The sequence below is a fragment of the Jatropha curcas genome, chromosome 3, assembly GCF_041381405.1.
Source record: "Jatropha curcas cultivar XTBG-Jc1 chromosome 3, XTBG_Jcur_1.0, whole genome shotgun sequence".
NCBI lineage: Eukaryota > Viridiplantae > Streptophyta > Magnoliopsida > Malpighiales > Euphorbiaceae > Jatropha > Jatropha curcas.
In genome coordinates, this window is record NC_143153.1 from 19,450,152 (window position 1) to 19,594,330 (window position 144,179).

At 35.0% G+C, this 144,179-nt stretch overlaps 3 protein-coding genes and 1 pseudogene across 11 annotated transcripts in view; 1 reads left to right on the forward strand and 3 right to left on the reverse strand.

The window, feature by feature from the left end:
- Window positions 1-4,497, reverse strand: part of FCLY (farnesylcysteine lyase) — an 11,327-nt gene extending 6,830 nt beyond the window's left edge. The window contains exons 1-2 of the mRNA XM_012226571.4: window positions 3,852-4,497; window positions 3,602-3,775 (exon numbers count right to left, since the gene is read on the reverse strand). Coding sequence (XP_012081961.1) covers window positions 3,602-3,775; window positions 3,852-4,391 — 714 coding nt within the window. The 5' untranslated portion in view covers window positions 4,392-4,497. The remainder of the gene's footprint in view (window positions 1-3,601; window positions 3,776-3,851) is intronic.
- A 24,090-nt stretch (window positions 4,498-28,587) lies between these two features.
- LOC105641921 (F-box family protein) lies at window positions 28,588-34,777 on the reverse strand. 4 transcript variants are annotated; one of them, XM_020682410.3, is made up of 3 exons: window positions 32,729-34,777; window positions 32,329-32,632; window positions 28,588-29,123 (listed from the first exon to the last, which is right to left on the reverse strand). In XM_020682410.3, the coding sequence occupies exons 1-3, from the start codon at window positions 34,185-34,187 to the stop codon at window positions 29,111-29,113; spliced, it is 1,776 nt and encodes a 591-aa protein (XP_020538069.1). In that variant the 5' UTR covers window positions 34,188-34,777; the 3' UTR covers window positions 28,588-29,110. The 4 variants fall into 4 exon arrangements, with proteins under 4 accessions (XP_020538069.1, XP_089575480.1, XP_012081962.1 ...); XM_089719354.1 differs by adding an exon at window positions 29,268-29,505 and having other exon boundaries at window positions 32,329-34,777; XM_012226572.4 differs by having other exon boundaries at window positions 32,329-34,775.
- A 16,648-nt stretch (window positions 34,778-51,425) lies between these two features.
- TOP3A (topoisomerase 3alpha) lies at window positions 51,426-99,564 on the forward strand. Of its 6 annotated transcripts, none has more exons than XM_020682413.3 (25): window positions 51,430-51,817; window positions 53,655-53,833; window positions 53,923-53,995; window positions 54,268-54,390; window positions 54,495-54,616; window positions 54,703-54,775; window positions 54,871-54,987; window positions 55,468-55,551; window positions 65,243-65,422; window positions 65,555-65,683; window positions 66,952-67,026; window positions 68,131-68,220; window positions 70,036-70,140; window positions 71,698-71,732; window positions 72,791-72,920; window positions 85,458-85,510; window positions 85,586-85,685; window positions 88,173-88,211; window positions 94,925-95,003; window positions 95,428-95,499; window positions 95,825-95,896; window positions 96,837-97,001; window positions 98,588-98,708; window positions 98,924-99,192; window positions 99,328-99,564. In XM_020682413.3, exons 1-24 carry the CDS (start codon window positions 51,533-51,535, stop codon window positions 99,159-99,161), a joined length of 2,739 nt encoding a protein of 912 aa, XP_020538072.1. In that variant the 5' UTR covers window positions 51,430-51,532; the 3' UTR covers window positions 99,162-99,192; window positions 99,328-99,564. The 6 variants fall into 6 exon arrangements, with proteins under 6 accessions (XP_089575668.1, XP_089575667.1, XP_012081967.1 ...); XM_012226576.4 differs by having other exon boundaries at window positions 51,431-51,817; window positions 99,320-99,564; XM_089719542.1 differs by lacking the exons at window positions 98,924-99,192; window positions 99,328-99,564 and adding an exon at window positions 97,396-97,492 and having other exon boundaries at window positions 51,426-51,817.
- Window positions 76,731-77,912, reverse strand: LOC149497664 (uncharacterized; annotated as a pseudogene).
- Window positions 99,565-144,179: the final 44,615 nt, after the last annotated feature.

A 144,179-nucleotide genomic window follows, 5' to 3' on the forward strand; every position in this document is an offset into this window, starting at 1 on the left:
TCTTATATTGGGTATTTTGGATAATCATGTAAAAGATTTTGATCATTTGAGGATGCTTTGAAAAATCACGGTTGTATGGCTTTTTGTGTGAACCGGTCTTGGATGAGAAAAAGATGGCAATCCCAAAATCTCAACAGATATTCCAGGAAAAACAATGATCTTTCAAATTTCTTCTAGATTCTTTTCGTTCAAATTCACAAGCTCAGTTTCCTTTTCTGATTGGTTTAAAGTTCCAATTATAACAGCCAAAGTTATTAAGTCGTGAGTAGTATTTTGGTCTTGAGATAGACAAAAAATTGCAGATAATATCAAGATAAAAAAAAGATGATACAGGAACAAGAAAGGGAGAGGGTTAATATGAGACACTTTCTCTTTGTTTCAGATGTAACAGGGCTAGAGCGATACCACAGGAAGAAGTGTTAAAAAGGTTCTGGCCATGGCTACTTTGGCTGCAGAGCACAACACCATCTAATGTATATACACATGCACTACAAGAACTTCAAAGAATAGAATGAGGAAAAATAGCAGACCTGCTACAAACCAAATGTGTGCCCACCAACAAAATCCCCCCCAAATTTGTTTTTTAATCCACAACAGCTAAACCACAAAACTTGTTCCAACTGTAGCAAGTAGTTGGCTCCACTGAAAAAAATTGATGACAAAGAACAAATAACTTAATCTAAACTGTGGATGGGGTTATGCAATGAAAATCACTCCTTCATTCGTCAATAGAAACTTCAGCAGCAGAAAACCTCTTAAATGAGCTCCTTCTAAATATTTCTGTTAGTCTTGCCTTGATAAAAAGACAATGGGATACCACTCCATCTTTTCAAACAATCTGAGCATATTGTGACATATCATGCAGCATGTTGTCATGGTGTTCTTTAAATGATCTTGTTAGAGGGATTTGTTTAGTATATGTTTTAACTTCGTTTGTTTTCCCTCATAAGTAAAATCTCTATTTACCATGTAATATTTTATTTTCTCTCTCTCTCTCTCTTCGACTAGAATTTCCATTTTCAATTAAAAGCATAGACAGGTGATTGCAATGATATAAAAGAAAAGGAAATAAAGGCGAGAAACTATATGGTTTTGCTGTATACATCTGCCCTCTTGGTGTCAAGCAAATCATTGAATCACAATTGCTCCAAATGATGCCTAGTAATTTACTGCATCTTCTTTTCCTTCCTTTTAGGAGTTGCCAACACTAGCAGTGAATTTGCGGAAAGTGATGTGATGGTCTGTTTTGAGTGTATATACAGCATATGAGAAAATCACATTCCAAATCCATTAATTTAAAAATAAAAAATATATATATATGTTATATAATTTTGTGAACCGGAAGTACTTTCCAGAAACAAAAAGGTCCCAAAAATTGAAAGTGGAAAAGCAATTTTCATGATTCAAATGCATCCTAGTATTTGGTGGCTGTTTGGATTAATGAATGCTATTATGTGAACTCCATGGATTGAACAAATACCATGGAATGTAGAATCATCGATTGTGAAATCCATGGAATTTCACATTCTATCGTTTGGTTGAAAAACAGAATCCACGGGTTCGAAGAAACCTTTAGGAAAGTGTTGAATTGTTTATATTCCATTATCTGTAAAAACTGATGAAATTGTCTCTCTCTTCTAAAATGATGGAATGCATAATGTGTTTTTACTTGTATTAGAAAAGTTTCTAAGAAAATAGAAAAGCAGAATTTTGTGTTCAAGTCGGTCAGTTTTCTATTTGGAAAACTAGAAAACAACTTTTTAATTTTCCGAAATTCAATTGAGATTTGGAAAACAACTTTAGAGTTTTCCTTTATAACAAAAAACATGTTTTCCAACTGTTTTCCATTTTAAAAAAAAACAAGATTTTCATAATTAAAATTATAATATCTATAAAAAATTTTTTTCTGTAAAATATTTTCATTTAAAATAAAAATACTTAAATAACATAAAAATTTATTTATGCTTTAATATATATTTTTATTATTACAAATACATTATATCCTTTATTTTTAAAAAATTTTATAAAATGATAAAAATTGATATTAGTATTATAAATAATCAATAACAAAGATATTTATAATATTTTATTTTCTTTTAATTATGAAAGTTATGAATAATATTTGTTAAGTTTCTAAATAAAAATATGATTTTTCATTGTTATCAAGTAAATGCATTTTCCATTTTCTGTTTTCTAGTTTTCATTTTCTAAGAAAACTGTTTTTTTAGAAAATAGAAAATAGAAAACGGGAAACAGTTTTTTGTAAGTAAAACACACCCATAAATTTGATGGTTTTTTGCCTATTTTTTCTCAACCAAATGAAGGAATTTGGTAAATCCATGGATTATTTAAATTCCAGTGCTCAAAATCCATCAATCCAAACGACTTCTCAAACTAGAACTAGACTATATCCAAAGGTCAAAACTTCTGAGAGGTTATGGATGACAATAAATCAAGAAATCACATGCAGTGATTAAATCCTCATTGAGCACCACATTCTACAAAACAAAAATCCAAAAAAAGTTCCAACAGCTATAGCATTTTCTAAATGTACTATTTGCCTGCAAAAGGGTGGAAGTTTTATCGAACCATTCGTTTATGGAGACCACCTTTGAGGAAAATGAAAAGCAAAATGACTCATTTCTTTACTGTCAATATGAACTCAGCTATCCCCTAAACATTCCGACTCTTGAAAGAATAGGCAATGGTAGGTGTAAGTCCCATTCCCCTTTTAACATCCCTGTTAGTCTCCAATTAGTCACACTGATCATAGTGCTGTAGATCAATCACCACATAATGTTCTAACCCTCCATGTTGAGTGAGAGAAATCTCCACCCATAATATAAAGAGTAAACAATAACTTTATATGTCCAAAATCCATCTACATCTATCAGTATATAACCCTTTCTTTTCTTCCTTCTATTATGATCATCTTCCAACCCCTATAATTTGAATTCTTATCAAGAGGAACAAGCCATCCCCATCATTTAACAATATATCCAATTTTAGTTAATTTTAGTTTATTTAAAAATTACACATAAACACAATAATACTACAAATTTGAACAATAAGCAGACTCATGATCAAGGGTGTAAATGAGCAAAGTTGGCTCGCGAGCTGTTCGAACTGTGTTCAAAAACAATTCGAAAGAGTTCGGCTCGACTCAAGCTTGAGCTGGCTCATTAGCAAATGAGCCGAGCTCGAGCCTAATGATGTTCAGCTCGATAGCTCGTAGAGCCATATCGAGCCCTATCGAACTTTTATATGTATTATAGTTATAATACTTATTTTAAATTTATTCGAGCCTCAAGCTAAGCTCGAGGGAGCTTCAGAACCTGGCAGGTTCGAGCTCGGCTCGGCTTGTTTACACCCCTAAATTCCTGAATCATGATATACTCTTATAAAAATTAAACCAAGAATTTCATTTCCTCTTGGTTAGATATTACTATGTCCTCCTCTTTTAGCTTGAGTCATAGAAAGCAAAGCATGGTATTAGCAGCTTGCAGGAATGAAGGAAGAAATTAAAAAAAAAAAAAAAAATCTGAATTTTGATTGGACGTGTACTCTAAAATATAATTGTAAAAGAGTAATAGAGACTTACAGTGACAAGTTCCTGTATCAACAAAGGAGATACTCCAACATTCATCAATTCCTCTTGCAAATTATGAGTTGTAAGATTGCACAAACCAGCCCACTTAAGCATCTCCTCTACAGTCTCAAAAGTGGGCCTGGTTTCAAATCCTTCGTAGTACTTCAAGAACTTGTTTACAGTATCCTGCATAAAAAAATACACATCAAAGTCCAAAATAAAAGTGTTTTTCTAAGTAACCAAACGTAAAAATATGAATAACCTCCACAAAGCTGTTCATTTTAAAAAGTGAGAAGCCGTAACGTAACAACATATAGAGGGAATTAGCAAAGGAAACCGCCTTTTGGACAAACGGAATCTTAGAATCAACACTAAAGGTTTTCAAAAGGAACTTCTCGCCGTCCCAAATACCAAGCGACAAGGAGCTCTCGTCATTAGAAGGCGTCTTCCTCTTCAGATTCAGCAATTTCGTAAAATTGGAGGCGTGGTAATTCTTAGGGTGTAAAATGGATGCACCGGCCTCGAAAGTCTCACCGGAGATGGTGACAGTAGCCATCCGGCCTCCAATGATACCATTTCGCTCGAATATCCGAATATCGGCGGCGGATTGAGTAGAGTAGCGGCGCAGAAAGTGGGCGACGGAGGAGCCAGCAATGCCGCTGCCGACGATGCATATAGTGGAGTGAGGAAGAGGTTGGGATTGGGAATGCGAATTGGGGAACAGAAGAGAAAAAAGAGTAAGAAGGCAGAGAATTTTTTTGGGTGGGATTAACATTTTCGGTAGTTTGATTTTGATCTTCATCTTCGCTTCTTCTTTCTTCTATGGGATTTAACCATGACAGAATTGATTGAAGCGCCAAGCCAAGGTTGACTTGGGCAACTTACAATATGTTTTACAGTATTTCGTAAAGTTTAGGCACATTGAACAGCCCGTTTAAAATTTTTAAAATATTAGATTTGAATCGATTTTTTTAGTTCAGTTTTGATTTTAGCATGGTTCCAATAAACTGATAGTTTCGATCACAATTTTAGGTGATATATATTTTTTTTTAAAAAAAAATCGATTCTGACGTTACATCTTTCCTTTGAAAATATTAATATGAGTTTTAAAAATATTGATAAATTTTATTTTAAATAAATTTTAGAATGCTCGTACTCATATAAAAATAAAATTAATTAATTTTACAAAATAATCAAATAAATTATCCCTTTATTTTATTTAAATGTTATTAATTAAATAAATTATGAGAAAATTTTGAAAAATGCTTTAAAAGAATGGAATTTCAAATTTAGTAAACAATTTAAAAGGGTAAAAAAAAAGTTAAAAACAATATAAGTTTAGACTAAATATTTCTCTCTTTTTTTATCATTTTACTTTTTAGATTTTTAACTTTTAAAGTAAAGTGTATTTAAGGAAAAAAAAACTTAAGTAAAGTATATCATGTAGTAAAATATTATTGAGACTTTAAGAGATGTATAAAATAGGCTAAGTGATTATTATTTTGAAAATAAAAATAAAAAAATTTCGGTTCGAATCGGACTGAAACCGCCAGTTCACCGACTGTTCAGGGCCGGTTCAAGTTTAGATTTTAATATTCACATGAACCTTAACCGGCCTTTGAACTGCCAGTTCTAATTTAAAGCTTTGAACCGACGGTTTCGGTCCGGTTCCTGTTTATCTACAGTACTATTCGATTTCGGTTCAAAATGAACCAGTGGCCATGCCTAGTAAAATCCTTATTTCTTTTTCTTTTTTTTTTTTAAATATGCTTTCCTAAATTATAGTCATATTAATGCATGCCTCCTTCAACATTTTAGAAGTGACTTTAGCATCTCTAAATTATTCTTCCGTTACATAAATGCATCCTTTTATCATGATTTTATATTTTATCTGTGTAATTGATATTGAAATGACCAAATTAACCCCCTTATGATAAAACGAAAAGAAACTTTTGCATTGGAGCGAAAGTGAATAGTCATATCGAGAAAGCAGAGAAGGGTGAGAGGAAATTGCCAGAATTGTGAGAAGAGGAAATCGAATGGAATGAAATCATTGGAGGTTTTGAACTCGTTTGACTAAAAAAGCACTCAATCAATCGTTTTATAGGCTTCGAAAGTGAAATCTCTCAGGTAAAATTTTGTTTTTAGTTATATTCAAGTTTTTGTTTGGTGTAATGAGTATGAAGTCATGCAAAAACTGTTTTTTCAACATGGAAATGGTTGCTTTAAGTGTTTATTTGATTCGTGACTTAGAAATTTAGCTTTAAATTTGTTCATTTTGTTTTAGGGTTTATAGAAATTGTTTGGAAAATTATTTGAAATGTTTTGGATTTTGGTTGCAATATGGCTTCTGAACGCATGTTTACTTTAAAGTTGAAGTATTTGGACAAGGAAATGACCTTTCCATTCGATGACCAAGATAAGCACTCGCTCTTGACTCTCCTCAATGATGTGTTTAATGAGTTGAAAGTGAAATGTAAGTTTGTTGACATTACTTGGGGTAATGATATGAAGATTAAGAATAAGGATGATTTGCCTTTTGTATTTGATATGTGCAAATTTGATGGTGTTATTGCATTAAACATAATTGAGAAGCATGTTGAAGGTGAATTTGATGGAACTGAATGTCCTGTTGTAAATGTAGATGATTTGAATGAATCTAGGAACAAAACTGGGTCAAAAAAACATTATATATCATATGCTAAAATATGGGAAGATTTCTTTAGGCAGGATAAGCAAGATAATGGGAGAGTAAATAGGGGTACAGGGTCTAGTTGGGGCATTAGAGGGAGGGAAGGTAGAGTGAGTTTGAGAGGCAGGGGTTCTAGATGGAGGGGGAGGCCTAGAAGAAGTAGTGGGATGGAATACTTTATTCCTGAGATTGGGACAAATAGAGAGCATGGGCATAGTATAGATTTAGAGCCTGAGTCTTCAAATTCCCACACTGAGCATATAAACCTAACTCAAACACTTACATAAAGCCAAGTAATTGACCCAACTCAGTCCCAGCCCCAACCAACTACAAACCCCCAACCCAATCCCAATCCAATTCTCAGCCACCTACAAACCCAACCTAATCCCAATCCCAATCTCAGCCAACTTTAAGTCCAACCTAATTCTAACCAACTATAAGCCCAACCAAATTACAACCAACTATAATCTCAACCCAATCCTAGCCAACTACAAACCCAACCCAAGTAACTAATGACCCACCATATGGCCCATTGGATGATCTAGCCCCCTCCCAAACAACAACACACAGGTAGAGACAAAAAAGATACAGACTTAGAGAGAAAAATGAAAATCTCATCCCAACTGAACCTAACCATAGTAATGAAGACTCAGATATTGCAGATGAACACTACATGTGTTGTGATGAGGGATATGCATTCTCAACAAGTAGTGATGAGGATTTAGTTGATGAATTTGTAAATAAAAATGAAAATGTTGGTGAGAGAGTTGTAGAGGGTGTGGAAGATGACTTAGATGGTGATGATAGTGATGTAATGAGTAATGTGGGGTCAGATGAGAATGTGATTAAGAATGAGAATCATAGGAGCAGTGAAAAGGATGATGAGGGAACTAGTGTTCCAAGGAAGAGATATGCAAAGAAAGATCCCTTTAAGAAGATGTATAGAAACCACTACAAACCAAGTTCAGATGGCAACATTGATTTTTTTGTTGGCTAAAATTTTGATGATGTCAAGCAGTTTAGAGAAGCGCGGGCTGACTATGCCATTAGGGGGCTATGTATTGAGTAGGGATAAAAATGACCTTAAGAGAGTCACAGCAATATGCAAAAGAGAGGGTTATGGGTTTAGAATTCATTCTTCTAGGTTGAATGATGGAACCATATTTATGATTAAAACATTAAAAGAGGATCATACTTGCATTAGACTCATGGGGAACAAGAATCCAGATGCAAATAGTAGATGGATTAGTAAGAAATTGGAAGATGAACTTGAATCAGATTCACATTTGAGCTATAAGTTGATGCAAAATAAACTTAGTAAGTCTTGGGGTATAGAGCCTCAAAAATGGAAACTAAATAGGGCAAGAAACAAAGCTAAGGAGAAGGCAGAAGGGTCACATGAGAATAGTTTTAGAAAGCTAAGATGTTATTTAGAAGGGTTACAAAAGTTCAATGTTGGGACATTTGTCAAATTTCAGCCTGAGCCTAGGAATAATATGGATGAGCCCAATGTGTTTGGGGGCCTATTCATATGTTTTGAAGCTTTAAAAAATGGGTTTCTTAATGGGTGACCTTTATTGGGCTTGATAGTTGCCATTTGAAGGGCCCATTTGGAGGAGTGTGCTTAAGTGGGGTTGAAATTGATGGGAATAGAGGGGTTCTGCCTCATGCATTAGCAATTGTTGATAGAGAATGCACAGAAACTTGGGTCTTTTTCTTGGACTACCTCTCACAGTAAATAGATGATGGAAGTGGAGGACAAAAGTTAACATTGATGTCTGACAGACAAAAGGTATGTGAAAATCTTCTGTTTTTTAAATTGCATGCTTATTTTTTAGTGATTTAATGTTTGTTCATAATTTTTGTTTTGCAGGGGTTGATAGAGACAGTTAAAAACACACTTCCCACAGGCAAGACACATGTTTTGTTGTAGACACATATGTTTAAGAATTTTAAGGAGTACCCAGGAGTGGTGTTTAGGAAGGACTTTTGGGTAGCAGCAAAAGCTACTTATGAAGCAGAGTTTAAGATATACATGAAAAATATTACGGAGAAGCTAAATGGAAAAGCACATGCTTGGTTGATGAAGATACCACTACAATAATGGGCTAGAAATGCATTCTCAGATGGGGTAAAGTAAGATGACATCACTAACAACATCTCAGAGTCTTTTAACTCATGGCTGGGAAAACTTAGGACTCGGTCTTGTGAATACTCAAATTTTGAGGCTCAAAAAGCCTGTTGTCCCGGACTGCAAACAGTCCGGTCGGACCGGAGGCCATTCGGAAAGTTCACCGAAAGTATGCCAATATGGTACTTGAAATGTCCGGAAAATTACGAGGATCGCAGAACTGGTCCCGGAATATTTTTTGGAGGTACGGAACTCCCGAAAAAGCCTTTGGAACGAAAAATTAGCGAGTGGGTGACAGCAGCCGCCATCCACAGCGGCGGTGCCCGCCCTCCAGCCTGTTTTTTCCTATAAATACAGCCCCGAATCGACAGTTTTACTCACTCAGTCTGTGTTGACGGACGCTCTCTTCTCTCCTACGCTCCTTGCGGTTCTTTTACTACTTTTCTGCATTTAGTGTAGGCTTTTATTACTCTGCTATTGTGATATTTGGTCACTTAATTGAATTAATTTTAATTAATATTCCCCAAACGAGGAGCTTAATCTGGAATTTTCAAGCTGAAGCTAAGAAGCGGCCGCCGATTAACTCAGTATTCCCCAAACGAGGAGCTTAATCTGGAATTTTCAAACTGAAGCTAAGAAGCGGCCGCCGATTAACTCAGGTAATAATGAAACTCTGCCCATTTAATTTCAGCATTTTGTGCATATTCTCTTCTACTCTAAATTCTAATTAAATAATTAAATAATTGCATTCACACCATCGTCATTTTGGCAGCAAATTGCCTTAAGTAAATAAGTTTAGGCTAAAATCCCCGGTTAATCAATAATCGTGGTATTAATGCTAAACTCGGAACCTATTGGCTAAAGTGCCTGGTTAATTAATAACTACGGTGTAATTGCCTTTATTTCGAACAGTTCGGCTAAAAGTCCAATTAATCAATAATTGTGGCTAAAAGCCTTAATCAATCACGTTTTTGGCAACAAATTGCCTACAGTTTAATCAATCACATTTTGGCAACAAATTGCCTACGGTTTAATCAATCGCTTTTGGTAACAAATTGCCTACAATTCAAATAACCATTTTTTGGCGACAAATCGCTCAAATATCACCTTTTCCTTGGCAATAAATTGCCTAAATTATATATCATCTTTTGGCACGAATGCCTTAATCATTTTGGCGACAGATCGCCCAACAAAACCCCTTTGGCACAAATGCCCTTAATCATTTTTGCGACAAATCGCCTAACCAATCTTTGGCAACAAATTGCCTAATCAAATATCAACTTTTGGCACGAATGCCTTAATCAACCATTTTGGCGACAAATAGCCCAAACATCAATTTTTGGCAATAAATTGCCCAATCAAGCACCTTTTGGCAACAAATGCCTAAAACAAGAAATCAATCAATCTTTGGCAAAATGCCTAAAAAATGCAGGAAGCATACACACACTCATGCATGAAGCATACCCCTTCAAAATGCCTTTGAATAGGCTGTATCGAACTACGTCGGCTTTGATCTCTCATTCAAATGAGAGTACGTAGGCACGTTCGGGATTTAACCCCGAGCGGCAAGTCGAAATCTCCAAAACACTTTACTGGTCCAATTGCATCAATTTATCTTGCAAAGCATTCACACTTAGGTTAGTTAATCAGCATGACATAGTCTCGGGATCCACCTTGGGTTCGTAGATTGTGCCTTAAACTTTGGGATAATTAATCTAAACTTAGGTTAATTAAAATTGGAGTCATTTAGGATTTTTTCTTAGTTTTCCCTTATAAAAATAAACTAGGTGGCGACTTCATAAAACACACATGTGAGCATACCTCGTTCTAGCACAATTTTGCCTTCGGGGGGAGGGTTCACAGTTTGGCGACTCCGCTGGGGACTAGTTATGTAATCATTTTGCATAAAGTGGACTACAATTGCTGCATCAACTAACCTGCCCTTCTTCAGGGTATTATTTTGTTGTGCTTTGTTTTGTACAGGTACCCTAACACGAATCAAGTGTTCTTTCTTTAAGAATACTTGATAAGGAAATTTGGACTTAATTGTAAAATTTAATGAAAACATTTAAATTTGTTGATTTATTTGCACGATTGAGAATCTTTTTCTCCATTGCATAAAAAACGAATTTCAAATGAATTTCTTCTCTTCTGTTCAAACTTCTGAGTCTGGATAGCAAGTAGCGCTGATCGGCAGGTCTCCTTGATTATGTCGACGGACAGCCAAAGCGTCCTCCCTGTTACCGCAAACCATCCCTAATCCTTTTGGGGGTGGCCCATGAGTATGCGTACTGTTGGACCCACGCAAAACTCTTTGTTTCACATGTGGTTAGGTATATCCTTACTCAAGGTTCAAGGGTCCCTTAATAAGCCAATTTTCTATTTGTGTCATAGCCTATAGAACCTATCCTTTAGGGCTGTATGCACCCAATGATGTGAATCATATCATTAAAACAGATTATGACGTGATTTTGTGCGCATTCATGACATATCATCTCATAAACATTAAAAGCATTAAAAAGAACACAAAATATTCTTTTTTTTTTTGTGTCATGCACAATTGGACAAGGGAGTCGATCTACCTCACATTCAGCTACCCTGATACACAATACTACCCACTGTACCTTGATCCAGTTACCCTTATCCTTACAGGTACCCACTGTTCGAGTGCCTATCCAAGTTCCAGTCACACCTACAGTGCTATCACCAACCTCACCAGCTTCACCAACCTCACCAGCTTCACCAACTTCAACTGCACCAATGGCATCACTTGCTGACATCCAAAATCTCATGGAACAACTGGAAGCCAGAATGGAGGCTAGAATGAATGAGGCATTAGCTGCCCAGAGAACTGCCCTAATAGCTGAACTAGGTAGTGGTAATGGAAATGGGGCTTCCGCTGGGGGAAGTGATCCTGCTGCCTCCAATCAGGGACCTGCTGCTGGACCGACGTCCTCAAACCCTGCCCTTAATCTGGATGACATGCCCTCCAGAACTGCTGCTGAGCTGGAAGCTCAGAAAATGAAAGAAAAACTGGGACTCTTGGAAAGGTCAATCACTGCCCTTAAAACACATAAGGAAGTGGTGGACATGGACTCCTTGTCCTTGTTCCCTGAAGCAAGATTGCCGACAAAGTTCAAGATGCCTAACATGGACAAGTTTGATGGAACCATTTGTCCCAAAATGCACCTGAAAATGTATGTGGGTGCCCTCAACCCGTTTGGCTTGAACAACGAGCTCCTTGCTCAGTTGTTTCAACAATCGCTGACTGGTGCTGCTTTGAAATGGTTTGTCAGCCTGGATCGGACTAAAATGAAGACCTGGGAAGACATGTGCAATGCGTTTAACACGCAGTACCACTATAATATAGAAGTGGATGTTACTCGGAGAGAACTGGAAACCACCAAACAAAAGAACAACGAACCCTTTTCCTCGTTCCTTACGAGGTGGAGGGCCAAGGTCGCCCAAATGATCAATCGGCCTTCAGAACAAGAACAGGTAGACATAATCATCAAAAATCTGCTGCCTGTTTACTAACAACAACTGCAAACTCAATACCTACCAACATTTCAGTCGCTCATTGCTACTGCGACCAAGGTAGAGGATTTAATCCAAATGGGTCAACTGAAAGAAGACTCGGGTACCTCAAAGTATAAGAAGCCTAGCCAAGCTAGCAAAATTCACGAAGTGGCAAGTATCACCCCCACGAATCCTTTACGTGTGGGGAATATGAGAAATGGCAGCCAGTCGAGGAGGACTTACAATGATCTCGGGATGCCAATCCTTTTTGTATTCTGAAAGGCTGTCAAGGCAAATTACATTAAGCCTTTGGAAGCAAGGCCACCACCCAACTCATTGCCGAGGAACTATAGGGCTGATGAATACTGTGAGTACCATCAGGGGAACGGGCACAAGACTGAAGCATGCTGGACGCTTAAGAACCGCATCCAGGACCTAGTGGATAACGGTTCAATCATTCCAAAGGGTAAGCCAAATATTAGCACTAATCCTTTCCTAAATCACGGGATAAATGCTATCGTTGCTGACCAGGAATTGATCGATCCTTTCGAACTATTCTTAGAAATGAATGACATCTGTGTCCTGGACCTGAATGACTTATCTAAAGAGGTCAATGCAATGACCAGGAGTAGGAGACAGTATGAACCAATAATTCTGGACCAAGTCCAAAATAAGCCCTACCAGAGGGTAGCTGAGCCAAAGGAAGACCCGGTACTCTCGCAGTTAAAAAAGACCCAGGCTAGGGTATCAATTTGGGAACTTCTGGCATCATCTTTCCCTCATCGCCAAGCTGTTTGCAAGGCCTTGAGCCAGCTACAAACATCGGTGGAGGTTAGCCCTGAAGTGCTGGTATCCACCCTTACACAAGCATCCAAGATGCAAAGCATTAGGTTTTCCGACGATGATTTGCCCAAGGAAGGAAGCAGTCACAATCATGCACTCTACGTTACTGTTCAGACTAGAGAAAAGACTGTGCCCATGGTTCTCATTGACAATGGGTCAGCGTTGAATGTCTGCCCACTAAGGGTAGCTAGCTGTCTAGGGTTGGAGGAAGTAGATTTCAGTCCATCGGACCAGATAGTCAAAGCTTATGACAGCACCCGGAGGGAAGTATTGGGGGTTGCTACATTGAAATTAGCAATTGGGCCAGCTATGATGGAGGTCCCGTTCCAAGTAATTGATGTGCCTACCAGTTTCAACCTACTCCTGGGACGACCATGGATACATCATACTAAGGCAGTGCCCTCTTCTGTGCATCAAAAGGTCAAGTTTCCTTACGAGGACAAAGTTATCACTATTCAAGGGGATGACTATAGCCAACTGAAGAAGACAAAGGGCCAGCCTCTCTTTGAGGTCAACCCTGAGAATGCCAACCTGCCCCTCTCAGGATTTCAATATGACACAGTACAGTGCATAGAAGGAAAAACTGCAAACTCTCGAATTCTCTTTGATTTCGGGACGACGCAAATAAACTGCATGATTCCTTTACTGCTGAAAATGTCCTACCTGCCGGGAATGGTTATGGCGAGGTTTGGAAAGACATACCCCACACTGCAAGCTTGGGAGTGTCCGGTAAACAAAGGGACCTTTGGGCTAGGTTATGAGCCCACTGATGAAGACCTTGCTGGAAGGACCAGGAGAAGAAAGAAGAAGAGTATACAGATGCGGCCTTACCTTTTGACTTTGAATGGTCATTTCTACAAACCGGGAGATACAATTCCTTATTGTGGCTTCCAGGAACCATTCTACTTCCCGACAGCTAAGAAAATGCTGCCCGGGCTGGAAATATTTGCTGATGCCTGGGACAACAAGCCAGAGGCAATAACCGAGTTGGAGATAGAAGATCTCATGCAGCCCAGTCTCTTTGACGAGGTTGCAGTTATTACTAGTAATGATGGGAACCAAGACTTGCTGAGCCTGATCAAGCCGAATAAAGGGCCTCTCACCAACTGGTATACCGAGGAGGAGCGCGCTGCTGATAAAACCCTTCCCGAGCCAAACCTAGAGTCTAAACCTGATGCCAAGTCCTATACTGAGTCTGAGTCTAACCCTGAGTCTGAAATCGAGTCAGAGTCCAGTTCCAAGTCTTCTGTATCGGATTTGGAAAATCTGGATTTTAAATTTGATGTAATTTTTGAGGATGATTCCGTCCTTATCAATAAAAGCTTACAGATCATTGGTTACCCTGCGTGTCAATCTTTCCAAGCATATCCTAGAAAAAATAATGAAAAAGAAATAAATGAAATAAAAAATGAAAAAAAGAAAATAATCATTGGCAAAGAAGAAAATGAACATACATACATTGCATCTGACTGTGTGAACAGGGAACAGATCATTGAATGCTTGAAAAAGTTTGCCGATTGCTTCATGTGGAAGGCTAGTGACATCACGGGTATTGACCCAGCAATAGCAGTACACAAGATTCCAGTGTACCCCGAGGCTAAGCCGGTAAAACAGAAGCTAAGGAGGCTGAAAACAGAATGGTCCTTGAAAATCAAGGAAAAAGTAGCTAAGCAATTGGAAAACAAGTTCATAGAGCCCATTGCCTACCCAACATGGTTAGCAAACATAGTGCCGGTTCCTAAGAAGGATGGAAAGGTGCGAATGTGTGTCGACTACCGGGATCTGAATAAAGCATGTCCGAAGGACGATTTTCCTTTGCCTCATATTGACTTGTTGGTTGACCGAATGGCTGGACAAGAGATGGTCTCCTTGACTGATCTCGCTGTCGGGTACAATCAGATAATGATGCATTTGCCAGACAAAGAGAAGATGGCATTCATCACAGATTGGGGAACCTACTACTATAGGGTCATGCCTTTTGGGCTCAAAAATGCCGGGGCAACTTATCAAAGAATGGCAACAACTATCTTCCACGACATGATTCATAAAGAAGTTGAGGTGTATGTGGACGACATGGTTGTTAAATCGAAAACAGCTGAAGAACATACCACAGCACTTGAGAAGTTTTTCCTTAGGCTTCGAAAGTACAATTTAAAGCTCAACCCGGCAAAATGTCTGTTTGGAGCTACATCCGGAGTATTTCTGAGGCATATGGTCAGCCGGAAAGGCATAGAGATTGACCCTTCAAAAGCCAAAGCCATTTTGGAAATGCCAGCACCGAAGACGGAAAAGGAAGTTTGGGGTTTCCTGGGAAGGCTATAGTACATCAGCCGGTTCATTAATCAATTGGCCGATACTTGTGGTCCGATCTTCAAATTACTCAGGAAAGGGGTATCCGTCAAATGGAATGAAGATTGTCAGAAAGCCTTTGATCAGGTCAAACAGTATTTACTATATCCGCCAGTCTTGCAACCACCAAGGCCAGGAAAACCTTTGCTATTGTACCTATCAGTGATAGAAGAAGCGATGGGTGTAATGCTAGTTCAACAAGCAGAAGACACCAGGGTAGAAAATGCCGTGTACTACCTTAGCAAAAGGATGCTAGACTATGAGCTAAAGTATAATAAGATAGAGAAGTTATGTCTGGCTCTAGTTTGGGCTTGTACAAAGCTGCAGCACTACCTTTCATCCTATACCACATATGTTATCTCTGAATCGAACCCCTTGAAATTCCTTATGTAGAGGCCGGTTCTTGACAGTAAGATGGCTAAGTGGGTGTCAGTGCTCGCAGCTTATGACTTGAAATTTGTACAACGGAAGGCAGTAAAAGGAGGAGCCTTGGCTGACCAATTAGCGGAACTGCCCGTGGAAGACGAAATGAAAGAAGTGGAGTTTGTCGACGAAGATCTCTTGAACGTGGAAAATGACGTTTGGGAGATATATTTTGATGGAGCTTCGAATTATCACGGAAATGGAATTGGAGTCGTGTTCAAAACTCCTTGTGGAGAATACGTCCCAATCGCAGTCAAGTTAGATTTCGACTGCACCAACAATGAAGCCGAGTATGAAGCTTGCATTAAGGGGTTAGAGGCGGCCCTAGAAAAGGAGATAAAAGTCCTTAGGGTTTTCGAGGATTCCAATTTAATAGTCTCCCAACCTCTAAGGAAGTGGAAAATTAAGGAAGAGCGTTTGGTTCCTTACCTACAACGCTTGGATGAATTGGCTCAACAATTCGAGGATCTGTCTTTCCATTACTTGCCCCGAGCCAAAAACCAGTTTGCTGATGCCCTTGCTACTTTAGCTTCCATGGTCAATGTAGAGGGGAATCAAATCATTCGACCTTTGACAGTTCGACTACAGAAACAACCGGCCCACATCATGAATTTGGTCGATGACAAGCCTTGGTTTTAGGACGTACGGAATTATCTTCAGAACGAGGCTTACCCGGATGGATCCTCGAAGACTGATCAACGGACATTGAGACAGTTAGCATCCGGATATTTCCTTACTGGGGGAGTTTTATATAAAAGAAGTTGGAACGGTTTACATCTAAGATGCGTAGATGAAGGGGAAGCTCAAACCATTATGGATTCCTTACACAACGGGGAGTCCGGTCCACACATGCACGGGATAGCTCTGGCTCAAAAAATTATGAACCTGGGTTATTACTGGTCAACTATGAATACAGATTGCATGAGGCATGTGCAGAAGTGCCATGAGTGTCAAATTTTTGCTAAGCTGCAAAAACAGCCTCCGGTCAATTTAAATCCCATTGCTTCACCCTGACCCTTCGCAACTTGGGGCATAGATGTGATCAGAAAGATCCACCCAAAGGCTTCCAATGGTCATCAATTCATCCTGGTTGCTGTAGATTATTTCACTAAGTGGATCGAGGCAGCCTCTTATTCGGTTTTGAATGCCAAGAAGGCGGCACAGTTCGTTCGTACTAACATCCTTTGTCGGTACGGAATGCCATTTGAGATCATCACTGATAATGGGTCCCACTTTCAGAGTGAATTTTTCGATTTGTTGAAAGAAAAAAGAATCCAACATCATAAGTCCTCACCCTATCGTCCACAAAACAAATGGGGCTGTAGAGGCTGCAAATAAGGCTATAAAAGTCATTTTGCAGAAGACAGTTAAAAAGCACAAAGCTTGGCATGAAAAGTTACCGAATGCCCTATGGGGATATAGGACTTCGATCAGAACGCCCACCGGAGCAACTCCGTATTCCTTGGTATATGGTATGGAGGCAGTGCTGCCTATTGAACTGGAAGTTCAGTCGGCAAGAATCATCCGGAAAAGCCAAATCAGCGAAGCAGATTGGGTCCAGAATTACCACCTCCAACTCCTGGGTATTGATGAGAAAAGATTACAAGCGATCCACCGAACGCAGGTTTACCAGAGGAGAATGACTCGGCATTTTAATAAGAAGGTCAAAGACTGAAAATTGGAAGAAGGTTGTTTGGTCTTGAAGGAAATTAGACAGCCAGTCATAGACCCACATGGGAAGTTCCGCCCTCATTGGGCTGGGCCCTACATTCTAAAGAGAATACTGTCCGGCGGAGCCGTCATTTTGACTGATTTAGATGGTTTGGAGTTCACGAATCCATGTAATTTAGATCAGTTAAAAAGATATTATGTGTAATTATAATCATTGCATGATGTAAAAAAGAGCTACATTAGGCCTGATTCTCCTCGGAAAAAAGAAATTATGTATCGGAGATATGTAGGCAGCCCTCTTTTGGGCGCGGTCTAAACATTGATGGAAAAATCATTTCATAATTCATTCTTCTTTGCCGAAAAAAAAAGAGAGGAAAGAAAAGAAAAAAAGTGAAAAAAAAAGAAAAACCCGCTAAGTTGAAAACCCGAAAAGGGCAGCTTAGGCAAAAGTCGGGGCCCGCTAAGCTGAAAACCCGAAAGGGCGGCTTAGGCAAAAATGGGTAGCTCGCTAGGCTGAAAACTCGAAAGGGCGGCTTAGGCAAAAGTTAGAGCTTGAATAAATAAATTGGGAAATGCTTGGAAAGCCCAAAGGCCAAAACTGTAATGTCATTCCAATGAAGTCAAGCAAAAGAGTCCATGAAGTTCAAAAAAAAATAAGTTAAATAAAAGTCTAAGTCCAAAAAAAAAAAAAACAATCATCCAAAGCCAAAAGATAAATCCAAAGTCAAAATTCCAGATAAAGTCTAGAGTCCAAAAAATCTAAGTGTCCCGTCGCCTACGTGGGGCAACATCCTTAATGTCGTCTTTAGGTGCTAAACCCTCTCCAACCTCGCCTGTCCGAGGAGCCATCACAATCTCCTCATTAGTCCCGTCCGCATAATCGGTGCCAACCTGAGCCCAACCCTCAAGTGCACTCAGCAGTGCGGTCCTCCTTGGCCTCTCAATCGGCCAAACAGCAGCAATGAACCAGTTTCGGTACTCTGGAGAAGTATGAACGCCGGTAGGATTAGGTAGGGGCCTAACCATGTGGTGATCTCTAACCCAGGCCTTAAGGATGGCTCGGGTAACACCCGGAGTAATAACTGAATCAACAGAAGTGCCATCCACAATCGGAACAGTCTGGTCTATCCCCATCTGCCTCAAAACGCGCGAAGCGCAGTACCACGTGCAATGGGTAAGGCCTAGCCGGTAAACTCAAGCATGGCGGAAGCTAACCTGGATAAAGCGGGTGATGTCATACCAGGAAATGTACCACAGTACCTCATTTGGACCCAACTCAATCAGCCATGAGGTCCATGCATCAGTAGACGGATGAGTGATCAGGATCCTTCGCATACGATACTGAGAGGGGTTATAAGGCAAGAAAGTAGGAGCAGCAACCACTTGGAGGTGGTCCTTTAACCAAACCTGAGTATAGATCCTTTCTATTACGAAGGAATGAACCAAAAGAAAGAAGAGACAATAAGCAATAGGAGAAAGACCGTACCTCCCCAAATTGATCTTTTCTACCTTGGAGAGACTCTTAGTCCAATTGTGCATGCTGTGGTTATAAAAGGGATTCATTTTTTGAAAAAAAAAAGATCAGAAATTGAAAAAAATTGAGGAAAAAATCCCGTTTTTTTACAAATCAAAGTGGATAATCATACATACATATAAAATTTTCAGTACTAACCAAGTGCAGGTATAGTCAAAGTACAGTACAGAAATACAGGTAAGGAAAGTAGCCAAAAGGCGGGTCTTTTGGACACGTCCGATTTTCGCCTTCAACATTTATTTTTCAGACAACCACCGACTCCCATAAATCATTTTTATGGTTGCCGGTGGGGGGCAACTGTGAATACTCAAATTTTGAGGCTCAAAAAGCCTGTTGTCCCGGACTGCAAACAATCCGGCCGGACTGCAAACAATCCGGCCGGACCGGAGGCCATTCAGAAAGTTCACCGAAAGTATGCCAATATGGTACTTGAAATGTCCGAAAAATTACGAGGATCGCGGAACTGGTCCCGGAATACTTTTTGGAGGTACGGAACTCCCGAAAAAGCCTTTGGAACGAAAAACTAGCGAGTGGGTGACAGCAGCCGCCGTCCACGGCGGCGGCGCCTGCCCTCCAGCCTGTTTTTCCCTATAAATACAGCCCCGAATCAACAGTTTTACTCACTCAGTCTGTGTTGACGAACGCTCTCTTCTCTCCTCCTACGCTCCTTACGGTTCTTTTACTGCTTTTCTGCATTTAGTGTAGGCTTTTATTACTCTGCTGTTGTGATATTTGGTCACTTAATTGAATTAATTTTAATTAATATTCCCCAAACGAGGAGCTTAATCTGGAATTTTCAAGCTGAAGCTAAGAAGCGGCCGCCGATTAACTCAGTATTCCCCAAATGAGGAGCTTAATCTGGAATTTTCAAACTAAAGCTAAGAAGCGGCCGCCGATTAACTCAGGTAATAACGAAACTCTGCCCATTTAATTTCAGCATTTTGTGCATATTCTCTTCTACTCTAAATTCTAATTAAATAATTAAATAATTGCATTCACACCATCGTCATTTTGGCAGCAAATTGCCTTAAGTAAATAAGTTTGAGCTAAAATGCCCAGTTAATCAATAATCGTGGTATTAATGCTAAACTCCGAACCTATTGGCTAAAGTGTCTGGTTAATTAATAACTACGGTGTAATTGCCTTTATTTCAAACAGTTCGGCTAAAAGTCCAATTAATCAATAATTGTGGCTAAAAGCCTTAATCAATCACGTTTTTGGCAACAAATTGCCTACAGTTTAATCAATCACATTTCGGCAACAAATTGCCTACAGTTTAATCAATCACATTTTGGCAACAAATTGCCTACGGTTTAATCAATCGCTTTTGGCAACAAATTGCCTATAATTCAAATAACCATTTTTTGGCGACAAATCGCCCAAATATCACCTTTTCCTTGGCAATAAATTGCCTAAATTACATATCATCTTTTGGCAAGAATGCCTTAATCATTTTGGCGACAGATCGCCCAACAAAACCTCTTTGGCACAAATGCCCTTAATCATTTTGGCGACAAATCGCCTAACCAATCTTTGGCAACAAATTGCCTAATCAAATATCAACTTTTGGCACGAATGCCTTAATAAACCATTTTGGCGACAAATAGCCCAACCATCAATTTTTGGCAATAAATTGCCCAATCAAGCACCTTTTGGCAAAAATGCCTAAAACAAGAAATCAATCAATCTTTGGCAAAATGCCTAAAAAATGCAGGAAGCATACACACACTCATGCATGAAGCATACCCCTTCAAAATGCCTTTGAATAGGCTGTATCGAACTACGTCGGCTTTGATCTCTCATTCAAATGAGAGTACGTAGGCACGTTCGGGATTTAACCCCGAGTGGCAAGTCGAAATCTCCAAAACACTTTACTGGTCCAATTGCATCAATTTATCTTGCAAAGCATTCACACTTAGGTTAGTTAATCAACATGACATAGTCTCGGGATCCACCTTGGGTTCGTAGATTGTGCCTTAAACTTTGGGATAATTAATCTAAACTTAGGTTAATTAAAATTGGAGTCATTTAGGGTTTTTTTCTTAGTTTTCCCTTATAAAAATAAACTAGGTGGCGACTTCATAAAACACACATGTGAGCATACCTCGTTCTAGCACAATTTTGCCTTCGGGGGAGGGTTCACAGGTCTATAATCAAGATTGTTGACATATATAGACAGAAATGCATGGTGAGGCGACATAAGAGATTTGCAAAGGGTTATACTTGGGAGGGTAGAGTTACTCTTAAATGCAAGGAGGCTTTTATAAGACTTATCAAGTACAATCGTGTGTGCAAGATATTTCCTCGTAGCCATGATGAGTTTGAAGTAATGGAGGGGCCATTTAAGTTCTGTGTAGAGTTATAAAAAAGGTTATGCAGTTTTGGATGGTGGTAGATATTAGGAATGCCTTGTAAAAGCATGCCTGTGTTGGCATTAGCTACAAGGAGGCAAATGTAGAAGACTATGTGCATGATCACTTCACAATTGCCAATTACTTGAAGATATATCAAGGGGTCATTCATCCAATACCAAAGTTGCAGCTAGATCACAAGTAGTGAAGCAGATGTTATTCACCCTTCCAAAATTAAAAGAAAAGTTGGAAGGCCTAAGCAAAGAAGAATACTGCAAGACGGAGAAGCTCAACCAAGTTCTCAGGCCACAAAAAATGGAACTGTCAGATGTAATATATGCAAACAGTTAGGTCAGAATAAAAGGACCTGTGAAAGAGCACCTCCAGTCACTAGGGTAAGTCAGTAACTGTGTTTGATTGTTTTGTGATTCTACTGTAGCTGAACTTGTGCACCTGTGGTTTTTGATTTCCAAGGATGAAGCACGAACTGTGAAGCATATGTTTTTGTGATTTTGTTGTGAAGAAAAGGAATTGTGATTAGGGATTTTGTAACTGTGTAGTTGGTTGTTTTTAATGTAATTGACAAGCTATGTTTTGGTTAGATATGGGGATATAATTGATAGATCTTCTGATTACCTACTATTGTATTTTGGTTTGTAAAAGACATGTTTCTTTATTACCTACAATTATATTTTTCTGGAAATGTAAATTATAGGTTTCCACTATTAATGACGTTCAATTTAAATTAATGAGTGCTATGAGTCTATTTTCTGCAACATATTTTTCACACTTACTAAGAAGACATTATATATCACAAAGTGCTCCAATAATATAAATGAATTTCTATAAAAATTGGTAGAAAGTTAACACTTTCATTTCAAGGATTTACCATATTACAAAGATCAACACATCAACATTACAGTGCCTAACTATCCCGTAAACCATTGCTAGCCTAGTTTCCCTATCAACACTATCACTAAGATCAACAGAAGCAAAATACAAAAACATGCAATGACAACTATCTTTAAAAACCCAACCATAGATTCAACCTTCCAGTACGCTTAATCACTTCATGGTGTAGCCACATTATTTCATCTGTCAGTTCTCTCAGCTCATTGCAATTGCTTCTTTCCCTTACCCAAGAATCCACACATTCATTGTCATTCACAGATTCAACAGATTTACACCAAAAAGAGCCGCATACATTATTTTGATAATAGTAGCATAATCTATTCATGTTCATTTCTGTCTATGAAATTCAAATTCCAGCCCTCTTCCCACACTTGCAGTAGGTGTTGATGAACCTTCCTTCCAAGTCATTGTCATTGGCACTTGAAGAAGCCATTGCCAAAGGTAAACAAATGCAAAAGAAAGAAAACCCGAATCCCTTTTTTATTCTCAGCTCGCGTTATAAGGAAAGGGGTAAGAGTATTCAAAGACTTTATTATTTGTTTGTCTCTCCTCCCACAGCCACTTGATACAAATTTTAATAGAAAAAATACAAAATTATGACAGAAGGATGCATTTATATAACGGAAGTATAATTTAGGGATGCTAAAGTCACTTCCAAAACGTTGAAGGAGACATATGTTAATATGACTGTAATTTAGGGAGGCATTTTTTCCCCTTTTTATAATGACTATTTTATCACTATATTTTGCATAATTAATTATTTTATTCTTATATTTACAAAATGAATGATTTTGTCCCTTTCGTCTAGTTATTATCCTTCCGACTATTTTTTTTTTTTACTTTTTCTTTTAAAAGTCTTCTAATAATTTTTTTATCAGCAATTCATATTTTGTTTTTATTAAATTATAAAAATGGAAACAACTTATCAAACTCAAGAAACTAAACTCGAGCTAGCAGGCTTCCCCTATACACCCATAGTCTTCTAATAATTACTATTTTATCGTTGTATTTTATCGAAATTAACTATTTTGTCCTGCTTATTTTAAAAATAAACTAATTTATCCTTAAAAATATAATGAAGAAATAGTTAATTTCTATAAGATATAAGAATTAAAGAATAATTATTCCAAAGTTGTTTAATCAATAAGTAAAAAAATAGACAGAATGATAACATAATTTGATGAAATTAAATATAAGGGATAAAATCATTTGTTTTAAAAATATAGGGATAAAGTAATTAATTATGATAAAATATAGAAACAAAATAGTATTATCTCATTTTTTATCTATTAATTTGTTTCTCCTTTTATCCGAGGAGGCATTTATAGGTGAAACTGTAGTTTAAATTTTAGGAGAAAAATAAAAATAAATCTTTATTGTAAACCTAAGAAATATGAAAATATAATAAAAACAAAAGAGAGAATTGGGAGAAAAAGAGATCAATTATTATTTCATTTATCATTTACATTTATATATCACAAAATTTACAAGCTTTCAAAATCTATAGGTTACGAATATTTAAACAATCGATATAATTGCATAAGGAGTTATAGAATTAAAAATTGAGGAATTATGAATTTTAACATATAAGTTATGGACATCCATTAATATATGATTTATAAAGCTCTCTCTTAGATGCCATAAATAATGTACCTCATTGAAACCTAGTGAAGGAAAAATAGTATACAACATCTATAATACATGTGTTTCCCCTCATGATGACTTCATTTAAGTCGTTGCATATTGATAAATGCCACTCTTAGCGAGATTTTAAGGCTCCATAACAACTTAATATAACAGAAGAAAGATATGGGCTTAATATGAGGAGATAGTGCCCGGATATCTCTCCCCCATTTATGTAACTAACCTAGCACCAATAACTGATATAAAAAGATAAACCCAACTCCTAAAAGAGGTTAATGTCAATTCAAGTTATCAAATATAATTAAAATATTATTATCTTTGAGAGATCATTACATTTCTAAGACTATCACATACCGATACTATATACCAACTTTTCAAATGTTGCAATTGGTAATAACTTGTAAATAAATCTTCTAGATTATTACTTGAATGAATTTGTTGAGCATATATATCATTAGTCTTTTGATATATGCTATATTCTATATGCTTGGTGATATGTGCTTTATTCTATCTCCTTTGATATACCCTCCTTTTAGTTGGGCTATGCATGTTGCATTATCTTCACACAAATTTGTTGGAATATTTTTCTCTAAAGACAAACCACATGTTTTCTTGGTATGATGGGTCAACAACCTTAACCAAACATTGACTAGCCTCATGCATTGCTATTATTTCTACATTATTTGAAGAGGTAGCATCTAAAGTTTGCTCTATCTCCTTTGATATACCCTCCTTTTAGTTGAGCTATGCATACTGCATTATCTCAGACAATATTGTTGAACATTTTTCTCTAAAAGTAAACCATATGTTTCTTTAATATGATGGGTCAATAATCTTAACCAAACATGTTCTCGATTAGCCCCCATGCATTGCTATTATTTTTGCATGATTTGAAGAGGTCGCAGCTAAAGTTTGTTTTATAGAACGCCAATGTATGGTTGTACCTCCACATGTGAATAAATAACCTATTTGAGATCGAGTTTTATGTGGATCAGAAAAATATCTTACATCTGCATAACTGATTAACTGCAATTCAGATTTATTTGAATAAAATAATCCCATATATTAATTGTTCCTAAAAGATATCGAAGTATATGTTCAACTCTATTTCAATATCTTCTTAATTAGAGACGAACTAAATATTGCTTAAATTTACAATATCAAGTTGTGTATTATTAGTAAGATACATTATTGCTCTAATAGCACTAAGATATGATACTTCAAGATTGAAAATTTATTCATCATTATCTTCAGGACAAAAATAATCTTTGCTCATATCTAGTGATCTTACAACTATTGGGGTACTCAATGGATGTGCTTTATCCATATAGAATCGCTTTAAAACTTTTTCTATATAAGTTGATTGATGAATAAAATTTCATTTTTTAAATGCTCGATTTTCAAGCTTAGGATAAATCTTGTTTGTCCAAGGTCTTTCATTTCAAATTCTTTCTTCAAGTAATTTGTTGCATTTTCAAGTAATTTTTGCAAATGTTTTTTTTTTTTTTTTTTGTTGCAATTGCAGTCTGAATTGCCCACAAGAATTCTTATAATAGATCGTGCCAAGCTCTAAGGTTTTGGTCGACCGTTGTATTAATCTTTTAATCAACTTGTAATCAATTTGGTCTGTCCATTATCTTGAGAGTAATATGGAGTTAATGAAATCATACGGATACCATATTTCTAGCCAATTCCTGAATTTCTTCCTCCATAAAGGTTGTGCCTTGGTTGGTCGCAATATTTTCAAGCATTCCATGTCTATGAAAATGTTTTCTTTGAAAAATTTTATTACTACTTAGCTTTAGAAGGATGGCCTCTACCTATTTAGGAAAGTAATCAATGGCCACTAATATGAATAAGTCTTGCTTCAAGATGGAGGGTAAAATTATCTAATGACATTTATTGCACTTTCTCTTAATGGCTAAGGTTTGACCACAATTCTATAATAGGAGAATTTTGAATTGGTCTATGCTTTTGGCATGAATTTGCATCCCTTAGCATATTTGTGACAATCCTCTTCCATTTTCGACCACCAGTATCCATATTTGACTAGTAGTTTCCTTATTGTTTTTCCTGACCGATGCACTCCTGCCACCCCTTCGTGCACTTCAGCCATTATAACATTACCTCTTTAAGACTGACACATATTAGTAGTTCACCATCAAAGTGCCTCATGTATAATTGTCCATCCTTTTGCCAATAATGGTAGGGTTCTGTATCTAGCTTATAATTGGTTGTCTCCAGTCTTTGTTAAAGTCAAGAGCAAGGAACTGGTCTTGGTTCCAGAGACTAGAATTTTCCCTTGAGATCAATATCAAATTTGATCGATACTTAACAAGAATTAACAAAATTTTGCCAAATACCTAGAAGCATATTGGGCCAGCTCATTTGCAGCTGAATTGGAGGACGTTTAGTGAATTCCAACTAGTAGCAATAGAATCCTTCTAAGAGATGCCTTACTTTATTCAAATATGATCGAAGTGACTCAAACTTACATTTGTATTCCCCTTCTAGCTGTCTGATTACTAGCAATGAATCTCCTTGGAAGTGTACTTCCTGTGCCCCCAACTTTGTCAATACTTATAGGTCAAGTATTAATACCCCATATATTTGGCATGGTTATTGGTGCATGAGAATCCTAGCATGAATGCCATTCTTATTAGCATCCCTATTGGTGATATCAGGATGATATCAGTATCAGTCAAACCTTTAGTGTTTGAGTCATTGAATCGAAGCTGCCATAGCTTATTGAGAATACAACTTATTTTATTTAGATCGATGTCTTCGATGATTTGCTAAAAAATTAGCCAACACTATCCCTTTATGGACTTCTAAAGGACATAATTAAAAGTAAATTCTGACAAGACCACAATCCATTTTTCTATTCTTTTTTTTTTTTTTTTTTTTGAAAACGGTTTAGTCAAGATATATATTAAAGTGTTTGTTTTTCATATAATATTAATAGTTACAGTTAGTATGGAGTATCATAACTTTTTACAAAGAATAGCATAAACATAAGCATAACTCCTAAATGTCGAGTATCTAGTTTCAGCCGATAATAGTTCCTTGATAGGAAATTCACTGTTCGTTTGGATACATTTTGCTTTTGAGCCAATATACTTCCTATAGTTTCATGTGCTACTACTATATACAGATTAAGTGGCTCTCCTGATTGAGACGGACGCATGACTGGAGGCTTAGTCAAATAATCCTTTAATTCATTGTGTATTTGTTGATGTTCAGTAATCCAAGAAATTCTCGATTACTTTTTTATAAAAGGATTTCAATTTGAAATTTTTTTGAGCCTATCAGAAGTGCCTTGGGATGGGTGGATAAAGTGGTCAGAGTCTGTTTAGTCCAAAAAAAATGGGATGAGAATAAGAAGAGTTCAGGAGAGGAAAAAACAAATATGAAAAGTATATGAAAGAAATATAAGAAATTAGAGAATTGAAAAAGAAATGGGGACACAAGATTATTTGAATAGAGTTAAGCAATTCGGTTTATTTATATAGATTCACATCTTATTTGTAGTGGAATGCACGTCAAACAAGAAATATTCTAGAATGTACAGTGATGTCAGTCTATACAAAATCTAAATAACTTATATATGTACAATATTTAGACAATTGAGTCCCATGCCTGAATAACCCCCTAAGAGATGACTACTTTTTTCTTTTTCTTCGTGCTACTATGACTTGGGCTTTGCATACGTATGCCTTGATAATGCACTGCGTTAACATATGCTAATTATCCAATGCGAGATTTAATTATATTATTGTTAAGTACAAGTGTAAATGAGCCGATTTAAATTTAAGTAGAATTTTGTTAGACCAAGTTTGAAAATTTTGAGCTCAAATTTAATTTGGGCCGAATCTTTTTAAATTTTTTCAAAAATTTTGAGCTCAAACTTAATTCGAGCCAAATCTTTTAAATTTTTTTCGAGTTAAGCTCGTAAGACACTCTGTTAATTTACATTTTTACTGATTTACATTTCTACTGTCAAGGCTCGTGGGCCCTCATTCGTATCAAAATCATTTGGATTTGGAATTCATTTGGCAGATGAATTTGATTTTCCTCTTCTGCATTGGAAATGAATTAGAATCGAGAGGAAATCTAACCGGGGTGTTTGGTTACTTTTCCCCCTTAATTTTTTATTTTCATTTTCTATATCAAAAGTTAGTGTTTTGAAAATCCTACCGAGAAAATGGGGAAATATTCACTTGCTTTATTTTGAATCTGCTTTTCTGTTTTAAGATATTAATAATAAAAGAAATAAATTTATAATAAATCTTTTCTTTTTCAAAATTTTAGGAAAAAAAAAACAATAATACAAACTGCCAAAATAGTCATCCAAAAACCAGAAAACCAAGGCCCTCATGCGGCGTATTAATTTAGAATTTTGTAAATTCTACGAAGGATTTTACTAAACATAATTAAGATTGTGAAATTAAATGATATAAAAGTAAATTTTTGTGTTCGGTATGAAAAAAAAATAAAGATTTAAGTTTTATGAATTCAATTCTATAGATTTGAATATGATTAAACCAAATTCTACCAAAAAAAAGATAAGATTTCTAAATAAACTTCACAATCTTGAACAAACAAAGTTCATGACAAAACTATCCATTTTCCTAACCTTCTAAACATTACTATGCCAAGGAGATTTTGGAAAATAACAGCAAATAAATTTTAAATTTTAAATTTATTCGAAACATAAAATGTTCATTTACAAACGAATTCTATCTAGAACTTATTTATAAATGAATTCCAAATTTCGAGTTTATTGATACTACAGAAAGAGCATCTGATTATTCATTTATATGATGATAAAATGTATGGATTTCCAAATAAATTCAATAAAATTTTCTCTACAACATTTGTACGAAACTAGCTATACATAATTGGTTGTAAGACAAGTGACCAAAATCATTCTGATGACACCAGACAGTGTTTGGTGATATGTATGTAATATAAGAAAAATGCCAAACATAAGTAGTTTGGAGTACAACTACAGAGCATTCCCCAGCCCCAGATAAGTATAAAAATAAAATAATTAGTACAGGAATGTTCCTTTTCCTCTTCTATAGTTCAAATGCATTTTTAGATGCTTCATTCAATCTCTTATCTTAAGTACACTGAATCGTCTAATTTAACTGAGATACTTATACCCAATGTTCATTGTCATAAAGATAATCTAAACCTAATTAAAATTCTATTACAGAATACATAAGAATCACCTTAACATTTGTCATTCGAGAGATATGATTTATTAGACAACTGAACATCACTGGGAAGCACTCATCATCAGCAAAACAACAAAATGGGTACCGGAATTTGATCATCAACAGCTACTGAGAATGCCTGCTCAAACTTTATATAAGCAACCATATCAAAGGTCCTGCAGCAACCCTTTGGTCCTCGTGCTTTGGTTTCAAAACATATAAATTTTGTATTAGTGTCTTTCCCTGTCAATGAGAAACACACTTTAGAAGCTATTGATAAATGTCTACCAGAGTAAAGCTGAACAACCCCTAGATACTGCCAAGTAACATTACAGTAAAACAGTATACCTAGAATCTATGCAGAAGCACATTACAGGAAAACATTACCTTCTATGGACATTTCATGAATATCCAAACAGCAAAATCAAGACGTCTTAAAAAAATTCATATATATTTTCATGTTTTGATTATCATGGTATCTTTAACATGAGATACCCAGGGTAACTCTTTTAAGTAGAAACTGCAAAGCTCATTCTCTCCTCCACGGCAAGAGCAAAGCTAGTGTATAACCCATAAAACCATAAGGTTATAATTCATTCTCAACCTTCAAGAGACAAAATCCTAGCTGCATGCAAATCCAAAGCAAAAACCATTTTAAGAGAATCGTAAAACAAAGAGTTACGAGGGAGACACTATAAATGTGCTTGGTGAGGTTTTTCATTTAATGTTTACCTTGTTGTGTGTCGATTTTCTTTTCACCAAAATTAAAGATATCAACCAGCAAGAGAGAGAGAATTGTGTTTGGATCTAGTAAACATAGTAAAAGCTTCGAAAGTTGTAAATGGAATGGAGAGCCAAAAGGAAAAGGGAAAAGTCATTGAGGGAAAATGTTAATTAAACTTCTTATCTCTTATTTTAATGCTTTTCTTTTTGTTGAAGTCTATTTGGTTTTCAAGAAGGCTTAAATCAAAAAGGAGTTAAAAGAAGAAACAACCAAACAGATTTGGCTTATTTTATAAGGAGGAAAAAAAAAAAGATTTTTTAGGTTAAGCTTTCCTAACACCAAACAAGACTATCTGATTCTTAGTTTTGTCTTTTTGTTCATTGAGATTGGCATAGTGTTAGTGGATGATTGAAAAGAACAATGCAGTCATAATAAGTGCATTCTAAGTATTTATAATATATACTCTTTTTAAATGAATAAAACCAGTTGTGAGGGAATTTCTCTGATTACTGACATCCATGCTTCATTCATTTGAGGCTCCTCGTAAAATTAACAGTGAAACAGGACCTAACTGTATTAAGATGCAAAACGTGACTTCCAGGAAGCATTTTCCAGTGTTTGGTGGTGAAAATTTATTCCATGAAAAGCACTTTTCTTGTCAAAGGGAAAAGTGAGCTATTTTATGGAGAATTTTTTTAAAATTTTTTTGAAAAGATTGAAAGCCATTGTCCAGATTAAGAAGATTGAGACCCTGCCACAGAACCACTAATGATCATGTCTATCCATCACAATCATTGCCATACCACTAGTGGCAACACAACTTTGTCTTTGGGATAATTTTCTCTCATATTTAGCTACAAACAGAAAAATATGAAGTTCTTGTAGGTTCAAAACCCAAAGTCTTATTTGTTGAAAGAAAAAGAATATTTTTCAAACAATGCAAGAAAATAATTGCAAACTAGTTTCAGTTCTGCAAATAAACAACATAAGATCAGTTATTTTTTCCGAAGATTTTTCCTCAAAATATTATCCATGTATAGGTTATTTTCCACAAAATTTAGAAAGCCAAACACAAGAGGTACTTCTTAAATTATATCCATACTTGAGCATGTGAGAACATGTTGCTAATAACAAATAGCACCTCTCAAATAACTAGCAAAAAAGCAATTGTAGAGAATTATAATCATGAAGAATTTTTCATTAAAGGTCAGTGGCAATATGATTCATCATTTCCACAAGTATCAAGAAACAGTAGCAGTCATCATAAAACATAACTAAAAACTAAACTCTCCTTATATCTTGTAAAGTAATTTTCTAAGTTACATCTCATCCACTGGTTAGCACAGAAAATCAGTAAACTGAACTTTGTAAAGCTATAAGAGAAACTATAGCCATCAACATTTAACAAGCCAATGCCAAACTAGATGAGGCATGCTTTATTATTCAGACACTAACCAAATTGTATCATATAAATGCTAAATGCTCAAATCTTTTTGAATTCTCACAATAATAGCTGAACAGTTTGTCAAATCTTTTTGAATGCTCAAATCTTTTTGAATTCAGACACTAACCAAATTGTCATAGATCTGAGAGACACCTAGTTGAAGTACCTGATTCAGCAAGTCATCTATAAGACAGTAAGGAGAAGATGTATGAGGTCATGCATGATAAAACTAGAAACACTGACTTATTAACAAAGGATTGGCATTGAGACCATGGGTTGCAATGAGAAATATCAACAATGAACCCAAAGATAATCCGAGAACCTGTTTCTATATGAAACGTTAGGAGTGCAAATAAGCCAAGTGGAGGCAAGCTTTGGCTACATCACGCTTGGCTCGTTAATAAATTAGCCCAACTGAGCTAATTATCATCAACCTCATGTAAAGCTACCAAGATTAAGTGAGCCTAAATAATCTTAATTGAGCTTAGCTTTTTTTTTTTTTTTTTCATTAATCAATTTATATGATATAACTTTAATTACTTATAGATCTATTCAAAAGTTAATATATATATATATATATATATATATATATATATGCTAAAAATTTTATCAAAACATATACTTTTTTATGATAAATGTGCAAACTTCAATATCGAAAATTATTTTTTTTAGTAAATAACTTTTAGAAAGTACATTTATTCATAAAAAGGCACAAATAAAAATACCATAAACCACATACATACATATATCGTATACAAGCTAGTTCAAATGCCTATAAAAGAGCCGCTCATGAACTGAACTTTGCTTAGTTCAGGCTGTTCATTTGTTAAATGAGCCCCAAAAGACGAGTTCGAGTGAGCTTTTCTGAGCCAAACTCCAAGTAGCTCACAAGCAACTCAACTCATTTGCAACCTTAAATTGGACTTGCATCAAACAGTAAATTGCTGATCAATTCAAAAACTGAACCACATTTTCTATCATCATTTTACACCTCCAAAAACTAATTCTTGGTTCAGCTTTATCAACTACAGTGGCATTGCAATTTTATTTTGTTTAAATTTTGTAAAACATCTTAAGGGCTTCACACAGATATCCACATGGCACAAGCATGAGGAAAGAGCTAAACGAATCAAATAATTTATTTGTTGTATTAGGAAATAAACATTATATATCCAAACATATAGATAAATCAAAGGATAAAGGCATAAGAAGTTAAGAACATTAGATAATTGATCAAAAATGAAAAGAATATTCAGGAAATACAAAGTATTAAGGCAAACCTTGGTGATGATAAACAGGTTGAGGCATTTGAGAAGCCAGCAAACACATTTGAGTAGGACTTGGTCAAATATGAAAAGTTGGCAATTGGAGGTAGAGCAGGCACCTGTTCACCCTTTTTCAAAAGCTCTTGCAGGTTCAATCTCTGCATGGTCAAGACAGCTCTGGATTCCTTCCAAATGAAGGCAAGAAGACCATTTTGAATAACGAAAAGGGAACCAGGCTTTGAGCCAGGATATCGGAAACCATATCCATTTGCTATACCCTCGCCTGCAAATGCATGTTTTACACTCACGGGAGTGGAATCTGCATCAATATCCCAAGGAAATGGATCATGTGATGGTTCATCAATATTAGCTATAAACATTGCTGAGCCATTTGGATGAAGAACATAGTGCGTGCCTTCCAATATTTTGGTAGCAATGAGCAGCCGCTGCACATCAGACTCCTCATAAGAGATCAAAAGAAAAAAGAGAGCTTTTCCAGGCTTATCTTCAGTAGGCTTCCCTGGAGGCCAACCAAAAGTTCCCCCCCATAGACCAGCATACTCTTGGTCAGCTCTCGGAACCCACATGGGTAACTTGTACAGGGCAAACCGACTATCATGCATATTTGGCCATGCTCGATAAGAAGATAACCTTACTGTAGATGCATGTAGCGTCAATCCTATTGTGTCACCTGATCTCAAGAACTCGTGAAGCTGTGCATGCTTATTCTCACTGCTTGAAGAATTATTTTTCGAAAGTGTGCGGCTGCCATTAATAGAGGGAGACTTCCCCAAAATTTGTCTAAAGCTAGCTCTAAAATACCCACCAAGACTTTTCTTCATGATAGATTTTGTGTGACCATCCCCATTGAGAGAACTATGAAATCCACTTGAACAATCAATACTCCTTCTAATCTCTCTCAATTGCAGTTGTGTAGGATCAGAAGGCAGTTCAGGAGATTCCTTCCAGTCAATACAACTCCCACCAAGCTCATACATTTGGATAAGCACAGATCTTCTTTCAAATAAGAATACCATATCTTTCTCAAAGTTTTCCTCATCACTCCTCAACCTGGGAAATACTGGCCCATTTGCTGAATCAGGTACATTTTGGCGAACATGGGTAGTGACAACCTCAATCAACTTTCTTCGGTCACTAAAACCCAAGCGGCTAAAAGGCACCTTAACATCGCCCTGTCCAAGCATCCTCTGAGACCTTGGCAATTCACTACTTGACCTAGAAAGCTTTCTTGAAATTTGCTCATCTGTATTATAGGCAAAGCTTTTACTTTGCAATAATACATTCCCCTTCTTCTGTTGTCCAGGCTCAACCTCAAGCAATAATACATTGCAATTCTGCTCAACAGGCTTGACTGAACCAGGATAAACATAGTCAGTTCCGTTTTCTCTTCCATGTAGAAAGAATAAAACAGAACCATCAAGATCCCCTATTATTTCAAACACCGGCGACCATAGTATAGGGCCGTCCTCAATTCCTAAAGGGCCGAGCTCCTGAGGTATTATTCTACATCCAACAACAGACATAAAACCAGGCATGACATACACCACATTACCTAGCTCAGGGTTTTGATGAACCCAAATTCCAAGTAATGGTTTAACGCTAACAAGGAAGCGACAAAGAGCTTTGTAAGAAGACACGCCCTTTCGCCAGTCAATAAGATCCTTATGAGGAAGGATTCCTACCATGTCACATTGGGTGAGCCAAACTTTCTCAGAGGCCACCAGAGTACACAAACTCCGGCAACAAAGACTGAGATTACATATGTCTTTCGGAGAAAGTGAACGCGATATAATAGCAAACACATCATCCGGCAGAGCTAGAAGCAAGCTTGAACCACACAACTCAGGCAACATAATACTTCCAATTATTATTTACAGCTTTATCAGGCAACTCAAAATTGTATGTACATGTAAGGAGAAGCAAAAAGATCTAATTACCAGCAGAATTAAACCAATTCATAGCAAAACAAATCTGAAATTGAAACTTTGTTCTAGATTCTTCAGTTGTTGCTTCTAATGGAAACACATTAGAAGAGACAAAGAACCAACATACTGAATTTAATTTAAGATTCCCCAGAATTCAGAGAACTGGGTCTGTTACAGATTCACAAAAACGGACTGTGTTTGTTTCAGATTCTCCACAACTGAACTAGATTTGTTTGCAAATTCTTCAGCAAATACATAAGAAATACCATACAGTGAAAGAAAAAGAAGAGATTAAAGAGAAGCTAAGATTGAGACCGGGTGACGTAAAGTTATGAGGAGTCTGTGCAAAAGTCCACCCTTTCTGTATCATCTGAGTCAAGAGAATCAATGTTGAGGAGGAAGAAAGATTAGGAATTGCATTATTTGCAATCTTAGAAGGAAATTGAAGATTTGATTTTTATTTTTAATTTTTTGGGTCCATTTGTTTTGCTTTAGTAGGGCTGTGGACAGGCAGCTAGCCAACCAATTTTGAACCATTTTGCTAAAAACCTCCAAAAGTCCAAAATTAGACTACACCACAACCATCCAATCACATTATTATTTATTTTTTTATTTATTTTTATAAACAATCCAACGATTCTTCTGAAATTGAAACCGTAAATACGAGATAACTAGCATTAGGTTGTTTTAAAATATAGTTTTATTTTAAATTTTACCGTATTTGTTTTATTATTTGTTCTTATATCGTATTATTTTTTATGTAAATTTATGAGTATTATTTTTGTTTTTTAAAAAATTGTCCATTAAAATTTAAATTAGTTTTAAATGTAAAAATATATAAATTTAATATGAAGTAATTGAATTGAAGCTTAAAAAAATATTAATATCCAAATTTGACTTTTGAATCCCTAAATATTAAAAAAAAAAATGATATATTCAAAATCCGATTGAGTGACTTTTGGTAACCCAACAAAAAGGAGATGGAATATATTTTTCAAATAAAATTATTATTCAGATCGGTGTTTACGAAATTGATTTTAAAAAAAAAACCAGAATTTATGCCATTGTTGGATTTTCTTTCTTTTTTGTGTCAAACAACAACACAAACTACTAATGATCAAAAGGATCATAATTATATAATTTGTAAAGTTAAGAGGAACTTTTAACAACTTATGATAATTAATCTTTTCTTGTTATACACATGGCATTTTATTCTTCTAAAAAAAAAGTTAACAATAAAAATAGTATTCTTACCTTTTCATTGGTTTCTACATCGGCTATTATTTCTGCAATATTCTTTTTCTTCTTTAAAATGCTTGCCTTGTCAATAGATATTTTTTTTTTTTTTTTTTTTTTTTAGATCTCTATAGCTTGTTTTCCACCAGCATACCTATTTTGAAATTCAAAAATTTAGAATTATGGATGTAACAATAATAGATATAATTGTAGATGTAACTTTATATATATGCACTTCTCCTTGAACTCCTTCATTTTTTGTATATCGAATTAATATAAATCTTGTTTGATTTGGATTGTGACACCCTAAGCGAATCCCGCATCGACTAAACATAATGTGTAAGTAATGTACATAAGAAAGGACAAGCATTAAACCAAGAAGAGGCATTTTGGGCCATTGAGTTGATTCTTGCCTAATAATAAAATTGGATGACAATATTTTGCTAGTTACATGGAAAAAATGAAAGGAAAAATAAAAAATATAAAAAATTAATTATAAAAAGTACCATTACATTCTTTCATTAATATTGAGTTGAAAACAACAACATAAATTTCATCAATTAATATGTCTTTGTCTTGGTTGTATATATTAACAAAATAACAAAATCCCCCCAAATAGTAACACGGCTTCTATTAAGCCTAAACAAAAACAATAATAAATAATTAATTAAGATTGCTCAAAATAAATTGCAAATTAATTAACTATATATTAACTAATTAAAATGTACTTGAGATACAACTTCACTCTTACCCATGACTGGGGACCAATAATCTGTACCAATAATCTGTAGAGGAAGAAGCGTAATATCCTCAATTTGGCAGTTTTAGATATTTTGATTATTATGATAATTATTATTATTTGGAAGGATAGAATAATTGAAATTACATTAATTTGTTAACGAGGAATTATTAATTATAAGATATGATGTTTAATGGAAACCAATTTTGTTATGAAAATTAAATTGGAAAAATGTTAAATGAGCTTAAGCTTTAATGATGAGAAACTAGCACGAGAAGCTCCTTAAGCTAGCACTTTGATTTAGCATTTAAGGGATTAATAACTTAAGACATTTGATTAGGGTTTAATTGTGTAAAATCCTCAATTTGGCAGCTCTCGTTATTCTAGCTTGTTGAATGATTTTAGTTATCCGAGTATCTAGAAATCTGGAATAATGAGAAATATTATAATTGGAGAGTATTAATATCAATTAATAGAAATTAAAGTAGTTCTGATTCAATTTGAAAGATAAAAGGGAATTGAAAATGAGTTAAAGAATAATGATTTCCTAGTAAAGCACAATTTTATCCCAAAATTCTGAAAATCGGTAATTTTGTGTCACGATCCGAAACCATGGGCCGGACCGGCACTAGAGTCCAGGTAAGCTTAAAACCCCTGAGGCCTGTAGTAAGCCTAACAAAAAAAATTCAATTATATCAATGTAAATTCTAAGTATTAAGCCATATTACTATGCGAAAATAAACCTCATATTCATATTATAATTCGGCCCCAATTTATAACATCTTAAACATTTACAAATTAGCCCAACTCACAATACACCATGTTTCTAATAAGGGCTCACAGAATTATTTCATCTATATTAATACACGACTAATGGTATACAAATCCTACAACTGCCGAGTTCACTAACAGATATATACAGATAAGCTTTTGTACATTTATCTATTTAATCAATTAATACTAAAATTAGAGAATTCTTCTTTTTTCTTTTTTTTTTAACAGTGAAAGAAGTAGAGCTTCAGCTGGGATTTAGGAAAAGCTACTTCCTGAAATATTAAACAAAAGAGATGTGAGTTTATTGATGCTGCCCAAAGACATCATAAACGGCTTCTTAGCACAATTGAAATCTCTTCCCAAGCTAATGTTAAATTAGCCAAGGCATCTGTGTGAAGGTCACTCTTTGCAGTTCTGAATAACAATGTGCAGGTAATTGATATAGGGTTTCAACCTGTCTTCTTTAACTTCCCAATTCCCGTTACATGCTCGATGACCAGTTTTGAATCACCAATAACCTCAACTTCTTCGGCTTTAACAGCAATTAGAGCTTCAAACCCAAATAAGCAGGCCTCATATTCTGCCATGTTATTCGTAACTGCAAACTGTAATCTCTTCAACATCAGGATAACTTCTCCTTGTGGAGATTCCAACAATACGCCTACTCAGCTCCTTTGCTGTAAGCTGAACCATGAAAGTAAAGCTTTCATCCTTTCTTTTCTATTAAGTTCAGATGTTCATCAGGAAAATTGATGTCCCATTATTCATTGTCTTCCACTAGATGATCTGCTGAAAAATCTACAACTGCTCGTCCTTTGACGGTTTTCTTCGTAGCATATTCAATGTCAAATTCTGACAGCAGGATTAGCCATCTTGCTAGCTTCCCCATTAGTGCTGATGTCCCATACAAATATTTAACTGGATCCATCCTCGATACTGCTATCACCTTATAAGACTGAAAGTAGTGTCGAAGCTTTGTAGTAGCCCATACGATTACTAAAAAAGTTTTTTCAATCAAGTTATATTTCTGTTCATTTGGAAGAAGCTTTTTACTCAGGTAGTACACTGTCTTCTCAACACCGGCTTCATCAGCTTATGCTAACATGGCTCCAATTCTAGCATCTTCCACTGTCAAGTACAGGATTAAGGGTTTCCTGGCTTTGGTAGGCACAAAATCGGGGACTTGACAAATATTCCTTGATTTTATCGAAAGCTATTTGGCAGTGATCGTTCTACTTTACTGGCTGATCTTTCAAATATTCCTTGATTTTATTGAAAGCTATTTGGTAGTGATTATTTTACTTTACTGGCTGATCTTTCCTTAAAAGCTTGAAGATATGATCACATACTGTAGATAACTTCGATATGAACCCACTGATGTACTGAATTTTTCCTAGAAAGCTTCTCACTTGCTTTTCTATCTTGGGCGGCTCCATCTCCTAGATTGCCTTAATCTTGTCTGGATCAATCTCTATCCCCCTCAGTCCTATTATGAATCCTAGCACTTTCCTAGAAGTTACCTCGAATACACACTTGTTCGGGTTCAACCATAGCTTGTATTTGATCACTCTGTCCATAAACTTTTTTAGGGCTGCTGGATGCTCTTCTAGTGTCTTAGTCATGACAATCATATCATCTATATAAACTTCTAACTCCTTGTGGATCATGTCATGAAATAATGTAGTTGGCATCCTTTGGTAAGTAGCCCCAACGTTTTTTAAGCTAAACGGCATCACCCGGTAGCAAAACGTACCAAACTCTGTCAAAAATGCGATCTTGACCTTGTCCAATAGTGCCATGAGAATCTAATTATACCCTGCAAACACATCCATAATAGAGTAGTATCCCATCATTGATGCACTATCGATCAAGATATCAATATGAGGGAGAGGAAAATCATCCTTTGGTGATGCTTTGTTCAGATCCTTATAGTTTATACATATTCTGACCCTTCCATCTTTCTTAGGGACTGGGACTATATTCGCCAACTATTCTGGATAGTGAACCACTTCTAGAAATCTTACGTCTATTTGCTTGGTCACTTCCTCTTTAATTTTCTCGGCCCATTTTGGTCTTAATCTTCTTCTCTTCCATTTCACTGGCTTAGCTCCAGGATATACAGGAATTGTGTGCATGGGTATAGACATGTCTATCCCTGGCATATCTTTATAGCTCCATGCGAATGCTTCCTTTTTGTCCATGAGTAGACTTTGAAATTTTGTGTTTAACTCTAGCATTAGGTTTGGCCCAATCAAAAAAATTCGTGGATTATCTTTTGTGCCAATATTAAATTCAAGCATGCATGATGAGTTAATGTCAAGTATGTGCATGTACTTATCTACTTGATGAATGAAACCATCAGGAGAGACATCAAACAAGTAAGGAAAATTAAAGTTCATTTCATTGAAAAGCATAGATAGTTCGTTACAATCAGATTCATCTTTATCAGAAATAGTCACGTCAGAAGAGGCTTCAGCTTCTTCAAAGCTTTCCTCGATACATGCCTTTATTGCTTTCAGAACTTATTTAGCAGGGTCCTCCTCCTCTTTGCTGGTGCTTGCTTTCTCTTTATTGGCTTCCTCCTTGTGACATCCTACCGAGTCGAGTCTTAGCATAGAGTCGAGTAGTCGAGTTGAGTCGAGTTGAACCAAACCCAGTTGGGGTAGAATGGGATTATAAGTGGACTTACTTGATTGAGAGAAAAAGATCAAAGCATATGGGTGAGGATTTACTTGCACTAAAAGATCAAGCTTGAGTATTAAGTGATAGCCTTTTGCTAATTGAGGTACCAGTTAGGAAGTTTTACATAAAATCCCTTGATATTGTGATGGCCTACCCGTGATTATCACTTCACTTTCCCATTTTTCATCTTTATCTTCATCTTCTTCATCTCCTTCCTTTCTCCATCCATTTTCATGGTAGTTAAGCCTTAACTTCAACTTCTCTTCTATCCAAGTAAGTAAACCTTCTTGAAGTTCATAATTGAATCATTTGGTGCTATTTTTAGAATAGTCATAAGAATTCTTATTTATAGGTGAAAGGAGTTCAAAGAGTGTAGAAAAAGGAAGGTAAAGAAGAGCTCAAGCTTTTTGGAGTAAAGGTTTGATATCTCTTTTCATTTACCATTTTCTTTGCATGAGAATTTGTGTGGTGCGTTGCTAATGAGAAAATATTGCTTCATGTTGAGTGGGAGGACTGGTAATGGTGAGAAAACAGGGGAGGAATTGAATAAATGAAGTAAATATTGAGTTTATGTTGAAACAGGGCTTGCTGGAAATTTTACCAGTAACTTCATATTGATTTTGACCCCATTTAATGATGGAATTAGGAAGTGTTAGCTTTACATGGGTTTTTGAATCATCCAAATCGGAGTTGTATATTGAGAGATATGATCAAAAGAGTACAGACTGTGTAGGCTGGAAGACGCGACGCGCGCGCGCGAATTGCATGACGAGCTCGCGTTGCCTTCTCGCGCTCGCGAATTTGCACTGCGTGCTCGCGACTTGTGCTCGCAACCTCACTGACTCTCATTTGGCACTTCTCGCGCTCGCGACATTGCACTGCGCGCTCGCGACTTGTGCCCGATAACTCACTGTCTCTCATTTTACACTCTACGCGCTCGCGACTTTCAAGTGCGCACTCGCGACTTTCACCTGAAACTCTCTGACTCTTATTTGGCACATCTCGCGCTCGCGACTTTTCACTGTGCGCTCGCGACTTGTGCTCGCAACCTCACTGCCTCTCATTTGGCACTTCTCGCGCTCGCGACATTGCACTGTGCGCTCGCGACTTGTGCCCGATAACTCACTGTCTCTCATTTTACACTCTACGCGCTCGCGACTTTCAAGTGCGCGCTCGCGACTTTCACTTGAAACTCACTGACTCTCATCTGGTGCTTTACGCGCTCGCGACTTGGCAAGGCGCGCTCGCGACTTGTGTTTTCCTGCACTTTTGGACTTCATTTTCAATGCAATTGTATTCCTTTGCTTCACTTATATGCCTCCAATCATTTTAACACCAAAATACAATATGAGAACATGTATCAAAACAACATTCAAGCATGCAAATGATGTGAAATCAAATAAACATTATGAATTATGAAGTTATGAACTATTAATATGATGTTGTGTTATTATTTACAATACCAACATTATGCTCCATTGAGGTTAGGCAGAAACCATGTAGATAAGGCTATGTCGCGACATAGGATAGCAGATCTGCACCCCATACAGTTTGATACTCCAGCTACAGGCCGTTGAGTGGATATGATTATATATGGGCCATAGCAGCCAAGCATACAGTATTCATCCAGTTTCATACAGTTTTTTTTTCTTATCACTTCGGTTTCACTATAACCTTATGGAGCCATACAGATATCTTGACAAAACATTTCATGAATCATACAGTATTATAAACAGTACAAAAGATAATCAAGGTATAATGAAAGGATCATGCTATATGTGCTTATATGTTTAATTATCCATATGCATTTACATGCTTATTTCTATCTATGGATGTGCTTAATTGTTTCTTTATATGTTGAGATATCCACTGAGCTTTATTTGCTCAGCGAGTTACCTATTTAACTCGCAGGTTTTGAGATTGGACCGTAGAGAGTCAGCTTACAACTGCTGCAGTTCATCTGTAGAAGACTCAGTCTTCAGGGTAGCTAATCATCTTAATGTGTATCTTTTGTCTAGCCTTTTTATGGCATGTACAGGGCACACAGTTGGGCCCATTTCATTTTGTAAACTAGTATCATGTTTTGTAAATATAAATTACATTATTTTTGTAAACAACATCAGCATGATATTATATTCAATATACATTATGATTTCAGCATGTCAGGCCATACAGTGAACCAGTTTGTAGCGTCTCGGTTCGGTTCATTCGGGTTTACGGGTGGACCGGGAAGGGATGTTATACTCCTCCTTCACTTGGGCAGCTTGTCCCTCTTATTGTTCTTCCTTCTTCTCTTTCTCCTCGACCGCTTTTGGCCCTTCAACCCCCTCTTTATCGGGTTCTTTTTCTTCATCTTTCTGCTCTTTCTCTTCTTTAGATTTTGGTTCCTTGGGCTCTACCCCTAAGATGTCAATCACATCCACAAAGATTTCAAGACTTGGATACGTCTTCCCCTTGTGCTCAAAAGGCTCTGTCTGTAGACATGGAGAGGAATGCTCACTCAAACAGACAAATTAGCCATCCATGTCCAAACAGTCATATGTATTTTGTGGTGTGTTTCTAATTTTGTACCTCAGGCCCATGTGGTTTCTTTGAGTGTGGATTTCAGGTAGCTCTGTGATGCTTTGTTGGTCCTTTCCAAGCCCTTTCCCTTCTTCATAATTCATCCTCTTCATGATGTTGGAGATAGTGGGCCCCATGTCAGTGCTAAGTACTGCGATCTAAAAACCGGTCCATGGAGGATTACTTGCTTGTCCATATTTAGCGTAGCTACGCTTCTCTCACTTGCAGTAGGTATGGTGATGACTTCACCATTGAATGGAAACTTGATTTTTTGGTGTAGCGTTGATAGTACTCCTCTTAAGGAATGGTACCATGGGCGCCCCAAGAGTAGGGCAAATGTTAGGGGAATATCAATAATGATAAACTCAGTCTACTTTTCTATCGGTCCCACCTTGACCACTATCTTGAAAATACCCTCAACCTACCTCTTCGAGTCATCGTATGCTCTAATCACAACATTAGAGTGTTCCAAATCAGACAGTTCCATCTTGAACTTGGAAAGCAACTTCAAAGGACACACATTTAGGGCTGACCCGTCATCGATCATCACATTACCGATAACTATCCCTCTAACTTAGCCTTTATGAACAATGCTTCAGTGTGATTCCTTCCTTCAGAGAAAGTTCATCATCAGAAAAAGTGATAGTGAGGGGATTATGCTGAACTAACCCCATAAAATTGGCTGGAGATATAGACGATGAAATTGGAATCTCTACCATCGGTTTCAGCAAAGCTTCTCGATGTTTCTTTGAAGAGACGAGCAGGTCCCACATGCTTATATTTGCTTGGGTTCTTTTCAACTGCCTCATCAGTACATCATCTTTGACTTCTTTCTTTGGCACATCTGATGAGCTTGCCTTCTCATTTTCTCCCTAAGGTTTGATCGTATCTAGCTGATATATCCAACTGCTACGAGTCATATGGTTCACAGCTCTTGCTTCTTCTTCTTCCTCGCTACTCCAAACGTCCAGAGTAACAGGATGCACAACTACCTCATCATCGCTCGCCACCCAAACTTGCTCACTCTGATCCAACCATTCCTCATCATTATCCCATACGTTCAGGACCATAACATAGATATGGTCCAATAATATCTCTCTCTCTCTCTCTCTCTCTCTCTCTCTCTTTCTACCTCCTCCTCTTTAAATTCGGCCATGACCTCTTTGGGAGTCTTACCAGACTTAATCATATATAAATTTTTAGGAGGCGGCATGTTTCGAAAGTTGGAAAGTGGATTAGTCCTCGTGCTCGGCCTTGACTTTTCAGGATTAGTAACCTTGCCATTGTCAATTAAATCTTGAATTTCATGTCTCAACTGCAAGCAATTGTCGGTGGTGTGACCCTTGCTTTGGTGGAAGTGGCAGTACGCATTATGATCAACGTTCCTTGGCAAAGGTGTTGGAGGAGGTTTTGGTGCGAGCGGTTTCAACAAACCCGCTGACTTCACTTTCTCGAATACTCTAGAGAGAGGAGTGCCGAAAATTGGAGAATCTCCTTTATGGCACATTAATGGCTCTCAAATCTAGAGTGGCAATGCACTACTTTCAGATCCTCTTACATCCTCTTACATCCTCTTTTCTTTTCTGGGTTCAAAATTTAATATATAATCAATCACCATAAAGCAATAAATACCTACATTATCTAAGAGACCCTCAAAAAATAGAAGATGTGGTTGATAATGTCTTTTTTTTTTTTTACACATCATCTTAATATAACAAATAAACATTATCATTGGAGAATATTTTTTTTAAAAAAAAAATCTTTCAATTTTTTTATGTGATAATTAAATAAAATCAATCCAAATTAACATTGGAGATGTTCTAAGGATAACCATTCACACTGCCACGACCTTTGCATGTGTGGAGGTCATCCCCCAATAGACGAATCCCTAATACACCTATGGTCTAAGCACCTTCTTCAACTTCAAAATTCAAATGTCATGTTTGTTTAAATTAGTCAACCAAGGCTATTTTTGTCATTAATAATATTTCACTTACTTAAGAGACTCAAATTTCTATATTGACATAACAATGGAAATGCCCTTATTATTGGATGAAACTAAAACTAAGGATGAGTAAATTAATTTTTACAAATGTAGGGATGAAGTAAGTAATTATGTTAAACCTCATAAGCTCCAAACTTTTTTTCCCTAGATACTATTATATTTTTTTATATAATTATGTGTGCAATGTCAATATAGTATTTACAATGTTTTCCATAAGTTGAACTATTATGTATGAATGGATGTGTTCTCTCCAATTGCCAAGTCCTTATTCATAGCTTACACTCTGAGTTTGGTTTGGTGGTTCTAGGTTGCAGATCATTTCTTAATCTTAAGCCTGATATTAAGGTTAAATGGATTCGCAGACAATCAAACGGAGGAGCTCATTTGCTTATTAGGGCTTTTATTTGTTTTAATCATTATTAAGTATGAGATTATATTCCTAATAGGGCTTAACCTACAAAAAAACCCTGAGTTATGCGAGTTGTTACAGAAACACCATAAACTAACCTTCATCCCCCTAGTACCCAAATTAAAATGTTTGTATTATTATCACCCTGAATTCAAATTTTGTTGGGGTTTTAAATAAAAAACTATTAAAGTAGGTTCCACATAACCATGTTGGGTTAACTTAACCCAAAGAGTCAAAACAGTGTCGTTTTCATAGAGAATCCCAGCCATCGATGCTCCATCATCAATCTCAGCGTTAGCAGGGGGCAAAACCCTTCCGGCGGCAAACAACACCCGCCCATCAACTCCATTCCTTAGCTGCATCACCATCTGCATTACTATACAACGTTACATCCCCAAATCTCTGTTCAACTTCAAGAAACTCTTTAAGCGAAGCCGGTCTAGCTCCATCATCACTACAAAGCCTCCACCATCTTAGTTGCTGAAGAAGCTCCACTAGAACTCTTCTATTTCTCTTAGTCTTAGATTTCCCGATTATTAACACTAGATGATAATGCTCCACTTTGGTTTCTTTTCACACTTCAATGAGATTTCTTGCATTCTTACTTCTTTCTAGTGTTAAAAAGTCAAAGAAGAAACCTAATGATACAATATGGAAAGTCAAATACCAATAATTTAGGAGAAAATTAAGCCTAAAATCAATAGAGCAGAATATTTTGACTTTCTTAAACTGATACATGTATACAGTATAAATTTAACATTACAGAAGAATGAATAATAAGAAATTCTATTCCTCTAAATTATCTTTCTTTCTATCTTCTATCATGGTATCAGAGCAGGTTCTTCAATCCAGAAGGAGAGAACCAGCAATCATCATCTACCAAAATCCCTCCTTGAATTGATCCTTCAAAGCCAAACCAAATAATGTCAGAAAGTGATTCTGAAAACAATTCCAACACGACTGGTAATACTAAATCAATGTTACCAGATGATATAGCCCTCCAATTTGCGAATCTGTTAAAACAAACTCTTCAAACAGATTTGACAATAGCCACAAAATTAACAGGAGATAATTATGCTATCTGGGCTCGGTTGATGCGAGCAGCAATAGGAGGAAAGGGAAAAACAAAATACCTGTCCTCTAATCCTCCTCCAAACACAGATCCTACCTTTCAATTATGGGATCAAGAGGACCAAATCGTGTTTACCTGGATCATTCAAAATATTGATTCCAGTCTGGTAAACAGTGTGATAAACTACCCTACTGCCAAAACCTTGTGGGAAGGTTTAGCCACAACATACGGCAGTGGTGTAGATTCGTTACAAACATACGATTTACACAAGAAGGCAAGTATCATCAGACAAGGCAATGGGACTCTTGAAGGGCTGTGGAGCACACTACAGGGGTATTGGCAGACAATTGATCGTAGACAGCCAAACCCCATGAGATGTCTAGAAGATATAGCAGAATTCAATAAATATGTCAATGAGCAACGATTATACCAGTTTTTGACGGCAATCGATGAGAGGTTCGAATCGGTCAGGAAGGATCTTTTGAATCAGGAGCCTAAACCCTTAGTAGAGGCTGCATATGCCTCGGTTCGTCAAGAGGCCGCAAGAATCCAAGTACTGAAACCTGCTACCTCCGGCGAAGATGATACATCATCGGGTGGCATAAGTTCGGGCCTGATCGCAAAACCAGTGAATCGAAGCAGAATGTCTGGACAGCAAAAGAATCGATCAGATCTCTCAGATCATAGAAGCTCATCACAGGAAGATCGCTTAAAACTTCAATGTTCTCATTGTGGTATGAAAAAGCATACCAAGGAGGGTTGTTTTGAACTAATTGGTTACCCTGACTGGTGGGAGAATGGGAACCGAATTAAAAAGAAAGGTACAAGTAAAGCAAATACAGCTTCGGGCAACCAAGAGGCTACCGGCAAAACTGAAAGCAGCGAGAATTGTGGCGGAGGAACAAGCCAAGCGGGGATCACTGCTATGGCAAGCGGCGGCGCTGGAAGCTTTGGTAAGAACCCTAAAATTCTCTCAAGTAATGAAAGAGATGGGGATGTGGGAAATAAACTACCCACTAGGCCATATTTCAAAAGAGAAGAAGGGTCTATGCTGTTCGGCCCACTACCAAAGCCAATAAACCGGACCAAAAAGGAAGAACAAGTGGAGCCAGCCCAATTAAATTTTGCTCAGATTCAGCCTAGTCCGGAAAAAGAAAATAAATGGATTCTTGACTCGGGTGCCTCACATACCGTCACTTACGATGCTTCAGATCTTATTACCTCAGAAATTCCAGAAAAAAACTTCATACAAAGTGCAAATGGCATGTTGTCAAAAGTGGAAAATGCTGGAAAAATTAAATTCAATCCTAAAATGGAATTGGAGCATTGTCTTTATGTCCCCTCACTCTCGCATAAACTTTTATCAGTCAGTCATATTACTAAAGAACTGAATTGTGTGGTTCTCATGTATCCTCAATTTTGTCTTTTGCAGGACATTCATACGAAGGAGATCATTGGGCGTGGTACTGAGTTTGACGGACTGTATTATGTCGATGACGTGGTAAAAAAGGGGGTTGTATTACTTGCTCATGGAACTGAGGATAGACAAATTTGGCTATGGCATAGAAGATTGGGACATCCGTCGGCAAGTTATTTACGGTTCTTATTTCCTACTTTGTTTAAAAATAGGAACTCTTGTTTGAATTGTGAGACTTGCATACTTGCGAAAAGTCACCGTGTTTCATTTCCTTTAAACAATACTAGACTTGATAAAGCATTTAGTTTGATTCACTCTGATGTTTGGGGTCCTGCTCCATGCTCTACTGGTTTTCAATATTTTGTGTTATTTGTGGATGATTTTTCTCGCATGACGTGGGTGTATTTTTTAAAGCATAAATCTGAGGTGTTTGAAAAATTTGTTGCATTCTTCCACATGATTCAAACTCAATTCCACCGAAAAATTAAAATTCTCCGTTCTGACAATGGCACTGAATATGTCAACGGAGCCATGAAAAACTTCTTCCTTGAAAATGGTCTAATCCACCAAACTACATGTCCCTATACACCACAACAAAATGGTGTTGCTGAACGTCGGAATAGAACCCTTCTGGATATGACACGAGCAATGCTTATCGAGTCCCGTGTTCCGAAATTTTTTTGGCCAGAAGCCCTTGCTACTTCCGCCTACCTTCTGAACCAGTTACCCATAAAGATTTTGGATCATAAAACACCCTTACAAGTCCTTGGTAGTCAAGTAGACGTTCCCCAAGCTTTATCTTTGCCTCCACGGATTTTTGGGTGCTCTGTTTTCGTTCACATTCCAAAAGGGGATAGAGCTAAACTAGACCCTTGTGCAATCAAATGTGTTTTTATGGGATATGCACTTCATCAGAAGGGGTACAGGTGTTATAGTCCTAGTACACGCAAGACCTATGTGACTATGGACTGTAACTTTGTCGAGACTGAATATTACTATATTGCTCATTCTAGTGGTCAGGAGGAGAACAATAGTGATCCACTAGCATGGTTGAACAATAGTGCTATCTTAGACAGTGCTATTCCAGAATCAACTAAGCTTGCAAATGAATCTATCAAACAAGAATCAGAAGGTGACACACACTCAGTACCACAAGAAGTGCCATCTTTACCCAATGTCTCTCCTTCTGAAGATGTCCAACTAGAGGTAAGTGAGGAATCACACTCCTTTAGTAATAATGATTTGATTGATACTAACTCTGAACAGGAGATCCAAGAAGAAAGATACCATCTGCCTCCAAGAAGTACTCGTGGGATTCCACCAAGAAGGTACTCTCCTGAAAGAGTTACTAGAGGTTTTAGATACCCCTTGGAACATCTAGTGAGGGGTAGGACCAGTGAAGCTGTAAAAACTTTCTCGCTTACCATTCATGAGGTAATTTCGAGATCAGTAGAGGAGGCAAAGCAAAAAAAGGAATGGTGGGAAGCAATGAAAGAAGAAATGAAAGCTCTGGAAAAAAAATGGAACATGGGTAACATGTGAACTACCAAATGGGAAGAAACCTGTAGGGTGCAGATGGGTGTTTACTATTAAGCATAAGGCTGATGGGACAGTTGAAAGATACAAGGCCAGACTGGTTGCAAAAGGCTACACTCAAACCTATGGCATAGATTACTCAGAAACCTTTTCTCCAGTTGCAAAGATAGACACAATTCGGGTTCTTTTTTCCATTGCTGCAAACAAAAGATGGCCTATGCACCAGTTTGATGTGAAAAATGCATTCCTACATGGGGATTTGAAGGAAGAGGTATATATGGAAATTCCCCCAGGCTTTTCTAAAAACTTTAAAGGAAACGAAGTTTGCCGACTTCAAAAGGCACTATATGGATTAAAACAATCTCCACCGGCATGGTTTGGAAGGTTCACCGAAGCAATGAAAAGATATGGCTATCGGCAGAGTAATTCTGATCACACCTTGTTTTTAAAGAAAAGAGGAGAACTAATCACATGCCTGATCATCTATGTGGATGATATGATCATCACAGGTAGTGACAAGGAAGAAATAACAAAGCTTCGAGATAATCTGTTTGCTGAATTTGAAATGAAAGATTTGGGAGGTCTTAAATATTTCCTTGGAATTGAAGTCCTAAGATCAAAGATGGGGATTTTCATTTCTCAAAGGAAATATGTCTTAGATCTTCTTGCTGAAACAAAGATGATTGACTGCAAACCAATTGACACTCCTATACAAGTTAATCATGGCCTTGTGTTGAAGGAAGGAGGAGAGCCCGCCGACAAAGAACTGTATCAGCGACTAGTTGGGAAATTAATTTACTTATCTCATACTAGACCAGATATAGCATATGCAGTCGGGGTGGTTAGCCAGTTTATGCACTCTCCACAGAAGGAGCACATGGAAGCTGTGACGAGGATTGTGAGGTATCTCAAGGGAACTCCTGGACATGGAATCTTGTTCAGAGACAATGAACACTTGGAAATAGAAGCTTACACTGATGCTGATTGGGCGGGAAATCCAAATGATAGAAAATCCACTTCTGGTTACTTCACTCTGGTTGGTGGAAATCTGGTAACTTGGCGTAGCAAGAAACAAAAGGTGGTTGCTCTTTCAAGTGCTGAAGCTGAGTTCAGAGGAATTGCCAGAGGAGTAAAAGAGGTATTATGGCTAAAAAAAATTCTTGATGAATTGGGTTTTCCACCTCAAGGCCCAGCCAAACTAAAGTGTGATAACAAGGCAGCCATCAGCATTTCTGGAAATCCTGTCCAACATGACAGGACAAAGCATGTAGAAGTTGATAGACACTTCATCAAGGAGAAACTTGAAGGAGGTATCATCGAGCTTCCATTTGTGAGGTCTGAACACCAGTTAGCCGACATTTTGACGAAGGGAGTTACAACTCAATCTTTTCATGAAGTATTGGGCAAGTTGAACATTGGAAATCCCGCTGATCAACTTGAGGGGGAGTGATACAATATGGAAAGTCAAATACCAATAATTTAGGAGAAAATTAAGCATAAAATCAATAGAGCAGAATATTTTGACTTTCCTAAACTGATACATGTATACAGTATAAATTTAACATTACAGAAGAATGAATAATAAGAAATTCTATTCCTCTAAATTATCTTTCTTTCTATCTTCTATCACCTAAAAAGTGATATTTTATCTGTTCAATGGAGGGTGGTTCAAAGAATGGCGAGACATATCCTCAGTTACTGGATTTGTTTCCAAGAGAAAGAGAATGGCTTATTAAAAGAGCTGATGAAAGATCTATAGAGGAGAAGAAGCTTGAGCTAAGGCTTGGTCCACCTGGTGAAGAAGTATGGTCTCTTGGAAAGACATAAAAACTCAAATGATAGAGAAAGGGACGAGATTCTTCTCTCTCTTGGAAACCAACAAACCCATAAGTTCTCTTCACCTGAAAACACTCAAGCAGATTCTATGTGGTTTAATCAACAACTATAGCAACAGACGAAGACTGCTACTCCATTTCTCCAGTTTCCATTTATCCAATAATGGCAGTAAAAGTGACACCCATTAGAGTACTTAAAGTGGTGCTTCTATGATGAAAGAAAGATCATGTGGACTGCGTCAAAACGGAAAAGTAAAAAATAAATTAAGTAAAGAAATAATTTTTAATTATAACACCTCAATGTCGAGATCGGAGGAAGAAATGGAGGGGTTGGTCGGAGAAGACAATGGATTTTGGGGGAAAAAAATGAGGTAGCGAAAAGGTACCGTTGTGACACCATGGGTTAAGTTAACCTAACATGGTTCTTTGTGACCCACTTTAATAGTTTTTTATTCCAAACCCTGTCAGGACTTGAATTTAAGGTGATAATAATACAAATTTTTTAATTTGGGGTGTCAGGGGGATGAAAGTTAATTTAAGGTGTTTCTATAACAACTCGCATAAATCATGATTTTTTTTTTAAATTAAGCCATTCTCAATACATTGTTCAACTTTTATTCTTATCAATAATATTATGGATTTTTCCTTTAAAACAAATGTAATGATCATACATAAACTTTATCATGTAATACTATATTTCATTATATTATGACATAAATTTAAAATTATATTTAAAAAATACAACTTATGATAATTGACGCACTCATGACTTCTATGCCGGTATATAGATAATAGAGATTTCACACTTATTCTTGACAGATGGAAAGACGATGATACCCTCCACAACACTTTGATACCATGAATCGCCTGAAGGATACTTTAGTCATAATACCAACCTCTCGCTCTCTCAATCTGAAATCGGCGGGAAAAAAAGAGGAAGAAAACCCCCTCAAATCTAGTCTCATCCCCTCCCAAATCCTCCAGACATCTTTCTCCATTATTGGTAATGATTAACGTACTGAACGTGGCGGAGAAGCCTTCGGTGGCGAAATCTGTGGCGACTATACTCTCAAGGAACCAACAGCATGGACTGAGAGTAAGAGAGGGGCGGTCCCGCTATAACAAAATCTTCGAGTTTACTTACGTGATTAATGGGCAGCCATGCCACATGCTTATGACCTCCGTCACGGGTCACCTGATGGAGCTCGAATTCGAAGACCGCTTCCGCAAGTGGCATTCTTGTGATCCTGCCGATTTATTCTCCGCCCCCGTCCGTAAATTCGTCCCTGAGGTTTCTCTCTCCTCCCTATATTTATTTACTTCAAAAGCGTCTGTCGAATGGTGGCTCCGCCAAGAATAATATCGAAAAGATAAAATTTATATACCCTGAATTTTTACAACCTAACATACAAAACCATGCAGTTATGGAAATGTTATGGAACTGTATCAATGTAGTCCATTTAATTTCCCCTTGATTCCTTTTCCTTAGAAAAGCAAAATCATGCTAAAGATGATTTTTGCAGAATAGGCCTGATAAGGATTTATGTCTTGATTGGTGTATTATGTGTTGTGAGGATGGGGTTGGGCAATATGGAATCACCGTTTTAGGTTTTTTTTGAGGAGGAATGGGTTGTACAGAAGCTCTGGAGACTTTTCAGTGGTCTAAAATGGAGAGGTTTTGGTGGAAGAGACGTGCCAATTTTCTTTGGTGGAGCAGATTTTTTTATCTTAAATCAAAATATGATATCCCTTTAGTTTATTGTCGGACATGAGGGTGCTTTAGGAGTTTTTAGAGGGGTCTATTTAAACCTTTTCCAATTCAATTGGAGGACAGTACTTTTTTGTCTTTTTTTGGAGTTATGTTAGAGTTTTTTCGTTTCTTATAAACAAGGTTAAAGTGAAAAAATATTGGATTCTGATTTGTTAATTTGTAAATTAAAACCTGTTAGTTTAATGGATATGATTAGATTTGAAGATATAGTTAGTGAATTGGATTGTGTTATAACTTAATTTGGCTTAATTTATGTCTACGCCTTAGATGTAACTAAATCAAAGTATAAAACAATGCAAATAACCTAACACTTATAAATATCTGAAGGTTTAGTAACAAACATGACTTATGATTTATTGTCCTCCAATATATGATTTTATTTTAATCTACAAAAGAAAAGAGTTCAATTTTTATATTGTTTTGAGCATTCAAATACCAGTGTTCTATTTTTGGCATACCATGGGATGAAATTGTCCAGAATCTTAGTTGACATTCGATGCATATATGACTTGAGATAGGATGCACTGTGAAAAGAATCTGTGGAGTTGGCCCCATCTATTTTGTTTGGAATTGTGTGAGGTATTATTTTACAAATTTTATTGAACCAAAATATTGCAGCCATTTTTATGAATCTGAATAAATTCATAGTGTCCTTGTAACCACCGTAGCATCTTGAACCACTGATATAAGGCTGCCACCACTACACCATGCCTTGTGGTTACCATTGCTGCAGCCACCATCACCATTGTGATTGCAATTATGTAGTCAACACTGTTGCTTTTCCTACCACCACCATGACAGCCACATGACTACAAAATCTGCTATCATGGTGTTTTTACGTCTTATGAACCAACCACTGCTGCTGGTATGCTGCCAGCATTTGTTGTCTAATTTTTCCATCATAATCAGTGTCACCTCAATATCGTATCCTTTTTATCAGCACTGCTACTCTTATAGTAACATGGTCATATCCATGTCCACTACCAGGTTTACAATAATTTACAATACTATCTTTTTGGATAGTTTTGCTACAGTAATCTCTAGCATTGCGTCATAATTATTTTTTAAACTGTTGGCATTATCATACAATAATGGAAATTATAAATCATATCATTATGTGGCCTAAATTATGAGATTTTAAAATCTCATAATTTCATTGGTTAGTAAAGCTGAAAGCTTTAAATCCCATCATTTTATTAGTTAATAAAACCAAAAGCTTCTACATCCCAATTTCTCTGAAATGTGGGTGATACATTTCTTCCATTTGGGTGTTTGTTCAAAGGAAAGCAATGTTGATGCATCTCTATTATTGGCGTGTATAATTTGCTGAACTATTTCCTTATTGATTTTTGGTTAGGACAAGATAGATATCAAAAGGACATTGGAGGAGGAAGCTAGAAGGTGCCAGTGGCTTATTTTGTGGCTTGATTGTGATAGAGAGGGAGAAAACATTGCATTTGAAGTGATGGAGGTCTGTAGAGCAGCGAATCGCTACCTCACCGTACGGAGGGCTCGCTTTTCTGCATTAATTGACAGGTTTTCAAGTCTAAAGTTTCTTTTCATTTTCCTTATTTATTGCCATGCTTAGTACATTATTTTCTGATGTTTGGTTTAGCAAATACCAGGGAAATCCATGAGGCGGTCCAAAATCTCGTTTCTCCCAACCAGTGCTTTTCTGATGCTGTGGATGCTAGGCAAGTAAGTAGTTTTCTCATTCATTCAGATGTTTTCCAATTTTCTTATAGTCAATATGAAGTTAGCTTTTACTACTCCCTATATAGCTTAGTACTAGCTCAATGTGTAATAAAGTCATTGGCATTTATGTGTTAGCTAAAGTCTCGTTATAAATTCACTTTGTCAGAGAAAGCAGAGCTACTGACATTAACTGTATATCAACATTCTTTTTTCGTCTTTGCTTTTGGGTTTCATTCTCCGACAGGGAATAAAACTGAAGTCTTAATATTTTGCAGGAAATTGATCTCCGTATTGGTGCTTCTTTCACTAGGTTTCAAACCATGCTATTGAGAGATAAATTTGATATTGATGCTGCTCAAGATGACAGAAATCTTGTTCTAAGTTATGGTCCTTGTCAGGTATGAATCTAGTTGACTACTTATGAAAATGTATGTAAATGTGTCTTCTTTAAGTTTGAAACCAGGACTTAGAATTTGTTATTCTGGTTGCTTTATGTTTACAGTTCCCTACACTTGGCTTTATAGTGGAACGTTATTGGGAGATACAGTCACATGAACCAGAAGAGTTTTGGACTCTTAACTGTTCTCACAAATCAGATGAAGGCATTGCTACCTTCAATTGGATGTAAACTGTGAAGGCTTCGTGCATTGTATTTCCTTCTTGAGTTATATAAGTTGTATGTTAAACATTTACTTGTATTAGTTTTGCAGGCGGGGACATCTCTTTGACTATACTTCTGCTGTTGTACTGTACGAAATGTGTGTTCAGGAGCCAACTGCGACTGTATGTAATGGAAATCATGTGCTTGATATATTTGTTGCTTTAAAGAACAAGATTTGGTTAAGGTTGAATCTTTTACATTTGTAATTCATAATCAGGTAACAAAGGTTCAACAACAGGAGAAGAATAAGTATCCTCCATATCCTTTGAGTACCATTGAGCTTGAAAAACGAGCTTCACGATATTTCCGGATGAGTTCTGAACACACCATGAAGGTAAAAGTTGGATTATAATACCTTTTTGTTATGAATGCATGCACTTCATTTACTTCATTAATTGTTTACACTTATTGGCATCTCCCATAGAATGTTATGATTCTTTCAAAAAATGTATCCTTCCACTTATTATGAAGTTAACCAAGTGTTGACACAGAAGAGTGAGTTCATAATAGATAATTCACTTCAATGCTTTATGTGTTTCAAAATCATCTATTAGTCTTCACTTTCCTTTTTGAAAAGAAAAAATCCAGACTGCATTAGATTCTATATTTTAAATTGCAGTACCACCTTCACCTCCACTCAAATTTACTTTTCAATTCTTTCCATCTGATTCATCACATGTAGTCCTTTCCCATGGAATTGGATATCTAACATATCTTATGCTTTTGGAATCTTTTTATTTGCATTCACATGATTTTACGGATTTGATTTTTGAGAATCTCTAGCGCTCCTTACCTTTTCTTTTATTGTTTATAGGTGGCTGAAGATCTATACCAAGCAGGTTTCATTAGTTATCCTCGTACAGAGACAGATTGCTTTTCTAGCAGGACTGATTTGCAAGTTGGTAACTCTGTTTTTTGTTTTTGTTAGCACATCTTTGGCTATTGTGATGATTCGTTCTTATATTATTATAGCTGAAATGAATTAAATGTTGGAGAAACAAAATTAAAGAGGAAGAAACTGTAGAAATTAAAGGAAAGAATATGTTTTATTTCTTACAATTGTGTTATATTTTTCAACCTCTACTCCACTATATATATACAAAAAATTGTTCCAATATAGGAAGTAATCTAAATAGGAATAAACCTAAACTAGAAAACACAATCTTTACACTAATTAGGAATAAACCTAAACTAGGTGTTGAGAGAATATATTGTAATTGTATGTCTTCTATCTCATCAATCGATTACATAGGTCTATATATAAGGAATTTCTATGCTACCTAGCTATTTAGGAATACAAATCATAAACTAATTAGGAATCTAACTCCTAATAGAACTCTATTTACGACTAATCCTTAACACTCCCCCTCAAGTTGGAGCATAGATGTTAATAATGCTCATAATGCTCAACTTGTTACAAACTACTACTTTCAGCAAATCACAATACAATACTCAGCAACTGTACCCACTTCATTATAGCAATATAGAATCCCAAACCAAATAGTAGCAGCAGAATTAAGACAACACACTTAGGTTGTCGAAACAAATCTCACTGAACCATAAAACAACTCATAGGGCTGTTTCAAGCTTCCATAATCAATGCCTCAAAGAGGAAGCCCAGTAAAACGCAGCAAAGGACATCTAGCAAACGGAGCACACCACTAAAGGCCAAGAACACAATGCAACTCACTGGGGTTGCACTGCTCTTGACAAAGGAGAAAGTTCAAAAGCAGAATACCCGTAACTGCAGCAAAGGTGTAGTACTAAACCCTAATGCAAAAAGGAATCACTAGAAAATCTCCAAAAATTACCTAAACCAATTGTCACAGCAAAGGAAAAATATGTTTCCTCAGCGAATTAAAGCAACAACAGTAGCAGAGGACTGCCCGACACAGCTGCAACAGAATCACAGCAAACAAACCTATTGAATAAGCCCAAGAATGATGATGCAACTCATTGGGTTGCACGTCTCTCTTCAAGCCAACGTCGGCAACCAAGCAGCAGCCTCTGGTCCGTTTTGCTTGCGCTATTTGCGACCAACGCGAGCGGGTGGTGCTGCTGGCTCGAATTTCTTATCTTTCTTGTCGCCTCCATCGGATTTTCGTTGTCCGGGAAGGCCTTGCTGATTGCCAGATTGTCCTTGACCCATGGCTTGATTTTGTGCGAGACAAAGATTTGAGCTTGGCCTTTTTTGTTTTTTTTTTGAATGGAAGGCTCTGATACCATGTTGAGAGAATATATTGTAATTGTATGTCTTCTATCTCATCAATCGATTACATAGGTCTATATATAAGGAATTTCTATGCTACCTAGCTATTTAGGAATACAAATCATAAACTAATTAGGAATCTAACTCCTAATAGAACTCTATTTACGACTAATCCTTAACACTAGGAAACACAATCTTTATACTAATTAGGAATAAACCTAAACTAGGAAACACAATATTTACTTTAATCACAAAGATTTCAACAGAAACAAATGCATTAAAGAACATTAACTTTGTGATGCAAAATTGTGAAAGGAAATTGTGACAGGACAAGATTATATATCCATAATTTCAGATGTATATGGATGTGTTATCGCATATTGGTTTGGGATAAGGTCTTTAGTCAACATATAAGACCTGCGTAATCCTCTTCCCCTTGAACTAGCTTTTGGGGAGTGCATTAGGCCCAGTTCATTTTATTAACATGGTATCAAAGCCTAACCTGCTTCAATGTTGAGCCACCTATAGTTGTGTTTTGTCAGCGAACTTCACGCTCCAAACTGAATTTTTTTTTTATTAGTCGAACAATGGAAGCTCCTTAGATTCATTTCAAAGGCCGACACTTAGGGAGAAGGTGGACACCAGTGATCTAAAGCATCTTGCTCAACCTCACTCCTATCAAGTGACATCAAGCGGATTCAACCAAATTCCCAAGTTGTCACATTAAATTTGCTGCCAATGATGCCACAAAGGATTGGCAATCTCAATTTTAAAATAACTCTACCGGTCATTTGGATTGATGGAAGTTAAACATTCCATGGATATGCTAGATTCCTTTGTTTGGTTGAGAAAAATAGGCCATAATTTATGGAATTAATTAATTCCATCACAACACCAATTCCACCAGTTTGAAGAGATAGAAATCCCACATCTGGGATGGAATTCCTCAATCCATCATTTCTATTATTAGAATATATTGTAATTAAGGTTAGAATATCTTGTACATATTCTATAATTATAGCTGTCATTGTGATTAGGATTTGTAAAGTTGACTTATCATACTTATTTCGTTCTTTGTTCTATTTAAACCAAATATGCTTAAGGGAATAATCAAGCAAAAGCTTCAAACCTTCCCTGAATTCTTCATGGTATCATAAACAAGCTGATTTCTTCTTCTCCATTGTTCTTTTTCTGTTTCAGATATAGCCTCTTCTGCCAAAACATAAAACCCTTAACCCTACCCCTTTCCTGTTCTTGCCACCTATCCTAGAAGATTACCTCAGTCATTAATTTTCATCGTCGAAAACCTTGTCGTTGACATCCACGCGCTGCCACTAGTTTCTGCCGGCCAGTACATGCACTGGTGCATGAGCCCACTTTCCGTTGACTACTCCGACAACGAACACCACTCGCAGTTCGCCTGAGTTCGGCGGTCCTTTTTCCGGTTACACCTTTCACTGGGTCCTTCTCTTTCTTCTACCAAGGTACAAACAGCCCCTTCTTTCTTCTAAAAAAAGCGTTCTTTCTTTATCCTTATTCAGTATCACAATGACTGGAACTACTGAACCCTCATCATTCACTATGTTTAAACCTCTTTTCTCCAGTACCCCTACTATTACCATTGTTATATTATCCGGCTGCAATAACTATATTTCATGTGTTTTTTCAGTAGAATTATTGTTTATGGGGCAGGGATATGATGATCATTTAGGTAAAATACTGTTGATATTGTTGCCACAGATAAGCCAACATGGTCTAAGATTGATGCACTATTGTGTAGTTTGTTGTGGCAATCTCTTGATTCCGAACTACTTCCTTTATTTCAATCTTGCAAAACTTGTTGTAAGGTCTAGACTAAAGCCAAGATGTTGTATACAAATGACATACAACGAATATATAAAGTTGTCTCCAATATTGTCCATTTGCAGCAAAATCAACAAGATATGACTAGTTATCTTGGACAAGTTGAAACATTACTTGATGAATTTAATTCTGTTATGCCTTTCCCAGAGTGTTATTGCACAAGAGTAACAGAGAAATAAATTCTTTATGGTCTTGGCAATTATAGGTCTTCGACTTGGTCTTAGTTCTTTTTGAAATCAAATACTGCCAGGTTCTACTATTCCTACTCTAAAGATATTTTTGCTCAACTTCTTCGCATTTCTATGAGTCTAGCTTCATCTCCTAATATTGAAGCATATGTGTTTGCTATGTAGAATGGTAGTCGGAAATGGAAAGGTAATAAACCTAAACACTGTACTCATTGTGATAAACTTGGTTATACTTGGGAGATCTGTTGGCCATTGCATGGTAAACCACCGCTACATCAATCTGCTAGTACTAGACGATTAGTTGCTCATATGGTTCAGAGTAATGGAGCTGGAATTCTTCCTTCACCCGGTGCATCAGGTAATTCAATCACTTTGACAGGATTTGATTATGATTACGATGAATATGTACACTTTCAGGCTGCCAAACAACAAGCAGTACAACAATCATCATCCATATCTTAGTTTAGCACTTTGGTTGCTAGTATGACTAAATCCACAACCAACGATCCTTGGGTTCTTGACTGTGGTGCTTCTAATCACATTTTCTGGTAATGGAACACTTTTCTCGACTCCCACCCCTTCTCTAGACTCATCTACATTTATCATAGCGAATTGTTCACAAACTGAGGTTAAAGGCATTGGAAAAGTTAACCTACTCCTTAATGAGTTTTTCACCAGTCTTTTTCACTCCTGAATGCCCTCATAATCTACTTTTTATTAGTGAATTGACAAAACAACTTAATTGTATTGTGTCCTTTCTAGCGGACTATATCTCTATGCAAGAACTAGGGTTGTGCAAATCCGGTTTCGGTATGGTTCTTAAGAAGAACCAGAACCGAACCAAAAATTTGATTCTTTCATTTTTAGGATCGGAATCGGAACTGGAACCGAAGGACTAAAGAACTGGAACCGAACCTAACCAAATTTCGGTATGGTTTCTGTATGATTCTTCAGTTTTTCGGTTTCAGTTCTTTGGTTCTCGTTTCGGTTCCAGTTCCTCCATTAAAAATTATTATATTTTTAAAACACATTACAAGGTTCCTTTATATAAAAATATTCTAATATCAAAATAAAATATACAATATATGCTAATTAAAAAAAAGAATCATATTGTTCTAGTATATGCATTAAAAAATAATGAAGTTTTATTTTTATTCATTGTAAAAAGTTCCCATCATCTTTCAAGTTCTAAGTAATCTCCAAAGTAATAACATGAACATTACAAATAACAACAAATCATAACTAACAATTGAATAACGAAGTTTTATTTCTATTGTCAACAAAAAGAATTTAAGTTCCACGAAATCTCCAAAAAGATAGTACCTTCATTGCCACACGATTAATTTGTTAGTAAATTAAGACTTTTTAAATTAAAATAATATAAAAAACACTTTTTATTTAAATTATATAGTAAAATATTATATAAATATTTATGAATTATGATATTGTTAAAATATTATATACAATAAGAGATGACGAGAATCGTTAGATATTAATTTTTTATGCGGGATAAAAAATTTTAATTTATACTCCATTTGTATTATTAATTAAAGAGTATCAACTGATAAGGATTTTATTTTCAAATAATAAAATTTAGGGTCTTCTACAAATAATATAATATACTGAAACAATAAAGAAAAAATATATGGATAAATCGGGTTTTTGGTTCGGTTCAATTCGGTTTTGGTACGGTTCTTTATAAGAATCGGAACCAGAACCAAAATAATAAATTGCATATAGTTGGGCACGGTTCAGCTCCTACTATCTCAGTTTTTTCGGTTTCGGTTCGGTTTAGTATGGTTCCTCGCTTCGGTTCAAATCCCCAGGAACCATGCACAGCCCTAGCAAGAACAACGTACATGGAAGATGATTGGAGATGGATATGAGTCACAAGGGCTATATTATCTCTCCAGTCCCAAAATCACTCTTGCTTTAGCTTCTACTGTTTTAGTTGAACTTCTTCACAACCGATTCGGACGTACAGTCTTACCAAACTTCAACATTTAGTTCCTAGTTTGTCTTCATCAACTGTTTTAGAGTGTGAGTCATGTCAAATTGGGAAACAATCTCGTGTTGTTTTTCCTAAGTGTGTCAATAATAAAGCTTCAATTGATATTGTTCATTCATATGTTTGGGGTCCTAGTCGTGTCATTACAACTTTAGGATTTAATTATTTTGTTACTTTTAATGATGACTATTCCCGTTGCACTTGGTTGTTTCTAACGAAAAATCAATCTGAATCATTCTCCATCTTCGAAAAATTTTGTGTTGAGATTCAAAATCAGTTTGATGTTTAAATTAAAGCATTACATAGTGATAATGCTCGAGAATATTTTTCTCAACCATTTAATGTGTTTATGTCTTCTTAGGGCATCCTTCATTAGCCTTCTCGTGTATATACACCATAACAAAATGGAATCGCTGAACGAAAGAATCGCCATCTCATTGAAACAATTTGTACTTTACTTCTTCACAATCATGTTCCACTTCTTTTCTTTTGGGGATGCAGTTCTTGCTACTTGTTTTCTTATTAATAGGATGCCTTCTTCTATCTTTCAAAATCAGAGTCCTCATTCTATTTTGTTTCCTAAATAGGATCCATCTCGTCTTCCTTCCCATGTCTTTCACTATAATTGTTTTATTCATGACCATACTTCTGGGAAAGATAAACTCTAGCCTAAGTCCATTAAATGTGTCTTCCTGGGTTATTCTCGTCTACAAAAAGGATACAAATGTTATGACCCAATCTCTTCTACATTTTGTCTATGCAGATGTTTTTCGAGACTACACCTTCCTTTTGAAGTCAACTAACTCATCAGCACTCAGTTTCTGAAGTCCTTCCAATTCCAGCTACATCTCAACCACTTCAAGCTTATTCTCGTTGTCCTCCTACTAACCTTGTTTTGGATACAGGTACAAAACCTAGTGAATCACCTCTTATACTGGTTTCACCTCCTACACCAATCATGCCTTTCACAGAGGCAGTTACTCCTTCCATTGCTCTTCGAAAAGGTGTTTGTTCCACTTGCAATCCAAATCCTATTTACAATTTCTTGAGTCATCATCATTTATCTCCTACCTATTATGCCTTTGTTTCCACCTTGTCTGCTGTTTCTATACCTAAAAATGTCAGTGAAGCACTTGCCCATCCTGGTTGGTCTACAACTATGACTGCAGAGATGACTACTCTTCAGAATAATGGCACCTAGAAACTTGTTCCATTGCCTCCTTTTAAAAGTACCGTTGGATGCCGTTGGATTTACACCGTCAACGTTGATCTTGATGGCAAAATTGACCGTTTGAGAGCTAGGCTTGTAGCCAAGGGGTACACAAATTTATGGTCTTGACAACAATGGTACTTTTTCACCAGTGGCAAAGATTGCTTATGTTCGATTTCTCTCTCCAGCAGCTTTTTCTCAGTAGCCTCTTCATCAACTTGATATTAAAAATGCTTTCCTACATGGGGAGTTGGCTGAAGAAGTATATATAGAGCCAACCACTTGTTTTGTTGCTCAAAGGGAGTCTGATTTGATATGTCGACTATGTCGATCTCTGTATGGCTTGAAGTAATCTCCACGTGCATGGTTTGGAGGTTTAGTGTTGTTGTTCAACAGTTTGGCATGAGTCGAAGTGAAGCAAATCATTCAGTTTTTCACCGAAATTGAGATCATGGTAAATATATTTACTTAGTGGTCTATGTGGATGACATTGTCATAGTAGGCAATGATCATGAAGAGATATCCCACCTTAAGAAACACCTATTTAGCCATTTTCAAACCAAAAACTTGGGAAAACTGAAATTCTTTCTGGGGATAGAGGTAGCAAAATCTAAGACAAGTGTTGCAAGTTTAGAGAGGAAGTATGCACTAGATATACTAGAAGAGGCTAGCATGATAAACTGCAAACTTGTGGATACTCCAATGGATCTTAATGTGAAACTTGTTCCAGGACAGAGGGAGCCATTTAAAGATTCTAGCAGATATAGGAGACTTGTTGGTAAGGTTAATTATCTCATAATCACATGACTAGATATTTCTTTTACAGTAAGTGTGATTAACCAATTTCTCCAGTCTCCGTGTGATAGCCATTGGGATGCTGTTGTTCGCATTCTGAGGTACGTCAGTACCCCTGGGCAAGGATCATTCTATGAAGACAAAGACATACACAGGTAGTTGGCTACTCTAATGTAGATTGGCAGGCTTTCTATCTGATAGATGATCTACTTCAGGCTATTGTGTTATGATTGGAGGGAATCTAATATCTTGGAAAAGCAAAGAGCAAGATCTTGTGGCTAGATCAAGTGCAGAAGTGGAATATCAAGCCATGTCATTGGCTACTTGTGAACTTATTTGGCTAAAACAAATTCTTCAGGAGTTGAAGTGTGGCGAAGTGAAACAAATGAAACTAATGTGTGACAATCAAGCATCACTGCATTTTGCTTCAAATTGTTTCATGAAAGAATGAAACATTTGGAAATAAATTGTCACTTTATTAGGCAGAAGATTGAGTCAGGTTGTATCTTTACCTCCTTCGTCAATTTGAATGATCAGTTGGCAGAAATCTTTTAGAGGTCCTCAGATTGAATATATTTATCACAAGCTAGGAGCATATGATATGTACGTTCCAACTTGAGGAGTGTTAGAATACATTGTAACTAAGGTTAGAATATCTTGTAAATATTCTATAATTATAGCTGTGATTGTGATTAGGATTTGTAAAGTTGACTTACCATACTTGTATTGGTTCTTTATTCTATTTATACCTAATATGGTTGAGGGAATAATCAAGCAAAAACTTCAAACCTTCTCTGAATTCTTCATCTATTAATGATGGAAGTTAAACCACTTAATTTTATTTCAGAAACACCCTTCAAATTCATGGATTTTATTTTCCAACCAAATGACAGAATATCAATCTAAACAGCCACTTAGAAACCATTTAGAATAGTATAGAATCTCAGCATACTAATGGAGTAATGTTGTAACAGTAACAAATCATTGGCATTTCCATTATCAAATGCAATACCATTAGAAGGGAATTCCATACAAACCGAAAATCTGAAATGTCCAAGAAAAAAAGAACTTGAAGAGTGCAAGGACAACAATGTTAAATTGGTCTTTTAGAGGTAAATTGATTTAAAAATTCTACTAGGATTTGAAATCTAATTCCATGAAAGAGAAGCACCTCAAAAACCATATAATTTTAAGTTGTGTACACACACATTGTGACCTAAAGGGTAAGCCCCAACATAATAGTAAGGTTACTCCATTATGAACTAGAGATCACAATTTAAATCATATATAGAGGCTCTTTGCAACATGAGGAAAGGCTATGTAACTTTGACCCTCCTAAAAACCTATAATAGGGAAAGCCCCAAGCTATAACACCATTCACATATATACATCCTCTTAATAAAATGGACCGAGCTTAATTCACTCCCTAAAAGCTAGCTTAAGGGGAGGAGAATCTATCTTATATGTTGACTAAAGATCTTATCCCAAACCAATATGAGATAATACAACCCCTCACGCCCAGGCATGAACATCTGGATTGTGAAGTTTGCAAACAAACACAGACGCGAGTAGCCCAATATTGAAGCAAGGTAGGCCTTATACCATGTTTATAAAATGGACTGGGCCTAACTTACTCTCTAAAAGCTAGCTCAAGGGGAGCTGGGGAGGAGGATTGCCAAGCCTTATATGTTGACTAAAGACCTTATCCAAACTAATGTGGGATAACAAAGTTGTTGGAACTTAAAATGAGAAAAGCAAGTGGCTTTCACAAGTGAGATCTAAAGGCAAGATTATAACGTGGAGGCAAACACCATGTGGATGGAGTTATCAACTTAGGTAGTAAGATGGTAGTGGAAGTTTTGGGTGAGTCAAAAGGTTGGGAGCTGTCCTCAAAAGAAGTATATGGTGGAATGAGGAAGTCAAAGGCAGTATGGTGGTGGAATACATGGAGACTCCTTTTTATGTTGAATCTAAAAGGAGTTCTAGACAAATTTGCATTTTGCAACTTGTTAAGGTTTTGGTTTATTATGACATTCTAGCTTTTATGAGTATAAATATTTTTGCTTGTTTAATTTTTTTTAGCCCATGATGATATCGTTGATTCTTTTCAAAAAGATGGTGTTTTTCTCTGTGCCGATTTGTTGCACCATTAATTTCTCATTTTTGTTTATATTAATGTTTAGTATATTTTATATTTTTGCACGTGATTGCTAATGGTCTTTTTCCTTGTTATCTCTATGCTTTAATTTTCAAGCTGCAACTTTGTGAATGTGCCAAGTTGCTTGGACTTAGATAACTCCTCTAAAACTGATGCAGACAATTGTGCAAGAACAACAACCACATCCTATATGGGGTTCATATGCTCAAAGGCTGTTAGATCATGGAGAAGGATTATGGCGAAACCCCAGTAGTGGTGGACATGATGATAAAGCCCACCCACCCATTCACCCGACAAAATTTTCTGCTGGTGAAACTGGATGGAGTCAAGATCATCACGTAAGTATATTTGTTGCTTCCGCTCTTAAAAATGCATTTCATCAATATTTTCTTGACGATTCTGTTTTGGTTAAGATTAGGGATTATGGGTTTTAACTGCATTCTTGAAATTCATACTTCTATTATTTGCAGAGAGTATATGAGTTGGTTGTTCGCCATTTTCTGGCTTGTGTTTCACAACCAGCTATAGGGGCTGAAACTACCGTTGAAATAGACATTGCTGGAGAACAGTTTTCTGCATCAGGGAGGGTGATATTAGCTGTGGGTATCCTGCATCATTCTCAGATTCTTATAAGCTATATCAAGTAATATTTTTTATTGCTTATCATTGATCATTAAACACTTATTGTCATTCCCATTTTGATGTTTTGCTGTTTGAGTTCTTGAAAATTTTTTATAGAATCTTTGTAGTTTGCATTGACCTATGCACCATCTAAATTAGATTTGCTTTGGTTTCCTCCTTCCATTGCTAAAATGGCAATGTGTGTTTTTCATTTATTCTATTTATCTAGAAACCCATATACTCTGGTAGGGTTGTGCATTTGGATAACTGAAATAAACCGAACTGAATTTTACAACTAACCAAATTTTTTTAGTTCCCTTTTAAACATTAATTGAATTTATTAGACAATCAAATCTAACTAAACTTAAATATCTTTTGGTCAGTGTTTGTTTATCACTGGATATTTTAATTTACAGTACTTATATTACCAATTCATATATTATTAAAAAGTATGATTACAATTATATACATAATAAAAATAATAGAAATAATATATTCATTAATTAAAGATCATTATAAAATAGTATAAAATAATAACATATTAATAACTAATAAATCAGTTATTTTGGTTGCAATTCTTGAGGTAGTATAACTGAAAAACGAAAAATTTCAAAATAATAACCAAACTGAAACCAAAATTTTCTCTGCCTAAATAACTGAACTTCCTTAGTTTCGGTTCGGTTATAACCGAATTCACCCCTAGAATCTGTGCCCTCGAAGCTTTAGCTTTTTGATAACCCCATCTATGGTCAAAGCACAAAAGACAAGGGCCCAAGAATGATAGCCAGTGTTAGCCAGGTGTCATGATTAATTCTTTGTATCCGGTGATTGACCCTTCATTGCATCCGGTGATTGCTCCAAGGACATGGTTATGAATCTGCAGCATCGTGCTTGCAAGCCCCAGCAGACAACCCTCATTGCACCATGTAATTGTCCATTCTGATCTTATACACTTGACGACTCGAAACTGCAGGAATTATTCAACCTTTGGTCCAAATAGCTGACTTAGCTACTCACTTGAGCTTTGGGCTTGTCTATCTACATGTGTGTTTCTTTTCTTCTGACTGAAGACTAACACAATCAAGACAGACATGATTTCGCACTCTAACTCGTTTTTGTGGAACCATTGCTTTGGTATATCTTGTATAAATAAATTATGTTTCTTGTAAAACAAATTTCTCATTTGATTTTGTTTTTCACACTATGGTTATTTATATTTGATGCAATTGTATTGTGTTTTTACCAGAAAAATTACCTGGATGTTTACCGCTTTGAATCATGGGGTGGCTCAATGATTCCTACATATCTTCATGGAGAACAGGTTTGATACTGATCATCAAATAGTGATTGGTTGACTATTCTTTATTGAGCTAATTATTTCCTGATTGCCGGAACTTCTTTTGTTTTTTTTTTTTTTTTTTTTTTGGGGTGGGGGGGGGGGGGGGAGTGGGTTTGTATTTGATTAATCGTCATGTGTTGATCTACCTCGTTTTTTTTTTTTTTTTTTCTTCAGTTAGGTTTTTCTAGGTTTACACTTTAATGGCTATATGAAGTAATAAATGCGCTTGCCTCACTCAATATGTATTGTTATATCATTCATCATACAATGGCAACTAAGAATCTGGCAAAGCCCTTGGTAACTTGTGTTGATGGAAATAACTATTTGGCTTGCATGTTTGGCATTCTATATTATACAATTCTTCTGAATGTTAATCTACTTTGTCAACCACAGTTTGCAATTTAATTTCCACACTTCTATTGGGACAAATCCTGATCTGGATTTGTGCACACTAGAAGGCTTTACTATTGGTTTAGCAGTACAAAGATGGGAATTTGATCATGAAGCTTATATTTGTTGACTTGTTGAATTAAAGAGGCTATTTGCTGAATATTTAGTCCTGTCACTTTCAGCAGAAAGCAGTCGCACAAAATAAATAAGATTTTGTAAACCAACAATTTAAATGAGAAGGTAAACGCCAAGAACTGGCACCATGGACGTCTAGTTTGTTTCAGAAAAAGAATCGCCACAGAAGTAGGAGTAGACATTGGTTGGAAATAGAAGTTGCAGTTAATGACAATAATTTTTGGTTTATATTTGAAGACATTGTAAGTTTGTTTAGAGCTGTTCTTTCTTTCTTTCCTTTTTTCCCTTTTTAAAATTTCTCCTCTGTTCAGATATATTTGATACCTCATCCTTGTCCTTTTGATTTTAAGTTTGAGCAGCCAAGAGTGCTCCTTTTTCACGACGGGATTAATAATTTATGATATGCTGTCTGGAAAATCTGTTCATCATTGAAAACTCAAATATAATTGTTTTATAATGGTGCTTTGACTAAACTTTGAGGTTAACATTTTCTCTCTTTCGTAGAGTCAATTATACAACCAGAAACTTAAAATTGATCCTCTGGTTTTGACCATATTGCAGTTTATCCCAACAACGCTGACTCTTGATTCAGGAGTTACGAGACCACCGCCTCTTTTAAGTGAAGCTGATTTGCTTAGCTGTATGGACAAGGTGAGAAAATGGGTTTTGATAAAGAGTTTTTTCATATTCTGCTGCCTTTTTTTCCGGTACTCTCTCTCCAGTATACTAGTTTACATGGGCCTGATTACTTATAACAGCCAGGACTACTTTCTGAAATTTTTTCCACAAATTGGAAGATAGAGTTTTTTTGGTCAAATGTGTTAATTTTCTGATTCCCTAGAAAACTGCTTTCCAAATTCACATTAAGGCTTCGTTTGTTTCCGGAAAATAACTTACCTTTGGAAAAATGTTTTCCTTGGATAATATTTTCCAAATGACTTATTTTCGGTTCTTTCATTGCAATATTGAAAATTAGTTTAAAATATTAAAATTTTTAACTCATAAGAACATAAAAATATTAATAATAATAGAAGTTTCGTATTTTTTAAAATTTTATTGTTAAATATGAGAAGAATGCAAAAAAAAAAAAAAAGGTAAATTATGAAAGTCACCGGTGACGTTGACGTTGTTGCCGGTGGTGGTGGCCGGTGGTGAACGGTAACTGGTGGTTGGCTACCGATGATTAATAAATTAAAGATACAGATTTATGAGGTTATAATAAATTTGTCAATTTTCGGAAAATATTTTATTCTTGAAAATGGGAAGTCATTTTCCTTTGACCAGAAAAATATTTTCCGTTGACTTATTTTCTTAAACGCCCAAACAACAGAAAATTATGAAAAATGTTTTCCTATATGTTATTTTACGGAAACAAACAGAGCATAATACTACAGAAATTACACCAATACTGAAAAATAGGTAAAGCCTGATTATCTGCCGTTTGCTTCTATGGATTTCACTTGTTTTCTAGTTGAAAGCATACATATATTGTACAACTTTTCACCATACTATCCATCATCCACTTTGCACCACCACCGCAATGCTAAAATTGACGATTCCATTATTAATGTTTGCACTACTTTGCACTCTTTGTTGGCCCTAAGACCATAACCGTCTAGTTGTTGTCAATAGTCTACACTTTATTAGTACTGCTAATGCCTCATTGCCACACTCTTTGTTAACATCAACGCCATTATCTTTGCTTTTGCCATTGACCCAGCTATGACAGCAGTTGGTGTCATCATTGCTTTCAGCCTTGTCATCACATTCTACAATTACTGCTGTTGTCTTCACCTACTGCCTACATCATCCCATTACAATTGTCAATACCATAATCTCATATGACCAGTTGCCACCCAGGGATGCTCATTTGGTTGACTGAATCAACTAGCCATTGACCAAAAATTTCAAAACTCTAATAGTTCTAATTCAACTGAATTGAACACAATCAAGCTGATATATTTTTTTTTATATAGTTTTTATAAAAGATCTTAATTTATTTATTGCTAATAAAAATAATTAATTTATATTATTAACAATAAGCATCAACTATTTTGATTTCAATTATGAAGCAATCAAATTGATAACGATACCAGAAAATTATGAAAATGTTAATAAAATTAAACAGAAAACAAATTCACTAAATCATGATAATCAAAATTTTCTGGTTCTTTTTGGTTTTTTGTTATAACAGAACAATGTCCATCCTTACCACCCTCATATTTTAATTAAAGAAACATATTCTGAGACATTTTTCACTACAAACACAACCAGTCGAATGATATGAAAAATGGTGTAAAACAAAAAGAAAGCTGGGGTGCTTTTGTTTTCTTTTTCCCTGCAGTGCAAAATTAAAATCAGATATAGAAGTTGGAAAAAGAATGTATACAACTGTTCTCTAAGTCAACAGTTTTTTAGGCACCTAACATGATTTTAAATCACTTTTTTTTTTCCTGTGTTTATAAGGCGGGCATTGGTACAGATGCAACAATGCATGACCACATAAAGAAGCTGCTTGATAGATTCTATGCAACAAAGGATCCAAACACTCGTTTCTCACCAACTAATCTTGTAATTAGCCCTGCTCTAACTTTCTATGTTATACACAAACATGAGTGTGTTCACATTTTTTTTTTAACTGATTATTTACTTCAGTTGCCTATTTCATGAGTTTACATGTGGCAAAAGTATAATGTGATCGGGATTTGGGATAGTGAAAAAAGCAAAATGTTAGAACTGAATTGTAGCAAGGTTATCTAGAGCTCTAGACAACTTTTTATGTTAGTGTCTTCTTATATCACAAACTATTGATTTTTTATTGGATCGTTATGTAATATGAGTATGGTATTTATTGCTTGTGCATTCAATTTTGTTTTTATTTTTTAATTTTTTATGATAAAGAAGTTTTGTTAAAGAATAAATAAAGATATAAATGCAAACAATTAAAAGATAAATTTTCAAAGTGATTTTTTCTTAGAATATATTTAATGTTGTTAGTGAAGCTTACATATAAAATTCAGTAGATGCAATAAATGATATTAATCATTTTGCACAACTGATGTTAGAAGCAACTTCTGCACTGGATGTTGGAATCACGCCAGATATGTTATCTTGGCTTCATCGCAACTTTGGTTCCATATTGCTGCAATTATGACTGGTTTTTAGTTGTGACTAATTTGGCTTTTAATATGTTTGTATCTATATTCGTATTTTTAGATGATGTTTGCTCTACCAATTACTTATGTTCTCTTTGATTTTTCTAACATGCTTAGAAGGCTACTAAAAAGGTTTTTTCTTAAGCAATGTAAAAGCTTCATTTTAAATCTGGCAAAATGTTTTTAAAGTAGGACAAAGGGAAAAGCTCGTTCCATTGAAATTGGGATTAGGATCCATAAGGTTCACAGAATTAGAGCTTAGAGAATAAGACAATTGATTTATTTTTTCAAGAAATTTTGCACGAAGTTATGTAAATTAGGATCAGCTAGCGTTATACTAATCGGTATTAGAATTCTCTCCTATAAGAAATCTTTACACTTTCTAGGTTGGAATTGCATGAAATACAAGTTTAAGAAGCATACATTACCAGACGTCTTGTTCAGCAAATAACAGATAGTAAAGTATGGCAAATATAGGTACTTTAGACTTGAAAATTATAAACTTATGGAAGTTCTAATTGTTATAAAATTCAATTTCTGAATTAGAGTTTTGCTTGACTATTATAGTACTTCTTATCAAGGCTCTGTTTATTCCACGGGAAACAATTTCTCTCTCTGGAAATATTTTCAAAGGAAAATTTTTTTGAGAAAATAACTTACTTCCTATTGTTTGGTTGTAATATTGAAAAATCAATTTATGACTATGAAATTGAACTATGACTAGGGTATATTCTATAGTCCATGAGGCCTGAGACGATCTAGCCAAAAAGTAAATTTATTGATCTTTCATCTTGCTTCTCCTAGATCTTCCAGTTGCTACACTTTCACTATTGAGTTGCCCATTACTCTTTCTTCAGAATCACACAGTGAAGCCTGTCTTTGTTAGTCAGAGACAGAAGGTTGCTATGAGATGATGTTTGAGCTTTTCTATTCAAAATTTTCTTTATTAATTATTAAGTTTACATAACTGCAGGGCGAGGCTCTAGTTATGGGATATGATGACATGGGGTAAGTAATTCACTTCATTTATGACTATGGAATGAAAACTTACTCTTCTTTCAAAGTTGTTATTGGGATGGACTTTTGCTTCTAATCAGCTGGTCACCATTATTGTTTGAGTTGCATATTAGGCTTTCTATTAGGCGACATGGATATCATGTTATACATTCTGTAAATAGTCAAATGGAATTGGTGAACAATGTTTCTAATATTTTGTTATACCAATTGTCCATCCTGCTAAAGGCTGCATGTATGATTGTAACTTCGACTTCTTTGTTGCATGGAGCTGGACTTGCAGGCATACACTTTTGCTTAGCTGTTTAGTATAACCAGCTTTGCAGTAGACAATAGTCCTTTGTGAGAAATCAAGTATATCTACGTATATGATTCACCACAGAAATTTAAAAATCTGTAATAATATGTGTATATGTTAAGCACAAAAACAACAGGCATTGTCTTCACCAACAGTTAACGTAGACATGGACCTATAAAGATAGCTATAATTGCATTTTGGAGAACTATAGTTGTAATTGTATATCAATTGTCTTTAATGGTGCAAAAGCTGTTATGTGATTTTTAATTTGTTTTGTGGGGTAAATGAAAAAGCGTGCGGACATTTTCTGGTAGTAAACAAATTATTGACAAGCAGCAACAATGGCATAATAACTATATTACACACCATAATTTTGCCATATGTTCGAATTGTACTTGCACTAGCTATGGAAAAGTCATAGATATGATTTTTGTCGTGGAATAGCGTAGGATTGAATGTGGAGTTAAAAAAACTACATCATTGGGTGTAAAAATAATAAATGTCCCATAGACTAATTAATCATTTGTATCTTTTCGAACTGAGGTGCTGTTTTCGTTGACAAATCCGTCAAATTGCCATCCTTATTTAATTAGATGTCAAAGTTTCCAAGAAGTAGCAAAATTCATGGAAAATGACGCATAATTTGAATAATTTTCATATGCTTAATATCATATGATTTACAATTTGCAATCGTCTCTTAAAGTAGATATTCTCTTGTTACTTTGTTATTCACTGGGGAGTCTGTCCTTTGCAGGTATGAACTTTGGAAACCAAATCTTAGATCAACAATGGAGGGTGATATGAGAAGAGTTAGCATGGGCCATAAAAGTAAAACTGAAGTTTTGGAAACTTGCTTGCAGCAGATGAAAGCTTGCTTCTTAGATGTAAGTTGATATATATTTTTGTTCTAGGAAGTGTTTTTAGTTGGGTTCATGTCCTTGGCTTTCTTCACATAATTAGTCAATTACTATGAAAATTTTTCATGAAGTTATTTAATTTCCTCTCTGTTCGTTGTCCGGCTGATGGAGCATTGTCTTGTATAGTTGTGTATGTTAGTAGTCTAGTCTTAAGTGTAAACTGTTATGGTGGTGCTTTACTTAGGGTAGTTTTACTGCTATTTAGGGTGTTTTTATTTAGTTATTCAGTGTTTATCATGTTATTATCAGTTTCTTTGTTAGTGGCTATTAGTGGGGTGGTTAAGCAAGTAACTTAGTGTAATGGGTTTATTAGTGGGTGGTGGGTAGTTTTAGCTTTACATTTAGTTGTTTGAAAGGTTGTGATATCAGGAAAAATGTAAGCAGAATTTTATGAAAATGTTTTGAGTTCCTAAAACTCAGATTGTAGAGTTCTCTCTTAACGAGCTCTAGGAGATTGCAGATTCTCTCTAAGTCTGTCGCCACTGATAGAAGGAAGAAAACTCCTTCTAAGATAGTCATCTCAAACCTGATCCCCTAATTCAAAGACCCATAACTAGATCCAAATTTGGGACCATAACAGTAGCTTAGGTATTTCCATACAGTCCTTATTTATAAATAGGATTGTAACTATTTTTTACACAATTGAATGAAAGATTTTCACCCTTCACACAAACTCAACACGGTATCAGAGCCCTGCTGACTTTTTTTAGCTCACACCCTAAAGAGAGAAAAACACAGTAGAGAGAGAAAAACCCTAGAATAGGCTAAGCCTTCCAGCAACCGGTGAGAGGGAGGAGAGAGACCACCGGCCGATCGTCCTTACTCCAGAATCCGGCCGGCTCACGCGCCTCCAGAAGGTCCTGCTGCTTCTCCCACTCGTCAGGGCGTGATGCCGATTCTGGCCACTACTCCGGCAGCGGCTTACACCGGCAGACTCGCCCAAGGATTGCGCCTCCACCTAGCCTACTTTTCTGATTTGGTTCTCATAATTCCAAGGTTGTTTTTCCTATTTTTCCTTATTTCGGGCTGCTTTCGAGTTGTTTTTTGGATTTTCAGACCTGATTTCTATGTGTTTTCTGGGTATTGACAATGGGTGATGGCTCAGTAACAGTTGATACTTGTGAATTTAATGTGGAAAAATATTTTCTTACTTTAATTCATCAATAGGGACACATGTGTATATACACATACAAGATACTATAAATCTATCAGGACTCTAACTTCTAACAAAGTTCTATTTACAACCAATCCTTAACACTCCCCCTCAAGTTGGAGCATAGATGTTAATCGTGCCCAACTTGTTACAAAGATAGTCCACTCAACATCCATTTAGAGCTTTTGTAAAGATATCTCCTAACTGTTCACTTATTTTAACGTGCCCTGTAGAGATAATACCCTGTTGTATCTTTTCACGAATGCAATGACAATCAATCTCGATATGTTTTGCTCGTTCATGGAATACTGGATTTGATGCAATGTGAAGAGCAGCTTGATTATCACACCATAACTTTGCAGGCAAGGATGACTTGAAGCCAATTTCCTCTAACAACTGACGAATTCAAATTAATTCACAAGCAGATTGTGTCATAGCTCGATATTCTGATTCAGCACTTGATCATGAGACTACATTTTGTTTCTTGCTCCTCCACGATATCAAGTTTCCACCTACAAAGACACAATATCCTGAAGTTGATCTTCTATCAACCTTTGAACCTGCCCAATCCGCATCTGAAAAACACTCAATGTCCAAATGCCCATGATTACTGTAAAGTAGGCCACAACCTGGATTACCTTTCAAGTAGCACTAAATCTTTCCTAATGCTTCCCAATGGATAACAATAGGAGAAGACATAAACTGGCTTAAGATGCTCACAGAGTAAGCAATATCTGGACATGTTATTGTAAGATAATTCAATCTGCCCACTAACCTTCTATACATCTCAGGATCATAAAATAGCTCACCATCAATTCAAAGTTGCAAATTAGGAGTCATTGGAGCACTGCATGGCTTGGCACCCAACTTTCCAGTTTCCTTCAGTAAGTCAGAGATATACTTCCTTTAAGATAAGAAGATGCCTCCCATATACCTAGACACTTCAATACCCAAAAAATACTTAAACAATCCTAAATCTTTTGTCTGGAACTGAGTTTGGAGAAATGACCTGAGTGATGTAATGCTGGCTGAATCACTCCTTGTAATAACAATGTCATCAACATAAACCATAAGTAGAATCAAACCAGTCTTAGTACTTCTGAAAAATACAGAATGATCAGAAGTACTCTTCTACATGCCAAATTGATGTACCACATTGCAAAATCTACCAAACCAAGCTCGAGGAATCTGTTTTAGGCCATAAAGAGATTTTCGAAGTTTAAACACTTTACCTGACTCCCCCTGAGCAACAAAGCCTGGTGGTTGCTCCATGTAAACTTCCTCTTGAAGATCCCCATGAAGAAAGGCATTCTTAACATCCAGCTGATGTAAAGGCCAGTCAAAAGTAGCTGCTAAAGAAATAAATAAACGAACAGAAGACAATTTGGTGACAGGAGAAAAAGTATCAGAATAATCAACGCAGAAAGAGATACCAAAAAAAATAGCCTTTCAACTCAAACAGGAGCAAAAAATGTAACCTGAAACGTCAAATTGACAAAACTGAGAACGCCCCTACCAAAGCTTCGCCGAATTGGAGAAACAACCACCTAAGTAGACTGCGAATCTAAAAACGAAGCTAGAGTGCAATTTCTGATCGTCGGAAATAGCCGGACGCACTGCCACGTGTAGGCTTGTGGCACTGTAGCAGAAGATTAAATCGGCGCGTGAGGTCCACGCGCAGGGAATCCAGTGATCGGATTTTCAGGGAACGCCGGTCGGCAGCTGGGGCAACTCCTGGAGTAGGCGGTGAGACAAGATATTGACCCTAGACTGGTTAGTCAATTTCTTCAGTCTCCATGTGATAGTCATTGGGATGCTGTTGTTCGCATTTTGAAATATATCAAAGGAACTCCTGGGCAAGGTCTTTTATATGAGAACAAGGGTCATTCACAAGTGGTTGGCTATTCAGATGCAGATTGGGCAGGTTCTCCCTTTGACAGACGGTCCACTTCTGGTTATTGTATCATGATTGGAGGAAATTTGATATCATGGAAAAGTAAAAAGCAGGATATTGTGGCTAGGTCAAGCGCAGAAGCAGAGTATCGAGCCATGGCATTAGCCACTTGTGAACTTGTTTGGCTCAAGCAACTTCTTCAAGAGTTGAAGTGTGGAGAAATAAAATAGATGACACTGATATGTGACAATCAAGCAGCACTCCATATTGCCTCAAATCCAATGTTTCATGAAAGAACGAAACATATTGAGATCGATTGTCATTTCATCAGACAAAAGATTGAGTCAGGATGCATATCTACTTCCTTTGTCAGTTCGAACGATCAATTGGCAAATATACTAACCAAATCTTTACGAGGACCTCGAATTGAATATATTGGTCGCAAGTTAGGAACATACAACATGTATGCTCCAGCTTGAGGGGGAGTGTTATGATTAGCTGCTGTATTTAGCTGTAATTAGCTGTAATTAGCTGTAATTAGTTGTAATTAGCTGTAAGACAGATTGTAAAGTTACTGATGGAATAAGTTAAACTGTCCCAATGCCTTTAACTTTAGTTTCTGAACCATTAGCTAAGGTGACTGTGGATGAGTCTAGAGTAGGAATGAGAGTAGAGAACAATGTTTCATTACCAAAAATGTGATCGAAGCGCCGGAATCAAGTATCCAAGGAGTACCAGTTGAGGACTAAGACAAACAAGCAACTGAAGTGCTAGAGTATTGTAGACTAGGTGACTGTTGTTGAGCTTGTTGTTTTGCTGCCTGGAATTGGGCATATTCTTCATATTCTGATCCTGTCAGAGTGATGCAGTTGCTTGATGTACTAGGCAAAGGAAGAATTCCAGCTCCATTACTCTGAACCATATGAGCTGCAGGTCGTCCAGTACCGGCATATTGATTCTGAGACAGGTTACCATGTAATTTTCAACAGGTTTCACGAGTATGTCCTGGTTTATCACAATAAGTGCAGTGAACCTTATACCTATTACCTTTCCATTTTTGATTACTATTCTGGACGGCAAAAGCAGAGGCTTCAATGTTAGGAGGTGCAGCTGGAGTGGTGGAAATACGAAGAAGTCGAGCAGAGATATTTTCTAAGGTAGGAACAATGGAACCAGTCAAAATTTGATCTCGAACAGAGCTAAGATCGGGTCGAAGGCCGATTAGAGCCAAGACCATAAAAAACTTGTCTCTTTGTTTTTCTTGTTCAGCAATATTCTCTGTGAAAGGCATAATGGAAACAAACTCATCTTTCAATGTCTCAATTTGCCCAATGTAACTAGCCATATCCATTTGATTTTGCTGCAAATGGACAATATTAGAGACAACATTGTAAATTCATTGTATATCATTGGTATACAATGTTTTGGCTTTTGTCCAGACCTTACAACAGGTTTTACAGGACTGAAAAAGAGGAAGTAATTTGGGATCAAGAGTATGCCATAATAGGTTACACAACTGAACATCAATTTTAATCCATGTCGTCCTATCGGTTGCAACGATATCAATAGCATTTTTAATAAGATGATCATCATATCCTTGACCTAAGAACCATAGCTCAATAGAATTGAACCAAGAAATGTAATTGCTACTGCCTTGAAGTTTTACAGTAGTAATACCAGTAGAATTAGGAAGAAGAGACTTGATTAGACCTGATTCAACCATATTAGCCGTCCTATCGGTTGCAACGATATCAGTAGCATTCTTAATAAGATGATCATCATATCCTTGACCTAAGAACCATAGCTCAATAGAATTGAACCAAGAAATGTAATTGCTATTGATTTGAAGTTTTACAGTAGTAATACCAGTAGATTTAGGAAGAAGAGACTTGATTAGACCTGATTCAGCCATATTCAGTAGTACAATTTGCAACTATGGCCAAAGGTGTGAATGTTTTGTGTTTTTGAACCTAAATATTAACTAATGAGTAAATAAGAAATTAAACCATTAAGTATAAAGAAAATTTAGTGTGTTTATTTTTATTTGCAAGTATGATGATAAATATAATAATATTCGTCATTATTTTATTGTTATTCAAAGAACGTTATAATTATAATATGTATGTGGTCAAAGTAATGGATATATATATATATATATATATATATATATATATCGTGATGCCTAGCACCTTCGGCAACTAGTCTTGTGACCTTAGTTCCGTGACAATATTGTAATATATTTGTACATATGCATAAACCATCTCTACATCTGCCAAAAACATATCCTTTCCAAATTGTAACATTATAGTTGAGATTTTCTCTTTTATTCTTTGATTTTTTTTGCTATTTTCAGAATACCCGTAGGATAAAATATGGCCACTATGATGTATTTACTTGAGGTCTTCCTCGGACTTTGGTTAGTCTTTTGGTCGGGGCAAGTAAATTCTCTTACTCAGAAAGGAAAGAGTGGAGTACATCATGATAAAATAAATGCATATTAGAGTAAAATGTGTTTATACTTAATCTATGTTTAGAACCCCATAAATGAGGTGCCATTTCCACTTGATCTAGCAGGTTCGTGCAAGGGATCGGTCAGGTAAGTGATGCATGGACCATAGATTGTACCTGATTATTACAAATTGAAAGGGTAGAGATAAATTGGGTAAAAGGTTAGCACCCATGAAACTGTGTGATATGAGCTTACTTGGGTTTGGGCTAACCAATGCTAAAAGGTTAGTACTAATCGATTAACTAGCTAGTTTGCCACCCTTACATGCCTTTCTGGTGTGGGTATTTTATTGATATGAGATTCTTAACACTCCCCCTCAAGTGCAACTGGGACTGGACTTTCTATTGACACTTGACACTTGAAATCCTCCCCTTGAAATTGAACTGGGCCTCGCTGGGACTAGACATCCAGACAAGAGCCCGAATTGAAACGCAGCGGCAACACCAAGAATAATTGAAACCAGGCCAGACTTGCTTTGATATGTATTACAAATTGAAAGGATAGAGGTAAATTGGGTAAGAAGTTAAAACCCATGAGATGAAAATGTGTGATATGGGCTTACTTGCGCTTGGGTCAACTAATGCTAAAATGTTAGGTTGTTGAAATCTTTGTGATTAAAGTAATGATTGTGTTTCCTAGTTTAGGTTTATTCTTATTTAGATTACTTCCTATGTTGGAACAATTTTTTGTTTATATATAGTGGAGTAGAAGTTGAAAAATATAACACAATTGAAACAAATAAAACATATTATTTCCTTTAATTTCTACATGGTATCAGAGCCATTGCCGTGAATTTTTCGGCAAAGGTTTGAGTTTGCAAAGTGGTCTAAGATACACACAGCACTGCCGGAAGTGGGAGTTGGTCGTCATGATGCGGAACCCTATGGAAATAAATTCCATGAACTCTATGACAAGTTTTGGAAGAGATCCAAGATCAAACTAAACCCCCCCTCTATGGCATCCAAAGCTTAAAGAAGCAAGAACACTAATAAGAGAGTAAAAGAATAAGATAAACGCCAGAAAAGAATTGATAAGTTTACATTGATTCTTGATGCAATTAGAAGAATGCAATCTCACACTCTCTCTAAAGCAAGGACACGCCAAAAGCATGAAGAAGAAGTCTATTTCATTGATTGAATAATAATGTGAATAATTACAAAATAACAAGCTATTTATACTAATCTAAGAGGTCCAAATCCTTAAAGGATTTAGAGTTAGCTAAGGAGTAGGATTTAGCAAATCTAAACTGACTAAGGATATAACTAACAAAATCATAACAACTTAAGGATTTGGATATCTAATCCAAATCTACTAAAGATTGACCAAATCTAAACAAAATAAGGCTAATTAATCAAGGGTGGCCGAAATATAGGAGGCCCAACCCATTAACATTGCAAAAACTCAAAATAAACTAACTAGCTTAATGAGAGGCAGGGGCGTGCACGGTCTGGGGCGTGCCAAGGCGCACGGGCGTGCTTCAATGTAAAGCTTCCTTCGCGAGAGGCAGAAGAGTGCACGGTCTGGGGCGTGCTAGTTGGCACGGGCGTGCGCGCATGTATGAGTTTCCCTAGCGAGAGGCAGAGGAGTGCACGGTCTGGGGCGTGCTAGTTGGCACGGGCGTGCTTCAAATCAAGTGTTGTTCCTTGAGAGGCAGAAGCTTGCACGGCCTGGGGCGTGCCACATTGCACGGGCGTGCTAACCAAGTATGGTCTAGGCATGTCATGTGTTGGAAATTCAGGTTCCAACTCAACATGTGCTTCCATTAATGTGAGAAACTTAGGTGTTCCTTCAAGTTCTTTATAGCACTTGTTGAAAGTAAGGTCATGGAGCTCTTGTGTGGTTTGTTCTTGAATGTATAAGGACATGGTTGCTCCATACTTCTTTGCACGGCTCCTTGTGATTGGTCCACTAGGAAGTACTAATGGATTGCCATTGTTGTGGTCCTTGTTCCCTTTACCTCCATAGGTGTTTGGTGATAGTGGATCCGTATCACGTCACTGCCCGTCTCAGAAGGAAGAACGACTGTCGATCGGCAGTCTATCCAAACCGTGTCGCCGTCTGGCCACGCGTGTGTGCACACGCGCCTCCAGAAGATTCTGACTGTTCTTCACGCGCCAGCGCGTGCGGCTGTTTCTAGCAAGCTTTGTCAACGATTCTTGTTTGGGCGACCTCGACTCGCTGTGGCGACTCAGACCTACTGGTTCTTCAGCACCAGTTTTGCCATTTTTGGAATTTTTTCCCTTTCCATCACTACTGCTGCCTTTTACCGCTGCTGCCTTTTTTACCGCTGCTGCCGTTTAAATTTGTTTTTAAGATATGGTTGACGGAAAGAAGGTAGATATGGTTTTTCACTCAGAGAGCCCCTCACTTCAGATTAGTCCGGTGAAGTTAGATGGAACAAACTACCTGGCTTGGTCTCGGTCTTGTTTATTGTTCATTAAAGCTAGAGGTTTGCAGGGATACCTTGATGGTCGAGCAACTAAACTAGTTTCGACAGATACGGCGTTTAACAAGTGGAAATCCGAGAATTCTCTTATTATGTCTTGGTTAATAAATTCCATGCAGCCAACTATTTTCCGAGGATATTTGCTTCTTGATACAGCTAAGAAGATATGGGATGCTGCTTCACAGACGTATTCACAAACTGGAAACTATGCTCAGAGGTATGAATTGCGACAGAAAGTTCATGAAACCAAGGAGGGAGATTTGACTATCACTCAGTATTTTGCTGAACTTAGTGGCTTATGGCAGGAACTGGATTATATCAAGACTTTCAAACAAGATGTACTGATGATGCGATTCAAGTTCAGAAGTTGATTGAAATAGAACGCGTGTATGATTTTCTAGCTGGCCTAAATAACGAGTATGATCAGATTTGAGTCCAAGTTCTTGGACTAGATCCTTTTCCATCCTTACGACAAGCATACTCATTTGTACAGCAAGGGGAGAATGGGAGGAACGTTATGGTTCATAGATCTAACATTGACAAAGCAGGGTTGATTGCTAATTCTGCAAGAGAACATATCCAGGCTGCAAAGAGCAATTCTTCAGATAGAGATCAATTATTTTGTGACTATTACAGTAAGAACCGGCACACTAAGGAGTTCGGCTGGAAATTACATGGACGCCCAACTAAAGGGCGTGGAGGAAAGCGGGTCAGTTCTTCTAAACCACAGGTACACATATCTGATAGTGGAGCTTTATCTGAGGAACCATCTACTGCTGGAAGCTTTTCTGATAAGGAGATTCAGTCCCTGAAACGATTGTTCTCACAGTTTGATTCGTCCTCAACTCAGATTGCAGCCTCTAATTTTGTTAATTCAAGTAATGCTTTCCTTACCTTTCTTGCAAAAATTGCAAAACCCTCTTGGGTTATAGATTCAGGAGCAAATAAACATACAACATGCTCTATAAAACATTTCCTCACATATTCTAAGTATTAAGGCACAGACAAAATTCGCATTGCGGATGGCTCCTTAGTACCAATTGCTGGCACAGGTTCTATTGACTTTACTTCCAATATTTAACTCTCCCCTGTTCTTCATGTTCCTAGATTTCCTATTAATCTGTTATCTGTTAGCTTAATCACAAAAGCACTTAATTGCAAAGTAACTTCTTACCCTACTCATTGTATATTTCAGGAACTGAATACGGGGAGAATGATTGGCAGTGGTAGCTTGTGCGATGGACTGTATAATTGGATGATGTTTGTCGTTTTTCAAATTCGGGTACCAGTCAAGCTTTGTTAGGAACTTCTCGAAATCCTTCCCGTGAAGTTATTCAATGGCATAGGAGATTAGGACATCCCTCTTCTTCTGTTTTAGGACGTTTATTTCCCACTTTGTTTGCTAAATGTGATTTTAATTCATTAGTATGTGATGCTTGTGAACTTGCCAAACACACCAGGCATTCTTATTCTCCAATTAATAATAAGAATTTGATTCCTTTTGCTACTATTCATTCTGATGTTTGGGGTCCTACTAAAACTGTCTCTCTTTCTGGTTATAGATGGCTTGTGACCTTTATTGATTGTTGCACTAGATTGACTTGGGTTTATTTGATGAAAACAAAAAATGAAGTTTTTTCGTGTTTTCAGAACTTCCATAAAATGATTTGTACTCAGTTTGATGCGCATGTTAAAATCCTAAGAACTGATAATGGTACTGAATACATGAATGCAGTTTTTCGTACCTATTTAGATTCTAATGGTATTATACATCAGACTAGTTGTGTCAATACTAATGCTCAAAATGAAGTAGCGGAAAGGAAAAATAGGCATTTACTGGAAGTAGCTAGGTCCCTTATGTTCACTATGAATCTTCCCAAACCATATTGGGGGGATGCTATTTTGACTGCTGCTTACCTTATCCATCGTATGCCTCTTCGTACTTTAAATTTTGAAACTCCATTAGAGGTTCTTCAAGGAAAAACTCTTATATTGTACCTCCTAAAGTCTTTGGATGTGTTTGCTTTGTTCATCAGAATGGTCTCAGCAAATTAGATCCTAGAGCCTTGAAGTGTGTGTTTGTTGGTTCTTCTACTACTCAAAAAGGATACAAGTGTTATCATTCTTCTTCTAGGAAATACTTTGTGAGTATGGATGTTACCTTTCGGGAGTTTGAATCTTATTTTTCTTCCCAATCACCTCTTCAGGGGGAGAAATATGAGATGGAAGAGGTGACGGATGACATTTCTTTCCAGGGGGAGATTCCTGTAGACATAGATAGTAAGAGAGAGCAACCACCCAAATCTCTAAGAAGATTGGATAGACCTGATTTGAAAACCTACACACGGCGGACTAATACAGATACAACCATAGAGCATGAGACCTCTGATTGACCATGCTCTCCAATTTCAGTCCCTGAAGATGCAGAAGAATAAGACCTTGGGGAGTCTTTTTTAATTTTTGTTACTTTTGATCCTAATTTTGATTCCAGTCCTTCTGACAATGACCTTAATATTCCTATTGCTCTTAGAAAAGGAGTTAGAATATGCACTAAACATCCCATCTCCCATTTTATCTCCTATAATGCTCTGTCCCCTTCCTATAGAGCCTTTGTTTTGTCTGTTTCTTTTGTTTCTATACCGCAGGATTGGCAAGAGGCATTACAAGACTCAAAATGGAAGGCTGCAATGGTTGAGCAGATCAGAGCTTTGGCGAAAAACGAGACATGGGATCTTGTAACTCCTCCACCAAGAAAGAAGCCAATTGGATGTAAATGGGTGTTCACAGTTAAACATAGGGCAGATGGTTCAATTGAGGTACAAGGCTAGATTGATAGCGAGAGGATTCAGTCAGATCTATGGAGTTGATTATCAGGAAACATTTGCCTTTGTAGCTAAGATGAACATAATCAGAATTTTGTTGTCTTGTGCAGTCAATCTTGACTGGGAGTTACATCAATTTGATGTTAAAAATGCTTTTCTACATAGTGATTTGAAAGAAGAGGTGTATATGGAGATTCCTCCTAGATTTGATGATGACCAAACCAGAGGAAAAGTTTGCAAGCTGAAAAAGTCATTATATGAGCTGAAACAATCACCAAGAGCATGGTTCAAAAGGTTTAGTAAAGCTATGCTTTCTTTTGGGTATATTCAGAGCGATGCTGATCATACTTTGTTCATTAAACATTATGAAAGTAAGATCACATTGCTTATTGTTTATGTTGATTGTATAGTGATGACTGGAAATAATGAAGAAGAAATGACTCACTTGAGAAATTTGTTAGCTAGGGAGTTTGAGATTAAGGATTTGGGAAAGTTGAGATATTTCCTTGGGATAGAAGTTGCTAGGTCAGAAAAAGGGATTTTTATTTCTCAAAGAAAGTATATCCTTGATCTCCTTAAAGAAACTGGTATGTTGGGATGTAAACCTGCAGAATCACCTATTGAAGCTAATCATAAGCTTCAAGCTGGAGTGGGAAGTTCAGTTGACATTGGCAGGTATCAGAGATTGGTTGGAAGGTTGATTTACCTTGCCCATACTAGACCAGATATTGCCTATGCTGTAAGTTTAGTGAGTCAGTACATGTGTGACCCTCGGGAGTCTCATTTAGAAGCAGTGCATCGGATTCTGAGATATTTAAAATCAGCTCCAGGTAGAGGACTTTTATTTTCTAAACATGGCCATTTAACAATAACAGACTATACAAATGCGGATTAGGCTGGTTCCCTTGATGACAGGAGATCAACCTCAGGTTATTGTGTTTTTATTGGAGGAAACCTGGTCACATGGAGAAGCAAGAAGCAGGCTGTTGTTGCAAGGTCCAGTGCAGAAGCTGAATATAGAGCTATGGCACAGGGAATCTGTGAACTTCTATGGTAGCACAGATTAATAGAAGAGTTAACGTTGGTTGAAACAACAAATATATCTTTATTTTGTGATAGTAAAGAAGTCATCAGTATTATGAACAATCCAGTCCAGCATGATCGAACTAAGTACATAGAGATTGATCGTCACTTTGTAAAAGAAAAGATAGTTAAAGGTTTTATAAGTGTGTTCTATGTAGCTTCAAAAGAGCAATTAGCTGATGTTTTCACAAAGGGTTTGCATAGCAAGTTGTTTCATCCTTTAGTTTGCAAGTTGGGTATGAGTAATATCTATGCACCAACTTGAGGGGGAGTGTTGAAATCTTTGTAATTAAAGTAAATATTGTGTTTCCTAGTTTAGGTTTATTCCTAATTAGTGTAAAGATTGTGTTTTCTAGTTTAGGTTTATTCCTATTTAGATTACTTCTTATATTGGAACAATTTTTTGTATATATATAGTGGAAGAGAGGTTGAAAAATATAAAAGAATTGAAACAAATAAAACGTATTCTTTCCTTTAATTTCTACATAGGTTATTTCCAAAAATATTATAAACGATAACTTGTTATTATTTGTTTATTTCTTTTGTTGTATACATGGGCAAACACCAACTGTTGCAACCTCACCAAATTTTTTGCAGGCGAGGATAAATAAAATTAAACTCTTGGAAGCCATGGCTGTTTTCTTTGAGAGGTGGGTTTTTACATCTTCTTAGTATGCAAATAATATGCTTTATCATTTAACATATTTTTGTCAACTTCTATTCAGATCTGATAGATCCAATGGAAATGATCATGGTGCAAGTGGAGAAATTGTTCGTCCATGTGGACTTTGCCAAGAATCAAATATGGTGCTAAAAAGAAATCGGGTAATAATTAGTTGATTCCCTAGTTACGTGGGAAACAAAATTATTTCTGCTAATTCTTGTATTTATCAGTATATTAGGTGTTGCCAAGCTCCTTTATATGCTAATTTAGTTCATCTTCTAAATTTAATGATGGCTTCTCATATGGTTCGTGGCTCTAGGTTTTTGCCTCTTTTCAGTGCACGATAATATCTAATGCAGTGGCTATAGTCTCATACTTCTTAAATAAAGTTTCTTTTATTAAAGAATCTGCATGAATAATGTACAAATTGGAGGATAAGCTATCGTCCAAGCCTAGTGAAAAAGAAGCAAATCTTGCTAAAAAACAAACAAATAAAAGGAATATTTAGATTGTAGAAATTTAAAATTTGCCAACTATATCGGATAATACCCAAAGGCAGTCCTTCAAGCTTTACTAAAAAAAAAAAGCCCATGATGAAGCCAAGAAGACAATATTATTCCTTCAAGGAATAAATGTGAAAGTGTGGTCGAGGATAAAAGTGCTTTTCTCTAGTTTAATAAAAAAAGTACAAGAAAAAAACACAAAATGCCAAAATATTTTGACATCCTTTATATTACCACAACCCCATCTACAGAGATGCTATAAAAGTCACAATTCACAAACACACAGAAATGACCTTATCTCTTGATTGGTGTGTTATTTATTATAAGCAGGTAAGAGCATTGGTTGGTTTTTTTTTGTTTAGTTCAGTTCAAAATTTAACAAAACTGAAATATTATATATATTTGATTGTTTGCTAATTTTGATTTATTTTCATGAACATTGAATTGAATAGATTAAATGGTTTTTAATTATATATAGGCTTAATGCTCAAAAAAAGCCTGAACTTTGTTCACTTTTGCAATTTTAGCCAATTCTTTTAGCTTTGACAATTGTAGCAAAAAACCTATTTTTTTGTTGCAATTATAGCTGCCGTTATGTATATGTTAAAAATTGCTGGCATTATAGTTAGTGGGATTAACGTTTTGACACCATTAGTGCCACATTACCATGCCAGATCAACAAAAAAAGAGTCAAATAACTTAAAATTTAAAAAGGCCTCAACTTTGGTTATTTTTACAATTTTAGCCAATTGTTTTAATTTTGACAATTGATGTGATATGGATTTATTTCTTTCTTTCAATTTTTCAGATTTTTAAAAATTATGTATTTTAAAAATAAATTATTTTGGGTTAATAATTTATTTTTTAATTTTAAAATTTAAGTTAAATGAAAAATATATAATGTATTTGTGAGTTATAATGTTATTTTAGTATTTTGAAATTAACTTCTTATTTTTGTATAATATCTTAATTATTAATTAAGTGATAATTAAATAATTAACTTTAAATATAAATTTTACATGAAATAGGCTGTAATTTAGAGAATCATCAAAGAAGATCTAATTACATGATTAAACTATAATTAATTATGCGTTAAGTATGTATATGCAAGTACTATGAAACAACTCGTGATATTCCCAAAATTAAAAAAGAAAAAAGAATTGACTAAAATTGCAAAAACAGACAAAGTTTAGGCTTTTTTTATCATTTAGCTTTTTTTTTTTGCTGATGTGTTGAAGTGTGGCTCCCACTAATGGCAACATCAGCAATTCCGTACGGACATAGGATGGAGGCTATGATTGCAATGGAAAAATAAGTTCACTGTTACAATTGACAAAATTAAAAGAATTGACTAAAATTGCAAAAGTGACCAAAGTTTAGGTTTATTTTTATCATTTAGCCGTATATATATGTATATAAACTTAATTGAAAAAACCAAAAACATTAGTTTAGTCGATTGCTCAGTAATCAGTTTGTGAGACTGAGAATTAGGCCTCATTAGGGCTATTTGCAAACATATTGAATGTTTTATTCTTAGAAATACTTGGATTTGAAAGTTAGAACTTGTTGGGAAATATGTATTCAGCTAGAAATGTCAGAATACACATAATAGTAAGAATTCAAAGATATTACTGTTTTAACTCCAAGTACAAAGATGACCCTAGCTTTTAAACCCCAAACTGAGACTAGTTTCTTTATATCCAGACTAGATGGTGACCAGTAAAACAACTTAGAACAAAAGGCATATATCCCAATGCCAAATTTTGCCACCCACAGAACAAAAGGCATGCATTTGCAAAGTTGAAATTATGTGGAAAGGCAACTGCTCATTCTACAGTTCTACTAAAATCAAATCCGTTAGGATATATGGCCTCACAGTTTTATTTGTAAAAGAAAGTGATTCAAACTCATAATACTGCTGATATATTCCCCCAAAGTTTATCTATGCTTATAGATAATATTTTGGGAATGAGTTCCATTATACAATTATTGTTTTTAGTAGGTTTGACACATTTAGTGTTGTCTTCTTTAGACTAATATTTTCATGTATTCTGCAGTCTCTATATGTTTTTATGGTATGTTACAACTTAATCATAGGCATTTTGTTTTTTTGTCTCATTAAACTGGCATGCTTCCTTGAATCAGGATGGCAATTTCATGGTAGGATGCTTGGGATATCCGCAGGTTGGCATACAAGTCCTTAAACCTATACAATTTTTTTTGTACATCTCTTCAATTATTTCACATGATATTATGTTCAATCTATGTAAGATAAGTAGTTCATGTATTACTATATTAAATTGTTGGTGTAGGGACAGCGTGAGAATGACTTGGACTTTAGAAATTAGGGGTAAAGTTTATAGAAATAAGTAAGGGGCCAGGGCTTAAAAATGTACGATGGCAGATTTGTTTTCTTTATAGTAATAAAGAAAAAACTACTAGCATCAAACTTTGTAGAGAAAGAATTTAATTACACGTCTCCTCTGAAAGATAAAAGCATAATTTGCTGGAATTTATTGAATGAAAACTTCATTATAAATCATTACAAGCATGGGTTTTTACAGGCACAAACTAATCCTAAACCTTTTTAATATGACTGCAGAACTAGTCCTCATCCTCCAAGGACTTGGACTCCCAGCATGTTCTTAGAGGAATACTATTATCCTAAACAACAAGGACGTTAAAATAAGACTTGAGATAAATATAATTACTCGCAAAGAAATTGGGACATATTTTCCACCAAAACAGGATCACAAAATTGTCTCTCGAACTTAAACTTCTTGACCAAAATTATTTATTTGAATATACAAGTAAATATAGCTCTAAAAGGATAAGAAATATACTATAATATCTGAATACTTCATAGATAATTGAGGATTGAGAATTTACTTAGATACGCTCTAGTTGCTTAGTGTTTTCAAGGGAAATTTTTACTTAGGTTTTTGATACAGAGCTAACTTTGTTAGCAAGTTTTTTTCTGGGGTTAGCTGAAAAGTTAATTTACTTGCAAGTTAAAAAAAAAAAAAAAGAAAGAAAGAAGAAAGCAAATTATGGGTAGTATGGTTTGTTGAAATCTTTGTGATTAAAGTAAATATTGTGTTTCCTAGTTTAGGTTTATTCCTAATCAGTGTAAAGATTATGTTTCCTAGTTTAGGGTTATTCCTATTTAGATTACTTCCTATATTGGAACAATTTTTTGTATATATATAGTGGTGTACAGGTTGAAAATATATCACAAATTGAAAGAAATAAAACATATTCGTTCCTTTAATTTCTACATGGTATCAGAGCCATTGCCGTGAATTTTTCGGCAACGGTTTCGGTTTGAAATAGGGCTGAGATACACACAGTGCCGCCGGGAGTGGGAGTTGGCCGTTACCGCCCAGCTCAGAAGGAAGAGGGACCGCCGATCGGCCCTCCGTCCAAGCTGCATCCCCGTCTGACCGCGCGCGTGTGCACACGTGCCTCCAGAAGATTTCGGCCGTTCTTTACGCGCCGGCGCGTGCGGCTGTTTCCGGCGAGCTCCGTCGACGTTTCTTGTTCCGACGAGCTCGACTTGTTGTGGCGATTTTTCCCCTACTGTTCTTCAGCACCAGTTTTGCGTTTGGAATTTTTTCCGTTTTTCCGGTGTTTTTTCTGCCACTGCTGGTTCTTCACACTTCTGTTTGAATTTTTTTTTCTGACAGTATGGGTGACGGAAAGAAGGTGGATATAAGTTTTCACTTAGAGAGTCCCTCACTTCAGATTAGTCCAGTGAAGTTAGATGGAACAAACTACCTAGCTTGGTCTCGGTCTTGTTTATTATTTATTGAAGCAAGAGGTTTGCAAGGATACCTTGATGGTGGAGCGACAAAACCAGTTTCGACAGATCCGGGCTTTAACAAATGGAAATCCGAGAATTCTCTTATTATGTCTTGGTTAATAAATTCTATACAGCCAACTATTTCCCGAGGATATTTGCTTCTTGATACAGCTAAGAAGATATGGGATGCTGCTTCATAGACTTATTCACAAACTGGAAACTATGCTCAGAGGTATGAATTACGACAGAAAGTTCATGAAACCAAGCAGGGAAATCTGACCATCGCTCAGTATTTTGCTGAACTTAGTGGGTTATGGCAGGAACTAGATTATTATCAAGACTTTCAAGCAAGATGTACTGATGATGCGACTCAAGTTCAGAAGTTGATTGAAGTAGAACGTGTGTATGATTTTCTAGCTAGCCTAAATAACGAGTATGATCAGATTTGAGTCCAAGTTCTTGGACGAGATCCTTTTCCACCCTTACGACAAGCATACTCATTTGTATGCAAGAGGAGACTAGGAGGAACGCTATGGTTCACAGATCTACCATTGACAAAGCAGGGCTGATTGCTAATTCTGCAAGAGAACATATCCAGGCTGCAAAGAACAGTTCTTCAAATAGAGATCAATTATTTTGTGACTATTGCGGTAAGAACAGGCACACCAAGGAGTTCTGCTGGAAATTATATGGACGCCTAACTAAAGGGCGTGGAGGAAAGCGGGTCAGTTCTTCTAGACCACAGGCACACATATCTGATAGTGGAGCTTTATTTGAGGAACCATCTACTGCTGGAAGCTTTTTTGATAAGGAGATTCAGTCCCTGAAACGATTATTGTCACAGCTTGATTCATCCTCAACTCAGACTGCGGCCTCCAATTTTGTTAATTCAGGTAATGCTTTTCTTACCTTTCTTGCAAAAATTGTAAAACCCTCTTGGGTTATAGATTCAGGAGCAAATAAACATACAACAGGCTCTATAAAACATTTCCTCACATATTCTAAATATCAAGGCACAGACAAAATTCGCATTGCGGATGGCTCCTTAGTACCAATTGCTGGCACAGGTTCTATTGATTGTACTTCCAATATTAAACTCTCCCATGTTCTTCATGTTCCCAGATTTCCTATTAATCTGTTATCTGTCAGCTTAATCATAAAAGCACTTAATTGCAAAGTAACTTTTTACCCGACTCATTGTATATTTCAGGAACTGAACACGGGGAGAATGATTGGCAGTGGTAGCTTGCGCGATGGACTGTATTTGTTGGATGACGTTTGTCGTTTTTCAAATTCGGGTACCAGTCAAGCTTTGTTAGGAACTTCTAGAGATCCTTCCGATGAAGTTATTCAATGGCATAGGAGATTAGGACATCCCTCTTTTTTCTGTTTTAGGACGTTTATTTACCACTTTGTCTGCTAAATGTGATTTTAATTCATTAGTATGTGATGCTTGTGAACTTGCCAAACACGCCAGGCATTCTTATTCTCCGATTAATAATAAAAATTTGATTTCTTTTGCTACTATTCATTCTGATGTTTGGGGTCCTACTAAAACTGTCTCTCTTTCTGGTTATAGATGGTTTGTGACCTTTATTGATTGTTGCACTAGATTGACTTGGGTTTATTTGATGAAAACAAAAAATGAAGTTTTTATTGTGTTTTCAGAATTTCCATAAAATGATTTGTACTCAGTTTGATGCGTATGTTAACATCCTAAGAACTGATAATGGTACTGAATACATGAATGCAGTTTTTCGTACCTATTTAGATTCTAATGGTATTATCCATCAGACTAGTTGTGTCAATATTAGTGCTCAAAATGGAGTAGCAGAAAGGAAAAATAGGCATTTACTGGAAGTAGCTAGGTCCCTTATATTCACTATGAATCTTCCCAAACCATATTGGGGGGATGCTATTTTGACTGCTGCTTACCTTATCAATCGTATGCCTCTTCGTACTTTGAATTTTAAAACTCCATTAGAGGTTCTTCAAGGAAAAAACTCTTATATTGTACCTCCTAAAGTCTTTGGATGTGTTTGCTTTGTTCATCAGAATGGTCTCAGCAAATTAGATCCTAGAGCCTTGAAGTGTGTGTTTGTTGGTTCTTCTACTATTCAAAAAGGATACAAGTGTTATCATCCTTCTTCTAGGAAATACTTTGTGAGTATGGATGTTACCTTTCGGGAGTTTGAATCCTATTTTTCTTCCCAATCACCTCTTCAGGGGGAGAAATATGAGATGGAAGAGGTGATGGATGACATTTCTTTCCAGGGGGAGATTCCTGTAGACATAGATAGTAAGAGAGAGCAACCACCCAAATCTCTAAGAAGATTGGATAGACCTGATTTGAAAACCTACACACGGCGGACTAATACAGATACAACCATGGAGCATGAGACCTCTGATCAACCGTCCTCTCCAATTTCGGTCCCTGAAGATACAGAAGAGCAAGAACTTGGCGAGTCTTCTTTAATTCCTGTTGATTCTGATCCTAATCTTGATTCCAGTCCTTCTGATAATGACCTTGATATCCCTATTGCTCTTAGAAAAGGAGTTAGAACATGCACTAATCATCCCATCTCCCATTTCATCTCCTACAATGCTCTGTCCCCTTCCTATAGAGCCTTTGTTTTGTCTGTTTCTTCTGTTTCTATACCGCAGGATTGGCAAGAGGCATTACAGGATTCAAAATGGAAGGCTGCAATGGTTGAGGAGATGAGAGCTTTGGCAAAAAATGAGACATGGGATCTTGTAACTCCTCCACCAGGAAAGACGCCAGTTGGATGTAAATGGGTGTTCACAGTTAAACATAGGGCAGATGGTTCAATTGAGAGGTACAAGGCTAGGTTGGTAGCCAGAGGATTCAGCCAGACCTGTGGTGTTGATTATCAGGAAACATTTGCCCCTGTAGCCAAGATGAACACAATCAGAATTTTGTTGTCTTGTGCAGTCAATCTTGACTGGGAGTTACATCAATTTGATGTTAAAAATGTTTTTCTACATGGTGATTTGAAAGAAGAGGTGTATATGGAGATTCCTCCTGGATTTGATGATGACAAAACCAGAGGAAAAGTTTGCAAGCTGAAGAAGTCATTATATGGGTTAAAACAATCACCAAGAGCATGGTTTGAAAGATTTAGTAAAGCTATGCTTTCCTTTGGGTATATTCAGAGCGATGCTGATCATACTTTATTCATTAAACATCATGAAGGTAAGATCACGTTGCTTATGGTCTATGTTGATGATATAGTAATGACTGGAAATAATGAAGAAGAAATGACTCACTTGAGAAATTTGTTAGCTAGGGAGTTTGAGATTAAGGATTCGGGAAAGTTGAGATATTTCCTTGGGATAGAAGTTGCTAGGTCAGAAAAAGGGATTTTTATTTCTCAAAGAAAGTATATCCTTGATCTCCTTAAAGAAACTGGTATGTTGGGATGTAAACCTGCAGAATCACCTATTGAAGCTAATCATAAGCTTCAAGCTGGAGTGGGAAGTTCAGTTGACATTGGCAGGTATCAGAGATTGGTTGGGAGGTTGATTTACCTTGCCCATACTAGACTAGATATTGCCTATGCTGTAAGTTTAGTGAGTCAGTACATGTGTGACCCTCGGGAGTCTCATTTAGAAGCAGTGCATCGGATTCTGAGATATTTAAAATCAGCTCCAGGTAGAGGACTTTTATTTTCTAAACATGGCCATTTTACAATAACAGGCTATACAGATGCGGATTGGGCTGGTTCCCTTGATGACAGGAGATCAACCTCAGGTTATTGTGTTTTTGTTGGAGGAAACCTGGTCACATGGAGAAGCAAGAAGCAGGCTGTTGTTGCAAGGTCCAGTGCAGAAGCTGAGTATAGAGCTATGGCATAGGGAATCTGTGAACTTCTATGGTTGCGCAAATTAATGGAAGAGTTAAAGTTGGTTGAAACAACAAATATATCCTTATTTTGTGATAGTAAAGCAGCCATCAGTGTTATGAACAATCAAGTCCAGCATGATCGAACTAAGCACATAGAGATTAATCGTCACTTTATAAAAGAGAAGATAGTTGAAGGTGTTATAAGAGTCTCCTATATAGTTTCAAAAGAGCAACTAGCTGATGTTTTCACAAAGGGTTTGAATAGCAAGTTGTTTCATCCTTTAGTTTGCAAGTTGGGCATGAGTAATATCTATGCACCAACTTGAGGGGGAGTGTTGAAATCTTTGTGATTAAAGTAAATATTGTATTTTCTAGTTTAGGTTTATTCCTAATTAGTGTAAAGATTATGTTTTCTAGTTTAGGGTTATTCCTATTTAGATTACTTTCTATATTGGAACAATTTTTTGTATATATATATATAGTGGTGTAGAGGTTGAAAATATATCAGAAATTGAAAGAAATAAAACATATTCTTTCCTTTAATTTCTATATGGTTAAAACTAGGTAAACTCTCATGTGTATTATTGTTTGTGCAATCAATAAAATTAGCTCCTTTTGAAGGTTCATTTTACAGAACCAGTTTTCTGTGTGCTGTGAGTAAATCTTTGCTCTACCATTTTCGCAACATGGACAAAATCTGAACCATAATTCTAAAATTCTCAAGTTTTTCGAATTTAAATTTTCTTAATTTCCTAGTCGGCATCCATTTTTATTCCTGAACCCTGATTTTATTAGTAGTCCAGTACGCATTTTGTTGCCTTCACTGTTCAACTTTATAATCTGTTCAGTCTTATTTTAGTGCATCTTTTAACTTATTCAAGTTGAAGTGTAGACCAGACATACATATAATCGCAATGTGAATAAAAGGAGGTTGTAAAGCATCAATTTCAATTTTGCAGATTAGTACTCAACCACATATAAATAATTGGACTCCTCTGTTGTCATTTATTTGAACCCTTACTTTATTGCTTAAAGTTCCCTCACAGCTTATCCTGCCATCAAGCTTCTTCAATATAGTTTTATTAACCTTTACTTCTAGGATTTTCAAATTTTAATTTTTGTGCGGTGTGACCTTTAAGTTTATAGGTTTCTTTGTCATTTTTGTTGCAGCAATTGTCCTATAGTTATGTGGACTCACATCAGTTTTTTGAAAACTGTTTATCTTTCCAGTGTAGGAATGCTATATGGCTTCCTGGACCCGTGCTAGAAGCCACCATAACCACCAATATTTGCAACAATTGCACTCCAGGTTTTTATTGACAATACTTGACTACTTCTTAATCGTTTTCAGCTATTCTCCATATCTTAAGTAGGTTTTGCTAAATTGTTGCAGTGCTAGAAGTCTCTCAATTTTCATTTGTATGTGAATATTAGATCCTTTAGGTGGCATGTCCCTTGTGAAACTTAGTAGATTAGAAATTTTTAGAGGTACAAGAGCATGCAGAAAATTTTCTAACAAATATGTTGGTCCTTTTTATGCTATTGATCTGATGCCATGAGACATATCTCATACCTTCTATTAGCACTCAGGCTTCTTCATCTTATTAAATTGTTCATGCAATAAATGTTGCACTTATGTTATCTTATCAGCATATATTTGTGTTGATGATGTTTATTTTTGCTTTCATGCTTGAAATTTTGATTGTATGTTAATAATACAACTTTCCTTTTAGGTCCCGTTTATTTGATACAGTTCAAGTTTCGGCAGCTTGAAATACCACCTGGCTTCAATGTCAACCATTTAGGTATGTGCAGCACCGTGAATTATTGGAACTTCCTTTATGTTAAATTTTCATGGACAACCTTTTGAAAAATATAGACTACTTTTTATATATACAAATAAACTGTTCTCATTTTGAAATTCCAAATGGGAACTCATTTTCATCCTTACCTCTAAAAATTTGCTGCTGTAGTATTAGATGTTTAGCTATCAGGCTTGTTACCTAATACTGATAATTGTGGTGAAGGATAATCTACAGTTGGCTCTTGTCCTTAGGGATAGCCTTTACAGTTTAGTTTGTGGAATTTGCACTAACAGCAAGTATTGAATGTCTTTGACATTGCGATCAGGTTGCATTGGTGGCTGTGATGAGACTCTAAGACAGTTGATAGAGATATGTGGAACTGGTTCCCGTGTACAAGGTCTGTATATATGTTTAGGTGGTTGGGCAAATTGGCTGTTCCACAATAATCTCTTACGCAAATGTGCAAAATCTAATTACTATTGATTATACTCTTACTCTCAAATTCACTGCTCTTAGCCCTTCTGTTTTTGGTTACTCATGCAGAAACAAAGCCACTATTTATGGAAATTGTTCTCCTGAAATTTTAACTTCTATTTAATTTGTTTTTCATTTTCTAGGCTTTAGTGCATAAGCAAAAATGGTCTACTTATGTATATATGTGTATTTTTTTTTTTTTTATGATGAAAGGGAACACTGAACTATTTGAAAGAAAATGACTCCCTAATTTTGAAGTTGGAAGGTATTTTTAGACTTCTAAAAACAAATTAGAAGGAAGAAACCCATGAAAAGATCATTTGGGCATATACACATCGATTCAGTGCCTATGCTACCCATTATTGAGCATTGTTGATTGCCACCAATCACCTACATCCACCACAAACCTCTTTTTTTTCAATTTCCTCTTTCATCCAAGTCAGTGAAAAGTGTAAAATTATGAAGTCTTAAATCTAGCCATTAGTATATGCTCTGATCATTTGGGAAGCCTTTCTAATTGACTCCTAATGCTAAACCAAATGGTGGAAATAATTCATTTTATCAGAAAATATTTTCCATGGACGATTTTTTTACTACTGAATTTGTAGGCAAAAATATCTCCAGTCTGTTGTTGAGGTAGTTGGTTAAGAGTTCTATACATATCTTAGTTAAGGAATGGGGAAGAAGAGTTTTATCCACAATTTAAGTCTTTGGAGGCTGATTTCCCTAGAAATAAGCGATTGCTGTTCTGATATACCATTAGCCAAAATGGCTCCATGAGAGAAAAGGGGACTTGTATCTAATAGATAATCTCCTGCAATTACCAAGTTAAAGTTTTAAATGCTTCTGAATATGTCCTGCAGCAAGAGGTAGAGCTCCAAATACAACATCCAGCAACCTCCAACAAAGTAACACTAGGCATGGTACTTGCACTCATTGTCAGCAAATAGGGCATATTTCAAGTGACTGTCCTTCACGACTTTCAGCTTCTCGACAGGCTCAGTCCCGTGGAATGAATCAACAGACTGGTACTACTATAAACTCTTACTTTAACCTGGTCCTTTAAGATGTTCTTAAGAGGCAGGTTTATTTTCTCAGTTGAATTAGCATCGATTACAACTTCTTGGAGATATCAACAAACACCAAACATGGTAATAGACATCATATTATTATATCTCATTTCGTGAGAATGGAATAAAAAATGACTTCACCATGGAGAGTTATTATTGACATTTGTCAGGGAGTATGCTTACATTCTTTTGGACAGTTTGACAGGAATGATTAACATTTTTAGGTCTCATTTTCTTTTACTTTGTCTGATCCATAATCAATATGAACCCTTCAATTGTTGGCAGCAGATTAGACGTTCCTTGCTTTGTGTAGGACCATAGATTTGGCTGTAAATGTAGTTTTCTCTTGTAGATGGGAATCATGCCCCTCTCTTCACCTTTTTCTCTCTTCTTCATCTGTCAATTTGAAGAATTCCCATCAGCTAAGACAAACATCAGACCAGGTAGAGGTTAGGCTAAAGATCTCATTCATCATGGACTTTTCGTCATTTTTCATTCTATTCGATGTTATCGATTCACTGCATATTCTTAATTGATAATAATTTTATCTGCCAATAGAATCTTGTGCAATTAATGATGTGTAGTTCTTATGGCACCTTGATGTTAGCAAATAAATCTAAAATGGAAAGAATGCTTGAACATGGAATGCACTCGGTGCCTAAGACGATTGAAGCAACAGTGGCTTAGAACCTATCTCATGGTTTCAGAAATAGCTTTGGAAAGGACAAGTATGGTCTTGTCTTAGTGAAGCTTTTGGGTATTTTTGACACCGGGCAAATCTCATTTTAAGCATTCTTTCCACTTGAAGTTTCTTTGTCTACATTAGCATGTCTCACTCATCACAGACTCGTTTGTTCCAGATGTCCTTCAATTGATGGATAAAACTGAAACTAATCTAAAAGTATGTGGAGCAGATTGATAAAGAATAAAATTGTGGAGGGTTGAAATATGGGAAAACTCTAGAATAAATGAGATCATTTAGGTTATGTTTGTTTTCAGAAAATAATTAACTTTTGGAAAATATTTTCTAAGAATATCATTTTTCTTGGAAAATATTATCCAAAAAACTTACTTTTTGTTGTTTGGTTGCAAACACTGAAAATTAGTTAAAAAATGTTCAAATTTTTAATTTATAATTTTGGATTATAAAAATTTGTATTTTAAGAATTTATTGTTAAGAGGGAAATAAATAAAAATGATAACGGTTTCTTAATGACTAGGAAATATTTTTTGTTGACTGATTTTCTTGAGCACCCCAATATGAGAAACTTTAGAAATGTTTGGAAACTAATGGAGCCTAGGACTTGACATTATAATATTTGGAAGAGCTGAACCATGGAATTAAACATCAGGAAATCTTGAGTTTTAAATACTTATTTCAGATGAGGGGTATTTGGTTAACGTTTCTTATTTCTTCAAGGGTCCTTTTAAGTGACATTGAGTTAATTTTGTTGGTTCTCTAAAGTTAATGTTAGTTGAAAATAATCTCAGAAGCCGCTATACTTTGTAACTGATATTGCTCTTAATTGCTCTCTGTGATGCAGGGGAATCTTCAGTTTCATGTGGGACATGTGGAACGCCTTGTCTTCTTCGTACGGCTAATACTGCAAATAACAGGGGCAGAAAGTTCTACTCATGTTCATCGCAAGGATGCAACTTTTTTGTGTATGCAAAACCTAAGCTTATGGTCACTGAATTTGAAATCCCTCTTTTAGTTATCTTAGAAAAGCATTTTGAGGGGAATCAGTTAATTACATTTTGCCCACTGTTTAGCAAAATAAATAAAAGAAAACCTATTTGGTACACATTGAAAAAAAGGAAAGGGACAAACAGATCTGAGCTGAATATTTATGAGAACTAGTTGATTTCCTGCACTGCAGATGGGAGGATAACTTGAACAATGGCAGCAACAGAAGAAATGCTCCCCATGGAAGTATGGATAACTCAGCATCAAACCCTAGCAGGAGAAGTGGGCGTGGCAGAGGTGTGCAGAGTGGAGGCCGTGGTGCTGATGTAACTTTTGTATCAGCCACTGGTGATCCTATTTCTGGCAGAAGATGCTATGTATGTGGTGATCCATCACACTTTGCAAATGCCTGCCCGAATCGTGTTTCCTGATGCAATCTGAGATGTTATGCATGCAAAATAGGTTGTGTACCCACCACCTCTATCTCTATTATCCTATAATTTGATAAATTTACAGCTTAAAATTTTCTATTTTGAGGAGTAATTTTCAGTTGACATAGAATCTTATATTCTCTTCCCTGTGGAGATAGGAAAACAGAAGGCCGGAGTAGCATTCTGCTGTCCGTTATTCCTGCATGATAGTTATGAAATTAACTTAATGAAAAGATTTGTACAGAAAGGAGCTGTGTTATTATCTCATGTTTTTCCAATTCATGTACGCATGTGATAACTTAATTTGGAAAGAGTTGTTTTTTTCTGTCATCTTTAGAATTAACTGATTATTATGACAGTTGAATTTATCAATATGCCAAAATCATTTCATACTTTGGATTGATTTGAACCGCAACCAAATCAAATTTTCTCCCTTGTGCACATGCTTGCGGCTGAAACTAATTTTTTGGTGCTTGTCTTAAAGTTGTTGGAGTCGGCTCTTCCTTGTATATATATTCATACTCTGATGATCTTCATGTCTAACTCGGAATGTGCTTAAAACAGAAACTGCATTTTACTACTCCTTTGGTTCCACTTTAATAGTAATAAATGACTATTTTACTTTGTTTCACTTTAACATTGGTTTTATAGTAAAATTAAATGGATGAAGGGTAATTTAGGCATTCTATTATGTATTTTTAAAAAATCAATCATGTTTTTTAATTTTTAGAAAAAGATGAAATGTTATTGTTAAAGTAGAAGGGAAGAGATAGAGTATTAATTATGTTTATGGCTGAGCATGATATGATAAAAAAAATTTAAACAAACCGAATTGAATCCAAACCCTCTGAAATTGTCACCCTACCTTTTGCCGCTGCTCGTTCACGTCACGCTGGTAGGGATTCTGTTTGATTTTTATTGCCAAACTTAAGCAAAGCGAGTGCCTTATTAATATGGCATTTCTTTTTTATATTTTCATCAGTTGGTTTTTTATTTTTGAAAACATATATATGGCACAAAATAAAATTAAGATTTAAGATTTAGATAAATTAGGTTTTATGATATTAATATTTAGGTTTTATGGTTTAGAATCTAGAGTTTATATCTCATAATAAATCCAGGTTCGAATTGTCACACCCGATCTGGCAAAGCGATTCTAAAAGGGTAGATAGAACAAAGCTTTTGGTTACCTTTTAGGATGATAGACTAGCTATGGTAGTAGAATGTGAGATTCATGAATAAATTGGATTATATATCGAAAAGGGAAAATTAATTATCATATGCGTATTTTGGTGGAATGGCTTAGAGAATTGAAAGAACTACAAGATTGTCTACTGGAAATCTTAGGATGAATGACCTTCAGGGAAGTTTTCCATTGGATCAGGACAATTCCTCTAGTGGTTGGAATCGGGTGGGAGACGAATCTCCCTTCCTAATACTTAAAAAAAAATCTAAAATTTGAAAAGAAAAAAACTAATATTAAACTTCTACGGTTTTTTTATATTCTAATGTATTTGTCTTTTTATATTAATTATTTTGATACATTTATGATGAGATTAATGGAGAACCTAAGTTATTGGTGCTGGATTCCAAGTCACTAAATCCATGAAGCTGCCTTTTCCTCGTGGGTTCCGTGGATTATTTTTTGGGGACAATTTTGGGGTATATGTATTTGTTTTCTTTTTAACAGGATTTAGGATAATGTATATGTATATGTGGAAATAATGTATATGTATATGTAAAGTTATTTATTTAGAATAATGTATATGTGGAAATAAAAAATAATAATGTGTGTGGACTTTAAATAAGTATTAATGTTATTTAAGAGTGAGTCTGCTTTTTACGTTAATTTTATAGTTATAGTTCATGTTTGATAAAAACTAACCAAATGTATTATATATATGTTCAATTCCTCTCAAAAAAAATACCGTGAAAAAGAATATTACGTTAGATTTATTAGCTACCAAGTATTCAATATTGTTTCTGGTTTAAGACAATATAAATATATAAAATAAAATTATGAATCCTAATAATAACTGATATTAAAATTAAAAAAAAAAAAAAAGACAAATAACTAACATGTGTGGAGATGAGTGATTCGACATTTTTTTTTTCTTTTAAATAAAGTTGAGAGTTTGATCCTTATAGACAAAGCAAATGCTTACTGGGAGTATGGGTGAGCAAACGGTCTATTCGATTCAAATCGAACCGAATCAAGATAAAAAATGGATATCAAAAGTTTTAGACATAAATCTAACCGATATTGAAATTGAACCAATCAGTTCGATTGATTTTGGTCGATTTTTACTATGTCAATTTGGTTTTAAGCTCAACTGATGAATTTCTATGAAATCGACTCAAACTGAATAACAAATTCAATTCAAATTGACTAACTTAACAAATTGTATATGCATTGAATAGCTCCTTGAACTGAATCGAAATGGATCATTTTGGTCTTAGATTCAGTCAGTGATCTTGCCACTCATAGCTAGGAGCGATCTGTGTAAGTAGGATTTAGTTCTATTCTATGAATAATATCTATCTGGTTAATACTCAAATAGCCACTCAATTAATAATTTTATTATAATTATTATTATGATAACGATTAATATTAACATTAAAAAAAAAGGAAATCAACTCGTACTATTAAAATAAAAAACCAAATACTATTCAATTAGAAACCCTAATAAACTCTAGTATCTAAACTCAATTAAAAATTCAAAAAAAAAAAGACAATATTTTATCTCTAACTTATCTATTATGTAAATTTATTAACTCAAAATAGAAATTCTATAAATAAATAAAAAATTATAGAAAATTATAGATATAAAAAATTAAATCACGATTATATATAATATATACAAGAATGCATAAATACATACACACACATATATAATTTTCTTTTTTGAGGAATGGGAAGCTATTTTTTAATTATTTCTTTTTATAATTTTGAATTTCCATTAGAATTAAATTTGAGTATTCGTTCTAGTTCAATTTGATTAAATTTTTTTTTTATAAATTGGCATTATTAATTTTATTTGTGTTCTCCTAAGTGACTAGAACTGTGAACCCCCATTTATAATTTCACATGTTTGATGGGCAAAATTTTTCCTCTTTAGGTGAGAGGTTGTTCTTAGTCTCTTACGTACTTTGTGGGCTAAATTAACCCATCTATGGGTTTGTACCCAAATAAACCGTAACACAGCCCGAGTGTGAGAGTCCTTTAAATTATAAAATAAACACAAAATTCCAAATTCCTCAATTTAAAAATTTCGAAATGAAAATGTCAATGTGATTAAGATTTAAGATTAGATCTCAGGTCTGAACCCACGTGAAATGAAGCTACAGCTACTTTTCTATTATTTACCTCTTTTTCATTTTCTTGTAAAATTTAGAATTTCAATTATTTATTTTTTTATAAATTGATTATTTTTTAAAATACTAAAAAATTTAAAGAAAAAGAATAAAATAAGAAAGAAAATACAACTGGAGGGAGAGACAAGAGAGAGAAACAAAACGAGAAAAAATGTCTAAATTTTATAAAATTTATTTTAAATTTTATCAGTGTTGGTGGATATTTATATATTATTTAAACTGTTCTTTCATAATATTTATATAAATAGAATTAGTTGTAAATTCACAGTTTGCGTATGGATATTTATATATTATTTAAACTGTTCTTTCATAATATTTTTTTAATTTTTATATTGAAATTCAAGAATAAAAGTGATTCGGATAAATTATTTAATATATTTTAATGTGAAAATAATTTTCTTTTATTTTTAATGAGTTTTATAATGTTAAAACTAATTATATAGTAAATTTAAACAAAAACAAATAGATTTTCATTAAATAGGAAATATAAATATTTTTTTAATTACTATTGGTTATTTTACTAACTGATAATATAAAATAATAAAATATATAAAAAAATAATATTAAAAATATTAAACTTTTAAATAAACTCTAATTAATAGATAAACTAGGATTTCTACTATCCTTATTCAACTATAATTATTTCTCTATCAATATAAATATTTCCAATTAAGCCTACAAGAGGTCAATTCACAATTCTCTAAATCCTCAATTTATAAGAGTTTAACAATTAGTGCGATAAGCATAGAACACATTTTCAATTCCTAATAATCTCAAACCCATTCATCTTGAACACTATGGCCAACGAATTGATTGAACATCCTAACATGGAGGGTCAGAGCAACAACCATAGCGAGGCAACTGGACATGCCGTGATACCCCCTCCACCAACAACTGATTCTCAAATTGTGGCTGCACTAGCCCAAGCATACTCATAATTCACCGTTGTGCTAAAATGCCTCCTCGAAATCCCTCATCAAGGTGGCGAACTGACGCCCTTATATGGACCAACGAACCAACGTCACAAAAAGCATGATGCGCCTCCGCCATCACCTAAGCAACAAAGTTATCCAGCATATAAACAACTCCATAAGGTGGAGTTCGAAGCGAATCTCAGTATGGCCCCTCCCTATAGCCAAGAACTGAGCCACACACAACCAATTATGAATAGTGCTAATCTTCAAAATATTGTCAAAGAACTGGACCAGGAGTATAGAGAAACAGGAGAGGTGGGGGATTACAGCCTCAGGGAGGACTCCCCCTTATCAACCAATATCTTAGGTGCGACTTTTCCCCCAAAGTTCAAAATTCCAAACTTCCATCCCTATATGATGGATCTACCGACCCCCGGACCATCTGACAACCTTCTGAACCATGATGTACCCCAAACTAATTCTAAAGACGTCATGTGCAAAGTTTTCCTAATCATACTAAAAGGAGCATCCCAAGAATGGTATCAAACCCTCAAAACGGGATCCATCCAATCGTTCTCCCAACTGGCTACAACATTTTGAGCTCAGTTCATAATGAGTGTGCTATCCAAAAAAATCTCATCTGACCTAGTAGACCTTAAAAGGGAAAGTGGTTAGGCATTGAGACAGTATGTCACCAGATTTCAAAGAACTCCGATGCAGGTGGCGAACTTAAATGTTAAAGTGGCAATCAGTGCCATGGCGAAGAAAAACAAATATAACAAACTATTTGAGAGTCTGAGTATAGACCCTCCTCTAACCTTTGTTCAACTCATTACATGAGCCCACAAATATACAAAGTTAGACGAGGCCTATGAGGCTTAACACCAGAGATCGCCTAAGGAAGAAGAACTCAAACACAGAAGACATCATTCTCCAGTCAGGAGATGTTCACCCAGAAGAAGATCACCTCTCCGACACCCACAAGCTAGCTACGCTGTTACATCACTCTACTCAAGAGAGGACAGATCACAGCAGGATCGAGAGTTCACCCCCATAAATAGGTCACGCTCGGAGGTACTATCTTGGATAAGAGACCATGGAAACAAGGTCTCGCTCCATTATCCTAGAAAAATGAAAGAAGATACCTCAAGCTACTGAGACAAGAATAAGTACTGTGAGTTTCATAGGGATGTCAGCCATAAAACTGAAGCCTATTGACTATAAAAAAAGGAGATTGAATGCCTCATACAAAGAGGCGAACTAAAAGGGCTTGTTAGATAGGATAAAAAAGAAACTAAACAGAAGGGAAAATAAGCGAGGCCGTGCGATACCTTTTTGGCACGATTCATATAATTTTTGGTGGTTCGTTAGGGGGTGATACCAACACAGTAAGAAAGAAAAGGGCTAGAGAAGTTTATTTTATCTTACCTCAGCAAAAGCCAAACATAAGACCACCTATCTTATTTTTGAGGCAGATGGCGAGCATGTATATATCCCACACAATGATGCCCTACTAATAAAAGGAGTTCTGAAAAATTTCTTGGTAAAAAAGATCCTAGTAGATGACAACAGGGCGGTTAATTTTTTGACCATGGAACTCTTTAAAGCCTTAAGGTTAGATCAGGCAACTGTCCGAACCCCTTTGGTCGGACTAGCTGGGAAGCCAATCCTAGTAGCCGGATTCGTGGATGTGACCCTAGAGCTTGGAATTGAGGGTGCCTCTAGGAGGTTTAAATCAGAGTTCATGATGACAAACATTCACTTTCCATATAATGCCATATTAGGACAACCTATCCTATACGAGCTTGAAGCAGTCTCATGCATCAGGTATCTCACTTTAAAATTTTACTCTAATAATGATGATGTTGTTGCTGTGAAGGGGGATCAGAAGTTAGCTTAGGAAGCATGCATGGTAGTATTGAAAGGGATACCTCTTGCCTTGCCCATTATGTGGATGTTAGATGAGGAAACATGCACAATGCAAGATAAGCATCAACCTCTTAACATACTCAAAAAATACCTCAGACTCGAGCCCATCACTTGTAGGTGAATTAGTCAAATGGGAGATAGAGCCAGGGAAACATTTAACCTTGGGAGCTAAGCTACCTATGGAAGTACAAAGTAGTGTGAAAGAGGTACTACAAGAGATTGCAGCTTCACCTGGACTACTGTGACATAGTTGGGATTGACCTCAACATCATATCCCATAGGCTCAATATTGATCCGAGCTATAAGCAAGCTAAGCAAAAGAAGCGAAACCATGGACCTAAAAGGCAACAAGCCATAGCGGCCGTTGGATAAATTGTTTGCAAGCTGGGTTTATAAGAGAAGTTAACTAACCAGATTGGCTGGCAAACGTGGTTCTAGTACTTAAGTCCAATGGAAAGTGGAGACTGTGTGTAGACTTCACAGGCCTAAACAAGGCATGCCCCATGGACTCCTACCCTTTGCTTGACATAGACCAACTGCAGACGTGTGTTTTTTATGCCTCGCCTGATCCGATGATGACACAAGGATGAATGGGTTAATGCTATCTAGAAGTCTTTTATAATCCAAGGATTAAGCAAAAAAAAAAAAAAAAAAAAAAAAAAAAAAAAAAAAAAAGAGGAGCTGCAGTGAAGTCGCCAAATCTGTTTTCGTCGAAAATCCCCCCGGAGGACCCGAAAACATCCTTTTTGTGATTTTTGATAGAATATTTTTATTTTTTATTTTGATGCGATGCCAATAAATCGGTCTTATAAACAATTTTGAGTCGCCACCCATTATTTAGGCAATGGGACCGTTTTTATAAAAATGACTCCATTATAAACCCAATTTTGTTTTAAGGCCAAATTATTTCAAAAAGACTGGTCAGGCGCACCAATGCGATTCTGGGTAAGGGAATTGGGTACGCCGGCCCATTGGAAGCCGACGCCTGGAAAACCGACCTCTATTAACTTATAATTTCTAATTTATTTTAGTTAGAAAAGTTAAATTATTTATTTATTTAAACCCAACCCAAATGAATCGGACCGAGTTCTTATGTGGAAAACTATTTAATCGTCCCAATCAAATCTAATTATCACATAAAAATTATTCAAATCAAATCAATTAAACCAAATAAATAAAAGACCCGCTCTTGCCTTATGGTTCAAGGCGGGCGACAAACCGAATTGAAAATATTAAATCAAATAAATAAATGACCCGCTCTTGCCTTATGGTTCAAGGCGGGTAACAAACCAAACCTAAAATACATTTTACCCGATTTGAAATTAAACATATAAACCCGAAAAAAACCCAAAATCATACATATTTATTATTTAACACTAAAAATGCAAATTATTATTAATAAACATGCAAATTAATCTTAAACATAAATAAATCAACAAATTTAATCCTAAACATTATAATTATTTTTTTTGGTCTAAATTTGCAGATTATTAATAAATCTACAAATTTAATTTCATTTTTTTATTTAAACATGAATTGTAAAATTCATATAAATAAAAACATAAAATTACATTTTAGTATTTTAAGTTTAATTAAACTGTGATCTGTTCATATTTGGGCATTTTCAGATTTATTGAAGAAATTAAGTTTTATTTTTGTACAAAATTTAATTAAATTTAATAAATCTACAACCAACAACGGTGCTGAGTATGAGGGTCTAATCACAAGACTCAAACTAGCTCTTGAAGTATGAACCCCAGTACTTCATATCTTCCTAGGCTCACAAGTAGTAGTTAACCAGGTAACTGACACATTCATCACTAAAGAGGCGAACTTAACCACATACCACTCTCTAGCTTTGTCGCAATTACACAAGCTAGACGAGGAAGGTAGCACTTGGAAGATAACCCAAATAGATCGGGTGGATAGTAAAGAAGCAGACGCCATAGCCAAGACCGTAGCACAAAAAGAAGAGTTGCCCAAAGATGTAATGTTTGAACAGCAAAGCCTGCCCAGCTATGAACTAAATAAAGTCCTTATGTCTCAGCCTAGCAATAATTGGATGAGTCCAATTATTGATTTTCTATAGAATAATGTCCAACTTGACAATAGACAAGAGGCGATTAAAGTTTGTAGGAAAGCCGCAAATTACGCACTTAAAAATGGATAACTCTATAGGAGATCAACATTACATCCTCAGGCGAAGTGCCTAACCAAAGAAGTAGGAAACTACATCATAAGGGAAACCCATGAAGGTGTTTGTGGGGTTCATGAAGGCTCAGACACGATGCTAAGAAAAATATTGCTTTTGGGTTATTACTGGCCAATAATGAAAAAGATGTTCGCCAATACATCCGTCACTGCATTACTTGCCAAAAATATGATCTATGTACCCAGGAAACCCTCCTAAGAACTACAACTATTAGGTTCAGTGTGACCTTTTGCTCAATGGGAGATAGACATCTTAGAAACTTTTCCTGCAACAATTGGGCAAAGAAAATTTATAGTTGAAGCAATTGACCACTTCTCTAAGTGGGTAGAAGCCGAGGCCCTTCAGTACCATTAACCCAGCTCGGGTCATCAGCTTTTTTAGAAATAATGTAATATTCAGTTATGGCATACCGCATAAAATTGTTACTGATAACGGAAAACAGTTTGATTCATAAGCCTTCAAATCTTTTTGTAAAGACTGGCACATCAGACTTCACTTCACCTAGGTAACCCATCCCCAAAACTAATGGACTCACCAAAGTTACAAATTCAATTATACTGAAAGGGCTAAAGAAAAGGTTAGATGGAGAAAAAGCTTACTGGGCAGATGAGCTAAACAGTGTACGTTAGGTGTACAAAACCATACCTCGGCAGGCGACAGGTCAAACCCCCTTCCCCCTTATATATAAAACCAAAGCAGTAGTACCAGTAGAGATAGGCATTCCTAGCAAAAGAACAATTGAACATGAAGAGCTCAATAGTAACGAAGTTTGAAAATCAACCTAGGCTTAGCAGAAGAACTCAAAGAAGATGCTGCAGTTTGAGCCAAGGCGTGCAGACAGAGGATGTGAAGATACTTCAATAAGCGAGTTCAAAGCAGGCAATTTAAAGGAGATAAGGTATGGCGAAAAGCAGAGATAACAAAGGGCTCGGTAGGGGTAGGCAAATTGGGGCAGAACTGGGAAGGCCCATGTAAAATTATAAAGCAGCTGAGTCCGAGCACATACAAGCTTAGAAAGATTAATGGAACCGAGCAACCTCAAATATAGAACGTAGACAATTTAAAGAAAGCATACTATATTCCACTCAATGATATGTAAAGTAGTTTTAGGATGAAATAAATGAAAGGACCTTAGGTTTTTTGACTCAATATATCATGCCTCATAAGGATTACAAATACATGATATATTAGTTTTTCCTAAATGATCTTACTTAGAAAAGTTTTTCAATATTCTCTTGTTTTCTTGCCATATATATCAGTTTGGAGTTAAGCGGTCCATCAGCTCGGACTTAAGTGGTCCATCAGTTAAGCCTTAAGCAGTCCATAAGTTCGGACTTATGCGGTCCATCGATTCGGACTTAAGCGGTCCATCCATTTAGACTTAAGCGGTACATCAGTTCGGACTAAAGTGGTCTACCAGTTCAAACTTAAGCGGTCCATCAGTTCGGACTTAAGCGATCCATTAGTTTGCACTTAAGCTGTCCATCAGTTCAGCCTTAAGCAGTCCATCAGTTTGGACTTAAGCGGTCCCTCAATTCGGACTTAAGCGGTCCCTAAAACAACTTAAATAGTTCAAATTTAAAACACTTCCCTTATATGCTAATTTAGAGTTAAGGCAGCTTAATCAATCTACGGTTGGACACCTCGATTTACAATTATACTACTTTAACTCAAACAAAGACATTATATCAAAAGTACTGAAGTTACGCGAACACTTAAAATCATATGAAGAAAATAGAAGCTTTTCATTAAATAAACAGAAAAGGTTACAACAATTTTTCTACACTATTACAAAAATTGGCCTAGATGTCTAAAAACAAGTAGCTCGGCCTAAGAGTTTTCCCTCGAAGTAGGAATCACTTTAGTACTTGAAGGAACCTCGATAACCACTCCTCCACCTCAAAAGGGACCAAAGAGTTCGAAGTAGGAAGATCTTAGTGGGCAGGCGAAGAGGAAAGAGGGTCTTCCAACACAAGATCACTGCCAGCCTGCTCATCCTCCTCGTCCTTGCCGTCAGGATAAATTTGGTCAACCCAACTCTAGTCCCCTTTTGGATGCCAAACCTTTAGCTCGGCCAGAATATTGGCCCTCAGACTTAAGCAGGCCTTAGCCAAATCCTCCTACATGAAACCCTCCTAGTCCCGAAGCCCCTATAATTCTTCCTCCAACTCTCGATTCTTAGCCTCTAAGACCTAGATCTTCTCAGCTTGAGCTCGCTCCGCTTCCTCAAGGCTTCGCTCACTCAGCATCCCGAGCTCCAATCTCCACCTAGTGCTGAGTCTCTTGCTCCATAGCAACATCCAAACTCTTCAAAGCTTCTTCCAACTCATTCTTCACTTCCATTTTTGTATATGCCCCTTTTAACTTAGGGAGAAATAAAAACACCTCCCTAAATTATAGTGAAAAAAACACACGCCTCCTTCTACTTCTGGACACTAACTCAAGCTTCTCTAAATTAATATTCCATCATGTAATCACCTCCCTCCATCCAAAATCATCCTATTTCTGTTAAATAGCTAAGGAAATGACTATACTAACCCTTACTGTCCATTCATAAGCAGTTAATTAAAAATAAACAAAAATGAAAGAAAAAACTAAAAATAATTTAAAAATTAAAATAAACAAAAAGGAAAGGAAAAGAGCTGCAGATGGCTCTTTCACCTCCAACGCCTTGGAAACTTAGATTGAAGCAACCATCAACGCTATGGAAACCCAGATCGTAGCAACCATCAACGCTATGGAAACCCAGATCGTAGCAACCATCAATGCCATGAAAAAAAAATTCTTTCCTTTCTCTCTCACTTCTTCCTTTCACCTCCAACACCATGGAAACCCAAATCGCAAAAACTTAATCCATCAACACCTATTCATAATCTCAACTTGTATCAAGCCCAAACCTCCATTGCAAAACCACCGCAACCTCTGCTGCAATAACCCAAGCCTCTTGTTCTCGCAAAATTTGATGGGTCTCTCTCCCTCCTCTTCTCTTGTTGAATGAAAAGTAGGTGATAGGTCCAAGAGTTGATCCAATGTAATTGAGAAGAGATCATTTCCATCTATAACATGACTGTCCAACCAAGCTTGATTGGTTGCTCACCTTGAGAGGGCAACAGAGTAGACGCTAGACCAAAGCTCACTATCTCAAATCACGTTATTGAGGAGAGAAGAAAAGGTTTTTTATGGTTTTGGTTCAATTAGCTAATTCTAGAAGGGTTTTGATTCGGTTCAGTAATCTTTTTATGCTTTCGATTTGAACCGGTTCAATTAGCTAATTCTATAAGGGTAGAATTGTCTTTTATTTTTTTCTCTTTCCTTTGACCTTAATTTATGAGGTAGACTAACAGATAAGTAGGCTGATTTTGGATGGAGGGAGGTAGTTGTGTAACGGACTGTTAATTTAGAGAGGCATGTGTTAGTCTTAAAACATAGAAGGAGCTATGTGTAAATTGAACTATAATTTAGGGAGGTTTTTTTTTTCTCCCTTTAAATTATTTATACGAGCATAGCTAAGGTTGTTGGCATTTATTACCTGGAAGAGACTCTGGTTGGCTAAGTCCCTTATTTCCAAGTGGTCCACGCACTCATATTGGTGAAGCTCCGCGAGAAAAAGGCAATGCCGAGACATCTAGCAACTAGGCTGGTCGCTTTGAAGATTACAGTTCGGCCCATACTTCTACAGGAAGTAGGCTTGGATGTTTAGAGCCTCACCAGATTTAGAGGGAAGAGGGGGAGGAACTAGAACATTCACTTCTCGGAGCCTCTTTCTGCTAGGCCCGGTCGAAGGGCTTAAGGGAGCATGCTCAACATGAACAAACTCTGAGGCAGTGCCAACATTATCCATAGGAGGATCGAGTACCACCAATGGAGTCTCCTTATCTGACCTTTCTGCCTTAGACTTTTTCTTCATTGCCTCATCAATTTTTGACATCTTGGAAGCCTTTGCCTTTTTAGGAGCCATCTCTACAACAAAAGAAAAGAAAATTAAGCAGTGTTACTACAAGGGAATGATGCTTATACAAAGAAACAAAACATATCAAAAGGAGAAGGATTCAGTCTCATGGGTCCAATAGGAGAGTACATTGGGTACCCCTCAGCTATTATTTGCTTGAGCTTCACCAATCTTAACCCCCTAGCCTTTATAAGGGCCACGCACTGCTTCAGGTGTAGGAGCTGCTAGAAGGTGGCGCATAGGGTCAGCGGACCACTAGTTCGGCACACTGAACCCACTAGGATGCCTCACAATAAAAATTTTTTGCTTCCAATTCTTTAAGGAGGAGATCTTTGTATGATTATAAAAAACGTTACAATTGCTCCTCGCTCGGAGAAAGTAGTGATCTTCATTTACTCGATCATACATGTGGTACATCTCTCGTACCCCCTGAGCTATAAAAGTATTTCTATTGCGACAAGCCAGCTCTATTTTCCCACATAAATTGTAGCCCGTTAGGATGAAGCTGGCTGATGACAATCTTATATTCGTTAAAGAAAGGCTTTAGAGGTTCGGATAAAGGTAGTCGAACCCCAAACCGGAAGGACTCCTCAAATAACATCATAGAGTCACTGTCTAAAGAGCTTATGTCTAGAAGCTCTCCTTCATCAATATCTGATGGAACATCAGCGATCCTAACATTCTATTTATAAGGCTTCGCCCCACTAGCCAAGACTCAACAACTTCATTATCTTTATCCTCGGACTAATCAAATAAAAATTGGACATCCTCCTCACTAGCTGAACCCATGATTTCGACAAAAATGAACGAAAAGCAAAACGAAAATTGAAAAACTTACTAAAGCAAGGGGAGCTAGAGAAAAATGCTCTGATCTTCAAAAATGTGGAAGTGAAGAAAATGAGGTGAATTAGCCCATATATATAGAAGGGGGAGACTCTAAAAGGTCACTCACATTTAAAGAGGTGTGACTCTTGGATTTCCTTTAGACGAACAAACTGACTCCTAGTTTTCTCCCAAATAGAGCTGTTTTTAACTGATAAAAACTAAAATAAATAAAAAATATAATAATACCTTCCATAAATAATAGTAAAAGTACACATAATAACATCTCTCTTTGGACATAAATGACCAAAAAACCAAGGGGGACTATTGATAATAAAAAATAATAAAATATAGAAAAGAATAATATAAAAGGATATTAGACTCCTAAATAAACTCTAATTAACAAATAAACTAGGATTCCTACTATCCTTATCCAACTATAATTATCTCTCCATCAATATAAATATTCCTAATTAAGCCTAGAAGGGGCTAATTCATGATTCTCTAAATCCTCAATCTTTGAGAGTTTAACACTAACTATCATTTCCTTTGAATTGTTTAGACACCATGGGCACTTTGAATTTTTGGTAATGCCTTTTGGGCTTACCAATGCTCCCTCAACATTCCAGTCCTTGATGAATGAGGTATTTTGACCATTCCTACGCAAGTTTGTTTTTGTATTTTTTGATGACATTTTGGTTTATAGCTAGACCTGGATTGAGCACTTTACTCATCTAGGACTCACTTTCAATTTCTTAACCACCCATCAATTGTTTGTAAAGAAATCCAAGTGTACCTTTGCCCAAAAACAAATTGCCTATCTCAGGCATGTTATTTCTTCAGATGGAGTGGCTGCTAATAATAGCAAAATTTCAGCAATGATAAATTGGTCTAAACCAACCTCTATTACTGGTCTTCGAGGGTTTTTAGGCCTCACTGGGTATTATCACAAATTTGTTCAAGATTATGGGATTATTACAGCTCCTGTGACTGTAATGTTACGCTGCAATAATTTCATATGGATAGAGGAAGCTACTGCTGCCTTTGATAAATTGAGAAAAGCCATGAGCAATACACCTATTTTAACAATGACTGATTTTTCACAGATTTTTGTGGTTGAATGCAATGCCTCATATGCAAGAATTGGAGTTGTCTTGCAACAAAATGATAAACCAGTTACATATTTTAGCCGAGCTCTAGCAATACGTCACAAAAGCCTACCTGCTTATGAGAAGGATTTGATCTGTCTGGTCAAGGCCATCCGCCACTGGCACTCTTATCTTTGGGGCCAAAAATTTCTGGTACAAATTGATCATTATAGTCTCAAATTCTTGCTTGAATAGAAATATTAGTACCTAAAGCCGACAAAACTTGGCGATTATGCATTGATTATAGAGTATTAAATGCCAAAATCAAGGACAAATTCCCAATTCCAGTCGTCAATGGGCTTTTGGAGGAATTATTTGAGGCTCATTATTTCACAAAGCCTGATCTTCGCTCCGGATATTATCAAATTAGAATGCATAGCAATGACATTGAGAAGAAAACTTCATTTTAATTGTATACCTTCATTTTAGTGTCATATCCTTTAGAACTCAGCATGTGAAGATGTTGCTGTGAAATTTCTCATTGGAACTATAATTTGTGGTTGGATTCAAAATTCAATTAATTGGCGCTAGATGTTAGATAGAGTGTATAATTTCAACAACTGAAATACTGGTGTTTTAGTAACCACCACCCGTTCCATTTTCCATCTATCAGCACTACGAACTTCTATATATTGAGCCAGTTTTTGATCTTCTTCAACCGTCCAAGCTCCTGTAGCATTGTTACTACAATAAGGATCTTTTGCATTATTGAATAAGCATGATATCTCTGTCTCTAGTTTGTCTAAGTATTGCAATTCATCGCAGTTGGATAGAGATTATATATAATAACATATTCAAATTTAAATAAACTTCCTAGTTAGAATTTAGAGGTTTTAATTGGATTAGGTTAGATGATGTGTATTAGACTAAATTGGATTTCAAAAATTGTTACATTATCAGAATTATATATTATTAAATTGAAAAAAATTGATTAAGTTAGCCAATTAAAATACAAAAAATTAAAGAAAAAGCTTAAAATTTTCTAAAAAAAGAAAAATAGAAAGAACTTCAATCTTCTCTTTGTTTTAGCTTTCATATATATATATATATATATATGTATATATATAATTTGAACATGCTAAATACATAAAAATTAAATATTAATAGAATTTCATAGAATTTTTTTATGAATTAATTATTACCAAATGGAAATAAGTTTTAATTAATTAATTAGATATAGCTCACTCTCTCATCCACAAAAAAGTCTAAAAAGTGAGTTGAAATAGTAAAAGTAATAAAAGTAGTTTACTAATATTTTGATCTTCAGGTTGAAAAAATAAAATAATTTTCTTATAACCATAGACATAATTATTTAAAAGTTGAGTTTATTACATATTATGGTTTTAAAGTTTAATAACATACAATTAAAATCAAATCAATTATTGGAATTTTTATTATCTTTAAAAATTAGAAAATAACTTATTGAATTTATCTATTTTATATGATTTTTATTGATGCCTGTAGTTTCTTTGTAAACGTGTTATTTTTCATTTATATAAATAATTTTCAAATATAAGTTTTAGTTTCAGGTGTACTGGGGTCAATGTTGGCTTAGGTTTAGAATTAGGTTTGATATTTTTTTTTTTTGGATTTTTAATATAATAAAATAAAATTTGAGATTGATGATAAAAAATTATTACATAATAATTTAATTTTACTTATCCATAAGTGATTCACTGATTTAACCAACAACCCATCAACCCATCCACCTATTCTGTGAATCTTCAAACTGAATTTAGCAAACTATACTTATAATACAATTTATGGAACTAAACACAAAATTATTAAAAGTAAAATTATTATTAAGGCAAGAAATAAGTCATTTTGATTGAGAGGAAATGTTAATTAAACGAGAGTCTTTATAAAGATGAAAGCATGATGGATTTCTTAGATATCTATCCATTCGTAAATGTTTAAAATAAATTTATGTATTATATTAAATGGATACGGATTTGAAATAAATATGAGCATTAAAATTATGAACGGATTTGATTTTATATGTAGATATAAATTCACTTTTTAAGTAAAATATTGATATTAATTAAAATATCTTGCAAAGTTAAAGAATTAAATATGTAATACATGGACCTAGGTGCAGAGTTGTTTCCTTTAAATATCCAAGGGCTAATTAAATAGCATAATAGCATTTGAATTTAAAAAAAGAAAAAAAACAGCATGATAGTTTATTAGAATTATTTAATTAAAAATAATTTAAAAAGTGAATCATTAAGAAATCTAATTTGAGAACGAAGATGGCCCAAAAAGGTTAATAATTCCTAAATTTAAGGAGTATTTTTGTGGTATAGTTATAGAGGACAGGGAAGACCAGCCGAATAAAAGTAGTAAACGACAAATTGGGAGTTAGTAAAATACGTAGGACCATGATAATGTCCACATGGGTCCACAAAAAGCAGGCAAAGGGCACATGACCACATGATATGATTCCAATAGAAACAATATGGGCTCCGGTCAATATTTTATTGCCATCCGATTTGGAACATAAAACATTCACCAATTGTTTGTCACACATGTTCCATAACGTGAAACTTGAGATGGTCTTCGTATGGGTCAAACTTGGATTTGTTCCTCGATCAGACCTAGTCTGATTGCTCTTTTTATGATGCGAGAAATGAAAAGTCTCGAATTTGAATTTTCCTATAAATAAAAAATAAGTTAGATTCATTTTAATTTTTTTATATAAAAGTTTAGTTTCTTCAGTTGATACTGATCTAATTTGATTTGAACCAAATACACAGACATTCACCTCTTATATTGTATTTTTTATGGGGTGATATTTTATGAGGACTAAATATGCACTGTATTCTTTTTTCCTTTAACTAAGGTTTTTTTCCCATTGAATTTTTTTGGTAAAGGTTTTTAATAAGCCAATATATTATTATGTATTTTAGAAAATAATAATGTACTCTTTTTTCTTCACTAATATTTTTTTTCATATGATTTTTTCTTAGTAAGGTTTTAATGAGATATATTCTTTGTAATGGATATCTAAGAGGGAGTGTTATGTACATTATAATTATGTCGATATCAATTTAGTTATCTTCTCCATAAGTTATGTCTTTTGGACTATATAGTTATACCTTTTGGAATGTATAGTTATGTCCTTTGAAATATATGATTATGTCTTTTAAAATGTAAAGTTATATCCTTTGGAATGTATGGTTATGACTTTTGGGATGTATCTTGTATCTATAAATAGAGGTATCTTAACTCTATCTAGATACACTTTTTTTTTTTTTTTTTGAGAAGAAATCAAACTAGAAATTTCATTAGAATGGAATTATAAACAAATATGGAATATAGATCAATATGTTTTTATATTTTTGTATAGAAAGTCTAATAATAAACCACTCATATAAAGAATAAAAAAAAAAAATCTTGACTTGAAGTACCTGGTCAAGTTGATAGAGCATAACATTTGTGCCATAAGCGCTTGCTCTACTTGGTGGCTATCCATGGCCCCTGTTTGATTCCATAGTGTTTCTACAAGTTCTATCTGATTACCTTCAAATTTCTTCCTTCCATTAAAGAGGAGATTTGCACTTTTTTCTACATAACTATCCAAATAATAAAAGATACTAGACAAAATCACTATAATGGTGATAATAATAATTCAGAACTAGATATGAGAACAAAATCTCAATATATAAGCAACAATAAATTTCGATATTTGGGCGACAATAACTCAAATATGTATTCAGATCTGAAGATTATTTGAAAACCCAAACAAAAAGAGTAAGGAGTACCACCAGTGAGAGGTCACCAATCGCCGCCCGCGAAAGAAAAAAAGAGAGCTTTTACTTTTAGATTTTAGATTTTGAGAGAAAGAGAGGACTAATCTTTGAATACACTTTTCTAATGAATAAGAATTACTCTTTCTATGTTCTCTCTACTCCATTTCTTTATATTCTCCATATTTCTTATATTTCATAACACCATTAATGTTATTAAAAATATTAATTTTACCTCCATTAATATTCAAACTAAAAGAAATAAAAACTACTGCCAAATTAGTACTTAAAGCTCTAATTTTATGCCATGTCAGCTTCTAAGTTTTTTTTTATATATATTTATATAAATAGATAGATATATAAATATCTATACTATATATAAATGTGAAAATTTGTGGGAATAATGAGATTTTTGATATCGCCCTTAATGAAATTTGAAATATCCTAAAATAGCCCTAGTCGTAACCAATTCAAAAATTACATTTTAGACTAATAAGTGTTTGGATGAGTGGTTCAACATTCTTCTCCCTTGAGTGATAAGTGAGGTAAGGGTTTAATCCTTATGGACGAAGCAAATACTCGTTGGAAGCACTTTATCCTTCTTGGGCCGACCTAGTGCAAACAGGATTAAGTTCTAGCCCAGTTGGCTCGGGATACCTATGGTTAAGATAAAAAAAAAAAAAAAAGAAAAATTACATTTTATTGTTTGATTGGATATAAATTCTAAAAATTGTTTTTTAAATAAATAGATATAAATAATAAAAAGGAAAAAAAATACTCTTCTTTTTCTGTGTGGTTATAAGGGAAAATTGATGATTTATTTGGAAATGATACAACATTTTGTTTATGTAATCTTTTTTATTAATTAATCAACTTATTTATTTATTTATTTATTTTAAATTTACAACTTAGAAAAATAAAAAAATAAAATTAGATCCTGGCATTATTTGCTTTGTAATTTTAATTTATTGACTTGGCTATAATCTTTTTTTTTTTTTTTTTTTTTTTTTTTTTTTTTTTTTGTCTATCAACATCAAATTTCATTCAATTACAGCATTTCCAATTAAAGAATTGATTGATTTTTAAAATTCAAATTGGTAATTTTTTTAATATAATTGGTTTCTTGTTATAGTTGAGTCCGAAAAGAGTTTTATTTTTAGTAATATTTTTATTTTCTTTTTCATTACTGAATTAATTTGTAACTATTATCACTTTAATTTAGAAAGAGATTCATATATCCCTTGCAATAAATAGATGGCCTCTTGATGAAGAAAATAGTTTTTATGAAACTGAAAAAAAAAAATTAGAACAATATATTTCTGTTTTGGGCACTTCTTCGAGTTTCAAGAACTTGTGTGTATATGCATATATTATTTTCTCTAATGCATTGGGTAAGTAATACTATTACTATAACCAAAGTAATTATCATTATCAATTCAGATCATCTGCTCATTTTTTTTTCTTTACTCAGCGGTAAAAAAATTATTATTATTTTTCATTATAGTTGTATATAGATATTGATTTGGGGTTGAAGGCAGAAGGTTGGAGATTGACAAATGACTTAATTTTCTTTTTGGGCACTTATTAAAGTTTTAAGAATCTAAATTTATAAATTAGGGACCGGAGGATTAAGTCTAGGGCATACACGTTGCACTCAAAGGGATACCTATAATGGGGATGTCAGATGACAACAAGTACATAATGTCAGAAGAACATCAACCTTTTGACATACCCAAAGAACGCTCGGAGCTGAACCCAATGCCTAAGGGCGAGCTCACCAAATGGGAGGTTGTAACACCCACCGCCCAGTCCCGAGAGACTCGACGGCGGATGCCACATTCGGTGCCGGAGACACCGTCTTAACTTAACATATAAATCATAAAACTAAAATTATGAAGTAGAAGTAATTGAGTATTCACAAGTTTAGCGAGTATTTTTTTTATAATAGAATTTTTTTTTAAATATATACATTGGGAAAAATCCTACAGAAATACTGTAAGAATATCCCTTTTAAAACTAAGCTCGCCAGACATGTGAATACAAAATACTCCCAATTAAACTCTAAACTTCCAACGTCTCCAAATAATCATTATAACACAATAACACTTTTATATTTTCATAAGTGAATAAATCCTCAATAGTATTTTAGATCCATCAATTAATTGCATTCATTATATATATCAAGTCTTAATGAACTAATCATATCAACTGACTTAAAATATGTCATATTCACTCATTTAATCAATCTTATGCTTATCTCCATATATATACACCAAAATAATTTATTATTACATAGTTAAGTTATAATTCAAATAACATAATCTCCAAAAAAATGTAATAATTATACATGCCATAATTCTTAAGTACATAAATCTGAATCGACTACTACCAAATTAGTCACTTCTGCTTTGATACGATTCTTCTAATCTTCAAGTAGCAACCACATCTTCAACCTACGCGTGATAAAAATCGACGCGCTGAGTATAAAACTCAGTGGTGCTCATAATTCACATACTTACCAAAGTTGCGATGGCAACTTACTTTTAAACACAATTTTTGTAAAATCATTTATAATCATAAAATCATTAAATTCTTTATACCATAAATCATTTACTTAAACATTTAATCACTATAAATACTTTAGTTCTTTACTTAGAATATCAAATAAACTTATAATTATAACATAATAAGTTAATTCTTTCAAATCATAAATTCATTACTTGAACATTTATTATGCCGATACATATCCTCTTTATTTTTAATACCATGTACCGAAATATCATGCTTTGACAATTCATTTGATAATAGAATCCTTAATTTCCAAAGTAAGGTTTACTAAATTCGTTTGATTGTCTTACAAATATTTTCCATAGGGCTCGCATACACTTAGGAGAAAGAGAAGCAGATAGGTTTTCAGAACAGATTCAGAATGGCCTTAGGTCGCCAACAGATTCAGAACATATAGAGCGCGTCCGCCCTAACAGAACAGAAGACACCCACGTGTCTAGCATATGATCATAGCTTCTTATCATAATGGCATCAAATGCGGAGCATGCTCATCAGACAGAATAAAATCAAATCACGCATCAAATTCACACTAAGTATATTAGAGCCCAAAATCCTTGTTTTAATTCTTAATTCATAACACTTATCATAAAACTTGTCTTATTCTTTAGTCTTCTTAAATTCATAATGTAAGCTTACTTTAGAATGTAGTAACTGAAAATTTCATACTTAAACATAATTACTGAACACAGAAAATTTCTTATCGTATGAATCATACTTGTAAGCTTACTTTAGAACTTAAGTAACTCATGAAAACTTCATCTTAAACATAATTACTTAATATAGGAAATTTCTCATAAATTTCTTTTATTTTCAAACTTTCGTAAAGTCACAATGAAATTTATTATAAGAAATTTCTTATCATATAAAATCATATTTTCCTTATTCAAGATTCAAAGCACATACACCTTAAATACTCTTTTTTTTTTTTTTTAACTCTAAACATATGAAAGTTATCAAAATAGTCACATAGATTTCAAATATGTAAAATAATTAAGAAAGCATTATTATCCTAAGGTGGTTTGACCTCTTAATGAAAACTAAGGGCAGAAATTTGCTTCTCCAATCAAGCATGCTAACATAACTCTTATGCACAAAATTATCCATTTCAACCCTCGTCATGCATTATCTAAATCAATTCCATACCTTTCTAATTTATATCCATTTAAACATATCTACAACAACACTTCTCAAACTTATGTTTTATTTTGTCAATTAAATGCTAAAACTTTATCACACATGATTTATACATATTTTTATCCAAATAAATCTATGATTTAAGACATAGAAAATTTCCAGCATTAATATAATATTGACCTTTGCTGGGTTTTTAAGACATAACTTAAGTTCTAGATCTCCAAATTAAGTGAAGTTTGATTCATTAGAAAGCTAAGACAAAATTATACAAATGTTATCAAGGGACAATAGCCCAGATCAATCTGTAAGATGGTGAAAAATGGCTAGGAACACAGACCAATAGTCCAGACCTGATTCAGCAGAACTAATCCCAATGTTTATCAAATTCCTACTTATCCAGACACTCAAATCAAACCAATCCACAACCAGAGAAGTCTCAAGACATAGGGCATAAACTCTCATGAAGAACTCAGAACATAATATTACCATTATAGTGGTCAAACTGGGCACTCAATTCAGTGATACATGTGGCCCGTCATAACAGAGTCAGTTTAGGTGTTTTAGCCATAAGTTGAGCTATACATATCCAAATTGGACACAAGAGGATGGGTTAGAAAGATAAGAAGTAGAGCTACAACTTTCATGAAGGACTCAGACACCAATGGAAAATGAAAAGGATCGAAAAACAGTCCTTAATCATACCCAATAACACTTTTTCCTAATTTCAACTTACTTAAATCATATACAAGGTAGGGAATTTCTACCATATACTAAATACTCATCAAATATCATCTTAAAATCATAAATCCACAAAGAATAACAAGAAATCTTAAGGCCTTATTCATCAATAGGTTCTGCCACTCTTAGAGGATGAAGAAGAAAATGTTTTCCTCATAAATTCAACACATAGGCATGCTTACAAATCTCCCAAGAACACATTTTCACCACCAAAGTTCAATAATCAAATCATTTCATATAAAATTCCCAATTTTTACCAAATAGTATAAACTTCACAAAATCAAAAATTTAAGCAAGGTAAGAGGATTTATGAACACTAACCTTAACATAAGCTCTAACAAACTTAAATAAGACTCTTGATGCCTTAGTTTTCCCTTGTCTTGTAACATCCTAGTGAGTTGAGTTGAGTCATTTCATAGAGGTAAGTTGAGTTGGGTTGAATCAAACCTTGTTGGGGTAGAATGAGAGTATAAGTGGACTTATGTGAATGTAAAGTTAGGACTTGCTTGCATTAAAACATACAGCTTGGGTATGAAGTTGTAGCCTTTGTACACTTGAGGTACCAATTAGATATGTTACACAGCCAACTCACTTCTTCTAGAGACTACCCGTTCTTATCAGTTCACTTCCTATTTTCATGTTTATCATTCTCTTCTTACTTGTCCCGCCCATTTTCTTTCCATTGTCAACATAGTTAAGCATTAAGTCAACTGCAAGTAAGTAAAATTCCTTGAAGTTATATGTTATTCACTCTTTAATTGAGTTATATTGGAGATGAGTTATGAGAATTCTTGTGTATAGGAGAAGAAAGTTCAAAAGTTGCAGAAAAGAGAAGCTAAAACAGAGTCCCAGCTTTTTGAAACCAAGGTTTGATATCTCTTGTTATTTCCCATGTTCTTTGCATGAAAAATTGTGTGGAGTGTTGCTCATGAGATGATATGTTGCTTGTTGTTGGGTGGAAGTACTGGAAATGATGTGAAAACAGGGGATGAATATATGAAGCGGAAACAGAGTTTGCTGGAAATGTTACCAGCAACTTCATCTTGATTTTGAACCCATATAATGATGGAATTAGGAATTGTCATAGAAGAGTTATTTGTTCCTTTCTGTGTTATCTTTACATGGGCTTTTGAATCATTCAATTTGAAGTTGTATATTGAGAGTTATGGCCAAAAGAACACAGACTGCACAATCTGGAAACACGTCGCGCGCCCGCACGGTCTGGAAAGCAAGTCGCGCTCGCGACTTTCACATGCGCGGTCGCGACTTTGGCCAAAAACTCTCTGACTCTCAAATGGCACAACTCGCGCTCGCGACTTTCACATGCGCGGTCGCGACTTTGGCCAGAAGCTCTCTGACTCTCAGTGTGCGCATCTCGCGCTCGCGAATCACACAAGCGCGCTCGCGACTTCATCTCGCGCTCGCGACTTGTGCTGCGCGGTCGCGACTTCTGCCAGAAACACACTGACTCTCAAGATGCACAAGTCGCGCTCGCGACTTTCACATACGCGGTCGCGACTTGTGCTGTGACCCTCTTTTGCCTTTCATTTGCTATGTAATCACATTCCTTTGCTCAACATGCATGCATCCAATCATTTTACAACAAAAATACAACATAAGAACATGGATTAAAACAACATACAAGCATTCATATGATGTGAAATCAAATCAATATGATGAACGATGACGTTGTGAAACCATTTATGTGCTATTGTGTTACATTGTTGACATGCTAATCTTAAGCTCCATTGAGGTTAGGTAGAAACCATGTAGATAAGGCTATGTCGCGACATAGAATAGCAGATCTGCGCCTCATACAGTTTGGAACTCCGGCTACAGGCCGTTGAGTGGATATGATTAAACCGTGCGGTGCAAATCCGGTTAGGGGCACCAAAGCGGACAGTATCTCACTAGATCATACAGTGGCATAGGCGAATCCGGTTCGGGGCCTATAGCCTACAGTATTCATACAGTTTATCTTATCACTTCGGTTTCACTATAACCTTATGGAGCCATACAGATATCTTGACATAACATTGCATGAATCATACAGTATACTATACAGCAAGAAAGATCATCAAGTGAAACATGACAGTATCATGATATGTGTGCTTACATTCCATATGCGAGTAAATGTGTATTTATGTCCACATATGTATGTGCTTATACGTTTCTTCATTCATTGTGATATTCACTGAGTTTAATCAAAGTTGCAGAGTTCATACAACATAAAGAACATCAGGTAAGATCATGAAAGTATAATGTTATATATGCTCACAAGTTTATTTATTAAATTCTTAAGAAGCCATACAGTCATGAGTTGTTATTAATCATAACTTATATGATGTGACTAAAAGGGCATAAGTCATACAGCATAATGAATAGCAAGTAAGACAATGAACATATACTGTTATGTATTCTTACATATTTATTGATTTCATGCAGACAACACAATGAACAGCAGGTAAGACCATGATGGTACCATAATGTGTAATATAAGGTTCATATAAAGGAGTTATGAGAGAAGTAGATTAATTATGTTTATGAGTATCAATGCTTTATGAAATTGGTATTTGAAGTTAGTTGCCATCGCACTTTGTTTAGTATGTAAAGTATAAGAACCACTGAGTTTTATACTCAGCGCGTCGATTTTTATCACGCGCAGGTTGAAGATCGTGGGTGTTACTTGAAGACTTGAGGAGTACTATCAAAGCAGAAGTGCTTAATTTGGTCATAGTAGATTGAGAGATGTAGAATTAAGATTTATGGCATGTATTAAGAGTTATGGCATGTATAATTCTTTTATTGTTAGAGCTTATGTGATTGTAAATATAAGTGAAACATGTAATTATTTTGGTGTAAGTAGTTGGAGATAAGAATAATATTTATGAAATGATTGAAGATGAAATAGTTTACTATAGTTGGTATGATTAGGTCATGAAAACTTGATATAGATTCTGAATGCAATTACTTGCTAGATATTAAATACTTTTGAGGATTTATACAATTATGTAAAGATATTTATATAAAGGGTTATTGTGTTATGATGATTCTTGGAGATGTTGAAAGTTTAGAGTGTAATTGGGAGTGTTTATATTCATATTTTGCATACAGTATGCTATCAGCATGACAAGATATAAGTGCAACCAGATTGTAGCGTCTCGGCTCGGTTCATTCGGGTTAACGGGTGGACTGGGAAGGGGTGTTACAATTTTTGGTATCAGAGCCTAGGTTTAGGCGGTTCTCGGACTATATGTGCATATATGTAGGAAATTATTTGTTTTACATGAGAGTATGAGTAATTTAAGTTAAAGACATGCCATATTGGTTTGATTGGAAACAACCAGCCATTGGAGAATAGTGTCGTGGTAAGCGGAGTATAAATTGAGGTTCCTATTGATGATTACTGGTTATATCCTTTAGATCATTGAGATCATTGTTCATGGAGGATATGCTTAGAGAATAGTGGATAGGGAAGTCGATGTAATGGTTATTGGAGATGAAAGATTATTGAGGTATTAAGGATTTGTGTACTTTCGTGAGTTGATATGAGTTCAACATGTTATCAGTATTATGAGACTATATTTGAAACTGATTTTTATCTATGATGGTGAAGGCATGAATGACTTGTAAACATGTTTGTTCATGTTGCCTCCAGAAGAAGCACAGTTTATGTTGCTTCTGAACAAATGATTTTGCTATGAAAATTCTTCTTCTCAAAACACTTTGAAAAAAAAAAAAAAAAATTAAATATATATATTTTCAAGTGTGGTTTTCTAAAGTTTTGATAAATGAAGGATTGTTTTATACATGACAATGAAGTCATTTGTATAAATTCATGAGCTATGAAAGTATAATAGTTTATGACGTGAACATGGAAGTAACATATATGTATATATTTAAGTATGTCAGATGAAGTGTACACTTGTATGGTTGTGTATGCACAAAGCTATATTAAGTTATGCATGATTACGAGTATAAAGGTGAAATGATGTGAATGTGAATTGCTTGCATAAAATGCATGAATGTGTGTACATGTGCCTATGGACGGAATATGTTGAGGATGATTTGCTGGTATTAGCTAATAAGCAAACAAACTGATTCGGATATAAGGACACTAGAATCTAGTTAAGAAGAGTATTGATGTTTACATGATTGTGGTTAATGGAATCTAATATGACTATTGAGATAAGTATTTTGCTGGATAGAATACATATAGATATATAGTCATTGGTGTATTTACATAAATGATCTTAATGATGAATGATTTGATGTGAATCGTTCTAAGAATGGGTGATGAGTATTTTTCATAGGAACTACTGTCATTATTTCAAGTCATTTATGAGAAGTGATGTATATTTATGAGAACTACTTACGATTTGGTGGAATCAAGTATAATGTGGTGTTCATCAGCTAGTTTGCAAATGTATGACTATCAGGAGTCATATAACGTACTATGGTTATAAGAAAGGTATGGTGATTTCTAGGATGAAATCAATTATGTAACTCTTGATGAGCCTAGTAGGGAAACTATATGAATTGTGGCACCTTGTGGGTTAATATGGTATAAGTGTGAATTATATTGAATAAGATTTAAATTTTGAGGTTTAAAAATATTTGTTGAGTGCTAGATGTTATGTAAGTGATACATAAGGATTATCCGAGGAAAAAAGTAAACGACTCCTAAACACCAAATGAAGATAATGATGTTAGATAAATATTGGACCATGAGGATTAAGTGAAATGATGAATGACATTGGCCATGGAGAGATAGTTGGCCAACCATTGAATTGATGTTATACTAAGAAATTAGGTAAGTAAGAATGGATCTAGTCATGTGAGTAAATTAAGATTTAGAAGAGTATCACTTACAAAGATAAAGGAATATAGATTAGGATGATTTAAATGAGATGATAATCATTCAGAGTTTTTGTGACAAGTTAGGAATCATGGTTATTAAGATTTGATGGAAATAGAAGTAAAGATGCATCAGAGTATATACAAGATCATACTTACTATCCTTTGAGAGTTCATGAATATATACAAATTGTGGTTCGTGTTGATCTCCCTATGTGCATATGAGAATAAATTCTGAGCCAAAATGATCAAGATTTTATAAGTGATCATTCTTCAGACAGAAAAGATTGGTTAATCATTAATAGAAGTATTTATAAGTTATGGATGATTTATGGATTTATGTGAGCTATCTAAGAGTCAAAAAAAAAAAGAAGAAAGGTGGAATTGCTAGTCCTTAGTGAATTCTATTTGGATGGCACTACCAAATCATTAAGGATAAATAGTCAAGTTGAGATAATCTATATGGCACATTGCATGATTTGCATAACTTTGTGATTGTACTTTCATGTATTGACATTTGGAACTTTGGTTTCATTTTGTTTTCTTCTTGACTGGAACTTGCAAGGATGCATGTATGACTATATGTATATACACATGACAGTGGATGAGAAGAAGTACCATGATGAAATTAAGTACCATGACAACATAAAGTTAGTCATACAGTTATGAACATAAATGATATGATCGCAGGCTATGTTTCTATAATCTCATCATGCTTTATGAGAATTTACTGTATGCAAATCTGTGAATAGGCTATTGCAATGCAATGCCTTGATATGTATATGAGATGATGATATGATATATATAGATGATATGATATGTTTATGATATGCTGATATGTTTGGTATGGGCGAGATATAGGTCTTTGGATTGAGTGCTGATATGGAATGGATAGATTAGCTAGTCTGGATGTTCATTTGGGAGATTCATGTGGAGAACATAAGGTCAGTGAGTGCTAGCCGAGTAACGAAAAATCTGAGTTGGAAACTATTATGAGAGTTGTAAGTGTTTAATGTAAACGAATTTCGAGGACGAAATTCTTTAAGGGGGGTAGAATTGTAACATCCTAGTGAGTTGAGTTGAGTCATTTCATAGAGGTAAGTTGAGTTGGGTTGAATCAAACCTTGTTGGGGTAGAATGAGAGTATAAGTGGACTTATGTGAATGTAAAGTTAGGACTTGCTTGCATTAAAACATACAGCTTGGGTATGAAGTTGTAGCCTTTGTACACTTGAGGTACCAATTAGATATGTTACACAGCCAACTCACTTCTTCTAGAGACTACCCGTTCTTATCAGTTCACTTCCTATTTTCATGTTTATCATTCTCTTCTTACTTGTCCCGCCCATTTTCTTTCCATTGTCAACATAGTTAAGCATTAAGTCAACTGCAAGTAAGTAAAATTCCTTGAAGTTATATGTTATTCACTCTTTAATTGAGTTATATTGGAGATGAGTTATGAGAATTCTTGTGTATAGGAGAAGAAAGTTCAAAAGTTGCAGAAAAGAGAAGCTAAAACAGAGTCCCAGCTTTTTGAAACCAAGGTTTGATATCTCTTGTTATTTCCCATGTTCTTTGCATGAAAAATTGTGTGGAGTGTTGCTCATGAGATGATATGTTGCTTGTTGTTGGGTGGAAGTACTGGAAATGATGTGAAAACAGGGGATGAATATATGAAGCGGAAACAGAGTTTGCTGGAAATGTTACCAGCAACTTCATCTTGATTTTGAACCCATATAATGATGGAATTAGGAATTGTCATAGAAGAGTTATTTGTTCCTTTCTGTGTTAGCTTTACATGGGCTTTTGAATCATTCAATTTGAAGTTGTATATTGAGAGTTATGGCCAAAAGAACACAGACTGCACAATCTGGAAACACGTCGCGCGCCCGCGCGGTCTGGAAAGCAAGTCGCGCTCGCGACTTTCACATGCGCGGTCGCGACTTTGGCCAAAAACTCTCTGACTCTCAAATGGCACAACTCGCGCTCGCGACTTTCACATGCGCGGTCGCGACTTTGGCCAGAAGCTCTCTGACTCTCAGTGTGCGCATCTCGCGCTCGCGAATCACACAAGCGCGCTCGCGACTTCATCTCGCGCTCGCGACTTGTGCTGCGCGGTCGCGACTTCCGCCAGAAACACACTGACTCTCAAGATGCACAAGTCGCGCTCGCGACTTTCACATACGCGGTCGCGACTTGTGCTGTGACCCTCTTTTGCCTTTCATTTGCTATGTAATCACATTCCTTTGCTCAACATGCATGCATCCAATCATTTTACAACAAAAATACAACATAAGAACATGGATTAAAACAACATACAAGCATTCATATGATGTGAAATCAAATCAATATGATGAACGATGACGTTGTGAAACCATTTATGTGCTATTGTGTTACATTGTTGACATGCTAATCTTAAGCTCCATTGAGGTTAGGTAGAAACCATGTAGATAAGGCTATGTCGCGACATAGAATAGCAGATCTGCGCCTCATACAGTTTGGAACTCCGGCTACAGGCCGTTGAGTGGATATGATTAAACCGTGCGGTGCAAATCCGGTTAGGGGCACCAAAGCGGACAGTATCTCACTAGATCATACAGTGGCATAGGCGAATCCGGTTCGGGGCCTATAGCCTACAGTATTCATACAGTTTATCTTATCACTTCGGTTTCACTATAACCTTATGGAGCCATACAGATATCTTGACATAACATTGCATGAATCATACAGTATACTATACAGCAAGAAAGATCATCAAGTGAAACATGACAGTATCATGATATGTGTGCTTACATTCCATATGCGAGTAAATGTGTATTTATGTCCACATATGTATGTGCTTATACGTTTCTTCATTCACTGTGATATTCACTGAGTTTAATCAAAGTTGCAGAGTTCATACAGCATAAAGAACATCAGGTAAGATCATGAAAGTATAATGTTATATATGCTCACAAGTTTATTTATTAAATTCTTAAGAAGCCATACAGTCATGAGTTGTTATTAATCATAACTTATATGATGTGACTAAAAGGGCATAAGTCATACAGCATAATGAATAGCTAGTAAGACAATGAACATATACTGTTATGTATTCTTACATATTTATTGATTTCATGCAGACAACACAATGAACAGCAGGTAAGACCATGATGGTACCATAATGTGTAATATAAGGTTCATGTAAAGGAGTTATGAGAGAAGTAGATTAATTATGTTTATGAGTATCAATGCTTTATGAAATTGGTATTTGAAGTTAGTTGCCATCGCACTTTGTTTAGTATGTAAAGTATAAGAACCACTGAGTTTTATACTCAGCGCGTCGATTTTTATCACGCGCAGGTTGAAGATCGTGGGTGTTACTTGAAGACTTGAGGAGTACTATCAAAGCAGAAGTGCTTAATTTGGTCATAGTAGATTGAGAGATGTAGAATTAAGATTTATGGCATGTATTAAGAGTTATGGCATGTATAATTCTTTTATTGTTAGAGCTTATGTGATTGTAAATATAAGTGAAACATGTAATTATTTTGGTGTAAGTAGTTGGAGATAAGAATAATATTTATGAAATGATTGAAGATGAAATAGTTTACTATAGTTGGTATGATTAGGTCATGAAAACTTGATATAGATTCTGAATGCAATTACTTGCTAGATATTAAATACTTTTGAGGATTTATACAATTATGTAAAGATATTTATATAAAGGGTTATTGTGTTATGATGATTCTTGGAGATGTTGAAAGTTTAGAGTGTAATTGGGAGTGTTTATATTCATATTTTGCATACAGTATGCTATCAGCATGACAAGATATAAGTGCAACCAGATTGTAGCGTCTCGGCTCGGTTCATTCGGGTTAACGGGTGGACCGGGAAGGGGTGTTACATGTCTTTGGTAGGAAGTTCTCCACCATTTGTCCTCCAAATTACTTGAAATTATTCACCAACTATCATTTCTCAAGCTTAATTCTCTAAGATTACTTACTTCAATCAAGTTTAATGGTGTAAATTTGGTGAGTTTACCATGTAGAAATTGAAGGAAAAACAAAAAGAAGAAGGGAGAGGAAGTTCACGTTGGAAATGGAGGAGAAGAAGAAAAAGAAGAAGTGTTGCTCAATTATTTGAGGAACAAAGGTAGTTTAGTATTTTCACCATAATTGGATGGCTAGGATTGAATCAATCTAATGGCTAAAAATTATTCTCCAATTAATTTCCTTCAAAATATTATTTATCTCCATAAAAAGTCTCAAATTTAATCCTAAAAAATACTTCTTCTAATTGCCTTAATTAATATAACACCATTTCAAATTTAATCCTTAAAAATATTGCCTCTAATTTCCTAAATTAATATAACACCATAATTAACTATTCACTAATTATCTAAATTCTCCAAAAATATTCATTACTTACTTTCTACCCATAAAAATAATGTATACACACTCTAAAAATATTAAAGAAAATATTAAACATACGTAGTAATTTTTCCGAACCAAAATAATATCGACTTCCGGACTGGTGGTACTATTTACACACTGGTAAACTTACTCTTTTAGACACAGAAAAATGGGGCGTTACAGTTCTACCCCCCTTAAAGAATTTCGTCCTCGAAATTCACTTGAATTAAATAATTACAAATCTCATAATGTTTTTCCGACTTAATTTATTCTTCCTTAATCTGCTAGCACTTACTATCCTTATATTATCCTCTTTAATTCCCTAACAAGAAAAATCCATAAACATCTCTTATTCTATCTAACACTCAATCCAATGACCTATATAACTCCCATACCAAACATTCATCATATCAGATACATATCAAGGCATTTTATTTAAAATCATATTCGAAGATTTGCATCAAATCAATTCTCATAAAGCATAATGAGATTATATGAACATATACTGAGATTATATAGCTTATTCTCATAACAGTATTCTCCTGAGATCATATATCTTATTCTTATAACAGTGTTAATAACTTAATTCCATTGTGATACTTAATCTCAAACACTGTCATGCATACATACATATAGTCATACATGCATACTTGCAAGGTCCACTCAAGAGAAAAATAATACCAAAGTTCCAAATCTCAATACATAAAAGTATTTATACACAACCATAAGGTTATGCAACTCATGCAATGTGCCATATGGACTATTCCAACTTAACCATTTATTCATAACGATTTGGTAGTTCAATCCAAATAGAATTCACTAAGTCGTAGCAATTCCAACTTTTTTTTTTTTTAATCATAGATATCTCACATAAATCCATAAATCTTCCATGACTTGTAAATACTTCTATTAACTATTAACCAATCTTTTCTTTTTTATCATAACAATGATCACTTATAAACTTTTGATAATTTTGGCTTAGAATTTGTTCTCATATAAGCATAGTGAGATCAACACGAACTACAATTTTTTTTAATATATATTCATGAAATCTCCAAAAGATAGAAATTCTTATCTTGTATGCTCTGATGCATCATTACTTCTATGTCCATCAAATCTTAATAACCATGATTCCTAATTTGTTAAAAACTCTAAATAACGACTATCATCTCATTTAGATCATACTAATTCATACTCCTTCACATGTCTGTAATTGATTCTTTTCTTAATAGTCATATAATAACATGACTAGATCCATTCTTACTTATCTAATTTTTTTTTTTTTTTTTTTTTTGGTATAACATCAATTCAATAGTTGGAAAACTATCTCTCCATATCTGATGTCATTCATCAATTCACTTAACCATCATGGCCCAATATTGATATAATATACTTATCTTAATTTCTTTATAGGAGTCGTTTACTTTTTCCTCGGATTATAGAATCTCTCCTTAAACAAAAATCTTTATTTAGAACTTACATAACAGCTAGAATTCAAATACTTGAAACATCAAAAGACTAAATCTCGTTGAATTTAATTCATAATTATACCATATTAAACCATAAGGTGCCACAATTCATACAAAATTCACTACTAGGCTCATAAAGAGTTAAGTAATTTATTTCTTACTAAGAATCACAATTCACTTTTCTTATCACTATAGTACTTCATCTTATTTCCGATATTCATACATTGAAAAAAAAAAAAAAAAAAAAGCTAATGAATACCATAATATACTTTACTCCACCGAGTAGTAATTATTTCTCAAGAAATAGAAATCACTTCTCATAAATAGCTTTAAATAATGTTTTATTCCACCAACATTATTTATTTTTTTGTATTTTTAGGAAAAATACTCGCCCATTATTATAGCAAATCACATCAAATCTTCATTATTTAAACCTTATAAATATCATTTATGTAAATACACCAATTACTATATATATTCGATTCAGAAAAATGCTGATCTCAATAGTTATAATAAAGTCAATTAATCAAAATCATGTAAACTCCACCAATTGCATATACTTAAATCCATACTCTTATTTAAATAGATTCTAGTATCCTACAATCCTCCTTAAATCCAACTCATTTAGTTCTCTTATTAGATAATACTAGCAACTCATTTCCTTCCATAGGCACATATGCACTCATTCATGCATTTTATGTATGCATTTCATAGTCAACAAATATTAAATAAAAATAGCTTACTTTCATGATATAACTTCACCTTACCATTTATAATCTGAATCATACATAAATTACTATATCTTCTTGGTCACACAACCATACAAGTTTATGCTTCATCTATACAAGTGAGTTCATTTCTTTTACAACACAATCTTTTCATTATCAAAACTTTATAAACCACCCTTGAAAATTTAAAATTTTAATTAAGTTTTTTTTTTTTTTATCCGAAGTGTTCAAAAGAAGGGAAAATCCTCATAGCAAAATCAGTTATCCATAAGCACCATAAAAAAAATATATATATATATATATATGCTTCTTATAGTTTCAAAATAAACAAATATTTTCACAAGTTAATCATACTATCAATATCATGAGTACAAGTCAATTTCGAAATTAAAATTCATATTTTCAAAAGTCAAATCTTTAATATATTTCTATTACTTAGAAAACATATCAACTCAAGAAAAAGAACACAAATCCTTTAACACCTTAATACTATCTCATCTCCAATATCCACCACATCGAACTCCTATCCTTTATTCTCCAATCATTCCCTCCATGAATAATTCAATCAAATTGTCTAGAAGGATATAACCAACGAAAACACCATTCTCCAATGGCTGGATGTTTCCAAATCATAATCCAAGATGTCCATCGATATTGTATATCTCACTTCAGAGTTGTATCCTTTATCAAACCTATATGGCATGTACCTCCACTTAATTACATAGAATCCTTAATTAAGATATAAGCCGAGAACCGCCTAAACCTATGCTCTGATACCACTAAATGTCATGGCTCCGCCCTGGTTAGTATTGTCCGCTTTGGGCCCTTCCGTACGAGGTCACCCTCACGGCTTTGTCCCTTGAGCCATGGAGACAGATCCATGCACCCAAAAGCGCGCTAACCAGTTCAGAGACCACCCCTCTTATGTACTGAACAGATTCCTCGTGCGTAACCGATGTGGGATTCGTTAGTGTTCATAAATACTGTGAGGGATCTAAGCCTACAGTGCACCTAGGCGAATCCCACATCGGTTACGCATGAGGAATCTGTTCAGTACATAAGAGGGGTGGTCTCTGAACTGGTTAGCGCGCTTTTGGGTGCATGGATCTGTCTCCATGGCTCAAGGGACAAAGCCGTGAGGGTGACCTCGTACGGAAGGGCCCAAAGCGGACAATACTAACCAGGGCGGAGCCATGACATTTGGTATCAGAGCCGTTGCCTCGTCCCTCTGACCGGTGGTGGGGCAAACCTCAGCGAGGACGCTGAGTCCCTACGGGGGGTGACTGTGAGGGATCTAAGCCTACAGTGCACCTAGGCGAATCCCACATCGGTTACGCACGAGGAATCTGTTCAGTACATAAGAGGGGTGGTCTCTGAACTGGTTAGCGCGCTTTTGGGTGCATGGATCTGTCTCCATGGCTCAAGGGACAAAGCCGTGAGGGTGACCTCGTACGGAAGGGCCCAAAGCGGACAATACTAACCAGGGCGGAGCCATGACATTTGGTATCAGATTCTATTATCAAATGAATTGTCAAAGCATGATATTTCGGTACATGGTATTAAAAATAAAGAGGATATGTATCGGCATAATAAATGTTCAAGTAATGAATTTATGATTTGAAAGAATTAACTTATTATGTTATAATTATAAGTTTATTTGATATTCTAAGTAAAGAACTAAAGTATTTATAGTGATTAAATGTTTAAGTAAATGAGTTATGGTATAAAGAATTTAATGATTTTATGATTATAAATGATTTTACAAAAATTGTGTTTAAAGTAAGTTGCCATCGCAACTTTGGTAAGTATGTGAATTATGAGCACCACTGACTTTTATACTCAGCGCGTCGATTTTTATCACGCGTAGGTTGAAGATGTGGTTGCTACTTGAAGATTAGAAGAATCGTATCAAAGCAGAAGTGACTAATTTGGTAGTAGTCGATTCAGATTTATGTACTTAAGAATTATGGCATGTATAATTATTACATTTTTTTGGAGATTATGTTATTTGAATTATAACTTAACTATGTAATAATAAATTATTTTGGTGTATATATATGGAGATAAGCATAAGATTGATTAAATGAGTGAATATGACATATTTTATGTCAGTTGATATGATTAGTTCATTAAGACTTGATATATATAATGAATGCAATTAATTGATGGATCTAAAATACTATTGAGGATTTATTCACTTATGAAAATATAAAAGTGTTATTGTGTTATAATGATTATGTGGAGACGTTGGAAGTTTAGAGTTTAATTGGGAGTATTTTGTATTCACAGGTCTTGCGAGCTTAGTTTTAAAAGGGATATTCTTACAGTATTTCTGTAGGATTTTTCCCAACGTATATATTTAAAAAAAAAATTCTATTATAAAAAAAATACTCGCTAAACTTGTGAATACTCAATTACTTCTACTTCATAATGTTAGTTTTATGATTTATATGTTAAGTTAAGACGGTGTCTCCGGCACCGAATGTGGCATCCGCCGTCGAGTCTCTCGGGACTGGGCGGTGGGTGTTACATTTAGTGGTATCAGAGCCGTTGCCTCGTCCCTCTGACCGGTGGTGGGGCAAACCTCAGCGAGGACGCTGAGTCCCTACGGGGGGTGACTGTGAGGGATCTAAGCCTACAGTGCACCTAGGCGAATCCCACATCGGTTACGCACGAGGAATCTGTTCAGTACATAAGAGGGGTGGTCTCTGAACTGGTTAGCGCGCTTTTGGGTGCATGGATCTGTCTCCATGGCTCAAGGGACAAAGCCGTGAGGGTGACCTCGTACGGAAGGGCCCAAAGCGGACAATACTAACCAGGGCGGAGCCATGACATTTGAAAATTCATTTGATAACATAATCAATAATTTCCAAAGTAAGGTTTACTAAATTCGTTTGATTGTCTTACAAATATTTTCCATAGGGCTCGCATACACTTAGGAGAAAGAGAAGCAGATAGGTTTTCAGAACAGATTCAGAATGGCCTTAGGTTGCCAACAGATTCAGAACATATAGAGCGCGTCCGCCCTAACAGAACAGAAGACACCCACGTGTCTAGCATATGATCATAGCTTCTTATCATAATGGCATCAAATGCGGAGCATGCTCATCAAACAGAATAAAATCAAATTACGCATCAAATTCACACTAAGTATATTAGAGCCCAAAATCCTTGTTTTAATTCTTAATTCATAACACTTATCATAAAACTTGTCTTATTCTTTAGTCTTCTTAAATTCATAATGTAAGCTTACTTTAGAATGTAGTAACTGAAAATTTCATACTTAAACATAATTACTAAACACAGAAAATTTCTTATCGTATGAATCATACTTGTAAGCTTACTTTAGAACTTAAGTAACTCATGAAAACTTCATCTTAAAAATAATTACTTAATATAGGAAATTTCTCATAAATTTCTTTTATTTTCAAACTTTCGTAAAGTCACAATGAAATTTATTATAAGAAATTTCGTATCATATAAAATCATATTTTCCTTATTCAAGATTCAAAGCACATACACCTTAAATACTCTTTTTTTTTTTTTTTTTTTTAACTCTAAACATATGAAAGTTATCAAAATAGTCACATAGATTTCAAATATGTAAAATAATTAAGAAAGCATTATTATCCTAAGGTGGTTTGACCTCTTAATGAAAACTAAGGGCAGAAATTTGCTTCTCCAATCAAGCATGCTAACATAACTCTTATGCACAAAATTATCCATTTCAACCCTCGTCATGCATTATCTAAATCAATTCCATACCTTTCTAATTTATATCCATTTAAACATATCCACAACAACACTTCTCAAACTTATGTTTTATTTTGTCAATTAAATGCTAAAACTTTATCACACATGATTTATACATATTTTTATCCAAATAAATCTATGATTTAAGACATAGAAAATTTCCAGCATTAATATAATATTGACCTTTGCTGGGTTTTTAAGACATAACTTAAGTTCTAGATCTCCAAATTAAGTGAAGTTTGATTCATTAGAAAGCTAAGACAAAATTATACAAATGTTATCAAGGGATAATAGCCCAGATCAATCTGTAAGATGGTGAAAAATGGCTAGGAACATAGACCAATAGTCCAGACCTGATTCAGCAGAACTAATCCCAATGTTTATCAAATTCCTACTTATCCAGACACTCAAATCAAACCAATCCACAACCAGAGAAGTCTCAAGACATAGGGCATCAACTCTCATGAAGAACTCAGAACATAATATTACCATTATAGTGGTCAAACTGGGCACTCAATTCAGTGATACATGTGGCCCGTCATAACAGAGTCAGTTTAGGTGTTTTAGCCATAAGTTGAGCTATACATATCCAAATTGGACACAAGAGGATGGGTTAGAAAGCTAAGAAGTAGAGCTACAACTTTCATGAAGGACTCAGACACCAATGGAAAATGAAAAGGATCGAAAAACAGTCCTTAATCACACCCAATAACACTTTTTCCTAATTTCAACTTACTTAAATCATATACAAGGTAGGGAATTTCTACCATATACTAAATACTCATCAAATATCATCTTAAAATCATAAATCCACAAAGAATAACAAGAAATCTTAAGGCCTTATTCATCAATAGGTTCTGCCACTCTTAGAGGATGAAGAAGAAAATGTTTTCCTCATAAATTCAACACATAGGCATGCTTACAAATCTCCCAAGAACACATTTTCACCACCAAAGTTCAATAATCAAATCATTTCATATAAAATTCCCAATTTTTACCAAATAGTATAAACTTCACAAAATCAAAAATTTAAGCAAGGTAAGAGGATTTATGAACACTAACCTTAACATAAGCTCTAACAAACTTAAATAAGACTCTTGATGCCTTAGTTTTCCCTTGTCTTTGGTAGGTTCTCCACCCTTTGTCCTCCAAATTACTTGAAATTATTCACCAACTATCATTTCTCAAGCTTAATTCTCTAAGATTACTTACTTCAATCAAGTTTAATGGTGTAAATTTGGTGGGTTTACCATGTAGAAATTGAAGGAAAAACAAAAAGAAGAAGGGAGAGGAAGTTCACGTTGGAAATGGAGGAGAAGAAGAAAAAGAAGAAGTGTTGCTCAATTATTTGAGGAACAAAGGTAGTTTAGTATTTTCACCATAATTGGATGGCTAGGATTGAATCAATCTAATGGCTAAAAATTATTCTCCAATTAATTTCCTTCAAAATATTATTTATCTCCATAAAAAGTCTCAAATTTAATCCTAAAAAATACTTCTTCTAATTGCCTTAATTAATATAACACCATTTCAAATTTAATCCTTAAAAATATTGCCTCTAATTTCCTAAATTAATATAACACCATAATTAACTATTCACTAATTATCTAAATTCTCCAAAAATATTCATTACTTACTTTCTACCCATAAAAATAATGTATATACACTCCAAAAATATTAAAGAAAATATTAAACATACGTAGTAATTTTTCCGAACCAAAATAATATCGACTTCCGGACTGGTGGTACTATTTACACACTGGTAAACTTACTCTTTCAGACACAGAAAAATGGGGCGTTACAGAGGTGGAGCCAAAAAGATATTTGACCTTGGGTGCCAAACTACCCATAGAAGTACATACAAGCTCAAGAAAATTCATGGAGCCGAACTACTCCGGATATGAAATTCAGACCATCTGAAGAAGGCTTATTGTATTTCCACTCAATAAGATATAAAGTGACTTTAAATTAAGATAATAAATAGACCTCAGGTTTTTTCACTTAATGCACCATGCCTTATAAAGGTAAGAGAGGCATGACGTATTAAGTCTCCTTTCCTGAAGGATCTTACTTGAAATTTTTTGTTATTCCTTTATTTATTTTATAACCAAGTCCATAGGTTTGGACATACATGGTTCTCTAGTTTGGACTTAAGCGATCCAAAACCAAGTCCATCAGTTCGGACATCACAGTTCTCCAGTTCAATCCTAAGCGATTCATAACCAAGTCCATCAGTTCGAACATACACAGTTCCTCAATTCGAACCTAAGTGGTCCATAACCAAGTCCATAAGTTCGGACATACTCGGCTCTCCCGTTCAGACTTAAAGCGGTCCATAACTAAGTCCATCAGTTCGGACATACTAAAGTTCTCCAGTTAGGACTTAAGCAGTCTGTAACTAAGCCCATCAGTTCGGATATATATAGTTCTCCAATTCGAGCTTAAGCAGTCCATAACCAGGTCCATAAGTTCGGACATACATAGTTCTCCAGTTCGGACTTAAGCAGTCCATAACTAAGTCCAAGTCCATCAATTTGGACATACGCAGTTCTCCAATTCGGACCTAAGCAGTTTTTAACTAAGTCCATCAATTCGGACATATGCGGTTCTCTAGTTCGAACTTAAGCGGTCCATAAACAAGTCCATCAGTTCGGACATACATAGTTCTCCAGTTCGGACCTAAATGGTCCATAACCAAGTCCAGCAGTCCTTCAGTTCGGCTCAGACTTAGGCAGTCCCCTAGCTCGACTCGGACTTAAGCAGTCCTCCAGTTTGGCTCAGACTTAAGCAGTCCTTCAATTCGGCTCAAACTTAGGCAGTCTCCCAGTTTGGCTTGGACTTAAGTAGTCCTCCAGTTTAACTCGAACTTAAGCAGTCCTCCAGTTCGGACATAAGCAGTCCTCTAATTCGGCTCGGACTTAAATAGTCCTCCAGTTTGGCTCAGACTTAGGTAGTCCCCCAGTTCGGCTTAGAGTTAAGCAGTCGTCCAGTTAAAACGCTCCTCTTAGCCCACAAAATTTCAAGTTAAGGCAACTTAAATAAGTTCACACTTAGGGATGATAAGGAGAACCTCGCTTTGACAATTAACATACACCACTCTGGTCCCAATGGAAAATGCTTTATTAGAAAAACTTAGAAATTGAAATTACGCCAATAGTCAAAATCATACAAAGAGGAGAAATAAAAGAGGTTCTCCTTAGGACAAACCATCACCCCCATTTCTCCCAGACAAAACCACTGTTGAACTAACAATAACAAACAAGGAACTCCATACTAAAAAAATATCTATAACAATTAGTAATCACTGTATAAAAAATAAAATATACACATATAATATAACACATGACAACATCTTTTAGACATAAATGACCAAATAACTAAGAGGGGACTACTGATAATATACAATAATAAAATATATAAAAGAATAATACAAAAAGATATTAGACACCAAAATAAACTCTAATTAACAGATGAACAAGGATTCCTACTATCTTTATCCAACGATAATTATCTCTCTATCAATATAAATATTCTCAATTAAGTCTAGAAGGGACGAATTCTGAATTCTCTAGACCCTCAATTTCTGAGAGCTTAACAATTGTTAAACAATTATTTTTACTCAACATTTCTAATTTAAATCACTATATAAATATTTATCAATTAACAGCTATTAGAATAACTAATAACTACTAGAACATGTAATATTTCTAAACAGGTCCTACAAAGTGGTTTTCGTAGAGTTTCTGACTTCCGACGATTAGAGTTATGGCTTTGACTTTGCTTCTTTCTGGATCTCTCCTCTCGTTCTAACCCTCTAAATTTTAGGATATTATCGAAAAATTGGAAGAATACGAAGCAAAAGCAAGGTATTTAATAAAAGAAGAGATAGATTTTCCGTTGGTGGGACAAGAGAATGGATTATTATAAATGATCACACTCACTAATGAATTCTAATTCCCACAACTAACTATTAATTTCCTAGACATCTAAGATTTTTGTGGACCCAATACTGTCCTTATACTTCTTTATTATACCAAACAAATGCATGAATCATATATGTCTATCCTTTCATATTAAGATATTAGAGAATGACATGTAACCAAAACAAATAGCAAACGAAGATTTTTCTCTCACCTACTACTACGGCTGCCACTACTACTACTACTATTATTATTATTATTATTATTATTTGTGAGGAACTATTATTAATGTGGGACTTGTTTTAAATACGGTTGTGCAATCCGATTCCAGTTTCTTTCTAGATAAAAATCAAAACCACAACCATAGTTTGATTTTTCTCAAATTTAAAATTGAAATCGAAACCAAAATTAGAACCAAACCATAATTCGGTTTAGTTCTAATCCAATTATTAGGTTCTTTGGTTCTAGTTCTTTGATTTTTGTTCTAGTTTAGTTTCAGTTCCCTTCGTAAAAATTAGTACATCATTCATATTGATACTATATTTCTTTAAATTTAAAGATTTTCAAATTAGCAAAAGTTTGATGTAATAATTCTTAATAATCAAAAGCAATTAAAATTAAATATATTTATAGTGGTATGATAAGAAAAATTTCTAATTAGAAGGAGATTAAATTTATAATATTAATATAATAAAAATAATAAATTGATATCATAATTAGAATAGGATTAGTAATGATATTTTTATCAATTTATTCTTAGCAGAGACGTTTTATGAACTCAATGTTCTCCCCATTCATACTTTTATATATATTATAGGTAAATAGATAGATAGGTAGATATAGATAGATAGATAAGGTACATATTAAATATGGTAAAATATAAATATATTTTAAAATCTTTAATTTACTTGTTATAATTATTTCCTACAAGTAATTTATTCTACAAAAAATAAATATGATGTATTATTATTATTTATTAAGGAATTTATTATAATATTTATTATTTGATATAAAATAGAGAATAAAACTTACTAGAAATATATATATAATATAAAATTATGATACAACATGCAAACTATATAACACATCAAAAGAAATTTTTTTCTTAAAAAATTGCAACTATAAAATTAATTATATACTCATAAACTTTAGTAAAAAGTATATCAAATTTATAAATAATGCTCTAAAATAGTGATTGACATATTAATTATTATAATAGGTATCCATCTATAATATATAATATCTATAATACAAATTCAAAACATGATAAGCCAAATTAAGCTAATCCTTGTATTGCGAAAATTTTCTCATGTGGTATCTTAATTTCACGTTATTTTATTTATTTATTTATTATATTTTTATTTTTAATATTTATTTATCTTATTTTTTATACTTTTAAATAATATTATTTTGAAAAATAAATTTTTTTTATTTATATTGTTATTTTCTAAATTCTTTTAAAAGGCTCAATTAATTGCTTTATCTGTAACGAGCATGTTCTTCATGCTTTTCTAAATGGAAAATTCATTGGTATGTAATTACATATTCTTTTAATTTTTTAAATTAATATAACAGTAAAAATTTATTATTTTGATTGACAAAATATGAAAGCAAATATTAGTTTCTCGTATTTTAGTAATATAAACCGATATTATATTATATAAGTAATACTAAGTTAAATTGATTGATAAGTAATTTTATTTTTATAAAAATTTGGTTCTCAAATTATAATATTTTTATAAAAAAAATTATTAAATTTTATTATTACATTAAAAATATATTTTTTATTTTTTGAATGCTTTTATATTTTTTAATAATATAAACTATTCATAATATTATAATATAAAATAAAAAATTTTCTACGAAATTATATATATATATATATATATTTATTGAAACGAGTAAAAATTAACCAGAAACAAAATATAACACACGTCAAAGTAAACCAGTGAAAAAAAATAAAAGTGTATATATACATAAGTCATAGGTGAATTATTACTTTCCAGTCCCCTTTTAACAAAGTTCTTATTTTTTGCTAGATTAATTCTTTTGTTTGATTATTATTTTATTTTATTAGTTTCAAACAATGTTATTTTATAATATGGTACTTAATTAAGAAAATTCTGGTTATATAAACTAGGTTTGTTTATTTATTTATTTTATTCATATTCATTCAAATTGAATCTTAACTCAATCAATTAATCTCAAAGAAACCTTAATTGACTTGGACTTCTTAAAACAAGATCACATAAGGAGTCTCGGTAATCATGCTTGCCACTGATATTATTAATATTTAATACAATGAACAAGAGAAAATAATATGCACAAAATATTATAATACATCTATACTATATATAAAAGTGAGAATGAGGGAAATAATGAAATTACCTATAATACTCTTAGTGAAATTTTAAATGTCATAAAATAACTTTATTAATGATTAATTAATTTTTATTTTAAATATTATGCTTAATAGATAATTAATGTTACGATAATATCCTTAATGAAATTTAAAATATTCTAAAATAATCTTATTAATGACCAATTAAATTTTATTTTAAATATTATGCTAATAGATAATTAACGTTAACTATATACCAATTCAATTTTATTGTAAATATCATGCTTAATAGATAATTAACGTTAACTATATATTAATAAAAATATTTTATTTTTAATTATTTAATATTATATAATAAGGCTATATATTAAAATTAAATATTCTTTTATTTACTATATATGTTTTTAATTTATTCAATTTGATTTAAATTAAAATTAGACCTAAATACATATTAAATATTTTCTGTATTTATTTTATACATTATTTTGCTCTATTTAACTTAATAGATAATAAAATAATTTATAATCTTTAATCTATCTATTTATATATATCTATACTATATATAAAAGTGGGAATGAGGGAGAATAATATGATTTCTTATTATATAATATTATATATTATTTAATATTATATAATAAGGCTATATATTAAAATTAAATATTCTTTTATTTACTATATATGTTTTTAATTTATTCAATTTGATTTAAATTAAAATTAGACCTAAATACATATTAAATATTTTCTGTATTTATTTTATACATTATTTTGCTCTATTTAACTTAATAGATAATAAAATAATTTATAATCTTTAATCTATCTATTTATATATATCTATACTATATATAAAAGTGGGAATGAGGGAGAATAATATGATTTCTTATATTGCCGTTCTAAAATTTAAGATACTCTAAAATAACCTTAGTAATAATCAATTAAAAGTTTAACATAAAAATATATATAATATCTTCATAATTTGATTGGATGTTTTTTAACTTTTTTTTTTAATAGATAATACATAT

Excerpts from the sequence above, each read along its gene's own strand:
- LOC105641921 (XM_012226572.4), bottom strand. The coding sequence starts at position 34,187 with ATGTTGCCTGAGTTGTGTGGTTCAAGCTTGCTTCTAGCTCTGCCGGAT.
- TOP3A (XM_020682413.3), top strand. The coding sequence starts at position 51,533 with ATGATTAACGTACTGAACGTGGCGGAGAAGCCTTCGGTGGCGAAATCT. Across the intron at positions 70,141-71,697 it reads GTTTCTCACCAACTAATCTT|GGCGAGGCTCTAGTTATGGG; the intron begins GTAATTAGCCCT and ends ACATAACTGCAG. Across the intron at positions 71,733-72,790 it reads ATGGGATATGATGACATGGG|GTATGAACTTTGGAAACCAA; the intron begins GTAAGTAATTCA and ends TGTCCTTTGCAG.